The sequence below is a fragment of the Sparus aurata genome, chromosome 20 (genome assembly GCF_900880675.1).
Source record: "Sparus aurata chromosome 20, fSpaAur1.1, whole genome shotgun sequence".
Lineage (NCBI taxonomy): Eukaryota > Metazoa > Chordata > Actinopteri > Spariformes > Sparidae > Sparus > Sparus aurata.
The window spans coordinates 8,297,424-8,441,602 of record NC_044206.1 but is presented as its reverse complement, the minus strand read 5'-3'; the positions used below and the strand labels follow the sequence as shown (position 1 = coordinate 8,441,602).

Genomic DNA, 144,179 nt, shown 5'->3' with positions numbered 1-144,179 from the left:
CTTAGTTACTCCTAACAAAAAAAAAAGGACTACAATAAATCTACATAAAATGCCTTACTAACAAGCGCTAAATTCAGCCTGTCTGCACCATAAAATGGACTACAGGCCAGAATTACCACAGTTAACAACATGGATGCGACTGTTCATGGCCTCATGATTATGAGGAAAGAAAAGGAGGAAGTCAATTGATGTTGTATAAGTGTAACAAAAGACAGAGTGGACACATGGGGTGGAGGGTTAGATGGGACGAACAGGCACAGGATTTTCACTCACATGCGAAGACAGAAGTCATTGGTGAGTCCTTTTCACTTACACAACGTACTTTAACTATATCACATATCACATATATCACATTATTTTAAACCAAACCACAATCTTTTGCGTAACCTAATAGTTTTGTCGCCTAAGCGTATTTTTAAACCTTAGATTAACTTTTGTAGCCTAATCCTAACCATTGACTTTTGTTGCCTAAACCTAACCAAACTGTGACTGTAAACGATGTCAACCAGGTGACAGGTATGTATTGTTGTAGGACAGTCATCTATGTCATTTTAGGAGTCATTGGCTTGCACGTATTCAGTTGTTTGAGGACTTGCTAATTAAATCAGGCAATAGCAGGCCACCAAATGTGTCAGGGCTCCATCTCCCATCATTTGTGACATCCATTATTATACAAGCAATTTGGGATATTCATTTTTAACAAGTAATTTTAAATCACCACTCTTTTTAAAAATTTTAAAAGATTATATAGCAACACATTCTAGGAGATACCCATCTTGGAGGCCATATGACATGTTTAATGACATGTTTACATATATATCCAGTATTTACCATAGAATAATTGAAATATGTTCTTTCTATGTTCAGTGATTATTGTACATTTTATAACTGATAGAAGTTTTGTTAATGTGAACATTAGGAAGATTCACACTAACATGGGAATAGTTGATGTGCCATGCTCATTCCCACATATTATGAACTTATATATGTTGTATAGTTAATGTGTGGGTACTAGGACCATGTAAAAACTTACCAGGACAGATTTCCAGACTTCGCAAAGTTTCAAAGCAGCTTCTGAATTCTACTGGTCACTCTCAAAAGCCTCTTGGAGATGTCTAAGAGACTCTGGTGCATAATAAGCAGCTCATCCATATTATTTATTCTCCAGTTTTCAAGTTAAAAATTCACGTTTTCTATCACTAGCAGTATATTCTGTGGCTTGTTTGTCCCAAGAGAAGGTTACTTATTAGAAACCGTGGAATACATACATACATGTCTTCTTGCAGCACACAACATTTTAAGATGCTTCGACATATTAAACTTGAACATCTACTTATTTAAAAAAAAAAAAAGAAGATCTAATTTACACTTTTTAGCTGCTGCAGGGCATCCAGAAAACAACAACACTACCTGCCCAAAGGAAAACAGGATCAATTCATGTAAGGGACCCTTTGTAAACTTCCACGGGCTTGACTGAATATCTGTGTGTTCGTATACGCATGTATGTATGCACATGCATGTCATCTACCCATTTCCCCCATGGGAGAGACATGGAGTGTCAGTCTACGAGGCTGTCAGTGCCTGCTCACCGACAGCCTATAAGTTCCCCTGGTTCATTTTTGGAATAACAACCACCCCCTTATTGAATAACCCCTGTTTCACCTAACCCCTCGGTGCGCCCCTCGTCTCCCTCCAAAAAAACAAATCTAAGCTTAATATGAGCCCGGTCAGCCCCGTTATTGATAAATCCACGTCCCTTAGCCCAGCCGCTACAAATTACCATAGTATAGGGCTTACAGGTATTAGTTTTGGAAGGCCCTGACCCAAATCAAACGAGGCATACCTGAATTGCTATGTCTGTCTGAGCATGCGGTGATGGAGACATAGGCTGGAGTCAAGAAAATAGATATGGGGAGGACCGAGCTGAGAAGTGGCGGTGGCGTCATCTTTTGTCACAATTGATCAATCTCAGGAGACTGTAAAAGGCCTACAGGCCAGCGTTACCACAGTTAACAAGTGACCAGCCATATGCCGTTACTTGATAGTTACTGTAGCCAGACCTAAACTGATGCAGTTGCCGTACAGGATTTACATCCACAGAGATTATTTGAAAGGCAGATGCTACCAGGATAAATGCTTTTTTCTTTGACCTCTACCATCTTGTGACCCCACAGATTTATTTTGAAATCCATTGAGGAGTTGACAAAAACTATGATGATGCCAAGTGCTATGGAAAAAAAATGGTAGAGCCAAGTTATCAACAGTAGATCACCATTTAGCATAACTCAACATCCAAGTTCAAACCAGCGACAAAAGACCACTGTATCCATGTAGGGCAGTTAGAGCTTTTAAACAAGGTAAAAGTAATGATCAGCGGTAGGCTACATTTAGACTTCTCTAAAGTTGTAAGTTGTTAAATATTGCCAGAGAAACCAACAATGGCTGCTATCTTTGCAGCTATAATATTCATGGCTGCAGAGCATCTCTACCCTGGATATACACTTGTATAACTCAATCCAACAAGTCTGGCTGTAGTTCCATCACCCGAGGCTAAAGACTGAGGTTGGAGTGATGAGTTTGCCAACATAATAGAACCATCATTTCTCGACTATCAACACCTCCGTCTCCCACAGAGCGATGGCAGGCAGAGGGGAAGTGAACGGTAAATACTTTGAGAAGATGAGAGACAGATGGTTGGACTACTGTAGGGACGAACACACTGATAAACTCGCAGTCATCTGCTCCCTGAAACAACTATTAGTTCAAAATTACAACTTCTTATCAAATTAATCAGGTGATGGTTGCACTTCTGCGCTGCATCCATTAGTGTAACTACAATCTACATCAAAACGGCCCGTTCGCGCATCTGTCCTTTGAATTTCTCAACAACTATTCATGCAATTGATTTTGTACTTGGAGGGTGTATTGCTGAGGACCCAAGAAAGAGCCGTGTTGAGTGCGAACTCTTGAGATCAGTAGTGCGTTACTACCGCCAGAAGTGCGCACCGTGTAGAAAGTTGAGAGGGCTCTGTTGAGTGCTACACTGCCAAAGTGGATGCTTGATTCCCGCTCAGTGCTCGCTCTCAATCGCTTGCTACAGTGCATTCAAGAACAGATGAAGAATGAGACTGGAGAAGATTGTTTCAGTCTCGAAAGTTAGTGAAACTCAAATAATTAAAATATAACAACATTTAAGCATTAGGGATGTAACTTTTGGAAGCAAGGGTATAGCGTCGTCCAAAAAGCTGAACACGCTTGGATGAATGTCTCTCGAAAAAGCAGCAAGCAGTAATCCACAAGGCAAAACCAATTTAAACAAGGGCAGTCCCTACCTTTGGTGACAGTTGCAAACATTATTATTTGCTTTTTTGCCAAGAGCCATACCACCATACCATTGATGTGTGTGTGTGCCATTTAGGGAGCTGAGTAAGAAGGCACTTAGCTTAGCATAGCATAGAGTAAAGACTTGTAGCAGGGTATGGATCTTTGTAAAGTTAAAAAATACAACTAGCAGAACTAAAAAGAAGCTGTAAAAAGGGGCTGCATTACAACTTGTTGTTTCTCAATTCTGATTGTGAAAAGACAATACAATGCAATCCAGCTGTTCCCCCCTGATTCCAATCTTTATTCTGAGCTAAGCTAATTCAGCCATAAGATAATTTGCTGTAATGGAACTTTTCTTGAAAGAAGCTGACACCTAATACCTCCTGTGCAGGTTTAGTGGCCTGGGACACCTAAAAGCTTAGATTTGATGTCCATTTGTGTCAATCATTCCTATAAAAGCAGCTGTCTAAGAGAGAAAGGAGCAGCAAAGCAGTCTGACAGCTGGAGCAATGGGGAACTGAAGATAAAAAGGAAAAATTAGTAGAAAGACGTGAAGCGAAAGATGAGATTTCAGAAGACAACTACTGATAGATAGAGCTAATGAGAAATAAAGAAAGCTAGGTTTGCCTACAGTGCAACTGTCAAAGTCACAACCGGCCCTCTCAGCTCAAACACCAACCCTCCGCTCACTCCGTTATCCAATAACGATCTTGACAGTGTTGATATTTTACAGCTTGTTTTAACCCAGAATACGCGGGTCTCCTCTTCTCCAGAGACACATGCCTACCGTCCATGCAGCATGTCGGGGGTCAGAGGGCAACAGGTAGGAATGCAGCACCATGGGAGCAAACATAATGAAGTCATCACACTCAGTGGCTGTAAAATAATGGGGTCATCAGTGCAGTCATCTCGCCTATTTGGATGGCATTCGCTGTCAAGTTCAATAACGTCCTGCTGGGTGTCTTTGGAGATTCGTTATCAGTGTCTGGTTTGTTAGTTATTATAAAAACAGACAACACAATCTTCTTCGTGATAGATGCCACACCAGCATCAGGCTGTATTTTGCATCAGAATACAATAATGACAATACATCGCTATTGTCAATTTGGACTTTGGCAGAGCTTGATAGTCCAAAATGGCTAAAGCTGTTAGGGCTTAATAGCTTTGTGTTACTGTGAGTTTGGACAGCTCCACATAAAGATGTTGTTTACAGTTATGCAACAGGATTTACAGCTGCACCAAGAAGATCTGGTGTGGAATTAACGAGCTTACTGTCAAGAAGGCAAACAAAAACTTCACAAACCCCATCGAAAGCTCAGCTGGCACTGATTACAGCTTACTAACATGATACCTCGTGTCTTTACTTGATACAGTTGGCAATGGAATGCTGTGAAAGCTTTTCTGATGACTTCCTGGAGTGTGGAGCTGTCCAGAATGGCTAGTGGGTCCTTCACATGACCACACACCATCAAAGTGAATTTGAAGATGATACCAAAACTATTAGCCTGTAAAAACATTTCTTAAAAGAGTGGTGTCCAGTTTCATACGGTTGCGCTAATGGTAAAAATAAATCTGTTGAAGAAATTGGTGTGACTTACTGTACCTTCTGAGTTTACAAACTTGCTGATGTTACCAAATGGTTAGCAAGCTCATTAGCCTGGAAGCCCTTTTCTTTTCTTTTCTAATAAAAATCTTATCATTTTGTGTATAGAGCCCAAATACCAGGAGGGAGTGTAGAGAAAATAGATGGATGCTGTGGCAGCTAGTGGTGCACGTGCTAGGATGCCATAGCTAGCTAGTGGTTAGCTTAACAGCTTTCAAATCGACTGTGTTTTATGAAAGCGGTCATTTGAATAAACAGTGAACTTATTGTTCCATTAGCAACTCAAGCAGTCATACTGTTAGTTACAAAGCAGTTAGCAAGGTAGCTAGCTCAGAAGGCTTCCCTCCTTCCCTCCTTCCTTCCTTGCTTCCGTCCTTCCTTACAGAGAAAATAGAAAGAAGCTTGTGGAGCTATCGATACTCACTATACCAAGTGTAACCAGAAGTGCCACATTGCTTCCAGGAATACTGTTCTGTCTTGCGTTTGGCATTATGTCCGACGCCATCTTGGCTTCCATACAATCTAACTTCTCCTGGAAACCAGCTGGCATACCCACTGCTGACTACTAGAAAGAATGCAGGTTTAAGTCACTTTTGCATTTGCTTAACTTTTCCGACCTGGAAGTTCCTCCGTCATTGGCCGGTATTCGTACGTCTTAGCTGGCTAGCTCACCAGCTACCGTCAAAAACTTTCCGGGACCGAATAATCTGCAAGATTAGTTTTGCTGTGCCACTTTACTGCGACCAGGCCACTGTGGCCAAAACTCATACAATACAGCATGTTCACAACAATCACGCACACCACATAGTGGGACATGTATAATGGTGGTCAGAAGGTCAGCGTCAGCCTCTCCGCTGCAGCCCAAATGCCCATTGACAGTTTATGGAGCAGCCGTTTCCTTTGTGGTGACGTCGCCCTGACTCAGGCCTCTGATGACTCAGCATCCAATGTGAAGGTCTCATTAATTTAGGCCACTTAAGATGATTTTCCAGTTAGGCTTGTTTTCTAATGAGGCAGGGCAGGGCAATTAGGTGATTAGGGTTATGGCAGCACCATGCTTTTTTAGGCATACAGGAGTGGACAGAATCTAGCCCACTGTCTAAACTGTGAAGGAGTCATTAGATAAATAGATGACAACAAACCGAGAGCTCTGCACTAAAAGGAACGGTTAGCGCTTTATTTCTACACACTCTTTCTTACTAAACTCATGGCAACAGTCATCGTTTTAGTGATACTTTGAGCTAATAAGGTGGCATTGAAGCCTGTCAAATGGGAACCGTTGCCTCGGTGAAACCGTCCAAAAGGAAGTGAAGACTGAGCAAGGACTTCTAGCGGGCTCCAAAACGGGGATGAAAAACAAAAAGAAAGAATAGAAACACAGCAGCCGGTTTCCTTTCAGTGTCTTAGCAACCGCTATTTGTTACTGCCCCTGTGTAAACCTCATTTCTGTGGTCAGTACGACCAGTCACCTTGCCGCCCGCTCTCGCTTTTCAGCACCTTGCTCACATGTCTAGACCCAAAAGGTGTTAGCAATGGGTTCAGTTAGTGTGTGCGTGTGTGCCTCGAGCCAATGATTCATCTTGCCATTATTGTACCACATGGAAACACGGTGCTGAAAGGCACTGGCTGGATCTCGGCTGACAAGTCGACCCCAGAGCGGTGCACTGAGGCTGACCCGGCAGCCACTTGTATGGATCCCGGGGGGGAATAGCAATTTGATTAGAGTCCACCTCACATCAGCACATCACTTATTCTGTGTTTTGGAATGTTGGTGCGATTGATGGACCGCAACATAAACAAACGCATACACGAACATAAAGAGCTTATTATTAGCCCATTTTTAACAGGGGGATGACCCTAACCATATCTTATAGTCTATACATGTACTCATGTCTTACCTAAAATATGTTTTTACAGATGTGACTGAATGATCATACAAGTATAATATATATATACAAGTATAATTATAATTATATATATGTATATATATATATATATATATATATATATGTATATATATATATATGTATATATATATATATATATATATATATATGATGTGGGAATACTAAAGGCAGTAGTGTGTCTATATGATCCTCGACTACACATCGATACATGTCACTTTGATAACAAAGGTGACACTACTCTATAGAGGTTGTTGGCTACAATACTGTAAAGAATTTAGTATTTCTAGCATATCATAGAGAATATTGCAGATCCAAAACTCCATAACAGAAGGGTGGGTCATTTTGCTGACAAAGGGGACGAGCTTCTGCCCATTATATCACAGACTGGGTATGGTGTTTGAACTGATAAGTGACATGTCTCAAACTTTTACATAAATGAAATGATCACATGTGAAATTGTCAAATTAGCTAAAAAATTCCCCCAGAAGAGCAAGAAAAAAATGTGCAAGCACTACCTACATGCAAACGGTAAGAGGCAACGTATTGATTCACAAATAATAACTTGCAAAGTCAAAACACTCAAATGTTAGACATAGACATGCTAAAAAACCTGACTGGCCTACAACCCAAAGATCACAAATCCTGTCCAATTATGGCACAGCAAGACTAAATCTCTACAACTGCATCCATTCACTGAAAGAAACCCTCGACAATGAAGAATAAACTCCATAAATCTATTCATCATGTGTAATTAATGGTACTACAATGTCGTTTCAGTAGCTGCAGTAGTGTTTTCTAGGGTGAGTGAGCGTCGTTTGGGTTGGCATGGCGGGGTGCGGTGCAGTCGGGCAACATAACCAGCCCTGCCCTCGATAGCCCTGACGGAGTCGTTTTGTCTCACCGTTACCGTCACAGAAAATTCAGGTAAGGGATTTACTAAACAAAATAGTGTCTGAAAAACGAGACCGAGGGGAAAGAAAAAGAGAGTGAAAAAAACATTACGAGACCTCTCCCTGTGTTTACCTATGCAATTTTGTCCAATTTGTCTAAATTGCTTAGCTGACCTCTTAGAAAAAAAAAGCATATGCTTAACGTCAAAAAGCAGCAAAATATGACTGATCACCTTCATTTTGTCCGTTTGGCTCCCTGGCGCAGGACTCTAAATTGTGTATTCTTTCCATGGCGCCAAACCACCCGCCCTGCATTTAATTAATTTCCTCTTATTTATATGGCTAAAACTTTTACAGCAGTTTTTCTTTAGGTAAGGTAGACTTTCCTGTCTATGGAAGACCCAGACCGTTGGAGCTTTGGCCAATCATCATTTAACGATCGCTTAAATGATCTCGTTTTGTCCGTCTCAGTTTTTGTCACTGCTGAATTGGAGGCTTTCTTGGCATGTAAAAAATAATAATAATAATAATAATGAAGCAGAAATTAATTTGTCAGAATCAGATTGCTGGGAGATGAAATTGCTGCCATCAGGACCAATCGGAGAGTAATGTTGGTGAACGTTCCTCGTGGCAGGGTAATGAGCAAAATAGCTTTTATACCGCAGTCGGGAGGGCAAAGATCTAGTCCAATTTCCTTGTTGATTTGGCTTCCCATGGATCATTGCTTAGTAGGCCTACTGGAGGAAAAGTTAAGGCAGGATGGAGAAAGAAAAAAAAAAAGTCCCTACTATCAAGGAATCAGAGTCATTTCTGAAAGCTGGCATTCATGTTCGAAGCGCTGCGTCAAGTGTCCGAGTCGCAGATACAATCTTAATGTAATCCGCTAATTTGGAAAAGCAATTAGGACACAAATAACTGAGTCACATCGACTTTATTCAGAGATGAGAGCTGGCCTGAGTGAAACCTCCGAACATGCACTCTTTCTAACGCAGCATGTCAGCTTCAGGTTTTAATGCACACAGCACACACCACATTCCTGTCTCCTTTCCCCTCCGTCCTGGCCAGAAAAAGGTAGAACATGTTTTCTTTCTCTCCTTCATATTTAATACAGCTCTGCGCTTGTTTACCTGAAGGCCCCGGCCTTTCCCGTAAGTGAGCCGTCAATCCATCATCTCCACGGTGGGTAACCAGACCAGGCCTGTTTCCACTGGGGTGAAGCCCCTCTATGGAGGGACTTGGGTGGGCATGGGGGGCAGGGGCAGAGGTTGGGGGGCTGTAGGGGGGGCCGTGTGAGAGGTGAGCCAAATTTACTGATTCTGATCAGCAGACAGGCTTTTTGATTGCGGTATGAGTATGACGAGCTGTTTAAGTGTCGACATTAAGGCATTCTTTTTTTTTTTTAGCCCTACCCCTTGTTTTCAAGTGCCTCTCAGAACAGAATTAGAGGGAGTAGTCGCCGAAATCTCCCCCTTTGAAATATGACAACACTTCCAGACCATCACACGCCATCTGTTGTTGTCAACGTTGTTTATTTAAACACACATGATGGGCCATTTCCAATACACCGTCCAGCGGTGGTGGCTTCTCTTGTGTTACTGTGGCGATCTTGGTATCATCACAGTGCTATCTGCCATTCATGTGATGAGATATAAAAGCATGGACACTAAATGTTTTGATTGTTCACAGCCATCACTCGAGTCAACAGATAAAAAAGAACACTGATCTGATTGCTAGCGGTGCGTTATAGGTGCGTTACATTAACAACCTGTGCTACCTACCTGCCAGTCTGCACTGATTTTAGAGGTGCCTTATCAAGGGCCAGGTAGGTATGCAACATTGAAATATATAAAAATGTGGTACTATAATTAACAAATCAGCAACAACAGCGTAATGTTTGCTCGGTAGTTAGTTAGCTACCAAGACATCATCAAACAGACCCTTATACATTCTCAGAGATTTCTCATAAGCCATGGTTTGAAATGTTCCTCTGAAAAACCTTCATTTGGACACTTCACCCTTTCGGTCAAGAATCGGGACACCCTACATCCAGGCATGAACACGCAAATGGTGCATTGGGATTGGGCCTAAATTTGCATTTGTGTGATTGCGGATGGCGGGGCCAATTATGCAACATCAGGCCCTCGTTCAAAAAAGGATGTCTGGCAGTGGGCTGTTTGGAGTTTAGTTCAGGTCAGAGTCAGGAGAATTTAGCTTGAGCCTGTTGCTAATCTGATGGGAATAGGCAGCTCCCGCACTCAAACTGGGACATTCTGGTGAAACAAATGTCCCACTGAAGATGCTGCACATGAACACTGAACACACTGTGTCCAGACACTCATATTCCAAGTTGGTGTGAGTGTGTGCTCAAAAGAAAAGGATGGCAAAATTGTGCTTGTACACTACTTTTCTCACAATGCTCTGCACAAGGTCAGTTGGGGAGCTGCTTGCACTGTCAAAACATTAGAATTGATTGCCAGTGATGGTGAAATATTTTGAAGAACATACAAACAAAAAAAGTGTACAATTTCTAGAAAAAAATCAAGCACATCGTTAGAGAACTGATAAGACATAGGCTACCTACTGCCAGCCTGTCAAAAAAACAAGGAATTCCATAGAAATTTGGACAATAACAGAAGACAAAAAAAATGTAAGTGCTGAAAAACAATGGTAACATCTCAGTTTGTATCACATGAGCTGTAATTAATTAATGCCCTGTGGAATTTTCTTCTAAAAAATTAAAATAAAAAACAGATGGGCCAAATAGTCGGAAGCAAAACATAGAGAGGGAGCGACGATAGATCCACTAACACAAACACTTCATGTGCAGTCTGCTGTACCTGTCCCTGAGTCTGTCTGTGTGTGACAAGAGGCAGAAACAAGCTTGGCACCACACGCAAGGGAACATCTGATCGCTGCCCCAGCTGTGCCTCCAGCCCCGTATTATTCCAGTGACCCAACCTGAAATAGCACCGCCGTGGCAGTTCATTTATTATAGCCAGGCCTCCTGTTTCGGTCTGTGTGTGTGACTGTGACACACACGTAGGAGGAGGTGTTTCCCTCCCCCTTTAAATACAAGCGTCAGGATTCCCTGTTCTATTTTTGGGCTGCGCTCTGACCCGCTCACTCTGACTGGACTCTTGCTTGTGATTTTGTTTTTTTCCCGACAAGCAGATCCCCTCCACAGATCCCCACTGGATATGAGTGTTGCCTCATTCATAAGTAGCCAGAAGTATCCATCATCATGGTTGCCGTCTGTTGTAGGAGCGGTGGGCCACCCTTACCTGAAACACAGGCCACCTCTGCTTACATCATTAACCTCAGTCAACTTTTACATTTTACAATGGAGTCCATTTTTAAGGCCGTCATTGAGTAATTCAATAAATCACGATAAAGTCAAACTATCAAAAAGTTGTACTTTTACCAACCTGTTCGCCAGAATAAATGTTGGCACATCACATTACATCACATTATCCATCTGACCACAGATATGTTGAAAGTTTACATTTCATTGTGTTGCAACTTCTTTAGGTTCAATTTTCACTTTGATGTTGTGACAATGGTCAGATTTCCGGTTGTGGTCATGGCTGGAGATGTTTTGATCGCTTGGTAATCAACAGTGGTAGTCCCTCATCAGAAATATCCAGAGGTTTCACACACGTTGAAGCCAAGTTCTGAACAGTGGTCATTAGCTTCGGCATCATCTCGATTGTAATCCACCACCATCATCTCCACCCCCCAATATAAAGTCAGATTATAAACATCTAACGCAAATGTTGAAAATAACGATATTGAACATACACTGTCAGAAAATCAGGGTTATATTTTCACCTTTAGGTGTTCATCTGCTCGTCACTGGGCTAGTACCTTCAGAGGGTACAGCTGTTATGCCTATGATATTAGTTACTTTTTGTACCCATGTGGTTTCTATACTAAAGGGCCCAGTCTTGTACCTCTGGTAGCAAGAAATTAACCTTTTAAAAAGGGCTCATTTAGAACAGTACATACATATGTACCTTTTACTGCCTGACAACATACAGTATATGTACCTTGAGGTCCAATATTTAACCCTAGAGGTACATTAGAGTAGATTGTACCTCTGGGAACAGAAATGGACTCCAACTGTACTCCTGTTTCTGACAGCGTATGACATGTACAAATGTGGACATGTCAATGGTTCACTGAAATGTTGGCTGCCAATATTTTATCCTGGAGAACGGGCTGAGTTCCAGGTGGGGTTTTGTGCCTGACTGTTGGGGAGGGGTGACTTCCTCGAGAGTCCAGGAAGTCCCAGCCAAGAGACAATCCGGCACATGGCCGCACCATTGTTTATATTCTCTGGGTTTTATACAGATTTAACAAATGTGATATATCGTCGAGAAAAGAAAATTGCCCATTACACTTCCTGGGAGCCCGAGGTGGCAGCGCATGTGTTGTCCGACCAACATTTTAAACCACAAACGAGTCCAATTTACAATAATGTGAAACAGAAAGACACAGCAGTCTTATCTGAGACACTGGAAACACCGGATGCTGGATACATTTACATTTATCAATAACAGTTCCTGCACCTATGTTTTAAAGGTCACATTATGCTTTTTTTTCAATATGTGTGTGTATCATGTGGCGACAAAGACTATTACACAACCCCACCACCCTCCCTCCCTCTCACTCTCTCTCTCTGGGAGTCCCTGCAGGCTCGTGCCTCGAGCATTCCACTGATTTGTTTAATGAAGTGCCAACGTGCAGTCGGTCATGCTTCCTGTCAGCACAGATACACAACGACACACGGGATATGCTTGGGTTCATCTCAGGAAGGCCTGGACTGTGTGTAACCGGGACGGGAATAACAAGCTGATTCACAGCAAAAATATTTACAACGCAGCGGCACCGAGTTCGCAGAAAAGCGCAATTATCCGTTATTGATGAAGGCCCGGCGACACGATGCATCATCCGCGCGGCGACGGGTTTGTGTAACATCCGAGGCGAAAAAGAAAATATCCAAATGTACATTTGTTTGCTTTTCTGGCGAGGGAAAAAACGTGGATGTCAACGCATGCGGGCTACACTGCACAGGACAGCTTTTGAAAGTTTGTCCCTGTTGTTGATTTGATTAGAATTTTTTTTTTTTTTTTCTGAACTGGTGTTCTTTTATGACTCCCACATTGTGTGATAAATCACAGCATCTGAGCGGGGACACTTTCATGACATCATTCACGCTACATTTCCAACTGTGGGCCAGTTTTTGATTAGGGTTGTAAATCTCCTTCACCTTTCTCTGTCCACCACTCTCTCTCTCACACACACACAACATACACACATACACACACACTGAAATGTTTGGTAAGGCTTCAATATAGTTTTATCTGTCTGCTCAGATCCATGTGTAACCGTGGTTTCCTCAAAGTGGAAATAAACAACTTTTCAACTTCCCCCTTCCAAGTGTTTCAATGTATTATAATGGTTTCCTCTGCTGTTGCAAAGTTAGCCTTATGTTAGCAAATTCACTACAGCTAGCAGTCCGGCTAATTTCCAAAGTTAAATCCAGCTGCAAGTATCCCAGACACTGACAACAAGCACAATGAGGCAAGAGGACAACAACAAATATGTCTCCTTGTGAGGTGTTGTGTGTTAGCTTTTTGATTTTTTTTCATGATAAAAATCAGAATCTGTGTACTGATTTGCTGAACCTACATTGCCTACATTACCCACAGTGCAAATCCGGTACCCGGTGCCGAGCTTGTGACATCGCTGGAGACCATTGACAAGACTACATGCAGCATCCTCTGGAGCCACAAAAGGCTTTATACTACTTGTTTTCAATGTTTTTGTTTTATTGCTAATGAACCTAACTCTACAAGTCTAAAAGGAGGATTGCTCTATTTCTTCTTTCAGAAATGACATTGAAGTTTTAACAAGCTGTGATGCCGGTAACACGTGTGAAGCTTCATGACTGTATCTCGCAGGGTTGCGATGTCTTTAGGCTGACAAAAATCTGTCCACAGAGAGACAGACAGACACATAAACACCGGGCAATTCACTTAAAATTCTGTGGTGGTTCCTGCTACCATCCCTACTGTCACCAGGGACACACTTTGCCATGACACACAAACAGACTCTCAAAGTGAAAACATTACCAGCCGACGCCGTCGCGACTGGTAATTAAACATAAATGTTGTGCTTTGACTCCTGAAATGTAAAACATTGCTGTATGTCAGTTTGGTATGGTTTTGATCTCGAGTCTGGTTTCAACACCACATCTTCTCAACCTTGCAACTGTTTTGATTTACACCTGTATTGGTTTTGGAGTAATCAAACAATTTAAGGTAGAGACGCAATGGTTCCCAATTACGTTGCCTGAGGGGATTAATAACTGCATTTCATTTTTTACCGTATTAAAATCCCATTGCCGTCGTGTTGCCCGAGTAATTTTAAATTACGCTGATTATGATAAAGGATAACAGACAATATGTGGTGAAAATAATTGGAAACAGAAAAACTCCGAAATGTAATTGGTTCATTACAAAAGGGCACTCAAGAAGTCTAAATCAAACCGAATACATCCCACGGCCAAATCCAATCGCTTAGCTCACCTCTTGGATACAGAGTTTTGTACTGAAGTGTACCAGACAGAGAAATTGAATTAAATTCATAACAAAACTTCCTGGTCTCCTTCCAAACTGGAGTCACGAAGTCCGTAAACACCGTTGTTTTATAACTGGGTTATTGTTTCCACACTGTTGACTTTGAGATCCGCAGCTTTATTCGTCCAAAGGGAGAGTGTGCGGTGGTTGACTTGTTTAGGGGGGTTGACACTGTGGTGTCAGAGGATACGGCGCTATGAAATCATTTCATCATTACACTGTCAGGGAGTGTGGAATTTTCCCTGCGTACTTTCATGTTGGAGGAGGGAGGGAGGGAGGGACAGAGGGGATGGAGACGCTGGTATTCGGTGCATTTAATGTACAAATTTGCTAAAAAAAGAAACGTACACTCGCCGCATCACGGCCGCAACCATATAGAATGCATTTGCCCTCCTTCTCGCTGTAACATTCATTAAAAGTTTCCCCCCACGTTACAAAAATGACTGTGAAACTTATAATTCACCTAATTATGGTTATGCCTCCATATTACCCCTGCCCTGTCTTCCCCCTCCCTCATTACTCTTACAATAACACATAAATCAGGAAAGTATACACCGTACCCCTGCAACACAATGCACTGGGGGATACCCCTTAACTATCCCGACACGTCTCAAATTCAAATTTCTACTGACATTCCAGTTCCCCAATCCTCAGCTCGGGTGTCAGAAAATAACAGCGAGGAACTCTCCCCCTGCATTATTCCTGGTTTAAAAGGTAAACAGAGCGTGGAGCAGGTGGTTGTGGGGGGATTTTTTTTTTTTTTTTTTGCAGAGGCTTCGATGTAATGTCTGGTGGCAATTAGGTGTAATACAGGATGTCAAAGCCCGCAGCTGCTAGCCTTAGATATCTGCTGCCTAATGTTAGCTTTACAGATTCACTCTGGCATATGGCTTTGACTGTGCAGCCCAGGGCCAAATTAGTGAACACTATTACCTCCTTTCCCTCTGTGGCAAAGGGCACAGAGGAGAAAAAGAAGAGAAAAAAAAACGGGGGGTAAAGCACACTGAGGGAAAGTCTTACACAAGCTGATGAAATGTAGACACTGCCTGAATTAGATTAAGTGCTGGAAATAACTTGTTTTCAATGCAATGCGCAAGTTTTCTTTGTCATACCTCGGACGCATACTTGGGAATTAGCCATTGCTGTGAATGAAAGCACGCCTCCGTGCATCGCGGATTGAAGTATCTCTCCAAGGTGTTATCTTTAGGTCAGCTAGCCGAGCGCAGAGAGGCCTCACGGGGCAGCAAGTAGATCTCCAAACCAAGGGAGTGGCATTGCTTGTGCAGTAACCAGATCTGGGATATCTTTTGGAAAGAGTACAATAGTCAGCGCTGGTTGAATGCAACACAGATGGAGAAGGGTGGAATACACAATTTGAGCGTCCTTGGGACGTGCAGAGGTGGGCAACAAAGTGCTGAGTGGGTAAAGGAGAATAACACGCTGGGTTATTGTACAGAAGTAGATTCAGGTGAAACAGATCGGCTTGTTTTGGACTTCTTAGATTGGCTTTATCTTTATCTGGTGAGGCAGCTGGATCCATGAGCAAGTGATCATGAGATCTTGCAGATTCATCCTGCTAGGCTTCAATTATGCACTTGTGGTTTAACCAACCAGTGTCCAATTAGGGACTACTCGCGAATATTCATTGAAAGCAACTATAAAAGCTCCTCAGGGGGTTAGCATAGCTGCTATAGCATCAGATATAACAGAACTGGAGAGTTTATTGGAAGAAGACCAAAGAACCTGACCGACCAGATTCACATGGCAGCCTTTGCCTCTCCACCCAGGATAGTCAAGCTCAAATATCTTAATGCTGTGTTCCAAGGTGCAAGTTGTATAAATTTAGGCAGTGTTGTTATCATTTAACTGCTTCAAGGATAGTTTAATCCAGAGGGACACTGGACCATATTTCAAGGTAAAACTACAGGTTGGCTAACCCATCGGCTTCCATTAGACACCAGCTAATGTTAGCTTTCAACCACATTCTTGCTAACATTACTGTTTGAACATGTTACACAGTGCAATAAGGAAAGGCTTATATTAATTCAGAAATATCAACACACATCTTGGACACATTTATCAAAATCTGGAAGTGAAACATAGTGAGTGTAGTCAGACGGTAATGTTAGTTAAAAGTTGCTGATTGCTTACGTAAGTTAAAGGTATCAAATATGTGGTTTTGCATTGAAATACTGCCAAATGTGCTTCCAGATTTTCACTATCCATCATCTTTTCAAGTGATGATCTTTGAAAAGCTTCAAAATGTTAATAATTTTTGTCAGATTTCAGAGGTTTACACCACTTGCAACCTGGAGCAAAGCCTCAGCACATTATCCCATGATAAAAGCGTCCCACCCTGAGCTTGATATTTAAGGAATATGGCCATCATGTGGATAAAGGTTGAAGGTTGAAGGTTTGAAGGTGAAGGTTTTTCTGAAAATGAAAAGATTTCCGCTGTTCTCTTGACTGACAATTGTGGGGAAAGTCAGATCAAACTCTTACATGTTTATAGTCAGCTTATTTTGGCAAACCTGTTAAGGATTTCGTTCATGACAGTCCAAGATCAGTCAGTCTCAAGTCATATGAGAGTATAATTCCAAAGCGATTTAAGTAAAATGAAAATGGAACCATTATTAAATTTTGCTCATCTGTTTCGGACACAAATAAAGAAAAGAACACTTTGTATTTACATTTTTCGATACACACTTATGTAAAGAACACAGAATGACCCAAAGATACATTCGTACCTGAGCGGGGAGACCCCAAAGGATTTCATGTCCATCGCCTTAACCACTCGGCCACAACAACCCTTCACCAGGATACACAGACCGTCATATAATCCCAGAATGTTATGTTATTATGTGAAAGTTACAGATCATAAATCTTTATTTTTCAGTGATTTGTATAGGTTTGTAATATGACAGCCATCATTCCCACATTAAGATTGTATACTCTAATTCTATTGCTGCCGCCAGTGTGGGTGTCCTTGGACATTTAGCCGCAAAATTGAAGCTGCAGTGAAAAAGTGCTGCCCCTGCATGCAGAACTTATGTGAGTCATGCTGGAACGGAGCACGCACACTCACCGGACCTTCCCCTGTATAAATAAAAGGCCTTTAAGGAAAATCAACTATGCAGGCAATGAATCACCCCTAAATTCTCCTGAAATGCCTCCGCCTACACTCTATCATTTCGCGATATAAATAGTTAGACCACAATTTTCTTCAATTTCCATAGATTCTAAACCACAGGTCAAAGAGAAAACGGTGGCGCACAGAGGCCTCGGCAACACAGGAAGTCTTGTAGCATTAAATCTGACAGGCGAGTAGCGGTCAACCTGTAATCCACAGCTTCACTCCCATCAATATCTTAACAAACCTGTTTCCTTTGCGGAATTAAGGATAAAGCAGTAAGTTGATGGCATCCATTTACACACACACACACACACACACACACACAAACATTGTGAAGTACATTATGCTGCCTTGCCGGCGACAGTCTAATGTATTGGTCTAATCAGGATGGCAGGAAACACAGTGCCTTCATCGTCTCTGAAGAAGAAGACCATTCACTGATATTACTCTCCACATGTGTGTTTTTCAGGTTTTACCAGAATCATATTACGTCCGCGCAATGACGAGCATTAGTTTATATTAAGAAGGACGATTCTTTTTCAAGAAGCTGTCAGTTAGCCAGGAGCACATTTTATATTTGCCATATTTAGCACATATTTTCATACTGCAATGCTTGCTGTAATAAAACAGCAAGATTAAATTTAGCATCACAAGTGCAATAACAAACATTGCCGAGGGTCAAACTCATAAGGCCTTGACAGATACCTGCTGGGCTTTTTTTATTAAAGCTTCTGTTTCTAAAAAAGACAAACTTTTTTACTCAGTATTCAGGATTTTACACAGGATTTAAGCGATCTACCGTGCAACTACAGGGCAAGTTATCATTGATAAGGAAATTGTGTTTTCTTTCCCCTTCTCCGCACTGAAGGCAGCAATACATTATCATATCGTCAACATATCCAGTGACAAGTTTTAGCTCATGGTTTAGCTGTCCAGACCTAAACTTGACAGTTGCTGTTAGCTCTAAAAACCCACTGCACCTTGCCTGCTCAGCACCAAATGGTATAGGGACAAAGTTAGCGACTAGCTGCTGAACATAGCGCAGCATCTGGCGGCTAAAGAGGAGTTGGTAGAGACTCGAACGAAACTGATGGACTGAACACCTTGGACGTAAGACAGACCTGTGGTTCCTAACCCCTTCAAAAAGGTTGGAACACAACATAACAATTCTGAGGTGTCACAAGAAGTGTATCAGGGAACACATGTCTGCTGCACAAAATCTGGCAGATTTCTTTCAAATCTTTTAGTCTATGATGTATTGGATATCTTGAACCCTCCAGGCCTCAAACAGAGAGGAGGAATACACATGTTTATGTTTGTGCGAAGAGGGTTCGCAAGTCAGCCAAGCTCGGGAAAACAAATGAGTCAGACGATCACATAAGTTAAAACTATATTTTTCTATATAAAAAGAAAAAAAGTTCTCATTGCAACCCAGCTGAGTTTTGGATGCAAGAGCGGACACACGGAAACATTAGAGCGGAAGCTTATATATGTTATCTTGATCAACATGTGGATCCCATATATATATATATATATATATATATATATATATATATATATATATATATATATATATATATATATATGTGTGTGTGTGTGTATATAAACATAATGTGTTCTATAAACATAATGTGTTCTTTCAAATGATCTCCAGAAACTTCCTTTTCCTCAGTTTTGTGTATGACCTATATGTCATATACCAAGATACATTTGCAAAACATGTGGATATTAACTGTTCATATACGGCCATGACTTCTACACTGTCTGCATCCAAGTGGTCGGGTTTACAAAGGCTCCATAGCTCCAGACAGATGGCAATCTGATCTCAAATAAACACTCCTGTAAATCCATTCGGTGGAATCCAGCCACCAGCAGCACACAACAAGGCCACTGAACTGAACAGCGCAAAAATCAACCGGAGCATCTGTGTGGCGCTGGTAGGTAACGGAAAGACGTTTGGGGAGCGACCCAAAACCGCAGGGGGAAGTTGCATGTCGATGTTCTCCCATACGTGAAAACGCCGGAGCGTTTGCCAGGTGTCAGCACCAATCGACGTGGATGCCGACGGAGCGTGGCTCGAATGGGTTTCGCATGATCCGCCGCATTCTTGGAACGGCCGCGTGAAAGCGATTCGACGCACCAGGAGGTATGGTAGGAGGGCACCGATGGAGAGACTCACACGAGCTGCTGACTGATGTTGTGTTGGCCCTCTGCGTGTGCGTCTCAGTGTGACAAACTCAGATTACAGGTTGCCTGTTCTCCATCAAATACCACCAAGTATTTACTCCTTACAGGTGCAGATCAATATTGCCAACATGTGCACAACAGAGGGGGAAGGTGTGTGTGTGTGTGTGTGTGTTTCAAAGTCTACAAAATTAAGGCAGACGGAGATGAAAGGATTGAGATGTCTCAGTCCACAGGAACTATTTTCTGTCTCCACACAGCTAAAAGCAACATGTTTCTTTCGCCGGCGACTGAGAGGCCGTAACCTTCACATATTTTAAAAATATAATAAAGCTACCGACCAGAAATGACATGAAATGACAATGACAGATTTAACTCTGCAAAGCACCGGGTGGTTTTAATTTAGGCATATGTTATATAACTGACATTTTGGTGTACCTTATGCAGAGCTTTGTTTAAGCAGTGCTCCCTTGTCCGTAATCTCAATGCAGTTTCCCCCTTTGCGTTGTGCAAATGAACCAAGGCCACTGTTGGCCTGGACAGTAGTCACATTCAGACAAGCGTTAAGCTGAAAAACAAACAAGAACCAAATGAGTGAAGTCTGGAACGGGACATTGTGGATGTTGGCACGTGCGGGAACACATGTAGGCAGGTGCTCACACACTCGTTTTTTTACATACACACAAGAAAGTGACGACACGGGACGGAGGAATCTAATTTTACATCAGCTGGAGCCCGCAGAGGCGAGAAGGAGACGCTCCATATTTGTTTATCCTCTCATCACCTTGTCTATGATGCCCACCTTTCCTCCAAAACAGGACTTGGAGGTCTTTACATAGACTCTCTAACCCTGTCTTTAGAGCTGTACTATTTTACGAGTTTTATGAACATTTGTATATTTTTTGGCCGTACCCACTTGGAAAGTTTAAAACCCCATCAACCCATTAAGTATCAGAGGAGTGAGAGAAGCTAAGCATATGTATGTGTTTTACACAAAGAAGCAGTAAAGTGTTACAAATTACTACTTTAAAGGAATGGGTGAACATTTTGGTGAACACGCTTGTTCACTTTTTTGCAGTTAAGAAGATTGATACCAACCACATAAGTGCGTCAAGTGAGCAAGAGCCTGGAGGAGAACGGCTTGATTTCGCCTTGAGAGGTGACTGGTTGAGAGTTAAGGAAGCTACTGCACCTCGCCAAGAAGTAGTCAAACAAACAAACCCCCCCTTGCTTTGAGTTTATACGAGAAGCTAACCAGCTGCTGGCTGCAGACTTTGTTTATGGTTATCACAAAATGGAACCCAAACTCAAGACATGAGGAGGCCGGCAGGTAAATAAACAGAAATCGAGGTTTATTAAAATAAAGCTGTTAACCAAAGTCCATAAAATACAAAATTCGAAGCCCAAGCAAAAGAGCTGCCAACAAAAGGCAACAAGGAGGAAGTACAAAAGTTAATCTTGACATATTAGGTGAGAACATCAAAATAAAACAGTAAAAAACTGAATCCCAAACTCAAACAATGAGCCTGTTATAGTTAGCCCAGCAAAAAGATATACATTTTTTCCAAAATTAGCAACTTTTCCTTTAAAGGGATAGCTTTCTTGGAGAGAGGTAGATGGGTAAACCAGTACAACTTTTATTTATGCATCAAGAGCTACAGCGAGGAAGAGATTAGCTTAGTGTAAAGACTGGAAGCTGAGGGAAAGAGCTAGCCTGGCTAGCTTAGCCAGCTCACCACACCTCTGAAGCTCATCAACATGTTGTGTGTCGAGGTTGTTGAGGTTTAACTGAGTTTCATACATTCTTTTCAACCTTTAGCCAGGCTGTTTCGCTAAATTGTCCCCATTCCCCGTCTTTATGCTAATTTAAGCTAACTCTCGACAACAAACCTGGGTAAGTAGTGTTCCCAAATTGTTTAACTTTTAAATAAGTTGTCCCAACAGTTTTTTTAACCAGCGAATAAGTGTACATTAAAGAGTTGCTAACACTAAGAAAATCTCCTCTGTGATTTCAGCAGCATGTTTCAGTGCCCTATGATGGTGTAAATGCTGTTTAATGGGGGCTTTAACACCCTGACAAGAGCACAATCCAAAAACCCTCACACTCATCTGTTCAAATGTGAGCATGCAGGGTACAGTTTGAAAACTGACAATCTGGCCAAGACTCAAGACCCATTGCCATTTGAACATACGTCTGTAGTAAAATGGAGACAAACTGTATACTTTAACCTAAAAATGGAAACAAATTGTATGTTTAGAATTTTTTTTTTCCCTAAAACATGAGACAAATTGAGTGAAGGCAGAGCAGAGCAACTTTTACGGCTTTATTTCTTTAAAACATATGGCGGGTGCCATTAATGCGAGACCACATCATGAAAATGGATGGAATAGAAAAGGGTTTCTATGCCCACTTGCCTGTGTCTGTATTACGAGACCAGACAGAGGGTATTTCAAATAAATACAGGATGCCACAGAAATGTACACTTCCCTCTGGAGGACCAGGGGCCAGGACTGGATCTGCACACCTAAACACTATATTCATTATGCCCTGGCCTCATAAAGTGATTACATTAGAGCCTGATGATTGGGACGAATTTGCTGCCAGGGAGAACTTTCCAAACAGAAACGGTTGGCCTTAATGGATGGCTCGCGCTCTCTTTCTATTTTATCACTCTCAAACACCCAATTTCATTGTCAGTGTTGCTCTTTTACTTAAACACTCACTTTCCATCACTCTCTCTGTCTCCATTAACAAAGTGCCAAGGTGCAGCCTCGAGTGAGCTAGCGAGCGCCATGACGTTTTCGCCCAGGTGCCGCATTGGAAGGTCAAATAATGCAGTTTAGGGGAAAAATGGCCCCTCGGATATGCTTATAATGTTAGTTCTTGTTAATCTGTGATGCTTGGAGTGTTCCAGCGATTATTTTTGTGATGAAGTGTAGTAATTTACCTTTTTTAGCGGCAGCGGCTTTCCATCAGCTTGGCTCGTCTATTTGTGTTTAACTTTCATACATCTGGGTGAGAGAGCAGCTTTCAGCGGCAAACGAGTGGGCGGAGGAGGAGGGGGGAGTGAAAAAGTTGCGCTCGGTCGCACTGTATCATTTTTGATTGCGTTCTAGGTCCAACCAAAAGAGGAATTGCTCGGAAAATGTGAAGTTTTGCTTTTTTGGCTGCTGGCGATTTCCGAGGTACAGATGGTAAAGACATTCATTTTGTTTTTTATGCTACAGTAATTGTGCTCCCCTGTGTCACTATGTAACGTTGAGGGGGAAGGAGACAGGTGCACTAAAGCCACGGCTACTTCTTTTACCGACTGCGGCCCCAAAAAAGCACTCGATAATAAAATGCAATTGATCGCAAAACACAAATTAACTACATCGATTTTTGAATTACAACTGCTCTCCTTCATAGTTTGATGATCATAACCAGGCCTCGCGTCTGTGAAGGTAACATGAAAATCTATCCGAATAGATATGACGAGAAAGGTCTTAATGGACTTGGAAGCCACTGATCGTAAGATTCGGGTGGCTGGCTTGTTAATCGATTGATTCTGGATTGAAATGCACGTGTGAGGAAGGTAGAAGGGTGGAGTCAACATGCTTTGCGCTCTCCTGTGGTCACTGCTGCCTTTACAGGCATCACCTGATTACCGGCCTGGAACTATGTGGTAAAACACATTACGTAACGCGCTCTTCGCCTTGCCGGATAGTATCAACAGTAATCAACATCACAGATTTAACGAGATGAATGTATGATGTGACTGAACAAAAGTAAAATCAATAACACACACACTTGAATGTAGCATAATTCTACATATTCATACACATTCTCTGCATAATTTTACCTCATTACTGTCCCTACTGTTTGCACGTCTCAGATTTGTACTGTTTCATTATTATTATTATTATCATCGTTTTTCCTTTATCTGTATATGTCTTTTTATGTATATACTTCCTTTTACCTAACAGCAAAGGAAGAATTTCATTGGAAATTGCTTACTGCGCATATGACAATGCACACTTTGAATCTTGAATCTTTAAATCTTTGAATCTTGAAGACCAACATGCAAATCTTCCAAACATGCTGAAATACACAACCTCCCATCTTTGTAGGCTGCAGAAAGGCAGTTTTAATCTTCATCATGGTTTGTATCATCTGTAGTTCGGTGAAGTGAGCATGAGCAACAGGAAGGCTAACTTATGATGGGATAACCAGCGGGTCGAACCCTGTCACAGTCACCAACTTAAGCAACAGGTGTGGAAAGCTCTACCTTTGGATATGATAAGGAAATACTTGTAGGGTATTATGGAAAATAATGGTGAGTGGTTAACAATATGTTACCACAAATTAATAAGTGAGTGTTCATTGTATTTGCATTGTATTTGATTGTTTTCTGAGGGTAAATGTGCAGATTCTCAAAGGTTCTTCAAAATGTGAACATCCAGACAGACTCAGCTTTTTCTGTACTGTACTTACATGAGCACCTGACAAATAAAATCGCAAGGCCTGATTGAAAAAAAGTGTCCATTGTCAAAAATTGGTTCCGAACAAGCAGATGTGACAAATACAATTGTTTTAACAAGGTTTAAGACCTATAAAAAGAAGTTCAATTGAGTTAAATTAGAATCGCATCATTTGGCTAAGATTGAAACACAATTATCCCTCCCCCGTGTTCACACTCTCCCTTTTCCCAATTCAGATGAAACTTTTCATTCTCCACACACGATCTGAAAACTCAATCTGGACTCAAACCCCCTCCCCTGCAAACACACACACACACACACACACACACGCACGCACACACACACACATCCACACATCCACACACACACACACACACACACACACACACACACACACACAGACACAGACACACACACACAGCTGTGTGATCCTCATCCGTGGCTACTATAAAGAGCTTGTTGTGTGGAGGTTAGTGATGGAGACGGGTGGGGGTTCTGGCCTGATGCTCGCAGCGACAACTCCTTTGTTTCTCCCTGACCCACGTCCATGTCAAGATGGGGCGGATAAAGAAAAAAAGGGGGATGAATAAGAACACAGATTAGGCTCACTTTGGCCGTGGGTGCAGGATGTCTCAAACATTCATCACAATTGTCATTATTTGTAGATTTTAGAACTTGCAGTATGCAGTAGAACAAATTCAGAGGCGTGCGATGCTCATTCAGGGCACATAGGACATGACGCACGCATTCCGTGACTTCTGATAAGGCCGAGGGGTGGGATGCACTCTGCGTTGTCATGGCAACCACTTGTCTTGTCTCCTGGGCACGAAAGCTTGAATACGAGGGCAGACTGAATGCTGTGCAGCTGGGGCTCTGCTGAATGACAGTGCCATCCCGCAGCAGGGGCTATAAGGCCGTCTTTGTCCGCCGCAGGTGTCGGCCTGCTCAGGATGCACGGGCGGCCATACACACACATGCGTGCATGCGTGGCGATATGCATGCGCGCGCACACGTCCGCACAAAGCCCCCCACATACATCCCAGCCCCGGAGTGACGGTCAAAGTTATGACTTCGCTGTCAGGGTGAAGGAGGGGGGGGGGGCTATGAATGGAGGTTGCTGCATGTTACATTTGTGCCAACTTTGATTTTAAATCTTGGAGGAAGATAAGTGAAAGATTAAACCGGGAGGGTGAGAAAAAGTTGCTGAGTCGATCATTCCGACACCAACCCCCTCTAAAACGAGTAGGTGGGTTTTTGGAAAAAAAACAACAAAAAAAACCCCACTAAAAATGTTTGCAGACAAACCGTCCTGGCTTCCCTGTTTTTGCTCTCCGGTCCTCATATCGAGCGTCGTTTTTGTTTTTCTCGAGGCGCGTGCCAGAGCTGTCGCCACCCGCAGCCTTGAATGGCTTCTTTCATAGCCCGGGCGAGCTGACCGGCGAGGCTTTTCTGTTGAGCTCGACTCCTCTGCGATGCACCCTGACTTTTTTTTTTTTTAAAGGCACCACATGATGTATATCAGCCCTCCCGCCTACACGCACCTTCGCTGCTTCGTCCCAAATATCTCAAATGTCGTACTATAGGTGCACAGATTTGCTGACACACACACACACAGGTATCTTGCATCCCTCGCTACCTCAGACGTCCCCCCCTCCACCTCCCCTCCGTTTGTCCACCTGAGGTTAGGAGCCACATTTACGGTTCCTGGTCCGCAGCCAGGACTGAAAAGGGCGCAGCATCGCTCGCCTCAGACAGGTTTGGATTTCAAACGGATGCCAGCGCGGCCCTGGTGCGAGGTGGGACCACAGTCGGACCACCGGGGCCCCAGCTAAAAGCCTTGCCTGTTTACCGAAGGAGGTCGGTGTGTGTGCGGACCGTGGGTGGTGCCGCCACTACTTGAGTTTATATTTAATTTGGTTTTGATGCAGAATTCTATTTCGATCAGGAATGACGACGGCTAACGAGGGACGCTCTCCTCCGCTGTGGGCTTTTTTTTTTTTTTTTTTTTCACGACACCCGGGGTGACACGCGTCGGTGGGGGAAACGAAACGCGTCGAGGAAGGAGCGGGGAAACAAGAGGGGTTTTTGTCCGGGAGCGATCCGTCACGGCAAGGGAGGGGAGGAGGAAGAGGAGGCCGCGGGGGGTTGCTGCTCCTAGGTGGGCCTGCGGATGGAAGCGGAGTGGTCAGATGATTTGTTGTCCCAAAAGTTTGTCGGAGTTTGCTGAAGGTGGAAGCGAAATTATTGCAATTTTTCATCGGGAAACACCAGTAATTGCCTCGGCCGCGCCGCCAAATACGACCGTGGTTTCTTCAGATGCAAAGCTGGTGTAAATATGTCGTCTTTGGAGTCCATAATTATGCTAAGTGTAAATCTCCGAAACCACAGTGTCTCCGAAGGGCAGCAGTTAAAACCCCGGGCTTGAACCGGTGATGCGCCGAGTCAAGCAGGCGGCACGCTAAAAAAGACCGCATTCACTCAGGTAGATGTCCTGTCCCCTCCCCCCCCTTTTTTTTTTCTCAAACACACATGTCACCTCCCGTCTTTTTTCCTCCCCACCCATGCCTCAGTCCTTTTACGCGTCCCTGAAACAGGGCTGTAGCTGTTCAACATCCGAGGGGCTGCAACCGGGGAAGTCTGCAAGGAACGGCACCAGCTCCACCTATACATCTCTGCCTCCTCGCCGGGCCAGGAAGAGTCACAGACCATTTAACTCCGGTATTAATGACCAACAAGAGCACACTGGCACTAAAACTCCAGTATATGGACCCGCAAGAGTATATACAGACAGAGGCTGGGGCACGGGGGAGGGGGGGTGGAGAAAAGTGCAGAGGGCGAGGTGCCAAGGCGAAGACAAATGAGGTGTGGGGAAGGCGAGGTCGAGAGAAAAAAAACACAAAGAGTTGAAAAACCGAAAAAAAAAAAAAAAAAAAAAAAAAAAACAGCAGATAAAAACTGAATGATGTGAAAATGTGTGTACTGTACAGTATCACGAGCCAGTGAAATAAACAAACGTCAAAGAGTACACTCACCAGCGGTCTGGAGCGGTGGACGGCCGCATGGAATAAAAGTGAGGAAAAGAAAAAATGAATTCATGCAAGCTCCACAAGATAATACGGAGCGGGACGTCGCCTGCCAAGTGCAACAAAAGACGCTAATTTGTCCAGGAAAGAACTGGAGGATAGCGGCAACCTGGCATCCTTTTTCAAATCGAGGAGAAACTCAACAATAGGTCGTTCTGCACATCCGTCTTGCGAGCTGGAGGCTCCTGACGTCGCTGTTGGGTTGCCAGGCGATCAGCGGGGGATAACCAGGGGTCAGCGCTCCGGCCAGGAAATAGTTTGTTTTCATACTTTCTTTTTTGTAAGGATGAAATAAATTACATATCATGTCCAATTAGTGACCTTTAGAGGTGCTGGTCAGCAGGTTTTGCTCCCTTCAACAGAACTGGGTGAGCCCGTTTTCCTGAAGCTCCCAGGGAGAACAAGATGCTTTGAGAGTCTGCAAGGTGATTCACAGTAAGCCCACTAAAAATGCAGTTTTTTTCCTTCAGCTTACATTGTAAAGAAGTTGCTGTAAAGCAGTGGGGGAAGATGATGCGTCACAACCAATGTGAAATGACTCGTTTACTTACTACCAGAATTTGCATGAGCTGATGAAGTTTCAAGTGCCTATGAACACACTGATAAAATAAAAGAAGTGGATCTGTAAAACAAGAAGCCCCCTGTCCTGTCCTGCATGTTTTAGTTGGCTGAATCCCCCCCCCCCCTTCAGGACCTGCGGACTGAGCCCTCGTTGTCACGTCAAGTCCTCGAGGGGCGTGAGACTGCAAGGCGAATGTAAGCCGCTGACAGACGGCTCTGAAGAGCACGATAATAAAATGCATTAGATAACCTCTGTAACCCTTACTGGTACATGTTCCTGTATCATGATGTGGCAGTCATTGTTTTAGACACAGTCATGATAAACGGAATCAGTGAAGTCTGGATGGCTTTGGATTCAGACAGTCCTCAGTGCTAGCAGACTTTGGGTGCAGCTTAGGGCCGGGACTCGATTAAAAAAATGTATCGAATTAATCAGAGGCTTTGTAATTAATTAATAGAAATTAATCGCATTTTAATCGCATATAAATATTTGACCTGAGAACAGTGAGAAGCAATTTTTTTCACATGGATTTTAGTATACCATTGATTAATGACTGAATACAGAAGCTTAGGCAACAAAACATTGTTGTTGTTTTTTTTTCATAGTTTATAGTTGTAGTTTTCGTTAAGGTTCTCTGGTCTTCTAGTTTCAGCTTTATAATTTATATTTGATATTTGAGTTAGTCTATTTAGTTGTTGTATATAATTCAGCCTTTAATTGTATTTGTTTCTTTTACCTACCTCATTGTTTTTGGATTTTGATTTATGTCAAGTGGCTGTAACACTTTAAGTTCCCTTTGAGATTAATAAAGTACTCTATCCATCAACCAGTGTCTCATATAACTGGCAGTTTCAAAAGTGGTATTTTTATTAAGCCCACTCTGTAGTAGTAGCTATATCTACATATATTTTAAGCTAATCATTTTGACTAATCACCATACTTTGGTTTTGTAGAAATTGCATTTTTGCTGTATCCTGTGCTGGTTTAAAATTACAAAAGTAATAATTCAGAGTAATGTTTCTCTGTTACTGTATTTGTTTATTATTCAAGTTTGTCTTTTGCATCCCTCGGGATCAACTCGTCTCCGTCCTCCTCACCCTCTGCCATCTTTCCATCAAGTAACGTAACTCACTGAAGCTAACCTGTCTGTATTCCCGTGCAGCAGAGACGTTGTATGCAAGGATTAGTCCGTGGTGTCACTCAAACGTGCAGGAAGTGTGCCCCCAGGAACAGGATTTGAGAAAACTGTCATTAAGTATCAAATATTAAATTTACTGTATTTGTAGTACAAGTAAAAGTCAATTATAGATACATTTACATGTAGTGTATAGTATACTGTATGTTGACTTATCAGCGGCCTGGCAGATTATTCTATCCGATATGTCGTATTTTTCAGATTTTTTGAATAAATGTCTGGGTTTTTTGTTGTTGTTGTACTTAGTTACTTTCCATCACTGCAAGAGACTCTTGTGATGAAAAAGGCAGAAAAAGAAACGGTGGACATTTTGGAGCTTTCGTGTGGTTACAAAGCAACAGGTTGTACTATATCGATTTCGTTACATTTGGGAGGAAATCCCTCGCAAATACAGACAGAATATATAACATACCTTTTACCAAAATTCCTTGTAAAATCAGCAGGGAAACATGACAGTGCAGATGCTTCCTGAGAGAGCGTTCACTATCACCATGTCTCAACGCAAGTGAATACACTCTTATGAAGGGTTACTGGGGGTCAGTCATGTGGGGATGTTTACTTCAGCGACTGCAGAAAAAAGTGACAGTGGTGAATCGGGGAGTATGCATGTGTGAGTAACGGGGCTCCCGTCTCATCTTTCAGACGTCCTCTCTTGATGTCCAGCTGAGGGGTCAGGATCAGAGGGAGAGATGAAGGCTCGGTTTAATCAGCGTCTCACTGCTGGACCGCTGACATCTGACCTCTGACCTCCAACCACGTGACCTCGCCCTGCAGCGCTCGCAGCGCTCACAGCCGATTCAAAGGGCCGCTGGTCTGTCACCGGGGGGGCATGGCTGAGACCCGAGGGGTTGACAGAAGTGCCGGGACACATGGGGGTGGTGACGGCTCCCTGCTGGGCCGAGCTTGTCCCCTCAGGTGCATCACAGACGGCCCTGCACCAGAGTCACCAAGTCAAATACTTACCAAAACTCTTATCTCGTCTTCTTCTGTCTTTCTTCCTTATACAGGGCTTTCTTCTTCTCCTTCCATTCAGTATCAATTTTCAGTTCTATTTATTACATGAGCTCAATATAAAGAGCGACATTTAAGGAAAAGTGTTGCTATTATGTCAGTGTCAAAGTATATAAACGACATAACTTTGTGTGATTAATTACAGGAGACTAGAATAACCGATTCCAAACACTTTACTTTCATGTCTAATACTTGAATGGTACATTGCATTTACGTTGAGGTTCCCCTTCGTTACATGCATAACCTTTACGTTTACATTTGCATTCGTTTAATTTAGTTCAGGTTCACAGGATGCAGAACCTGAAGTGGTCTGACGTGACGCAAAGAAAGTTGGATACAGGAAAGGACACACTTGTAACTCTGCAATAATTTTCACAATATGATCACATGACATCTCGCATGGGTGCTCACAACTGGGTGCCTGAGCTCCTGAGCACCCACAATACTGATGCCTGAGCTCCTCAAAGGTAATACAAAAAATCAGAACACGGAGACCTCGCACATACGCAGCATTTCAAGGACTCGCTTTTTGCATCGGTGACACAAGGCTGCTGCAGCACATGACCGAACCGACAGTTTAAATATGCGTACACACACACACGTATAGAACCGAGCCCACACACAGGAGCCGTGCAACCCACGCAGATGTGCTCCCGCATGTACTCAATCACAGCTTCCTGTTTAGCCTCCGAGCTGAAGCGGAGCCCCATCGACCGTGATGTCACTGATGAGGTCACTGCTTGGGTCACCAGCAGCACTCTTGATGGTCCCTTGAGAGCGGCCGGTAATTATGAAGTCATGGATCAACACACACTAGCACCCACACACACCCACGCACACCTCATCTATTTGCAGCTCCAGCTGGTTCCTGGGCCGTCTCGCAGGGCCCTCCATCAGCCGGAGCCGCAGCAGCCTGAGAAAACTTCACACCACCACAAGTCTGATAAGAGAGCAGCTGCACGGGCCCGAACTCGGATCCTCCAGTGTCTCATCAGAAAAGAAAACTACGGTAAAGGAAGAAAAGTTTCCAGAAACTTGTGAACTCGTCCAAATGAAGAGTGATCACCTACAGCAGGTGGAAACAACCATATAAACACCTCTTATATAAAGCAAACCCGCGGCTACACAGGAAAACCCACCTATGTGAACGCTGTAACCCCTCATTGACGACGGCGCCCTGTCAACAGCATGTAAATGTCTGAGACAGGTTGTTGTGGTGTTACTTGCATTGAAACACTTTAATTAAAGGATTACGCAGAAGACTGACATGACATCTCTCACGAGCACGAGGGAATCTTCATGAATCTTTAAGACTTTTTTCATCAAGTTCAGTTTAGACCTCTGCTAAATTCTATGTTCAGATTTTAGACAGAAAACATACAATTAACCTTTACATTATGAAGATTGAGATATATATACTACTGTGGGACTTTTTTTTTCATTATTATTATTATTTTTTTCATAATTATTATTATTATTATTATTATTATTATTATTATTATTATTGTCATTATTATATATTATTAAACAGGGGCTGTGTGCACAATAATCACTGCAAGACGGTATACAAGTAGAAGATCTGATCTGAGAACAGCTTCCATCAGGTCATTGACTTCTGAACAGTTAACTACTTTTGAATTCGCCCTCGGCTCAGAACTGTGTTTTGCTTGTTGCTCCTTCACTGTTTTCCCATTTATCTGCTCGACAGGAGGAAGTCTCTGTGTACCTTGAAATCTGAGCTACGTCGATATGAGCATTATTTTGTGGCATCATGGGAATTCAAGACCTCCAGCACACGTTATGACACCGACAACCAAATGCTGTTCACTGTGGAGGTGAGAAGACTTCACTTTATGGCCCAGAGTGTACAGAAGAACAACATCTGGAGAGAGACCGCAACCTCTGTGGAAATGTACTTCTTTATTGTTTTTTTGTTGCTACTTTGTGCTATATTAGAAGTCAACAGCAAAGACGTGTGTGGATGACCCCTCCAACGGACTACAAACCAGCACACTGAGTTCCATGCGCAGGTGTTCGCGTATACGTGCTCGTAGCCCAACAGCCTTCCTGCACCATATGCCTTTTTCACCTGGAGCAGTTACCCCCTGGCTCATTTGCATTCAAATCTGCCTTTAGGTGGAGCAAAGCAGTCTCTGGGCACCACCCCCGGGCGACGCAGGACCACCAGTGAACTCGTGCCTGGCCCGCACGCCACCACCTCGTCACCCCTCTCCGTGGCGGCACCCCTGTGGGCCGGGCGCGACCCCGAGGAAGCCACGTATGAAAATGACCTCTGCGTGTAATCAGGCTCCGATCTGAAGTAATGGACTTTACATTAAGCTACCACACACTGCATCCTAATTGCACACAGGGGGCTGTCGACTGTGAGTGTGTGTGCATGTGTGTGTGTGTGTGAGAGCGCATATATATACAGTACATGCACGTGCGTGCATATGACATCATGGTTAATCACAGATTAAACTTCTCAATGAGCGTAACGCAGAACATGTTCGCATGCACACAAAGGCAGGATTGTGATGAGGGAACACACACACACACACACACACACACACACACGATCTTTATGCGCCGCAGTTATCTGATCATCTTGCGGGGCTTACAATGAAGTACATTGGATGGCTTTTTAGGGTGTGTCCGCACACATGTTGATGTTTTTTAACCATTTCATGAACCATATAGACACATAACAACAACATCACACACACACACACACACACACACACACTCTATTTTTTTTTTACTTAAATGCATAATTCAAACTTAAAATAAGTGTGTGTGTCCTCGCACTGTGTTCTGTGTCAGTCCACCTGTGTGTGTGTGTGTGTGTGTGACTGTGTGTGTTCTGCATATAACTGTGTGTGAGCAAAGTGGTTATGGAGCAGATCTGGCAGCCATCCCACTCAGGACATTTGACCTTGGAGAGACTTTTTTTTTTTCTCCACAAGTTTTTTTTATTTTTCTCCCTCTCTCTCTCTTTCTCTCTCTCTCTCTCTCTCTCCAGCCCCTCTCTCCTTTTCCCCTAGCAGAGGCTAAAAGGCTCAAAAGGGTGGAAAGCAAAATATTTTCTTTAGTCTCCTGGACGCCAGGTTGCATAAAAGGTTCCAAAGCCGTTTGCATCAAACCTCGACCGTCGAAACCACAAATTCTGTTTTTCTAGCCATAAAACTCCCCCCGCCAAAAAGAGGAGGGGGAAAAAAAAAAAAGGAAAAAAGATTTCCATTCAGTTGATTCTTATAAATTTAAATGAAGTGAAAAAATGGTTAACTCCCCAAAGGAAAACATGGAGTTAAATATATGAAATGTGTCTGTGCTCGTTAAACAGGAGCAGATAAAGACACAGTATGCATGATCGATGCAATTGATATGCAGCGGAGTGGAACTAGTGTCCGACTTGCCCAACATCAGAACTGTTCTTTAATCATCTTTCTAATCAACTACAATATGCAACACAAGCTCTCCTTTCAAAATAAAACCAGTTTCTCAGATGATCTCTGACCTCTGAATACGTTTGGCTATTAGAATGTAAACTGTGCTGCAGCCTGAGTGAACTGGACTCATTACATTTCACAGAGTTTGAAGTTGAAGTTATGTTCCTGTTTTTCATAATACAAGTGGCAACATGGCGATAAAACACAAACTGATTAAATGTGACTGACAAAACTTTCATTATAGTCTTTACTATCATCATACAAAGAAAAACAAAACTACGATGATGGATACAAAAATAATACATCTGAGTTAGACTGAGTGTTACTGTGTGTATAATGTTATCATAAAATGTCTTTGGAGGTTTGGTAGATTGTAAAGTAGAAAGATAATGGAGGTCAGCACTGGAGAAGTGACTGTTCAGGGTCGGCTCAGCTAAAGGCGAGCAACAGTGGAGGTGTTTGGTTGACAATATTGCAAGGAGTTAATTTAGTGTTTTTTAAAGTAATTTTAACCATATGTTATATTTTATCAGAAAGCAAAGAGATGGCAGAAAGTTAGCATTTTAAAACCCCAGGCCAACAACAGGGTTGATGAACCCATGTCAAGCCAAGAGCAAGTTAGCCAAAGGCAGATGCCTGTAGGAGCAGTGTAGGGGTTTCTGAGAAAAAATAAAAAAGTCTAAAAGAGCTCAAAACTCCAGCAGCACTTGTAGAATTTTGAACAACTTCATGATTAGACCACTGCATTTCAGCCTGTGGCCTTCATCAGGTTCTCCATGAAACACTTCACAAACACTTTAATAGGGTATATGTAAAAAAACACACACAAAAATACACACATACTTCTACACAAACGGAATCAGTGCACTGATTTCTGGGCATTCTATATACTGCAAGTGTCGCTGGAAGTTTGAAGTCAGAGGCCTAAAAGCCAGACGGCCACCACCACCGGCAGGTTCAGGGGAGGATATTGTGTCAGTGGGTGATAGAGAGTCCAGTCCTGCTGCTACAAAGTGAGCGAAGCCTGGTCCGCCTGAGACAAGGGATAAAGAACACCCTCACAAGACTCCTCGCATCAACCCTACCGCCCTCGCCGAAAGGATCTCATGTTGCGGGGATGCAAGGTGGAAACCAGGCCCTTGCTGTCATGTTTGCACTTTGTGTAAAATGTCTCTATGCAATGCCGGTTATCTTTCTAGAAGGGTGGTTTAATCCCTGCAGCATCCCAGGTTTTCCCTGTGGCTTCAGAGCCACTTTCCATTGTGGTCAAGTCTTAATCAGCCATTGTTCTGTGTGTTACTTTCCCAGCAGGACAGTAACACACAGAACTGTGTGTATTTCTGTTTCTTTTTTTTTCCCCCCTCAACGGCAAAGTGAGATGATTAGAATCAGTATTTCGGAGCATTTGTTTTCCTTGTAACATTTGAAACTGTTTTAGATATTGATGTCTTTTTCAGATTTTTTAACAGCTTTGCACGAGAGGAAGGCAGTTGCATTTGGAAGTATTTCTGACTCCTGACCTCCAGCCAGCAACCCCGCTCTCTGATGCACATATGTGACAGCCTACAGTATCAGTGCGTACCCTTGATTTAACATTCGTGTGTCAGTCTTTAGGGAGTAATAGTGCGAGAGGTGAAGAGAATATATTTGTTGTGCTTTCTTATTGACACTAATAAACTGCATTCACATGCCATATGCAGGGATGCTGTTAACATGTGTACATCGTGTGCCATGCACGCATGTCGACTAGTTTCCAGCGCTGACATGTTTACAGAGGGACCACACATAAGTACAGGACTTTGTGCCAAGCCTGTGAAACATCCAGCTATAAGAGTGTCGACACGCGTGCACACGGACACACACATATTGCGAGTTTCGAAAAAAGAAAAAGCCACAGAAATGTACCTGGCAACGTGCTATATTTTGCATTAAGTGCCTCTCCCGCCCGTGTGTTTGTCAATATAAACTATTTTGGCAAATATTCCCTGACGTCGGCCTCGCTTGTGATCGCCCCTCAGAGTTATGGCCTCCAGGTATGTTTGTGTGTTTCTTTGCTGGGGCTGCTGGAACGCTTCCACCATCTTCAAATAAAATATATCATACAACATAAACACTTTTTAATAGCTTAACAAGGAGCTTTCTTCAGCAGAGTTCGAGTTATATCGCCGATTCTGCCCGTTCAGAGGGGGTAGAGACGTATAGCTCCGCTCTGGTGGATTAGTTTATAGGGTAGGTAATTTAAGTGTGTAATAACATGGCGTAAGTGGCAACCTGACGTCTCTGTGATGAATAAACTGTGAAATAATACGATGTACTGTGACTGGAAGGGGAACAGTGTGAAAAAAATATCATTAAGAGGTGTTTTTGTGTATTAGCGATACAGATCTCTGGGATATACAATCAAGTATGTTGGAATCCACTGCAGTAACAATAAAGGGCAATGAGTTACGTTAGCTTTTTATCATCTTTATCCAAAGTCATGCCTCCACTTTATGCGTAACATCTTTTCTTCATTACAGCCAGGGCTGGCTCTAGCCTGGCTGGCACCGTAAGGCAAGGTCTGACTGTTGATTTACACTTCAGGAGAGACTGAAACTCCTGTTAGCATGACGAGCTGCCAGCTGTGTTGTTTTCATTCGCCGATGAAACAAATGTTTAAAATGTGCCGCATTCTGTGAGGCAGCGCTACTTCTGCACATCCTGTACTGTGGCAACACATACAAAACTGAGAGAGCAATGTAAAAGATTCATCCTTGACAAGACAGTGGAGTTGAGGAGTGGAGTGGAGTTACCTTATCAGCTGGATAAAAAGGAGACAGCTTGGCGTTACTGGATTTAGATTGTAGTGCCACATTGAAGGTACAGCCACTGAACACTACACACAGTCACTCCAAACATATCAAATACAGCAATACTCGACTTCTTGAAGCGCCCATCTAGTAGTATTTAGCAAGACAAATCTGTTTTGAGGGGTTTTTGGGGTGGTTGGATGGGTAATACAGTAACCCTAACCCTCGCCCTGGGGTGGGACTTTCCACGAGGAGAGTGGGCAAAGTGTCCTGCGTGTGACCATTGATTTTATGCAATGTTCGTGAGTAAACTTGTTAGTAACATAGTTATTTTAACTCAAACCATGACCCGTTCCTAACTAATACATCTGTGTGCTTAAACCTAATCAAGTTAATTGTACGCCTAAACCTAACCACCTTGTTTGTGTGCCGAAACCTAATTAACTGTTTTTTTTTTACACCTAAACCTAACCATGTTGTGCCTAAACCTTTACACTCTGTTCAAGAGATTTTTTGAGCCAAAGTTGAATTGGACCTGAACCTAACCAAGTGTTTGTTGTTTTTTTGTTTTTTGCCTAAACCTAACCAAACTGCAGCAGTTCCACAACAATTATTACAGTGCAATCTAACTGGTCATTGCATATTTGACCAACTTGACCACAGAGCCCTGCATGTTCAAACCTGACACTAGAGGGATAAGTAGAAGTTCATAGCTTGAAGCCAAAGGCCACTGACCCAGCTGCTTTATTTGACAGTAGGGAGGGCAGGGAAGCGGTTACAATCCAGCAATATTGTGATCGGACATCTCTGAGATTTTACTTCACGAGGACATCCTGTATACTTATATATCAGATACATTACATCCATCATTTATGTGGTCCAAATATGACCTCATGTCTACAGTAACTGGATGACATGACGACAGCTGGAGGTGAGATTGTCGCGGTCCCAGACTGAAAAACTGGATATTCTCCAAATATGAAATGATCGGAGAGTGATCACTATGGATATCAGCATATTTGGATCATATCTTGGAAGATTCAGGCAAAAACATCTCTGCATTATTGTGCATCAGAAGAATTAGAGACTCAGAACACAGAACTTTAAGCTCTGCCTTATATGTCATCACTTTTGTAATTAGATGTCAGTCTTGACTACATGCACCATTTTAAAAAGCTAGTTTCAAGAGCACAGACCGTCATTTCCTTTCATCTGTTCCTTTGACGTTTATATAGTGAATAAAAAAATTCTGCACAAATGAATATTGTAATCAGACTGAATACACTGACATCCCACCGTGCAGTCTCCTTCCCCTGTTGCGGCGATGAAAGCAGGTTTGCATCACAGCACACGTCCTACACTCTGACCTCTGACAGTTTAACGGCGGTCAGGCTCTGACCCCTCGCCGTCGTCGCCCGGCGTCTCCCCGACCTCGGAAATCAAAAGACACGATGACGGATGGAGGGAGGCGGGTGGAGCTGCGGGTGGCTGTTATGCTGATGTGTTGACACTGAGGGATTGTCAGCGCGACATCTGCTGTTGTGATGCGCCCACCTGTGGGATATGCCGTGATCGCCATTCGCCGACCAGACACCGGCCGACCTCCCTTCTTCAGCATCAGTCTAAGGTCGCTGTAATGTTTGGGGATAATTCAAAGCAGGTTTACGTCTCCAGACATTTCTCTGAATCGGAGCTCCTCTGGAGAGAGAAATAATCTCATTGTTTATGTTGAATCTCACTCAGAGCGGTGAAAAGACAGATTTTTGGAGTGCAAATTGGCAAAAAAAAAAACGGAGAACCTGTGCTCAAAATATTGTTTAAACGAACAATATAAACAGAAACGACACTTTTTCATAATCTTGGCATCGGTGACCCGCAGGGATCAGCTGAGCCAAATAACAAAGATGCATGTTTTCTATTACAAGTAAATACGCCAGGCTACAAATATGAGCTTCCTTTTTGCCTACCCCTCTGCGCTTCTGACTGAGACCGGAGTAACTGGCCAGAAAAGCAGCCAAGGCTCCACCCACTGTGGTTTAACCCAACCAATGAGATTATTTCCGCCTTAAAGAAATTACCGTCTCTGGGAGTCACTAATCAGCGAACGTCATGTTTGATATTACATGCTGTAAAACTCAACCGTTTCCAAGCAGCAGATCAGATAAGAACGTGGATACTGACCTGAAGTCAGCTGTCTGGGCCACATGGAGAAAAAAAAAAAAAACCCCCACAAAAGCATGCTGTTAATTCCAGCTTTATGACACCGACCGCAGAAACCTCAGAAGAGACAGTTATCAATCCAGCCTTGGACTTTTAACAGAAATCTGTCAAAGCTGCACTGGTGGAAGGAGATAATGATCGGAAAAGGGTTCTGTTGAGACCGGCTGTCCTCCAGCACAAAGCTAGTCCTCCCTGCAGAGTCTGAATCCCATCCACTTATCATCCATTACAGAAGTAAACTTGGATGACTGCAAAACCTAAAACATCCTCTGTGTTCCATGTGCTCGGCTTTTGTCTGTCTACTGGTCGACCACACGAAAGAAAAGTCAGGCTTATGCATGAATTAAAATTTTTTTATAAATAAATAAGCTCAACACAAGCAGACCAAGTGATTAAATCCGATTGCACTTTGTAAGAGTGAACAGAAAGTTGGCTTGTGTCACAAGCAAAGTGTTGTTTACACAGTCAAACTGCCGTATAACACAAGAGAAAAAGCATGTCCCCTTAACTCTTTCTCCTCATTTGTGTAACCTTTGGTACAGTTTGTTTTACTCACTAAAATATCTTTTAAACATCATTCTCTCACTTTACATAATCCAGATGTGTCAGGTGAGAAGTTGATTGAAATACTTATATTGATTACCAGTTTTACAAAACATTAAAGAGACTGGATGCAAGAGCTAATCAGCTAGAGAAAAAACATTCTTTTGGTACACACTGAGTGTTTAACCCTCAATCTTTGAGCATAACAGTATCAATCTATTTCAGGGATAAACAGAAAAAAACACTGCAGTAATGTCATATTCCATAACACTATAGTAAAGGTGGGAAAAAACGTCACCAGCATCCGCTTCACCCCATGTCCACCTGTGATTAAAATGCAATCTGCAGCCGGACACATTATCCAGATAAGAAAAACGCATTCATATATACTGTAGCTAATGTAAAAGATAGGTTTAGGAAATTTAGAGTGCAAGGCTGCAAGAGTGCTGGAGGAGACGGGCCTCTGGTTACTGATTCTAAATATATTTCCTACCATGTAATTACCTTAAGATGCGAAATGCAACAAAAAGGATTAAATCAATATAAATGGATAATATACAGTATAGAATAACTTGGTCAGCGACATATCAGGAGAAGCAGATTTTTTATACAAAGGAAGGAATAACTTAATGTACACTTGCCGAATTAACAAGAGGGTGAAAAAAGTTAAGAATTCGTCATAGACAACGTTAAAAAAGTGCACAGAGTTCACTTTAACTCTACAACGGAACCGTGCGATGTTTTGAAGGGAGTCTGGGGCTGATTTGCCGTCAACTTAAATTACTCACACACAAGCTTTGCTCTGGCGTGCAGAGATCTGATCTCACTGAGGATAACCAGAATGTGTTAAAAATATCAGGCGTAAACACAACAGCAAGATCCGATGCTTTACTATCTGGATAACGTATGGTTGGGATACACATCCCGGCGTAAATGCTCTGTTTGTTTGCACCGGATGACCTCACTCTCCTGAGAAAACAAATACACCCTTCCTCGGAGCTTGTTGCAGATGTATGCACGCATGCGAAAAAAAAAAGTTTAACTTTAAAGGTGCAAAAAAAATTCAAAACAATCCAAATTTAACAATCAAATGAGAAACAGGATGTGAGGAATCAACAGTTTTGATGCCGTGACATCTGTGCATCGATATTAGCGTGCTAAGTAGCTAGCCCTGGCCCATCCTGGTCCAAAGCTTGCACACCGCCGCTCCCCTGGTGCTTCGGCCTCCCAGTCTGGACCACTAGATGCACTGCTGACTGAGCTAACTGAGCTAACCAGCTAACAACAGGTCCAGCTGGCTGTTACTCTGGCGATATGGTGCCTCGTAGTTGTTGCAATTCTTACATTGTGCATCTTTGGTTGTAATTGTTGCATTCTCGTGCCTTCTTTGTGTCCAATACACAATCAACACCCATTCTTTGCGTGCAGACACACATTCGAGTGCTTTGCATGCCCACACACTTGAGCACGTATGGATCTGTAACGCTCGGAGCGGCAAAAAACACGTCCGTGTGTCTCGTCCAGCCTGCGTCAGTGTGTGTGTGTGTGTTTGTGTGTGTGGACTCAGCTGGAGGTGACTACACGGCCTTTCACTGGCCTGTTTCCTGCTGTAACTATAGCTCAACATGAACCCGGCCAACCCCCCACCCCCCGCCCCCCCCCATTACCATAGAGCAACACAGCGAGCACAATTAAAGATAATTTAAGACTTAAGCAATTAAGGTCACATCTCCTCTGGAAACACACGCCCACGGAGGTCCTGGTATCTGTCTAGCACAGGATGGATTTGGACAGGTTTGGTAGTGTGTGTTTATGCGTGTGTGTCGTATGGCTTCGTAATTGCAGCCGAGGCGCAGGGGTCAAGCAGGGTCTACGGGAGAAGGCTGTTTTCTGGCTGAATTGGCCCGGGAGGAGATTAGGACAAAATGACACACTCTGTGCCTACCTGCGCTCCAATTACAACTGGGTAAACACGGACACACACACACACGTCCACACAGAGTCGGATTATGCCTCCTTTTTCTTTTTTCCTCGCATGCACAAGCGTGGAGAATAATCCCGTTTTCGTGCAGACCTCCAGCGCCACGGATTAATGACTGCAGGCCACCGAGGAGCTCCGTCTTAAAGGCCTGAATGTGGACTGAGAGTAGAGTTGGCTCGGCTCGCTGATGTTATATCAACAGCTTTTTTTATTGAGTGGAAATCAAGTGGGATTTTTCGCAAAGGAAGAGAAGTGTTAAAAACAGCTTTGGTCCAGAGCGTGCACACAGTCTGCACTCTGTGGTGTTAAATTATGTTCTGTTATAGGTTTACAACTCCCAGCGAGCACTGTCTGCTGATCTTAGAGCCATCACCATAAACCTACAAACACACACACAGAGTACATTCACCCTGAACCGCACGCTGCTGACTCATCATATCCAGCGGCCAGGGAGGACGGAGTCATCCTGCTGCCGGTGTTTCCCCCTATCGCTCTTCTCTGAACCGAACTCCCTGTGTGGTCCATTCGGCGCTGCAGCCACTGCGACTGCCACCTAGGGCAATATGGGGGTGGAAGGTAAGAGTGTGTGTGTGTGTGTGTGTGCGCGCGTCCCGTCAGCCTGGACTGAGATAAAATGGATGAGGTGACATTCAGCTGTAGAAACTCTCCAGGCTACAGTCACGTGGGTCACTTTTTTTTTCCCTTTCAATGCACGTACATTCACAGATATTTAAAATGAATGCAAACAAGGATTATGCGAGTGTGACCTGATCACTGGACCGACGACAGACATAAATAAGCATGCAGCAGGCTACGCTCCTGGGCGAGGTGATAAAACGGTCCGCGTTGCGTTCTATCTGAGAGGAAAATTGTGTATATGTGCCTGTAACAGCAGGATTCCTGCAGCAAACTCCTGCGCTTTTTATATTTGGCGATGTTTAATCTTTTCTTTTCTAAAAATTAACGTAAAACGGCTCTCCTCTTGTGTGCTTTCACTCTCGTTCGCCCTGTTTATCGTGTTCGCAACTGTGTTCAACAAAGAAAGTGCTGACGTGAACAAATGAATCTCTCTCATCAGACTGCACCGGCCATTTTGTTTCATTTCTTTAATTCAGCCTGATATTGTTTAAGTTAAGGTGCGAATGAAGTCAAAGTTGATATAGGGCCTGCTCTATATGTCACCTTTATACCAGTATCAAGCAATGCTGTCATCATTTTGTAGGTATTCTCAATTGTATTTTAGTTTATGACTTCCAGGAAATCGATAAAAAATGTTGATGACTCATCCTGCACATGTGGGCGTGTACAAGATGCCACCCTGATTTGTTATGACACCGCTGTGGATGTATAAAAGAGAGATGCTGCCAGAGTGGAGTGTGTCCGAAACGCAACTCTAGAAATATATTCACTTAACTGATGTCCAGAGTTGAGGAAAAGTAGCCTAATGACATCAAGAATACTTTTTTCAATTAAATTAACCAATTTTGCCAAGTTTTACTTGTTGCTAATGTAACTGCTAACTGCTGCAGCCTTCCGATGAACACTTGTTCCGTATGCAGCTTTCAAGGATGACAAAGGATGCAGTTACAGTAAAGTGATTGCAGAGTTTCCTGATGGACTTATCCCGGTGGCTTTGCTCCCAAAGCGATGGCTAACTGCTGCTAAATGTAGCTGCCGTTAGTTGGTCTGCTGTTGCTGACTCAGCCTCGGGCTGATAGAGGACAACCATTCAAGAAAAACACCACACTGTGATGCCTGTCATCAAACTTCTTGGAGTCTGCTCTGTTTGACCGCTTGCTACATGGCACTACTTCCAGGAAACATGCCACGGGGCTGAAGCAAATAGCATTCCACTAGTTGTTTCATGGGAACTTTAATTGACTTAATGTTGGGAGGGGTGATTATTATATTCTTTTTTGGAGTTGGCCAAAGGCAAGGCAAGGCAAGTTTATTTGTATAGCACAATTCAGACACAAGGCAACTCAAAGTGCTTTACAGGCACACACAAATTACATTAAAAGACATAAACATTTCATTTAAAAGACATTAAAAAAATGTCTCCAATAGGTTAGTGACTGATTCTTCCCAAAGGTGCCATTTGTTGCTAAAGCTACTGTGGCGGCGGCTAGGAGCTAACTTCATGATTTTGTCATATTGATCAAAGAAATTCATGAATTTAAGACTTTTCTGCGAGTTGGTTTGTGCAAAACAATTTGTACAGTGTCAATCTGACACATGCTTTATGCTGTTTAAGGAGGATAGCGTCCTGATTCTTTATCCGGCCTATTGATCTTTGATTGGTTTACTGAGCACAAAACTAATTCTTTTTGAATCAGCTCACAAATTTGAGTTTGTGATTCAGAGAACTGGTTAGACTAAGTTAAAGCTAAAAATATATAAAAAAAAAAAAATACAACAACTGAATAAGCACCCATAGGTGGGACAAAAAAAATAGTTTCTATCAAAAGCAAAATAATATAGAACTTTACTCAAATAATTAGGATAGTTTATGTAATAGCATTTATGATGACATAATATCCTGTATGTTCGTTGATCATCTGATAGTGAAGAAATATTTTCCTTCCAAAGCGGCTATGCAGTGTTGGGAATCAGATTCTTCTGTAAGCAGAGAGAGCAGCAGGTCCAGAACACAGGGCGAAGAATCTGAAACACAATACTGCATAATAACAACCGGCTAAAACCTGTTATCCGGCAGGAATGTGCAGTGTCAGAAACAAAGAAAAACATACATCCAAAAACAGCATCACGATTATTTTGTTTCCTGCCAGCTCCGAGATCGCTAAACATAGACCATCAGCGGGCGTCCGTGGTTTTTTAACCCTGCGGACACGACGATTAAAACTTTGTTGCTCTTTTACTAAATTGGGCATTGCTTTTAAAACCTATACACAGCAGCGTCAACCTGTGTGAACTGCGTAAACACACGCATCATCTGTGTTTCACAGGTCATATGCAGCTTCATGTGAGGTGAGAGACTGCCAGCGCGGAAGCCGCAGTGATAAAACACCCGCCACAATGCCACAGTCGCCGCCTAAATATAAGCCTGCCACCCAGCAGTCATGTGCAGTGCCTCCTCAACCTGTAAACCCAGAATATCTCCCCCTGGCTGGCTGTTGTAGCAGACATTCCTGTCAGGTATGCATCGTCCAGACCTTTCTCAGCTGGGTTGATATTTCAACATTACTGTGATGTAGCAACGTTGCCTTATTTGGTGTGTTTACTGTCGGCGGGCAGCGTGTAAGAAAACGTGTTTTGCAGAGGGATGTTAAGAGCTCAAGAGGAAGAGGAGGAACAAGCTGACGCGGCGCTGTGAGGCGTGTTCGGATTCCGTCTCACTTCGCGTGTGTGAATTTCACTGCTGGTTTGAGTTTGAATACAGTCCGATGTTTCAGTCCGATAATGACTAAATGTCATTCAGCTCTCGCAGCAACACTAAATGTTGAACATATCTGATTCAACATGGCCAGGTGTTACGCCCTGCTCGTTCAGGAGCACAACAAGAAGGGAGGGTCCGCACAGTAACCGCTGAAGTAAATCAAAGATAACTCAACAAGAAAGCTAAAGACTAACTAAACATAATTATGACCCAAATGATTCCAAAAGGGAGTGCCAAAACAGGCACCGGCCTTCCAGGAGGGAGAGAGAGGGGGAACCATCTTGGAATCACCTGGCTTATATAGGCTCTGAACAGGTGACACCAATCCCTCAACGGGGTGGGTGGGGTCTGATCAGGAAGTACCTGAGAAGATGAGGCAGGAAAGGTACAACACAGATACTGGCTTATTGCCTAGGGCCGTCACACAAGTCAGTTCAGTCAGACAACTCACTGCATAGAATTCACATAATGGACTGAGCTCTGTATCTGATGTGGTTGGGGGGGGGGGGGGGGGGGGGTGATGATATCAGCATTGTCACTCCACCAATCCGAGTTTAGTGTATGTTTTCAGGGAGTGACCGAACAAGAACCTTGATGCCAAAAAATGAACTTTGGACATGCTCTGTTCAGCAGTCACAAAATAATCAAATCAACAAGTCTGCCAAATTAAAGGAAGAGTCTGCTATTTACAACTTTTTGAGGGTAATATCTTTTGCTGTTGAGCTAAAAGTGCCATCTAGGTTACTTGAGCTTAACCACGCAGCTAGGGTATTAACGACATCTTTACAAATCCATGGGGATGTCAGTGCTTTAGGTATATATGTATAAAGCCATTCTACATGTATGTTTTTCTTGTGCAACACTGTTTTGCTTTAAAGGTTCGAGGATTGTATTGCAGACTAAAAATAGGTCCCCTGCCCTTTTACTGGTATGGGGATCGAGTAGATAATGACTGAATTTCCATTTCTGGGTGAACCTTTCCTTTAAACAACCAAATACCCATTTTTTACTGCCATCCACAACTACCCACTTTCCTCCATAACTCCCATCTCCTATAACTTATCTTTTTGACTTCGTATTTGTGCCATGTCTAAACTCATAGGTGTGGTATTAATAGTGACAAAGGCACTGAATGCAGACTCAAGAGACGCTGCATACCTTACCGCTTATACAGCCAAATTAATTCCTAACCACCTCTGCATGCAACACATCTACTTTCCACCCCGACCTCGTGGACTTTCCCTCCATCCAATAACAAAGTCATCACCTTCAGTTAAACTTAAACTTCTCTTTTCCTCTCTGCAGGTCTGACACACATACTCCTGTCACACACTCGTTCACCTCCTTCCACACGGACACACGCCCGGATTTGTATCATGCTGTCTGCTCTGACCCGGTCAAGTTCACGAGCAGCTACAGGGGACATTTTAATTAAGGAGTCATCATCGGGCTGACTCACAGCAGCAGGTGGTTGAGGCCTGGAGAGGTAAAGTTACTCCGCGATGGACCGAAGAGGAGCACTTCAATACATAACGGTGCTCAGAGAAGTTATCTTCTTTTGTGCACTTTATTGAGGTGACGTTTATAAACCAGGAATTATGCAACAGCACAGTGCATTTTGAACTTTAGCAAAAAAGTGTGTGTATGTGTTGCTGTTCCGTTTACGACAATGACTTCTCAACATCTCTGGTGACATCCTAAGCGTCCCTGAAGTCCATATGGCAATCCCCACCTTAAGTGACACACCGCACGATATTGCCAGCCTCAGAAATGTGACACTCGCGCACCTCGGCTCTTCTGTGGGTGGTACAAAGTCTGTTGGAACAGATGAAACAAGGCTCGATGGCAGTCAGCTTGGTGCGTTTGGAGTCACCAGCTGAAGCAAAAGAAGCACACTGTTGGGGCCTGAGCTTTAAGCCTCGAGCAACTTCTCTCTAAACAGGAAAAAGTATGCACAGATTAGTGCATATCGCACATAAGCTCCGTTATTTACCTCGGAACATGACGGAAGTGGAGCCCTGGAAGAATGTGATCATGAAATATGTATGAGATGCAATGTCGAAAGGTGAAAAAGAGTCGGCCGACATTTATAACTGTGAAAACTCCATATAATCATATTGGAGAGGAGAGCCAAGAGAGTACGAAGGTGAAAAAAAGAGTGTGAATACTTAACGCTTGCCAACACTTGAAATACATTTTGATTTTTTTCTTTTTAAATAGATTTAATCACGGGAGGAAATGGAAGATGGTTAGGGAGAAAATGGTGGATTCTGGAAAAGCTTGAGAGTGGATGGTGATCGAGGCGGCGTTAATGTGTTTGTTCTGGATCCCTGTCTCGCCCTCGAGCGTCCCAGCAGGCTGTGTCATTTGGCAGATGTAACGACTACATGAGATGAGGGCGAGGGTTAGTAGCTGACTGACAGTTACATTAGTGGCCTACGTATGTTCTGTTGAGCACTGTCGGGGGCTGGCCGGCTACATTTACAGACCGCCATTCTTGTCTTGCACTCAACTCTTTCATGTTAACATGTCACATCAGTTAACACAGAAGACATTCCGTATTCTACATTTGTGCAGCAGTTTTAAATAGTATGCAAAAACTCAAGTATACTTAACAGAAAACGTGTATGTTGCTTCCACAGGTTACCAGCCCATTATTCAAGTATGTCTTCCCCCAATGACACGTGTTGTACAGTTAAGGAAACAGGGAAAGTGAGAGGTGACAATATCTTCTGTTAAATATTGCCAGTTTATATTTAACTTTAACTGAAACATTTAACTGTGCAATATTGCCCCCCAAAAACATGTCCGACAAAGCACAACCTAACTCTGTCTTTAAAGGAATAGTAAATATAATCTCTTAACGTTAGAACAAAGAACAACCTAGAACCTAGAACCTAGAACAAAGACTGGAAGGAGGAAACATTTAGCCTGGCAACAATTTTAGTTTCTTGATATGTTTGAAAAACAGAAATGTGAAAAACATGAACGTATCATAGTCTGGACACCCAAAGATGGCGACCATTCAGTCCAAGGAAAAATTGCCCATCGCAGACACCAAACAAAGATTCCAGCTTCTGGGTTAACTTCCTGGTTATCTGGCCCACTGAATATGTGCATTACAGTCGCCCCTGCTGGACCCACCCAAGAGTTCCAGCTGGGCACATAGACTTCAAGTTGTGATGACATCGAGGAGCTTTATATAGCTTTCTTGGCTTGAGAAAAGTTTAACAAAGATCGAGAAATACACCTTTGTAGATCAAGATAGAAACCTTCTGAAGACCTTTCTTGTAGCTTGAGGTGTCCACACTTGATGAAGGCAGTCTGGTGAAAATGTTATAAGCATGGCAGGGAAAGTTTCAGACGAATACCGCAAGTGGACACTGGGTAATATTGGAATCATGGCTGATCAGCAACTTCGTATCCAGTTTATTTTGCATCTATGGTAAGAGCAACCAGATTGTTTCTCAGCTAGACACAGTAACTTCCTGGTCTCTGCTGGTTGTCTGGCAACTGTTCCGGTATGGCAAGCCTGTAAGCAAACAACATTTAATTCACATATTTATCAGTCAAGGAATGAGATCAGCATTTACTTGAAAAAATGTATGAACGATTTTTTTTCTCCAAAAAGGAAAATACCAATTTCTTTAGCTGCAGAATCCTCTACTAGCTTAACCAGCTAGTTATCGACATTGCCGTGGTAGCATACAGTGGATCTACTTTAGATTTTTTGTCATTTAGAAGTTTTTTAAAATTGAGAAGAGCTGCTAGCTGGTACTGGAGACAAGGTCGATGAGCACAGTGAGTTAACTAAAACAGTAAGCCTGCAGTCATAAAACCAAAACAAGGAGCTGAAAGACTCTAAAATGCTGTGTAAAGCTGAGGGGAACTAAAAGGTCAGGAGATCTTTGTTGCATCCTTTTTAGGACACTTTTCACATTGCACACGGTCATTTTTCTTTTGTTATTATGAAATTCTGATGAGTTAAGCTGGCATATGTAGATCTTACCTGCAGTCATTATAGGTCAGACAAACGATACCCTGGTTCAGATTGCTTGTATATACAGAACATGGTCCACTGCAATCATTTCCACATATTCTTCTTCTCTCTTGACACACAGACAGAACATCTGTGCGACTACTGACTTGGGTTTCCACCATCTTCCTCGAGCCTCTTCATCACTTTCTTACTCCTTTTCTCCATCTAGCTGCTGACTCACACCTTCTCCCCATTTCCTCCTCGCCATCCTATCCATCATCCATCCAGAGTATTTTGCTTTCTTGCTGAATCATGTCCATATAATTTGTATTCCACTTTTCTCTGTGGCCCTCTCAAGGTTCCTCATGCAGAAGTGCTGACATGCCTCCAGTTCTTCTTTTCCTCCTGCTCTCCTTTACTTATCTGGCCATCCTGACCCGAATAATAATGTCGAATTGCCGAAAGAGTATCTGAGGTCTGAGAGTTCGGCTGGAGTAAAACACATCCAGGCAGAATCTCCTCCCAGAGCGCAACCCGCAACCGCGACCCCAGACCGAGTCCCAGAACTTAATGTAGCACACGGTCCGGAATTCATTCCAGGACCGAGCTCAGTCAACCAGAAAATGTGACATGTGTGAAAGACCCAAAAACCCATGAAACCAGAGCCCGGACACCTGCTTTGGCATCAGAATCTCACAGAGGGAGGGGGGTAACTTCAGCCATTGATCCACCACATGGTTTTGCGGAACACTCCGGATGACGACCCACAAACCAGAGCTTAACTTCTGCAGTTGAGTCCAGAACTGAATACAAGAAGAAAAAAAAGAAAAAAGCCAAAAGCAAGCAGTCGTCGGACTGGAACTCATTTGAATTCTTTCTTCCATCACCTGTTATTTTGTGCTATTTTTTTCTTTACAGCCATGAAAATGAAAAACCAAAAAAAATCCAGACATCTGGTACCAGAGCCGAGCCCGTTTCGGTCTGTGTTTCCCCCCTTTTATTTATGGGACAGAAACAGAACCACACAAATGGGCCGGGGGGAGCTGCTCCATAGCATGTGCTGCTCGCCGCAGGAGAGGAAAAATAAACGCACGCCAAACCGTAAGAACCTAAACTAATGTAGGAGCACTCTGAATACGAAATTGCCCATTCAGTGTATCCGCGCTGAGCGTCTGAATTTCTTGAAATGTGCCCTAATGTATGGTAAAACAGTTATTTTTTGACAGAACCGCTTGCACAGGCCGCGGTAGTGAGAGAAACATGGGCCTTGACACATGGAGTAGTGTGAAGTGTGTGCGTGTAAATCGAAAGACCTGCTTGCGACTTGTCTTTATTAAAAATCACAGATATCGCACCTACTCTGTTGGTGTAGATAATATTAAATCATTTCATAAGTCAATGTAGGGTGAAACGGACAGGAGGTGATAATGAGAGAAAGAAAGCCAGCCAAGAAAAAAGAGTGACAGAGAGGCCGAGCGACAGAAAGACAGAGAGAAATGACTGCGTAATATATCGCATAATATGGAAACAATTACCTCTTGGCAAGGCAGCTTTGGCACGGCGGAGCAGATCTGCTGTGTCGGCCTGCCTGTGTGCCTGCCGGTGTCTCCTCTAACTTTAACATTTATGTGTACGAGTGTGTTACAGGCGTCCTGTGCATGCACACCAAAGAGGGTTAAAGCTGAGACAGCTCTGTTCTTTTCCAATTTCTACCCATAACCCTTGTTTTTGAGTGCCCCCTTGCCCCTTTGTACAGATTTACAAGTGCTAGTGGTTGATATCTCCCACTACGAGATGGGACAGACCTTCAATACTCTGACACGTCATCGGTAGTCGTCAATGGCGTTTTTGTAAACTGACATGAGCCTAAATTTGCAATACGCTGTCCTTAGCTGTGGCGAATTCTCTTGCAATCTTGGCATTATCGCAGTGCTATTTCCTATCTATAGGAAAGCATGGGTGCTCCCAATTCATCCAATTCTTCACGCTATCAATCAGGACATCTAATAAAAATGGATTAGCTGTCCAGTCTGCACTGATATCAAAGTAAAGTGTGGCAACTTCACTGCTGGGCTACAGTAAAACTGTTGGCATTATACCAAAGGGGGATAATAGAACACTTAAATAGCTTAAAATGTTAGACTGTCATGCAGAAATCAGCCAAGACAATGTAATATTAGCTAGATAGATAGATAGCTAGATAACTTGTCAGGATTGTTTTATGCTTGTAATCAAGAAAAGGACCATCTTACATTCAAGTACATTGAGAATTCTCGGTCACTGTGCATTTGAAAACCTCTATTTGGAGCCCAATCGCTTCTTCCTATCCCCCATCCCATTAAGAATCGGGACATGCATTGAGATCGGGCCTTAATCCCTGCATGGCTAAAGCATTGTCGGTCAGCTCAGACAGGAAGTGGATGCAATACTAAGATTGCAGTTGAACAGCCTTTTTGCAGAGGAAGCTTCCCAACTGAGAAAGTATTGAAGTGGCAGCCAGGATTCGAGCTGGCTTAATCATCTAAATGCTAGGAAAGGGTGATTCGGTGCTCCCTTTATCTTCAGCATGGAGGTGACCAGACACAAAGATAATGCCTTCCCAGAATTCCTTGCAGCCCAACTGTAAGTGCAGTTGGATTGTTTTAGCACCACAGTTATCTTTTCCTGTATTCAGCTTCACATTCAAGGTCAAGGAAAATTGTTGAGGAATAGATGTGGGATTATATGTTTTTTTGACCATTTCTAGTCCAAGTCTATGGCCTCGAACACCAAATAAACCTGCAATTAAAACATAACGTTTTTTGAGGGCAGATGGCTAGCAGTATTCTACCTTAAAAAGTTGATATGGCTAATGTGTTAGCAAACAGCCACTTATTTCCACATCCAATAGGGCTAGTTAAGCGTCCATCTTTGGTTGTGTTTCTGCCCACACGATGAATCTAAAGCGAACACATACTCTCCTCCCGGTCTCAGTTTTGGTCTCCACCAATTCCTGCGGGAACTATCTGGCCATTCAGCTGCTAAATATTACACTGTGTTCACCAGCTGCAAACTTTGAACGTCTGCCATCTCGGCGCGGGGCAGTGGGTTTCTCAGAGCCTCCTCACTGAAAACTATGGTCTTCCGCATCTGAAATGAGAGCAGTGAGAGCAAACCAAAAACCCTTGCAAAAACCATAACAATTAGCCGAAAGAAGCTAAAACACTAGAACCGCAGAGTTCTGTGTGGGCTACACATAACAATATCCATTGGTAACATGACAACATCCAGCTTCTGCAACTACTTTGGTCTTATTTTTGTTGGTCTGGGTAATCATTTTACCATCAGCCTTTATTTCCTCTTCAGAATAACTTTGGCTAACCAGGGGGGTTCGCTTAAAGTCCTAATGCTCGTATGAAACCTCAAGTTCCATTCCCCGTCTGACTCATTTTAAAAGTGACATTGCGATATTCTCACTTAGTCTTTTACTTTGTTTATTTTACATGACGCAATGTGTGATAGTTGCATGGGATTAATGAAGATGGCTCTACATCTGCCTTGGGGCACTGGTCTATAGTGCAGTACATTAAAGTGCTACGCCCTATGGGTTTACCAAGCAACTTCCAAGCGTTAGTCATTTATCCAAGAGCTCTTCCTTCAATTGCAATTTGATACTCAACATTTGTAGGTTCTTTTGTGTAAACACAGCACACAGTGCTTTGTATCTAATGGGCCGGATCAAAAACCCTCATAAAAACTGAAAAGGTCTGTTATAAAGGTTGTGTGTTTTTATTGCTACATGATTCAGGAGTCCGTGGCCATTGTGCAATCATGGTTACTTGAAATTAATCGTCTTTTTTATGGTCTCTTGCCCCACCCTACCCTCGGCTGCCAACAGATACCCACAACTGCGCATTACCGCCATCGTTTCCTCTCAGGAAATGAAGTGGGACTCTGATTGGCTCGAGTCTCTGCCTGGCCCGGGATGAGAGAAATCTGATTGGCAGGGAGGCAGCGGAACCTCAGCCAGAGCGCTCCGCAGGGGGCAGTGCTGAGAACACAGATCCTGTAGACACACACGCACACACACGCGCACCCACTACACACGAAAACCAGGACCGGCACAGCACATCCTGTCCTTCCAGATTCTGATAAAGCCACCAGGGCTCGTAGCTTAGAAGAGCACAGCAGCAGCTTTATTTAATATTTTTCAAGGGAAGGAATTGGCCGGTCAACAGGGACAAACACTCAGGGAGAGAGTGTAGCGTGACTCGCATGCAGAAAGCTGAGTCATTTTCCTCTGAGGCTAACACAACCTAATGGACTGGGGAGGGAGGTATAAAGTTTGAATACGGTTAATGTCTCAGTTTTTGATTTTTTTTTGTTTTTTTTGACAACTGTGCTTTTTAAAACGATACATCAAGGTTTTGTGGGTAACGCCGGGCTCACAGAATCCTCCAATCATAAGGACAGTAACATGTGGATGAGTTTTCGATGGCAAAGATCTTTTTGAGATAGAAAGGGTCTCATAAGTTTAATCAAAGTTGTGTGAACCAGTGACAAAATACAGTTGAGGAGGGATTAAAAGCAGGGCTCATAGGAGGCAACAAAACCTTCTCTTGTACCGAACTTTAGCTGAATTATTTAGACACATTCTTAACTCCATCACTTTATAGATAAACTCACCCCTGTTCTGGTTTAAGTCGCAACCATTCTTAGTCTCAGTCGCCGTCGTCTTTGCTCGAGTTTTTTGGTTTTGTTGATTTTCTGTTTTATTTTGTAGTTGCTTCCTCTTGTGTCTAGCTGTCACTCTCTGCATCCTGCTCACCTTTGTTCCTGTGCTCCTCCCCACACGTCTCACATCTGCCTCAGTTGTACTGTCCCGTTTCCAGTGTCTCTCCACCTGCACCTCACCTCCTCCTTAGTTTAGTTTGTATTCAAGCCTGTGTCGACCCCCTCACTCTTCAATGGTTTCGCTGTCTGACATCATTGTTAGCACTTTAGGATTTTGGGATTCCTAGGATCTTTAGGATTCAGCAATAAGCGCGCTTGGTTTATTAGCTGTCTGCCTCTGTGTGTGAGTCTTATGTTGTGTGTTTGTGTTTGATACTCGCCAACTCACTCATCCCTATTAAATATATGACATTTATGATCAACAAATAAAAATTAAATGATGACGGGGAAAGAGAGACAAATAGACACATCATAAGAGATTCTGCGTTTGACTGATTGTTGAGCCGATGTTTCTGGTGGAGAGGGTGGATACGATTATGGGTAGATCTCATATTGTAGTTCCCGGTGAACCAGTAATGCCTGACTGAGGAAAAAGAAAAAGAGAAGAAACATCTTTCTCTGATGTCAGGTCCCTGCCAGTAATGTCGCAACTTGCAAACCTGTCAGCGAGTGGCAACAAAACAGTGGTGACAAACCACAAGAAACAGCTGTGTGCCGGCGCAACATCAACATTAATTTCTTTTGGCAGCTTTTTTTTTGCGTGTGATAGGCACTTGAATCAAACTTCTGCATGAATACGCTGCTTAGCAGGTAGCTGCAATAATGCAACGTGAGCAAGAATTATAGGTAAGCGACCCTTTAAACACATATACAGTGTATATTATGCTATATCTAACCTGAGCTCCGTATGTTGACCATAGTTCACTTTTTGGTTTTTGGCTTTGCCCCGGAGCTCGTTCGCTTTCTGTAAAACTCACAACGCACAGCAGCTCCGAGACATGTTTCTCTAACTAAAACTACAGACTGCTGACTCTCCCAGGTCAGAGGTGTAGCGTTACACTCTGGCTGTCAGACAAGCTGCTCAGACTCGCACAATAACGACATGACGCAGTGTGTGGATGGATGGACGGAGGAGGGGCGCGGAGGAATGTGAAAACATGCGGGATGAGAGGAGGGAGAGGTGGGATATCGGGAATATCGGAACGAGATGGAAGCATGTCGGGTGGAGATGGGTATAGGGAAGGAATAGTAAAAATAAAAAAAAAAAAGTGCCACGGTGCTGTCCTCCCTGGGCGGAATAAAAAAACCACCATCTAGTGCAGCGGCTGTAGCGGGGCAGAGCTGAGGGTGGAAGTCATGTTTTACACCATCCTCTCCCCTCTCTCATTTGTTTTCGCACATATGGATGTGATTTCTCGTAATCTTTCAGGCTTTGTGGACTGACAGCCAGACACAGAGACTGAGGAATTATGTTTTGGTGCCAGAACATGACACTCGGGCACAAGACGTTGCGGCTGACAAGGTATGCACTGACAAACACACCGACAGCTCAGAAAAAAAACCCCTCCATGTTGCACGTTTTGTGCTCGGCTCTCGGGTTTTTGTGAGACGCTGCCCTCTGTCACCGTCCTGCCATGCCTTCTCCTGACTATTATTACTCCTAAAATACTGACACGTCAATCACGCGGCAGTAACCTTAAGAGGTGAGTTGGAATCGGGATTCGTGGAAATTCGAGGATTGACGTTGGCTCTACCAACATGCTATCCAACTACAGCAAAGTGCCCCATAGAAAGGAGTGTGAGGCTGGACCTGGGACGGAGGAAAGGCAGGCCGGAGAGCTGAATGCCCATACCGATCGTTTAAGGAGAAGAAAAAGTAAATGTTCCGAAAATAAACCACAGAAATTATTGCAACCCCTGGGAAACTTGTTAAAAGCTCATAAAACTAAAGTCTGCTATAATACATGAAGCTATAATGGGGATCCATTTCACAGATTTATTTTTTTTTTTTGAGGGTATTTTTTTTTTCTTTTCTTTTCAACAGGACGTGGCAAGTTAACAAGGGATTGGAAGCCTCGAGTGTTGCAGTGGATGAGGACTGAGGGCAACCCAACCTGTACAGTGTTAGCTTTAGGTTCGACCTTTGGTACGAACCATTGGTTTCCCTAGATATACATCGCAGCCATCCAAAGAATCTATCTTAATGCATTTGTTCACGGCGCAGAAATAATATTTTGTGAAATAAGACTGCACCAGCGTGGAGTTACATAACAGTTCATTGGCTGTGGCTGAGTGTAAGGCCACACTAGCCGCTGCGTGCAACATCTATTGCATGTCTGTCCATCCTGGGAGAGGCATCCCTCCTCTATGGCTCATCCCAAGGTTTCATCCATCTTCATTTTCTCCTGTTAAAAGGTTTTTGCTTCTCAGTATTGCAAGGTTTTCCTCACTCAAATCAAGGGTCTAAGGACAGAGGACGTCGCTCACTGTACAAATTGCAAAGCCCGCTGAGGCAATGTGATTGTGATTTTTGGCTTTAGAAATAAAACTGATTTCATTTGATTTGGACCCACTGTGTGTTAAAAATCTCACACAAATTCCTGAAAACATATGCAATACCTGTGCGACATAGCACGTGTCCACACTCAAAGTTACTTTTTTTCCCTCGAAATAAATCCTTCACAATCATTATGATGGTCGAGTGTCTTGAATGGTGTCTGTATCACTGACATAACGTAACATAACATTGTTAAGACGGAGTAAGACAGAAACTGTCGGGGGCGCCAAATCACACACTATGCCAATTTCTACATAATGTTGCTTTAAAGGTCACCCCTCATCTTACCCTCCCTGAAAGAAAGTGCAAAGAACAAAATAGTGAACTAAATAGTACTGTTCCAGAGGTAGTTTTTCAGATGTCTGTTGGGATGCAACATGGCTGACTTCGTTGTTGGAGGACCTGCTTCCTGTGTATATAAAAAAGGCTTATTCTAAGGTTACAGAAACATAACAAATCCTAGTTTCAGGTGATCAATTAAAGTTGAGTGAAAATATTAAAAAAGGCAACTTTGGCAAGTTCTTGTGTGGCTGCCTTATTTTTTATTTTTTAATCTCTTGTTCATATCAAATATCCCACATTTTTCATCCTATAAAACAGTAAAGATATTTTGGATGACACAATCTGCACCTTCAAGCGTAAACGATCCAATTTAAATATGATTTGTGTCGCCAAGATGACAGTGGTGGATCCCATTAGCTTGAGTTTAGCTAGCGGCTCAATATCACAGATCAGAGATGTGTGTTTGTTAGGCCTATCGGACAACGTGGGGTAGTGTGGATGAAGAAAAAACAGTAATACAGTTCTAGATCGCTGTGGTTCGGCTCCATGACTACTTTGAAATGATCAAACCAGGATCCTTGAGTCATTCTTGAATGCTGTTTCACTCAGAACAATGGCACATGACAGAAACTGCTACGTGCCATTTCACTTTGTCTTTAAAACATGTGAATCGCTGCCTTTGATGGGATGATAGGCTACAGCATAATCTTTCTACCCTTCCTGTCGCTCCCCTATTTTCCTAGCTTAGCTAATGCTAAATTGCTGTGCATAATTGCCTTAAATCTGTTATTAAAAGTTACAAACTACCATATTACCTATTGTTTTCTAGTGTAACAGCAGCTAAAAAGTCATCCAGCAACCTGTTAGCTTGGCTCCACTTTGTTTTCGCATTTTTTTGCTAGTTGCAACATAGCAAACTGCAGAAACCATGAAATAAAATCCATTTTGTTGTAATGTGCAATGTTCTAACATAGAAATAGCTCAAAATAGTTCCCCTGCAATGCTTCATCTGCACAAATCTAGCATATCAGGATACACCCACACCCACATTACACACACACACACACACACAGGCCCATGTCTGGACAAATTGGAGCTGAGTATGGTCTGAGTCAGAGAAGGCAGGGGCGAGTTGGCTACCGGGGTCTGCTCTGCTTACAGCCTAAACGCTTCTGATAGACCTCGCTTGAAAAACGACATGGTGTTGAAGCAGTGGAAATCAAGAACCGCTGGCACAATGTGTTGTTTTAACTGCCGGTCGGGGGTGTGTGGGGGGGAACGAGGGGAGGACCACTAAGAGCAGAACATTCCTTTTTTTGACTTGATAGATGGATGTTACCTTCACAATTCATCTAGCTCTTGTAAAACACTCACAGAGACAAATTGGGGAGGGAAGGAGCGGGTGCCCTCGACTCAGAGCCAGTGTCGAATCAGTTCCAATCCCGTCTTCTCTTTTCTCCATCCTCCTTTCCTTCCATCTTTCCGTGTACTACATGTTGGCCTACAGAGTGGATACATGTGGTCCAGGAGTCATGTTTTGCACCACATGGCTCACGCTTTATTTTCTGCCGGTCATGGTCTTCCTCCCTCTCGATGTTTCAGCCACTCTTCTGTCCAACAAAGCACAAACCAAACCAAACTAAAAAAGACCTCACGATCCTGTCATTTCTCCACTCATCTCACCTTTCACTCTGTCCCGAACCGGTCCACCCACATCTCTATTTCTCCCCGACTCCAAGGTGATGAGAGCTGTGATTGATCAGCTTTTCCAGCAGGAAATGAGAGGGCATCTCTCAGAGGCCTGTTTAAACAGCCAGTTATACGGTTACGGAGTTGTTCCAGGACAGGCTTTCACGTGAAGGGCCGACCTGCGTTGCTTAACCAACCGACGTGAGTCATAGTTCCCTACGAGGTCCTCGTAGCTGGTCCTCGCATGCGAGCGTGTGCATGTGCAAAGCTACATTGGTGTGATTCGTGCATGTTCGCTTGCACTGCTGTGTTTCTGTCTTTGCACACACATTTGCTTTTCACTGTGTTTTACTTGTATGATGCTGAGAGATGTATGACGAATCTCCCTAGCTATTGTTGCAATTTACGATTCTGTATGGAACCTTATTAAGCACCTTTAGGTTGAAATAACAACGATTGTATGTATTTATCGACATTATCTTTGACTGCTGCTATCATTTAAAGGTGCAGTGTGTAGGATTTAGAAGGCTCCATTGGCAGGAATGGACAATACAGTTCAAAGTTGTGTTTTTACAAGTGTTTAATTTGAAACCACCGAGTCCGCCATGTAACAGCGCCACAGTAGCCCTTTCTACAGTAGCCCTGATGAGACAAACCAAACTAGAGAGGGCCTTTCACCGTATTTTTGCTAATTTTGCGGCCACTGCGGGTTATCCTACAGGCTTGGAAGAGGAGGGTGAGTGTAGAGGTGTTCACGTCGTTGTAATCTGCAATTCAGATGCCACAAAACCCTACATACGCTCAAGTTGTCACATGTTGCTAAATGTTCACTCGCTAGGTGCTAGCTTTGTTAGCTGTTTTAAGGAAGAATATATTGTTGTCACCAGGGTGGAAGAGCTACTGTAATAACGACCGGACCATCATTGGACTGTTACATATACGCAATATGCAACTTTTGTGCCTTTGCCCCAAAACACATGGTTTGATGGTGTTGTGAAGTAGCTTGGAATCATGGGAGATGGAGTCTTCATTGTTAAACGAGCACCATTGCTGATCAAAACCTCTCTATTAGGCAGAAATAATCATGGATGAGGATGTGTACAGTTTTATTCCATTACTTTTAGTCAGTTTCGCTGAATTCCTTCCTCACTCTCTGACGTTCATCAGACGTTATATCTGAAGACATAGTGGCAGGCGACCAAATGGAATGTACTGTTACCTTGGGGTTGGACACTGAGGATGATGTAGTACACAAACCAACTCAATATATAACAATGGTCTAGTTTTTGTGTGTGGAAATGTTACATCATTACATCTTTAAACTCACCACAAAGTTATACTTCCATGGGTGAGCAGCTCTTCAAGATGCGTTCACTGCCAGATCGTCAGATGTTTCAACCCTGCAGCTATTGAGTGAGGACAGGAAATTGGAGTACAACAACAGGAAGATATGAGATTTTCAACGAAAATTGCAGTTTTGGCGAATATATCGGCGAACTAACATATTTGTTTAACCCGACCGTCCGTTATTACTCTTTATGATTAATGAGTTTCGGGCGAAAAATTACCAAATCTTGGAGCCAGTCGGCTTTTCCCAATAATTAATCAAGTGAAGTAACCCTGGAGAGAAAAATTAAAAATAGTCATTTGTGTCCAAGTTTACTATTCTGCCTATTTGTTTCTTGCAACGGGGGAATAGTGAGCCGGAACTTTTCGGGAGTGCTAATTCACAGTGAGTGTGAGTTTCTGTTTGAACACATCTTGATGTATGTAGCAAAAACATTTTGGCTGTTCCATACACTGAGAATGTGGTCTGAGATCCTGTTACGGGTGCTGACGCAGCATTGTTACCGTCTGGCTCAACTTCCTCGATCTGCCACGATGATACATGCTCATTGTTAATTAAAAGGAATTCACACACGCACACGTACTTACACACACACACACACACACACTTCCTTATCCTAGAGAAATTTTAACCAAAGCAATTAAGGTCTGGACATTCCCGGCATCCGCATTAACACCAGCCCCAAAACACACCTCATCTTGACAATTACAAGCTCAGAGGAAGGGAAAGGAAAAAAAAAACTGACAGAAGAGGAGACAGGAAAAGAGCAACGGTCGAAAAGGAGTTTCTTTCTTTTTAATTCAAACCAGACTTCCATATCTGCTGCCTTTTCTGCGGCCAGTTCCACCTCTGAGGCAGAGCCGGCTCAGAACAGGATACTGGGGAAATGAAACCCGCGGTATTAGTCTCCCCAACACTGCATATTAATCAGCATTTAATAAAAGGAAAATAAATTGCCCTCCACTCCAAATATTATGAGTGTGAAGCTACCTTTATTTTCATTTCGCTGCAGGTTTTTCCTAAAAAAAAATCTAAAATAAACAGCCGTGGTCAAAGAAGGAGGGAAGGACTGAGCGGAGGAGCGACAGAGACGTATGACCGGGGATTAATGTACATGTGTGTGTAAAAAAAAGGGAAATCTGAAATTAAATAAACAGAGGTTGATGAGGAGAGGGCCCTTTAACGGGGCTTGTTCAGGTTAGAAACTGTGGAAGTTGTTGCTCCAGATCGATGTTTAGGGACAAAAGTTTCCATGTTGGAGCGGTGGCTGCATTCCAAAGGTCTCCTCTTACGCATATTAAAACAAATGTGGAAATCACCCCTGAAAATGATTACATGGATTGATTGTAGCATTGCTGAGTGTAAAAGTCGTCGGCACGGATTTGAGGGCCCATTTTCTACTGACAAGTTATATGTCCTAAGCGAGTATCTGTATCTGTTTATTTACAAAAACACTATTCATGTGATTCTGAAAGTGTACGTGACTCATATATGAAGCCGGTATAAGTCGTCTAAAATGCTTAATTGTCCTTCATCTGCTCATTATTTTCTCTGGTCATTTATACGCCTCAGCAGATATAACATTTATTAGATTAGATTATAATCATACCCATGTGAATGCATTAATAAAGCCTGATTTGTATCTGAAATCCACCATAGAGCTGTGTAATTGCTTATGGTCAGAGCGGGGCTGAATAGTGGAAATATAGAACAGCCGTTTTCAGCACTGGGAAAATAACCAGAATTGCTGGAGGCCATATTGCTTGCTTGTTTTTTTTTTCTTTAAAAATGAGTTTGTGTTTGTAATGTGTGGAGGCCAAGGTGAATGTAAATGTAGAAATGTAAAAGCAGCTCACAATGAAAGAGCGATTAAATGATAAGATTGTGCATCCAGATCTAAAAAAATACCTAAAATGGTTTGTAAGAGTCTACTAAAGGTCAAATATTAAATAAAGTGAGATTTTCATGTTTTTATCTTTAATATAAAGCAATTCTAAGTGCTTTATGAATATTTTGAAGGTGTCAACCAACAAGCTGTCTTGTATTTTGTGACATGGTGATGTCTCAGCTGTGCAGTCACCGCCCCCGTGACGGCCGTGGTTGATGCTGAAATGCAGTGGGCGTGGCTTGTTCAGGCCTGTGAGACCTGACCAATCAAAACTGACTGGGCTTTTCAGGAAGGGGGTCTTAAAGAGACAGGAGCTGAGATGTTTCTTTTTACACATTAAAGCATGTAAACATTTTCATGTAGACGCGCAAAAAACTTAATCCTGAACCTGAAAATAAGCACACTATGGGACCTTTAATAAAAAATACCCACACAATTTGAAAAAGCTCCCTTTGACTTCTGCGACGGTCCCTTACCTAACTGTCAGGCTGCAAAATCGGATCGTGGGGTAAAAATAACATCACTCAGGTTCAAACTTTCAAAGCTGTTCAATAAACATGGTGAAAACAAATGAAAAATGTCTGACCTTGTACATTGCTGAATTATCAGCCTACAGCCCACTTGTTTACATTTTGGCAAAATGACATAATGGAAAGTTCTGCTTCATAGGGGCGAGGGGGAAAGAATATTATTCGCAAACTCATTTACATCATTATTAAGCAGGGAAAATGTACTAAAGTTGCCTGTTCGAATCCCAGTGGGCCCTGGCTGGAAAATGAAGTAACGCCGTCCCCTCCTTCAACAACGTCTGTTGTCTCCGTGCAAGGTGTTGTTGCATGTGACCGCTGACGTGAGGCTGACAGCAGAGAGCTCTGGTTGCACTGAGAGCTCTCACACCGGCTTCCACGTGTCGGTGTGCGAATGCGACACAGGGCATCACTGGAAAAGGTCAGATCTGCCCCGTCGACTCTCCCTGAATAAATAAAAGCAGAAAGTTAAAACAATGTAGCTCCTAACTAAATGCGGGGCTCACTTGTATGTGCGGCATTAAGAACCGAAGCACATATACTGTGCAGGCACACCTCTGCTCATAAAAAAGGTATCCATGAGTGTGAACAAGTCCAACACACACTCACGCAGATGCCACACTGCACACGCGCTGACACACTGCAGCCCTTTTACCTGCGGGCTCAGCTCTCGCCCCAAGCCCGCTCTCAGGTTACCTGTTTTCCTTCGTGTGAGTGTAAAGTGTATTCATATGCTCCTAAGAGGGCCGAGATTGGAAGGAGACTGTTTTCCCAGTGATAAAAATCACTTGGCACCTAGCGAGGGAGCCGGCATGGCAGCGCAGGACAGCGCAGAATAGAACAGCACATCGCAGCACATCGCAGTGCAGCGGCGCTCTGGCACGGCGTCAGTGTACACAGGCAGGAGAGGAGGACAAGCCACACATGGGTCTGAAGCAATATCAGGGCTCTGCTACTTAACCGCTGGGTTAATAGGTTTCATACTTTATTTTCAGAGGGAAAAAAGGGTAAACACTGGAAATAAATAGAAAAATACCTTTATGTCAAAAAAAATCTTGTGACCATTGCAAATTCAGATTACACAGTAGCAGCCACTGTGCAGGCCCCGCTCCATACTTTCATCCTGTTAACAAAGCTACATTAAGTTTGCACGCAGCTCATCCCTCTGACAGAACTTTGGAACACGGCCGTTTTCTCCACACTTGTATTTATGAAACTTTAGCATTAAGAAAAAGGCTGAAGAGCCAAGATAAAGTTTGCTGAAAGTGAATCAGACACATTTATCAACTGACTTACTTCCAGTAACGTCTGGGAGAAACATTAAAGGGCGTTCTCTCAGGTGAACACATGATTAATCACATGGATGCAGCCGGCCAACCATATCACCGCGCTCATGGGCGCGAGGCTAATGCTAGTGACAGCGTGGCATGTAAACACCAATGGAGCTATCTTAATTAGCAAGCATCTCATCGATGAGTAGATGTACGCTTCCTTCTGTGCTTTGGTCTGGTTTGTGGGTAGAAGGAAAGTGGTTTCAACATGACACTCCTCACAACATCGATGTGAATTATCGCGAGCCACTTGGTCATGATTCCTGGAAAGAGACATTACTGTTGAGTTTTTCGCATTTATTTGTTTGGCTCTTTTAGCACCATTGGCTGAGCGCCATCTCAGTTCCATTATATTGAGGATAAGGCAGACCTTGCTACAGCCGATACTTTCACAACTCTGCAACTCAGGCCAAGGCAATCTAGATGGATAAATAGAACTACAGGTAAGAGGACAACCACAATCCAGTATATTTAATATATATAAATAGGGATGATATAATAGTAACTTGGGTAAAATGGCAACTAACAAATATCAAACTGGAGCAGGAAATACATTTGGTTGCTGTTTAAACAAGAGGAGAGAAGTCATATAATGACAACATTGCATTGTACCACACTGAAAAGACAGACCATAAAGATGCATGTAAACTAATTGAAAACAAAAAAAACAGTCCCCTTTAATTTAATCTTAATCCACTATCAAATTAAACATATTTAAATCCGCCAGGTCCACATCAAATTGTACTCTCACATAGATAGCAGCCACCAAATATGTCAGATTTATTTATTTTTTTCTTTTGCAAGATCCGTGCATTCCTGAGAGAGTGTTGAAGAGAGTGAGGAATCGTTCCTTGATCAACACCCATAGTTAACCGGGTCTTTTCTGGTCCGAGACTGACCCTCCACCCAAATTTCATGGAAATCTGTTCATTAGATTTTGTGTAATCATGTCTACAAACCAACATCCACCAAACAAATGGACACGGGTGAAAACGGAGGTAATGAAATGCAAATAGTGAGATACAACTAACTATTCTTATTGCTGACATATTTATTTATATATATTTTTCATCATGAGGAATGAATGTACAAAATACATATCAGAAGTTGTGCTCACCTCTATCTCTGTACTGCAGCCCCTCAATAATCTTCGGTTATCAATCTTTAAAGGCTTGTGAGTCCTCAAAGAACTTTAACGCTCAAGAACTTTTATATATGGCTTTTATTTTGAACTTTGCCAGCACTTACAGTGAAGTATTATTATTTTTTATCTGTCACTCAAGTCCAAAGTCTAACCTGCAGCAGTTTAATAAATATTGGCCCACACGACTACCAATCCCCTCTGATAGTTGAAAACGGAGAAAAACTTCACAGAAACAACAACCCTCCTGCAGACATGGTGTATCCTGCGAGCCGACTTCTACAATAGCTACAACTTGACCTTTCTTTACGAGACGGGGATAGTTTTCTCTACCTCAAGGCTTCAAGAGAGCTCGCTCTGTGTGCCCCACAAAGGGCATTTGTGCTGCGAAACCCTGCATGGCTCTATGTTGTCTTATGGGAAGTTGTCTAAGCCTCCTATAAGCCGATATTACCCAGACAGACGTCAAAAGGTTTTAACCCGTGTTTTTCCTGTGCATTAACACTATGTACGGAACCAAATGAGTTTATTAAAAAGCGCTAATTCCAAGCAAACAGTGGTGATTGCCAAAATAAAGGTCTTTGATATGAAACAGTGCTGATGTATGTCTGGCCGACGCTCGGGAATACGTCTGTGTAGGTAAACGTATGCGAGCAGGAGCGACCGTTCCGGGAACAGGCGTTCCCCTTCGCCGCCCGCCCAGTCAGCTGATAGCGGCCGCTTCCCTGCGCTGTTTGCAGAAGCTTAGGCCTGGACTTCCTTATTAGAATCTTAAAACTGGAGTTGCATGACAAACACAAGGCAGCCGCACAATGCCAAGCGCAAGTTGAAGATGAAGGATTAGCCGCACTAAGCCAACGCTTTTTCGACCTCTCTGCGCGCCGAGTCAATGTGAAATGTGTCCTAATGGGCAGAGGTAAATTGAATACTTAAGCTCGGCACACATGGGTCTCCATATCTTCACTCGCAGCCACCTACATCGCCGCCCGACCTGCCAAACCACACGGCTGAATGGGCCTATGAGATAGACAGAGTGCTCACTGTACGTATGGCCCTCAGCTACTCCACCGCTCACTCACCACAGTGGGCTGGAGCTCCAGGAGGGGGTCCCGGTTGACAGGGGGGCCAGTGTTACCTTTAGCCTTGGCTCATTTGCCGTGAAGGATTTAGGCGTTATTCAAACACTCGAAATACATTTTTCCTCTTCTTCTCCTGTCGCTCTCGGACTGTTGTTCTGCTTCATTCTTCCCAAAAGTGATACCTCTGTCTCTCCCCTGAGTGGCAATATTTGAATCCTCACATGGCCCTGCGGTATCAGTTCCTTCCTGAAACACCCCGACACACTCTCTCCACCCCGTCTCGTTCTCTTCTACCTGATGAGAAAGACGTCAGCGGACATTCCTGCATTCCTGGGTGTTAGATGCCGCTTTAATAACAACCCCAGAGACGGAAACATGATCGCGCTCCTGTCGTCTTCTCGCTCGGCCTCTGTCTCCGTCTTTGTCTCTATCTGTCTATTCGCTCGCATTCAAAACTCTGCCGTTTTTTTTTCCCCGAGACAGAAAGTTGTCTAACACAGCGCAGCCGCCTACACGCTGGCATCGCGAGCAGGGCTAAGCTGGCATCGCGGCGGCTCAGTGTTTACCTGGCACGCGCTTCTTCGGCGGTCACGTCCACCCACCCTCGTCACCCTTGAGTCAACATCCCCATTACTTCCCAACGTCGTCCGGTCTCCATCCATGCAGCGCCCAGGCCAAGTTCCTCCCGTGGCTCCCCAGAGGCGGCTCACTAACCCCGGGTACAGCTGAGCCACGAGGCCGGGGTCAGCAGAGGTAAGGAGGAAGTAACTGGAGATTTTTAATTACGAGCCTCAGTGGTGCGATGAGCAGCTCAGCTCGTGGCTCCGAGTTCAAGAGGACTGAACACACCGGAGCTTAGTTCGGTTCCTGAGTTTTACAGAGTAGGCTTTAAAGCTGCACTTGGCGAGGGTTCGACGTTAGAATACATCCATCTTTTCCGCCTAAATCACAATTTGAGGCAGCTTAAGTAAAGAGTGTGCCATCCGATATAATTGAGACCCTGTGGATTCACCCTGTTTGCCTAAATTATGGGTATGGTTACTGGCTTGAAATCTGTTTGGCACAGAAGCGAGGTGGAATTAAAACTGTCCTTTAAGCACCGGGAAGCTGTGTGTGCAGTCCAGAGAAAGTGGGACTTAACCAATCTTTTCATTATCTCTTTTTCGTTTTTTGGTCTGAGGAGTTACACGATTCTGTTAAAGAAGCCAAAAAAGCTAAAACATTTTCAGTTGTACCTCCTTGCTTGGCACACCCATGGCTACTTATCCTCTTACTTGCTGATATAACTGCTTCTTCTGCGTTTTATAAGCTGTCGCAGTGACTTGTCATTATAAGAAGCAGCTCATTTTTTTGGAGATATAACAATATCCAGACCTTCCCGTCATTAGCAGTCTACCTCAAAAAGACATTTCCTGGAGAGACTGGCTCTAAAGGTGAGGAAGTTAGTTAAACAATATACAAAAGACTCCTAAATCCAAATTCTCTTGCTGTGCTCTTCATTGAAAGCTACAGCTAAAACCTAAAGAATTCAAATGAAAAAATCCCAGCCAATCCCTTCAGGCCTGCCTTCTGAAATACATGAAGGCGCACCGACTTCACCGACACCAACTGCTCTGTGGCTCTTGCTAGCCAGGAAGGAGATATATGTAAGTGGCACATTTGCTAGCCTACATTCAACAAGCTCTCCTTACTTTTTTAGTCAAACAAATACAAAAATAAAAAGCTCAAGCACAAAGGCACACTAAATAGTCATCTTGAATGGACCTCTGGTGGAAAAAAGCTACCTGGCGCAACAGTTACTCTTAACTGCTGTAGGTGTGCTTTGTGCTAACTGGATTAGCTTGGCTGAAGGGCTGTGTGCTTTGTGCTGCCGAGTTAAAAACTTACTGAACAGAGGATATAAACTGAGTGCGTGGTTGTAATTGCTAACTTTATCCAACAACCTCATGTCTCACTCACATGTAAGAAAACACAGAACATTGACAACATAAAGATAAACAACGGATATGGCTAATTTTAGCATTCGCCGCTGTTAGATCGAATGTTATTACTCGGAAACTTTGGATGCACACAGTGTAGTTTACTAATGTAACTAACTTGCCAAGAGCTTCAGCAATATATCTGCGAAGCCTTGAGAAAGACTTGGGTCAATAAGTGTAAACAGGCAATGAGATGATTGGATGGGCGTAACAGACAGCTACAGATACTGCATTCTTTTCCCTTTATTTGTCAGAGCATTAGATTTACTGATTGCTATCCGGATGTTGAGATATGAATACAACAAATAACAAATGTAGAATAATTTACCAACTCAGACTAAAAGAGCATTTATTCTCTATTGCCAGTGTTTTCTGTTCAGGTGAAGGGGCAGGAGTCTATCCCAGCACGTAGGCACATGGAAGGACTTTGGACTGCTTAACCATCTCCACCTCTCTTCATTAAAACGGTTACTATAATTTCCTGAATGCAACAATGATATATTGACAGTAGCGCCATAGATAGCATTACAGCCAACTCAATTAGCAAAGCTAATTTTGGCCATTGGGTAGAATAAATGTGGAGAGATCACCGTGTCACCAAGGATTTTCTTTAGGAAAAAAACTGCAAGCCACTCACACTGAGGTGCTCTCCCAGTAGGGAGACGCCTCGGACAAAACCATTCAGCGGATAAAAGCATGACCTCTCGCTGCACCTCCTGCCCCTGACGTCCTGCTTCCCTCTTCAGCTGCGTGAAGGCTACGCTAAGACATTTTGATGGCAGGAAATCAGGCTGGGCAATTTCCTAGCGTCACATGTAACACAAGCACAGTGAGGCGGCGCAGAAACGAGACGGGTCGGGGAGGGGAGAGCGGCACCGTGGCATTGTAGAGAAGGAGGTATGACCCGTACGGGCGCAGTAACCCGGCGCTATCCAAACAGTAGGACGAAATCCAACGTGGAGTTATTGTCGAGGCTAAACAGACTGGACTGGGCTGTCGTGTCGGCGCGGAGGTACGGAGTGGACATAGTGAGTCAGCGTCACGGTGACCACTGATCTCATTTCCCGCTCAGAGCGATGCAGAACGACTTATTGCATATTCAAGTGTTGTTAATTCAAGGGCAGACATGTTTACCTGAGGTCGGTCACTTGAATTATCATCAAGCTGCACAAGAGAGCAATTATTTAACAATATTGCATTCAGCATTATGAAGCTGTTGTTATTATAGGTGAAACAGGTGAAGTCTCAGCTGCTGGTTTCTATTACTAAAAACACAGATGTACGGAGTTGCGATTTCTTACGGTGATGGTCACGTCATTTACTGCGTAATACCCCTTTAAAGTCCCACCGGCCATGACCTCACAACAGTCGGAGGAATTCAAATCGAACCTCACAAGTGTGCTGTTGGTTTTAAAGGTAAAGTGGATGCAACAAGTGACTCCTGACAATGGATTCCTCCGGCTGCCATCTGAGTCTTATTTGGACCGGTGCAGCGCCTCATGGAGACAATCACACACGGCTTTGTGAGATAAACTCTGCTCAGGGGAGCTTAGGTTTGGATTTGAATGATCAGGATACCGCAGGAAGACTCTGACAACGTGAAAGCTCATAAGGTGATGAGACCAGATGTGGCGAATCAGGAACTGGACATGATACCACAGCTGGCTTGTTTTACATCAGCACGGCTTTGTACCAGCCCTTTCCGCGCCAGCTCGCACACAAAGCACAAGAAGTGGGTCTGATTCTTCAGGCTGCTTTATTCAAGCACACTGCAAATGATGTAATGCTGCATTCACATTGTTTTAATGTGCGGTCGCCAGCGCACCACATGTTTATTGGTTCAAATGGGAAAAATATGTTAAAAGAGCAGGGATGAAGACTGGTGGCAATTAGTTAAGTTAACTTTCCAAAACTTTTGACGTAAAAACAAATAGAAAATACTGACAAAATAAGCTAAATTTATACTTTTGTGCACCTGTTGCTCTCATCCGAACGGTTAATAATTTGACCGATCATTATGGATTGCAGAAAAACAGAGCTGAAAGACATGCGTAAAAGAAGTGCTTTGGGTAAAACGAACAACTGAACATATGAACTGTATTAAGTGTTTTGAGGGAAAATGTTAAGCACTGTAAATTTTAAATGTTTGCTTTAAAAAAGTCAGTAAAAAAAATTACCACAGAATTACCAATTAGACTTTTACATTTAAGTTTCATAAACTTTACAGTTTTAATAATTTAAAATGATTAATCTCCTCGATTTGGTAATTCTGACATAATCAGTTTCCTCGATGTTTTTAAGGTAAACAAAGTCACAGAGGAAGTTTCTTCAGATATGTGTTACAATCTACCTTCTTGGATTTTGCATTAAAGGGGTAAATCCACAAATTGAATATGTGTAAAAAGTAGGATAACGTTTTTTTTAGCCCCAGAGGAACCTGCATGTAATCAGATAAATTGCCTGTCTGATAAGCTGCATTGTGGGTAATGTAGGAGGTAGCTTTAAAAAAAAAAAAAAAAAAGTAGTGGTCTGGCAATTGCGCTCTTGCACACTTTTGGACTCATCATGGACGGTTTAAAAACAAATTATCAAAATCAAACAGAACCAGAGATACTGCCTTTTTTATTTCATAAGTTCCTCTTCCTTTTCAGAACTGGGTGCCTACGTTACCCACAATGCCATTTAGCCACTGAGTGACATCTGTGGAGGCAATTTATCAGGTTACACACATCTTCCTCTGAATCCACAAAAAGGTTTTATATTATACTGGGGAGCACTACTATGCAGTAGACCTGTAAACATACTTTAATGTGTACAATTTGTGGAGTTACCCTTTAAGTGTGGCTTTTAAAATGAGCACAGAAATAATATTTGCACTGGGAAAAAGTGGCTTGCAAAATGTTTCAACCTGCATTTAAAAAATCAAATATGTAAAAGCCGATGGAGCTACAATCGAACAAGCAACATGACTAATTCAATTTGTGCTCCAGCCAACAGACGAGACTGAATTATTATCCCACTGTTGATATTAATTCACGCAGTTCCGTCATGTCCTCTGATGTAATTTATAGAGCGACCTCCTCTCACTTAAGAGATCCACAATTCAGCAATTTCGGTGTTGAGTTTGGCCTGAAGTGGGCGAACACATGCTTATTTTATTATCATTTTCTCCAACAACGCATGGAATTGATTAAGGACGACATCTTAACCTCAATCCATCATCCTTACCACCGCTGATCTCTGTGGCCTGCCGTGAAATGACACCGCCGGATTTTTCCTGCAAATAACAAAACAGCCTAAGAAAGAACACCGACTGTGTTGCTCAGAAATGCAAACTCACTCCTGTAGCTTTGTACCAAAATAGATTAAGTAGTTAAGAAGGCTGGGGCAGATCTTTGTTAATGCTGTTCTTATGTAGCTGGCAAGACTGGAAATAAAACACCCCTCAACCGCCATTGTGTGGTGACCACTCATTACGGAGGGGTACACACACATACTGCACAACACACCCCCGATGTCAGAGTCCTGAGACCTCCGCAGCAATACCGAGTCGAGAGGTTACAAGACAGAAAACGGATGCTGACTGACTCGGCGTGCGCTCTCTACATGCAGTCTGAGTTATGAAACCTGGAGCCGGACGTGTCAGAGTTTCACCGAAACTACAGTCAGCTCCTTCATCTGTACCAACACCGGAAAGTCACAGTGCTACACTGTACCTTAGAGTGTCTGCCCTCGTTGGCAGTTAGTTGACACAGAAAAGACTCGATGTGTGTGTTTTCTTATAAGTCAGAAAATAAATGAAATGAAATTTGGAAAAGTATATAAATCAATATGGAGGTTAAGGCATTGTCTCATGGTGTTTATTAAAATAACATTAAAAGAAAAAAAAAACTGCATCTATTTAAAGTCTGCTCCACATGAAACGCACTCTCTCTCCCAGCTTGCTTTTGTAGAGGAGCTTGAACGCAGCGCAACCGAAGAATGCAGGATTAATACCAGAAGGCAAGAAAGGCGCGCAGTCCCGTTCTCACCACTGTTTGCCGAATTGCCCTTTTTTCTGTTTAGCGAAATTTGGCGGTGGCCATTTGTGCCATTAAACATCTCTAAGTCTTCCATCCTTTTAAAGTGGTCTTTTAATCCGGATGGCTGCGGTCGAGGCAGGATGGAAGGTTTTTTTTTTTTTTCAGCGGCGGGACGGAGCTTGGAGCAAGTCAGGCAGAGCGGCCAGACATCACCGCTGTTTTCATTACGCACATCCCTGTGATTCTCAGCGGGGTGACTGTGCAGGAAGGTTTGGTCCTTTTCAAGTCTAACATATGATTAAGTAATTGAATTAAAAAAAGCTATTTTTACGGTCTCCTTTAACAAGGTAAAAGTGCCCGTAATGTGCAAAATCTGCAGCAGGTTCTTGGAGATGCAGCGAACAGATAACAAAATAAAATACGAGACAATAGCCGAATACAGAAAACACAAACAAGTCTGAATCTACTTATAGAGCTGCACTGTTCCTCATGACTGTGATATCTGGACTTCTATTGTGCTCTGCCCCGCCCCTCCTGGTCTTTTTCATCTGTCTCCTGCTTTTAAACCGGATGACCTGCGTCTGGTTTTTCTGTTATATTCCGACGTTCTTACTTGACATCGTAGGAAAACCACCTATTCAAGTGCCTCATTTAGCCCTCAGCATGCTGATTGAGTCTTTGGCCCCCAGATATAAACATTGCAATATTTAGGCTATGTATTTGCTGTACCAAGAACTGGGTGCTGATGGCAACAAACCCTGAACAAATGCTGTATTAGGTTACCGCTAATACGAACCAAACGTTTCCTACTGCAGCTTCACGTTCGAGGGGCAAAACACGAGTTGACTTTTATTACGTGGCTGGCAGTCACAGGGGATGCGATGCGCTCCTCGCTCACTGCCATCATTCAACAAAACCGCATCTACAAAACACGATGGTCATGACCGTTGACCGTGGATCACTTTCAATTACGGCAGTGAGCAGCGGAGGAAGAGGAGCTGCAGGCGGGAGGGTGCACACCTCCGACTTCACAGCGAGGTAACCAACTCTTTCAACAGTGCCGTTCACAAACTCATGACATGTGTAGAATGGAATTAGATTAACAGATTAATCTGTGACTTCTGGTTTTAAACACCGGTCGCCGTCGGTCCGAGTGACAGGGGTCGCCAAATCAACAATATCATTTTTTTGTATTGCAGAAACTGAGATTTCCATGTCTTTTTTTTTTTATTTTAAAGAAGGCACAAGCTTATTTGAATATTGTGAAAATATGTTAAAATGAAAGGCTTCATGTCAATATCCGTCTGGTGAGATTGTGATGTCACAACTACGCTGTCGAGGCATGCTCAGGCCTGTGGGTAATGACCAATCAGAGAAGACTGGGCTATTGGTGAGGAGGGGGCCTTAAAGAGACGTGTTCAGACAGAGGGCGAATAGAGGTGCTGCAGGAGTGGACAGTATGAAAAAAGGCTGTGTGTTTCCTGAAGGTTAAAGGATGTAAACTGTTTCTAGAATGAAAGTATGAACCAGGATGACCCTTATCCTATGATAAGTGATTTAAAGCAGCATCTTCTCTGTTAAAAAAAAAACACACGGCTTGTGAGGCTTACAATGCACATGCAGCTAAAATTTGATTTTCCTCCACCTGACACAAACGAACCCCAACAGGCAGATCAAGTCATTTTACACACTGCGAGCCACTAATTACCTTCAGCCACAAGTGTGAGGACAGAGAGAGGCCCGGAGAGCGACCGGATCACCGCGGGGCCAAGAGACAAGCTGTTATAAAAGAGAGAGACTGAACCCAAAAAAGAAAAAAAAAAAAAAAAAAAAACACACACTGAGGAATAATTTTAGACGTCTGCCCTCCACCTCCACCGCTCCGTCCTGCCTCCAGCACAATTCAATAAGCTGTTTAAAAAAAAAAAGCGCTGCGTTATAGTTGGATGTTCTCCCCGGCGCAGAGTAGCGTTTCGCTGCGTCAGAGCTTTTTTCCTCCCACAATCTCCGCCCGAAATCATGGGTGCCGCTTCTCTCCGTCCAGGGAAGGAAGGAAAGGAGGAGGGAGTTTTTCCAGTGGCACGAGCCACCCGCTGACAACTGCCATTCTTCCCTCCCCATCAAAAAAAAAAAACTCCCCCTCACACACTCACACACACACGTCCTCCTTAGCCTAAACCCAAACAACTGCTCAGCATTAAGGTGTGGATCTGTCATTAGTTAGCTCTGCCTGGCTGGGTGAGAGCGTTGTTATTGTTAAAGCGAGGGGCTGTTTGCACAAGCCATATCTTCGGAGGGAAACGGTACTCCTCTGCGGCTTTCTCGACTCGGCCCGAGTGGATTGGGTTTCCTTCTCGCTCTCCAGCCATCTCGTACAGTGCGGCGCGATCGGCTAATGCACATATTTTAATCAGCAACAACTCGCGTTGCTGGGAAATGTGTCCACGGGCAAAGAAGTGATCGGATTCAGTGTTGACTTTTAGGTACGGGATTGTCTAGGAGGATTTTCAGCCCCACGTTTTTGCTTAGCTAATGTCAATTTGAAAGTGAAAAAAAAGGAAGGGGGGGGCGGGGGGGATGGGGATTTTAAATCTTGTTGGATTGAGACAGAAACAGAGCGATGGAGGGAGAGTCTGGCAGCAGGAGTTAGGTCGGTGATGGATGGCAGACGGAGGAATCCTCCCCGGGAGTCGCCCGGGTCTTTTCTAAGTGTTGTTTAAACAGAACGAGGAGCGGAATGACGTTCGGTCAACAGACACCCTGTGCCCAGACGCTCAGATCAGAGCGGAGCAGACACACACGGGCTCGCGGCGGTTATTAATCACTCGGAAACCTCCGAAGAATGGCACGTCGCACCTACCTGAAGGCCGCAGGCACCCACAGATGAGATGCTTCCTTCAGGATTCTTGCTCCGGTACCTCTGATCCCCTCCTGCTCTCATGCTGTCACGCAATATCCAAAGAGATTAAAGGTCCAAAATTGCAGACAGTGAGATTTCCACGTCTTTTTTTTTTTCAAATGATAAAGCAGCCCGAGGCGCTATTTAAGTACCTCGAACGTGTCAAAATGCCCGCGCCGCGGAGAAATGCCACGAAGCTCGAGGTCAGAAAACGGGCCTTCAAACGAGCAATCAAGACCAACCCGTAACGTTGTGATGTCACAAAATATGCCGTCACCAACAGGACAATCGTAGACAACAAACCGAGCGAGATTCGTTGTTTGTGTAAGTTGACTTACGGCGACTCGTACATCTGCGTCGGTCTCCTTCGTGCGAGTCGCCATTTTTAAGGTGGCTCATCACAACTTTTCCTGGATGCGCCCATTTCTCTACGTGAGACACGAAGACGACACCGAACAATCAGTGAGCCAATACAGGACCTTTCAGAGCACATCAAGCAAAATCGTTGAAGAAATGTACGTAAATGTGACACGTCCATCATCCACTGAAACCACTGATACTTTTGGTGTGTCATGTGTCATGCACAGTGGCCTGGGCACAGACTCCGCAGCCGCCCTGATGCGCTCAGGAAAAGCAAACTGAAACACGAGCAGTCCTTCCGCACGTCCAGTGAGAGAGCGTCACATGCGGACAGAGGAACACTCGTACTGCATCTCTCGTTTCCTCAGCCTCGTCACAGAGTTAAGGACACATACATGTCTGTCGCTGGTTAGAACTATGGTGCGTTCACAAAAACAGCCAGAAACGGGTGTTCAGAAATGGGCAGTTCCAGATTGATCAATAACAATTCAAAAGATCAAAGAGAATTGAACATTTTTAAAGACACAATTAATAGATAATTATGTTATTTCATTGTGAGGAACAACCAGGATGTAATTTGACTGACAAGGTAACGGGAAATTCAAGGACCAAACTGTACAATGATTATTTGCAAAAGCTCCGATGGAAATGCTCAAACTGAGAGCGTGAATTGTAAAAGATGGAATTGACAAAAGGAAATATAACAAGACAAGCAGAACATCAAATGTGTTTGTTGAAACAGAAGCTAGCTCATGCTACTTAAAAGTTGTAACAAGGCCAGCACGGGAGGAAACCATGTGTGAACACTCTCCTGTCAGAACCCTGGTAGGTTTCCTTTATCGACAACACATGAATGCATCATATAGCTTCTTCCTGACATGCAACTACAGGATTTGTGGGAAATGTAGTGTTGTAACACAGATGCAACCACCCTCCCAAAGACAATTCATTGGGTTACAGTCATTGTACCAGGGTAATACAGGTAAATCCATATTAATACACTGATGATATATTAATGTTGCACTGTTTAAACTACATCAGAAAACCTGGCCACACATTTGTCACCCGTGGGTGAGAAGCTTTTCGAAATGTCAGGCAGGCCCCGGCGGGACGTCCTGAAGCGAAAGCAGAGAGAGTTTAGAGGTTGACTCTCAATGTTTGCTCAGATTTTTTACGCTGTAGCTCCAAGTCAAGATGAGAAGTTTCCCAAGACCTCGCCCTGCCCACCTCCCGTCTGCGCCCACCTGCCTCTGGTCGCGCCCCCCCCCCCCCCCGCCTCCGCCTCCAGCCACCTCGAGGACCACAGAGCAAGGGACAAGGAAGGGGAGACCATTTGTGAAAGTTGCAGGTCTGAAGTTAAGAATCACTGCGGAGAGTTTATGATCCAGCAATTGTCGAAAGAATCAGTTTGTGAGTCCAACTTGGCTGAGGAGGAGGAGGAGGAGGGGGAGGGGGAGGAGGAGAAGGAGGGGGAGGGGGAGGAGGAGGTGTGTTCCACCGTATGTTGTGATTGGACTTGTTTTTTACCAGTTTTGACAAGGAGTCACGCGGGAGTGGAGGTCACGCACTGTTTGTTTTTACATTTACACATTTCATTTGAGCCAATTCTTATTAATCGTCTTGTTTTCCTCCTATTCTACTTTCATCTTCTGATCCCCCCCTCCACCTCCACCTCGTCCCTCCACCTCACCATCCCCTCCTTCAATCTTCTCCGCAGACCTCCATTAACCATATTTACTCTGTCAATAGCATCGCTGTGTGTTTTCCACCCCTCTCTCTCTCTCACTCTCTCTCTGTGTGTGAGTCAATTGCGCTCACGCCTCCGTAGCATTACAAGCAAACACGGTCGCATATCGATGGCCCTCGCGCGACAGCCACGCAGGCGGCGAAAGCCAAAGCTGCTCCCTTGTATTTGTGTTCAAAGCGAGTATCTTAAATAAGCGTGGCTCGTGTAAATAAACCCGGTGGGTGCGTAGGAGTCGGCGATGTTAGGCCTCAGTGTTTTGGAACCGCAGGCCTAATTGGTCGGGGAGAGAAAGAATTACTGGGAGCTTGAAGCTGGTGCGACTGCATGCAAACAAGCAACATCGCGGCACTCGGAGGGAGGAACGGTCGGGGAGGGAAAGCAAGGAAAGAAAAAGGGGGAGATTAGTATCTGTTGGTGGGGGGGGGAAAAAGGGGCTGTGGGTGTTGGTACGTGCTGCGACCGAGCGGCCGGGCCCAGAGCTCTACCTGACATCTGCGAGCGATTAAAAAGCGACTTCAGGTAGCACATGTTGTCCACATTAGCCCCGGAGTGAGATTTACATTTCCACATCTCCACAAAGCATAATAAACAATCAAAGGGGGCGTCGCGCGTGCAGGCGCAGGTTAGCATCAGCGGCCACAGAGCACGTCAGGTCGCTCTGATTGGAGAGCAGCGCTGTCTTTTGGACAAAGGGAGTGTGTGTGTGTGGTGTGTGTTCATCTCCTCTTCCACTACTGTTCTGTTCCTTTCTTTGATTTGATGTTTTATTCTATTTCTATGGAAGTTACTGTCTTTCTTTACATTGTTTTTTTGAGCCGCATGTTATGTATTTCTTTCTCTTCCACTCTATTTCTCATGAACTTTTTGTGTTTGCTTTCTGTTTTTGCTTTAGGCCACACTGTAAATCACTTTGAGCTGCGTTTCGTGTATGAAAGCTCCGATTTAAATGAAGTTATCATTCTGTCAGTGTGTCTAATGATGATTGTAGAAAGCTGAAAATAAACCCATAGGTGATGCAAATGAATACAGTGCACAATAAATGTACTCAAGTCCTGTGTTTCAGTACAACTTCAAGGTACTTGTACTTCATTTTGTACAAGTAACAGGCCTGACCTGTAACAGTGCAGGTCAGGCCACTATAAATTAAACTTTTCCCATTTAAGAAACAGAATATGATATATTGTGACCGATTATTACACAATCCAACAGTTGAAGTTAAAGGAACAGTTCACCAAGATTTTGAAATTCAGGCATTGTGGACTCACCTCCATACCAGTGGAATTTCGGGTGAAGAGTCTGAAGCTTCACTTCAAAACGGCATTGCAGCGTTCCCCTAAACACCCGTAGTAGATGGGACTTGTTTTAATGGTTGTTTAGGAGAGTGCTGCAACACTGTTTCGGTGTGAGGCTCCAGAAACGTTTTGTGGACTACGCAACTTCACCCGACTTTCCACCAGCACGAGGGTGAGTTACTACATTTTTTATCTTTGGGCGAACTGTTCCTTTAAGCAGTTAAAATGTATGCATCTTCACCAGCACGACTTTTAAGCGCAACAGAGTGTTTCGTTTTTCGACGCTGCCGCGTTGCCGCTTTCACCGAGGTCAGTCGTGTCACTGTATTTACGTAAGTGTTCTTTCACAAAGCGGTTTCTGATGGGAGTTAAGCTTTTGGGTTTTCTGTGTAATTCCAAAACGATATAAAGCTATAAAACTGTGAAACACGATTCATAAAATGTTCCCGACTTTATGAGGAACACTCGGGCGATGGAGAGCGAGGCCAGTGCGGAAGCTGAGCAGTCAGCAAATGCAGCAGAATTCGCCGTTCACGGGATTATTGCTCCGTTGTTGGACCCCGAGATGAGCGACACAAATCAGAAGCTGATGTTTGACAGCAACTGTTGCACTGCAGCGGTCTGCTGGAGCTCTCCTCCTCCTCCTGCCCCACCTCCACCTCCTCCTCCCCCTTCTCCTGCTGCTGCTGCTCTCAGCCAGGGTACCGGGTTCCTAGACTGCTGTCTCCCCCTATTGACCAGATGGTATAACTGTAGGTGTGAACCCAGAGTGGAGAGAGACACTCAGAAACACATGGAAATGCTTTTTAAAAGTGGAATTCAAAGTCACGAGAGCTGTTTCGGATGCTAAATGCCACGAATTGCATAGTTGTGTTGATATTTTTTTATCTTTTAATTGCCACATTTATCGCCAAAAAAAACATTTTTCATTCATTTTTTTTTTCTTTCACAGTAAAAACACAACTTGTCGCTGTTCACACTTTATAAATAAATATCCCCTATGTCTGATTAAATGCTTTATTCCCCATGCAGTTAATATATGTAGAATGAAACTACATATATACAGGCTGGCGGCCAGTGTGTGTGTGTGTGTGTATGTTCAAGAGAAAGTGACTGTGTGTGTGTGTTTTCTGAGAGAGGGGGGGGGGAATGGGATCAAATTCCTACACTTTGGCGTCACGTGCTGCCGTCCAATCAGCTCCGGGCTTTCCTGGTAACGCGCTTATAAAGCCCGCGTGCAGAAGGTTTGCAGTTCAAAGCACTCACGCGTCCTGAGGATTGTACTTGGAGAACCAGAAAAAGGAGCACTTTACCGTTTCACCCTTACAGAGTTGAAAGTACAACTCTCACCAGCTGGCTTGTCTTTTTTTATTTGGTATATATACATTTTTTTTGCCCTTTCACGCGCGGATCGTCCTGCAGAAAAAAAAAGACAAAAAAACCCCCACACTCATCCTCGGACTCTGTCACAAGCTCATGCGTAAAGACACTCCAACATCGGTTTTACGCACGGGAGCAAAGGAGAATCAGCTGCAATTTTTTTCTGTGCATTTCTCTCAGCGTAAAGACTTAGATCATCCTGGCAAGGTAAAGTCCACTTACAGGCTTTTCCTCTCGCGAGAAGGCAGAAGTAACTCACCCCGTTTTCACGCGTAATTTGGCACCGGACAGTTTCGCGTATGAATCTCCTCGACCCTTACCTGAAGATGACGGAGGAACAAGACAAGTGTCTCTCTGACGCCCCGAGCCCGAGCATGTCCGAGGACTCCGCGGGCTCTCCGTGCCCGTCCGGCTCGGGCTCCGACACCGAGAACACCCGGCCGTCGGAGAACGGGCTGCTGCGGGCGGACGGAGACTTCAAGAAGGACGAGGAAGATAAGTTCCCCGCTTGCATCCGCGACGCCGTGTCCCAGGTGCTCAAGGGCTACGACTGGACCCTGGTGCCTATGCCGGTGCGCGTTAACGGATCCTCTAAGAACAAGCCTCACGTAAAGAGACCGATGAATGCCTTCATGGTGTGGGCTCAGGCTGCGCGGAGGAAGCTGGCGGATCAGTACCCACACCTGCACAACGCGGAGCTCAGCAAGACTCTGGGGAAACTGTGGAGGTGAGTGGAGGCTCTGATTTTTTTTTTAGCTTTTACGCGCCTATTTAGAATCCGGTGAGAGAGACTGTTTGATTAATGTATTAATCTATTTCAATTGTGCATTTGCACTGTGTCTTCTCTGCGGACTGAATCAGCCGCGTGACTAACTGTGCGCATCGTAATTGTACTGGAATAAAGCGCACCGTTGAAAATCACAGTGCATTAATGGTCTTTTTGTTTTGTTTTTTACGCACAGACTTCTCAACGAGGGCGAGAAGCGGCCGTTCGTGGAGGAGGCTGAGCGGCTCCGGGTGCAGCACAAGAAGGATCACCCGGACTACAAATACCAGCCCCGGCGGAGAAAGTCGGTGAAGAACGGGCAGGGCGAGTCGGAGGACGGCAGCGAGCAGACGCACATTTCCCCCAACGCCATCTTCAAAGCTCTCCAGCAGGCGGACTCCCCGGCCTCCAGCATGGGAGAGGTGCACTCTCCGGGTGAGCACTCAGGTGAGCAGAAAGAGTCCCGACAGAAGCTGGTGCACAGTTATCAGTGTTTGTTCGAATGCCTCTTGTTCTCTCTGCAGATCATTCAAAAATCTAAAGTTAAATCTCAAGTTTTATGTGTTACATTCCTGTTAGTTTGTTTAAAAAGCTTTAAAAAGCACCAGTTTGAACAGTAAATGCACGTAGAATCTAAAAATCTCATCATTCATTTTTCTTCTTCCAGGCTCCCAGGGGCCCCCCACCCCTCCCACCACCCCAAAGACTGATGTCAGCTCAGGCAAGATGGACCTTAAGCGCGAGGGAGGCCTCCGCTCTCTCACCGATGGCCCTGTTGGGCGCCAGCTCAACATCGACTTCCGCGACGTGGACATCGGCGAGCTCAGCAGCGATGTCATCTCCCACATCGAGACCTTCGACGTCAACGAGTTCGACCAGTACCTCCCCCCCAACGGCCACCCTGGCTCTGCGAGCGGCCCTGGCAACACCACCCCGGTCAGCTACACCGGCACCTACACCATCAGCAGTGGCGCTCCTGTCAGCCCGCAGGCCGGGGGTGTCGCAGCCTGGATGGCCAAGAGCCAAAACCAGCAGGGACAGCAGCAGCAGCAGCACACCCTCACCACCCTGGGCAGCGGCGGCGGCGCCTCAGAGGCGGCCTCGTCCCAGCACAGGACCCAGATCAAGACGGAGCAGCTGAGCCCGAGCCACTACAGCGAGCAGCAGGGCTCCCCGCAGCACGTCACCTACAGCCCCTTCAACCTGCAGCACTACAGCCCCTCTTCCTCCTACCCGGCCATCTCCAGGGCGCAGCAGTACGACTACTCCGACCACCAGGGGGGCACCGCCGCCTCTGCAGCCGCCGCCGCCTCCTACTACAGCCACGCGGGGGCGGGGCAGGGCTCAGGGCTGTACTCGACTTTCAGCTACATGAGCAGCCCCAGCCAGAGGCCCATGTACACGCCCATCGCTGACAACACGGGGGTTCCCTCCATCCCACAGAGCAGCCCGCAGCACTGGGAGCAGGCGCCGGTTTACACCCAGCTCACCAGACCCTGAGCTCCACACACACACACACACAAATGCGAACAATGACATGTACAGCAACACACACAGACACACACACATTCCAAAACACTTTACCCCAGGGAGAGCTCGTCCCTCCGGGGCTGCTCCCTGACTCAGACACTTGAATCGGGCGAAGAGGAGAGCTGGACTTGTGATTGGCTCACATCGTGCCTTGCTATTGTATCCTGATAGAAAAACTATATATATTTTTTAGAGAGATGAGAAGACTTAGGAAAAATCCTCTGTGAGGACTTATCGATTGTTGATATTTCAGTAGGTACTGTGTATGTTTTGTTTTTCCTTTTGTTTTGTTTCTCCATTCATACGCTGGCAGTTTGTAACCCGTGGGGGGAGGGGAGGGGAGGGTCTGGGTAATTATTTGTACCTGTAGATACGAAAAAAAAAAACAAAAACAAAAAAGCTTTATATTTGGAACCGTTCAGCCACTGACCACTCACGGTAGTGCAGTTTCTGGTCGCCCCTGACGATTTTCACACCTGTCTGTCTTCGCTTCTTCTCCTCGTGCCATCCACCGAGTATGGTTTGTATTTGAGCTGTCGATTTATTATTCTTTCCCCTTCGAGTTGTGTGTCACAATCGTCGGAAGACGCTGTTGGGCAACACACAGAAGGGAGAGGAGAGACTTTGTTTTTTTTTTTCACAATGCTGCGCTGTCTTGCCGTTGTTCGGGGGGAGACTGCAGCCCGTTCCACCAATCCGTGCCTTGGATCTTTTTTTACATTTCTTAATCCGACCTTTTGTACGCGTGTGTGTGTGCGTTTGCGCGCGCCATTTGCCGCAGCTGAGATTACACTTACCGTCCGACAGCGTGTGTTTGACAGCCACAGGAAGTCACCTTTGACCCCCTCGGGTGCCCCCCCCCCCCCCTTCCCGCCCTCCTGCCTGCAGTCTCCCACCCTGCTGGTGTCCAGAATCGCTCCCCTCAACCCCTCGAATCCAGTTTTAAAACTTTATTTATTTATTAGCTTTAATTTTATTTCAAAGTAATTATTTTTTTGCATACTATTCTTATAGCTAATGAATTGTCCTCCTTGCAATGTAGACGGCATATAATTCCCCCCCCCTTTTTTGGTTACATTTTCAGCCCAGGGGGTTACGTAGATAAAATGGTACACGCTGTAATCGTCTTTTCTTTTTTAGGGGGGGGGTTATTTATCTTCTGTAAATGTCTATTTTAAATATGTATTTGCCTTTTTTTTCTGAGCGGCGGGGGAGGGAGGGGATATCTAACGAAATGTGTACGGTTTATTTGTTATTTGTGAATTTTTTTTTTCTTTTGAGTTGGGACTTTAAACTACGGCTGAAAGAACTGGAAAATGTTATCTCAGTTATTCTGTTCTGGCTTTTTTTTTTTTTTTCCTTTTTCGTTTGTGCCATCACCAGAGGGACCGTCCATCCTTTCTGCTCTGCAAGCTCCCATTTCCTTTTCTTCCTCTCCATATCAAAGAAGTCTTTTTTTTTTCTTCTTCTTCTGTGATCTCGCCATGTATTTGTACTGTCTTTAAAGAACCTTTTGTATATGTATTTGCAATAAAAAAAGAAAACGCTATTAAAAAAACAAAACAAACAAAAATGACTCATCTCTGGGTTGAAACATTCTGTTATGCAACGACACATGTGACCACTGAAGCACCTTCCAGCAGATCCGTGCTGTTTTCCAACAGCCAGAGTCGGCGAAAGGGTTAAGGGACCGAGCGCCAAGAAGCAGGACCAGTGTTTGTTTTCCCAGAAGCCCTGTTTTTTTCTCCCCCTGCTTTTTATTTTCTTCCTCCCTCTCTCTCCCCGTCAGCTGGTAGCAGCAGGGGGTCGAGGCTCTGGGGGACCTGGAGGGGGGATATAGCAAGTGCTGTAAAACTACTGAAAAGAGGCAGAATTTATGTCAGTAGAAGACACTTGGGGGAGAGTGAAAGCCGGGCTGAGCAGGTCCTGCTTCGTTTAAAAAAAACCTGGTGGGGGAGGAAGAGATTCACGCAAACAAGCTACACGCTGAAAAAAAAAAATGAATGCAACATGCACTTTGAGCTCTCGGTGCATATGAACGATTCCCAGTAATAACTCTTCGTCAGGATCCTTTCATGTATTAGCCCAGGGCGGGATGTTAAAACCCGCAGTAGTCGCCCAGACCGCACGAAGACGGAGCTGAACACTCAGATTAGGGCCATTTTTATTAGTATCGAAACCACATTTGGAATGTAAACCCAGCGTGGGTGGACATGGATGGAGTTCCATGCAAAACACAGTCTGATGCAACGCAGTGCAACAGGCGATCAATAAATATCAGCTCTGTGGCTTTCACTTTTTATTCATTCCGTTCTGTTTGAGTGTGTCAGAGGTCTGCTGCCTGCTGCTTAGAAGTGCATCACCGCAAGGACTGCATCACTTTATCTGAGAAGGAAATGTACTGAAGTTAGCATGCTAACTGCGAGCCGTCCTTGTGTAAAGGTCCTGCGCTGGAAGTGTTGAAGACAACGTTCACACAGCTCCCCAGTTTGGACTGCTGGCTGCACTCGCTAACTGAGCTAAATACCTACTAGCAACATGCTGCCCCCCTGTTTGTTTTGAGCATGAAGTCAACAGGTGGTCAATTCTTATTAACTGCCCCTGTAAAAACATCATAAAACAAATGATCAAAATGATCAAGAGAGTGTGAAGAAATAAAAGTTTCGTGGTTGTGTTTTATTTGTTCAAAACTACCCCTCTCCTCCCAATTCAGACCCCTAGCTGCACGGCTAACTGAGCTAGCCGCCACTCTGTTGACATGCTGCCCCCTGCTTCTTTGGAGGATGAACTTGCAAGGTGGCCAAGTCTTATACATGCATTGTTAAATGTTAAACTGATTATTCAGTTCATTAATTGATAAGATAATTAATTTGTATCTATTCTGACGATAAATATTTGAAGTCAGCTATCAAGCAAAAATGGAAAATCACGTCTATGTGATGTGATAAAACATGAAATGTTAAGGCATGACCTTGGGGTTTGGGTTATTTTGCACTGTACTGTTTAACAAAATCAATTATTAATCACAAAATATACATTGATGATGACCATAATCTATATATCTATATAAATCCCTAAAGTTGCTGATACCAAACTTATAAATACCTACATAACAAGGCTCCCAAGGTGCTCAGTTACGCAGTAAAAAGAGATTGGCACTCAATAGAGCGCATACCTTCGCCAAGGCCCAACAGTCTCCTCTAATCAAACCTTATCCAATATCAAACTTGATAGCTATGTTTAACCACCCATGACTGCATTAATTTTAACACACCAGATCCAGAGTCACTTATAGGCACCAGCCACCCAAGTACACCTGACTTCTGATTGAAGCTCCTTGAGTCGTTCCCTGAGAAATTAATCCCCGAGTTAAAACGTCCTCACCAACCTACCTACAGAGAAATTGTGCAGGGGCGGAAAACATACCATAACCTCCTTTGGCGAAGACGGAAAACAAGTTTGTTTTTCGACCCTCAGAATAAAATTCAATCTGCTGAGCAGCATGTGAAGCTGAAGCACCAACCGACAGGACTTCCTGTGTTTTCCTCAGCGTGAGGGGTTCAGAGAAGAGTGCCATGAAAACAGGACTTGTGTTTTGTTTTCCCATGCAGAAGATTTATGAATGTTTTCCACCATTCAATTACAGAACATTGCAATTAATCAAAAAAGTAATCGGCACATTAATTGTGTCACAGTGAAGGCTCTCGGAGTTCTGTCAGCAAGAGTCAGATGCCCTTTAAGTAAAACAGACATCTTTGTCATGTTTTCAGGATCAGCACTACCCACAGAGCTCAAAATGGGATCAATTTTGACAGTTTCCTAGAGGAAGTTCGACAATTTCTCAATGTTGCTGTTATTTGAAAACACAGACGGATAGGAAACGCAGGGAGAGAGTGGTGCATGATGTGCAGCAAGCTCTTCCAACTGAAATATGACCAGGTGTGTGGTGGCAATATGGGATGTGTCTCTAACATGAGGCACCCGGGATGTCCCTTTTTGTGCATTTCTGTTTGTGTTTTGTCGTCAGCATGCGTTTTCCTGTTGAGCAGTACATGTTTGTATGAGCGCTCCGTCTCTTGCAGATGTTTGACACGACATCGGACTTAAAATGCAGTTTCATTGGTTGAGCGGTAACTGTAACTGTCCCTAATGAAAAAAATAAATTCCAGCACAAGTTTTTAATGCCCTGTATGACCGTTTCCGACAGGTGCTAAAGGACATAAGTGCAGAGGGTGTCACGTCTTATTCAGATTTGAAAAAATTCCGCGGAGACGAATATGTGATTTTTGGCTGTGAAATAAAACGGACGTCATTTGAAAACAGAGCGGGTATAATATTCTTACGTTTGATGTGAAGTCCCAGAAAAGTTGGACCTCTTATAAAGACCTAGAGACCTTGAATCTTACACGAAAATGACAGCAGTGTTGCCCAACATTCGGGGAGTGACGGGAAAACCTCTGATGATTGTACGATGTCTCAGTTATGGAACTGTGAATGAGTTCTTGGTGCTCCGTCAAGCAGAGCGTCTGTTGCGCAACTACGACCATCACAACGGATTAACAAGGAAACAGCAACGACAACAAACCCCTCCGCGTGTTTTTTACAGTTGTTTCTCGTTAGTTGGGGGAAATATTAGATATTGAGTATCTGAGTGGGCACCGCCGGCAGCCCTCCCCTCGGGTCCTCGCCGCTGGCATCTGACAAAGGTCAAGGAGGGGAAACACTGAGTGATGTCACGCTGCCGGGGGACCGAACACCATTTCTCTGTGATGTGGATTATGTGTTAGGCGACACAATGTTTTCATGCTCATTGGAGGCGGCTTTTGAATCCGAGACGGAGACGCGGATGCAGCCAAGACTCACTTTGCACCGCATGACTGCTGATGGGCTGCAGCACTACAGCTGAATCCCCATGAGGAGCCATTTGGACAAAAAAAAAAAAAAAGGATTTCAGTTATCGCAGCCACAGGTTTGGTAAGCAGTCGGCTGAGGGCTACAGAGGTTTCTGTCACTGATAGGGTTTTACATTTGGATGATGGATCTGCCTACAGGCTCTCGTCACGTGCACGTAAATGCCACCAGCGATGCAGAAACCTTATACAGCACACCGGCTGCAAGAACACGGAAACACGTATCCATGTGTCTCTGGGAAGCACACGTGCCACATGTGACAGAAATCAGATGACACGATTGCACACAGTCGGTAACCTTTAGTCATCACAAAGAGAAAGAAAACTCCTGTGACCAGCTGTTTTGTTGTCACTGTGTGTGTGTTAGTGTGTGTGCGTGTGTGTAGTCTGGCTTAACTACAATGCAACTGGAGCTGAACCCAACGCTTCAAAGCTTCAGCTGTTGCCATGGATATTGAGTCCAAATCAGTATCCCTAATGCTGCCGGGGATGGATTTATTTCTTTTGTTTCGTGTTTGAAGAGGAAGAAGTTGCGCCAGCTGCCCTGAATAAAAGGAATAACACTGATAAACAGAGAGATATGGAGCGCCTCTGCAACAATCAATTACTGTAGTTTCAAATTCTGCACATAAAAACTTGACAGGATAAAATCTCACACCTCAACATGTCTGCAAACTACTGATACTTTCATATTTGTATATCACAGGCTACGCACAGTATTGTCATTTCAACAGAACCTGTCATAACACATTCAGTGTCACGACCTGACTTTCGCGTCGGGGGGGCGGAGGAGATGGCGGCAAGCCAGCGACCGCAGTGTGAACCCCACTGGGTGTTTTTGACGATGGACAACAGAACACTGTAAACATGACACCGCTTTTGTGGCCACAAAAAACCTGACATTTTTGACTGAAAGTTTGGACGTCTCCAGCCGTAGTCTAAAACATGTTCCTCGAACTAACCGAATGGTTATTGTGCCAAAACCTAACCGGAGAATAAGCACAATCAAAAGTTGATGCTAAGAAAAGTCTTCTGGTGATGGGGTTGGTTAACGTGGTATCTGATATATTTTAAAGCATCAGAGTTGTTGTTTTGTTTTGTTCTTTTGAATAGAAAGGTGATGTTCCATCAGCCCCCCCCCCAGAAAAAGGCAGAAGACTGGTAAAGAGCGAAAAATCAGAGCTCCTCTATGGCTTTCAATCTCAGAATTCGTACACATAAAAACAGACGCAGAACAGTACCTGGAACACAGATGCAATTCTGTCAGAAAATTTACAATAATACAACTTTTTCCACTTTAAAACTAGATAAAGGGCAGATGAAAGGAAACTAGATGTGAATAGATCATATTACACCCATCATTGGAAGGTATTTCAGTTCCAAAATGATGACGGCAAACCAGGGTTTGTACAGAACATACAGAAAACAAATCATTGGCAGATGTATCTGAGGCGTATCTTACAGCATGACCAGGATTCACGTGTTTACCCAAAAAGAGATTGTTTCCTACTAACTGTAGTCTTGATTCTCCCCTGAAGAGACATCACAGTGTGACCATACTAGGCAAGAGATATTTAATTCGGGCAGATGAGGTGGTTTTTCTTCTCATTGAGAACCTCCACCTGTGCCGCTTTCAAAGAGTGCTCCGTCCTGGGATACCGGAGGAATGTAAGAGGGAGAAGGAGGTGGGATAACAGAGTAAACAAGAGAGGGAAAGGCAGATGGCGGGATATCAAAAGGCGGAGTGTAGGCCGCCTGTGGTCAGGAGCAAGTAGCACATCGTCCCATCTGAAAAGGCCATCAGTCTGTGCAGCGCTCGCTCGCATGACAGGGGAAATGGTAGTAACAAGCACGGGGCAGATGACATGTTTCATATGGATGTTTTCCACAGCGGACAGCCAAGCAGACGAGTCACGTCACACCAGAGGCATGAGCAGCATCTCGGCCAAATAAACTGCGATCGCAGTCGGTTCGACGCGATCGAAACCAGAAGAGTGACATGCAAAAGGCCACATTTTACTGATTCGGGTTCTGCTCGGAGGGTCAAGTGAGTCCTGATGAGTAGAGATGACATGTGAGGGGCTGCACACCAAAACGGGCGTTTGCACGATTGTTGGTAGGAGAGATACTCCAGAAGGGTTACGTGATCCACACGGACCAGTGAGGTTTAATACATCTTCTTCCGCTCCAACAGGTACAACAAAAGTACAAGCACAGTCTGTTCACACCCACACTATGTCTAATCATTCCCCTCCTCCCACTTCTCTGTACATCCTCAATTCCTTTCCTCGCCACCTCTCTTCGCATCTTAGCCTCTCCCGCCTGAGATGTAAGCTTAGGGGGGAAGGAAGAGACACGAGGAGAGACGAGCCAAGTCAACAGACATTTAACAACGTGAGACATCCGTGCATCGGAACCGTCGTCTTAAAGCAACGCCAATTAAATATGACGTGTGGCACAGCTGCATCTCTGTCTTATTTTACTGCCGACTATTGTCTTGTTATAGTCCACCACTGTATTTTATGATCTGTGTCAGATTCACTTTAAATTCAATTTACAACGTGGCATTACGGTAGAAGTCATCATGTCTGAGAGCACAGCTGATCATCTTAAATACGAAAAAAGGGAATTGTGAGAAGAGTCTCACCGTGGTTTGTATGCTCCAGCTGTGTGCCACACCTCTTTCGGTCACAGGTGCCAAAAATGGGAATGTGAAGCTGCTCCGTCGACAAGCCTTCTAGGAATCGAAACATTCTTCAAGATTGCTGAAATCAATTTCTGGGTCACAGGCTTGAGGACAGAGGAGACAAGGAGTCACAAAACGAAAAAGAAATGAGAAAAAAAGCCCATTTTTTCCTCAATGATCAGTCCTCCCAAATGGGAAAAAATTTCTTTAGAAGCCTTCGCCTGGACATAGTGATGTGAAGACTGAGCTCCTCATAGAGCTAACGGTCCCGTGGGAGGAAGGCACAGAGGCGGCAGCAAATAGGAAAAGGCTGAAGCACTCCGATCTCAGAAGAAGCCATCCGGCAAACCATCATCTACCCGGTAGAGATATGGCCCTGCGTCTTCATTGGAACATTGGTTGTTTGCCTCATGAGGGACACAGGAGTAACTAGAGGTAGAGAGGAAAAAACGTTTGACTCTGGTTGAGGAATGTTGGAGGAGCACCTAGCACGAGGGCCTAAATGGACAAAATGACTAAAGGTAGAATCAGTAGGATCTGTCCAAACACACCACAAAGATAGCTGATTGTGGAGTCTCTTTCCAAGGACATCAAATACTGATTTGGGTTTTGGGTTGGAAAGTGTCCCAAGCGCAGAAAAAACATTTATGAAAAACACTATGTCTGCTGTGTGTGATGAGAACTGAAATCTCTCTTGTGATGTTGGGAAAGTGATAAATATCGCTGATGCATTAAAACTAAAGTAGCAAGACTCTTTAGAAAAGTAGAATGAGCAGATAAGTAAAGTACAGATACCTGAAAAATCTACTCAAGTACAGCAAGAAAGTATTTTGTAGTTCTTTTTTTCCCCCAACTCCGGTTACATTTATATACTCATACTTCACAACAGCAAACACATGGAGAGGAAATTATTTCCACCTCGAGTAGGCCAAGTTTGCCAAGTTACTAAGTTTAGTGTTATATTTAGACAGGTCGAACTGCTTGGGCAGGTTAGGGAAAGTCTGCCTTGGTTAAATATAGAAAAGTCTGTCAAACATAACATGCTTGGCTTTTAAATGATTAACCAAAACCAAAGACTTTGGAGAAAGAGCTGGCATGCTTTTGATCAAGGGGTTAGTGTTTTAAGTTAGTGGCGCGGTGAACACAAAGAGAATAAAGGATAAATCCCACACAGGAGGTTATTTTAAAAACCATAGAGACCTAGACATTTCTGTTTTCATCATGTGGTCTTCTATCACTCCGTAATCATGCCAAAAAATGCCTACATTTAAGATTCCAGACGGGACTTCAGCCTCGACCTCTGACCCCTTCCCCCGCGTCACAACACATACCGCTCATTTACAACACTGCAACCTCTAAATGAACAATGTTCGTCCCATTACAGGCATTCGCGGGACGCTGATCGCGGGTGACAATGCGGGTCAGCTGGATTTGAACCAGAACTAATCATGCAGGCATGCCGGAGTGACGTCAGAGCCTCTGAGTGACAGCACTAACTGTAGACTGCCGTGCTGATTACCATCCGATACCCCTCCAGGCGGGTCGTCCGCTCATACGCTCGATACGGGTGACAATTAAGGGCCGCTCCATTGTTGGAGCAGTGTGAGGTTTTGAAAGACGGAGCGTGACAGGACGCTGGTAAAACTCTGGGAGGGTCGGGGAGAATTGTTTATCTCATCGATCTCTGAGGTCACCATAGATGTAATAAGAAGGTGTGGCACTGGGTGAAGGCGAAACAGCAGAAGATTGAACTTCTGGAAAGAGATTTCGATGAGCTCATATCCAAAAAAATTTAAAAAAGTCAATTTGGAATGACATGGGAGAATTTCACAGGCTAAGAAGCTAGTAGTTGCTAACGAGCAAATTGTTTCTCGTCTTCTTGATGATATATCGAAAACTATCAGTATGTTGACATTTTTAGAAGGAAACATCAAAGAAAGGTAAAACTACAGTTACAGAGGCTACTGCTAACGCTAGCTAGCTTGATTCCAACCGAATATCTCGCTGCCATCCTCGCGCTGCAGTTTGTCAGTGCGTAACAGGGACCTAAATGAGAATGGCAGGCGACGTTGATGTGGGCAGTTTTCCCAGGAAAAAAAACAGAAAAAAAAGAAAGAAAGAAAAAAAAAACAATTAATATTCTAAACCAATTCCTCTCCGAGAATCTGCCCCCTCCTGAACCCATGGGTGGTCTTTTCAGATGCAAAAACGCCGCACAAAGACAGAACGAGGGTTAGAGACCGAGAGCCTGCGATAGAGATGCGGAGAGGAGGGAGAGAAAAACAGATGGATGGGTGAAAGAGAAAGAAAGCGAGAGGATATGCCGACTAATAACTCTGGAAAATGGAGGAAGCATGCAGGAATAAAGAGATAATGTAGAGAAAAAATGTATGTGGGAAAGATTGTCAACAAGCACGAAGGAAACTTTGATTGGGTAATAATTGCTGGGGCTTTAGGTCCTAATTATGTGTGTGCATATGTGTGTGTAGGGTGTTTGTGTGTGTGTGAAAATGTATCGTGCAAAAAGCTGAGTGCGCTCGACGAGGCACTGTAGCTGTGTTGTGGTGTTCTTAAATCCGGCTCACAGGCAGCGTGCCCTACTAATGAAACAATGACTTTAATTGCATTTCTGCTGCCGTCCAGCTACATGGGAGAATAAAAAACACAACGTGAGCCTGCGTCTAAAAAAATCCACTCATTATTAAAAACAATGGAGCGCTACATTGTTTTTTTTGGTCTTTTTTTTACTCATTTCGCTGAAGGGCAACAATATGCAAAGGGTTTTGGCTTTATGGTGCTCCAGGGCTGCTTTTTACTGCATAACTCTGACATACTGTTGGCAAAATATATGCCAGCATACAACTACATGTATGAACGCACACACACATGTAATAAAACATACACACCTCTTTTGCCGTTGTGTACCCTCCGTATTTCCTTCCTTTCTGGCCTCTGTGTGTGTGTGTGTGTGTGTGTGTGTGTGTGTGTGTGTGTGTGTGTGTGTGTGTGTGTGTGTGTGTAGTAACTGACCTCTCTTTACAGACCTCCTGGCCCTCCCAAAAAGCCACTCGTGATCGCAGCGGAAACTGTACATCAACGTGGAAAAGCCAGTGTGGAAGATTTTACTGCGCTCTAACACAGTCGGAGGTCGCAGCACAGGGTCTCCCGTGGAAACACGCATCTGTGAAGGGAACCGCTGCAAGTGGAGAGCTGGAATCGCTTGGTGAAGCCTTATAGGTTAACATTTTCAGGATTTAATATGTTTGCTGTCCAATGCTGATAACAAATGAGCAGTCTTAAGGGTATTAGGATCCTTTACTGCAGTAAAGGAGTCAGCAAAAGTTTCCAATAGCAGAAACACTCCCATCAGAGTGTCATGTTATTAATGATAAGTTGTTTTACTGGATATTATTATCGGATGTTGAAAAGTGTCCATTTATAGCCAATTTTGGGTACTCCATACCAATGGTGGAGTGGGGGGGCAGTTACTGGGACTATATGTAACTTAAAAATAGCAGCATAACACAATATTTGTTTCTTTTTAGGTGGAAGGAGTAAAACAAACCAGCTACAAATTACATTGTAGATACAAAATAGGATGAGGGACCTAAACAATGACTTTTCTTCCTGGGATACTAACATGTTTTTCCCAAGTCATGTACAACTTTTAAGATATTCTGTCATCTCAAAATGACTTGCAAAATAGGGCATAGCTGCAGTACATTAGCCTGATTTAGTGTGGTCTGCCTCTGCCACTGTTTTATACACTGCTAGTTAGTTTGATAGTGAAGTCCTGCATCATATGTTTTGCATTTAAAAACTAGACTAAATCAGGTAAATGTAGTTGGGTTATATTTCCCTCTGAAACAGAGTGAAAAAAATGTATGGAGTAAAATGAAATGTAAATACTCATGTAACATAAAACTACCTCAAAATTATGTTTAAATAGAGTAGCCTACTTGTTCATTTGTAGGTGTACTCAGTTAAATTTCACACTGCCTGGGTATGCACAGGGAAATGTCTGCTTCACAGCACAAAAAGGTGAAGAACAAACAGAGCTTTTGGATCCCTTTTAAAATAAAAAATAAAAAAAATAACCAGGAGGATAATCAGACCCAACTCAAAAAGACCTGAGGGGAACAACACCTCATCTAAAAACTGGCTGACCAAAACCAAAACCAAATAAAGAGAGAGCAACGGCATCGACAGGACCCTACCTGACCTGACTGGACCAGATATTGGATCTGACCGGACCTGGTCTGACTAGTGTTGGAGAAGCAGTGACTAAAAACCAGACGAAAAAAAACCCAAAATTAGTATGACAGATTATTATCAGCAGCATCTTGAATGTGGGGGGGCTTAAGCATGAATCAAATGTTAGCTTATGCCTTTCATCGTACCCCACTTTTGAGTGATCCAATCCATTTTACATCATCAAAGATACCATTTCATTGTGACTAAACTGAATCACAGTTTGGAAAGTTAAAGCAATTTTTCGCAGTGTTTCTTCAGGTATATTGTCATCCTGATGTGCATTGTCAGGAAAACAATACAAACTTAATCTAATTTTTGTTGTACTACTTTTGCTGGTACAGCTAAATGACAATAAAGCTTTGATTGATTTATTGATTGATTGGTTGATTGATTGTTGCCCCTGTTCTGGATAAACAGTAAATATTTCCATTCATATTTAAAATCTTCCCATCTGCTTCTCTTTCTCTTCTCCGACACACGAACATTGTTTTCCACGAGCGAGGCGTCTTCCACAATGTCATTCAACTTCTCCAGATTTTTCCATTTCAGTCTCTTTCTTATAGAGTATAATGAGTCTGCTTTTACATTGGCTGTCCTTATCCAGCGCAACAAATGGTGGAACAAGAAGCCTCAATTCATAGATCACCAACATTAAAGGTGGCAGGTATAAAAAAAATGCTGCTTGCTTGAGCACACAGGTAGAACATTTTATTATAAACTTTCTAAGATTTTGAAACCTGTCTTGGTCTCTAACCAGCTACATTTCCTTGATCACAGACATGTAGCATCCCAACTGGTCAGCAGCTTTATGGTGGTCTTGATTGTTCCATTGGGGGTCCTGAATCTTTCTGGTGGCTTGTGGATTTGGGAGGAAGGGCTTACTATTATGTTGAGGTTTATGAGCTTCGAGGGGCCTTGACAACTGTCCAGCGCTGATAAATCCCTCTGAGTTATTTCACAGCGGTAGAACATTTCACGGATGCAGAAATGAAAGTGGACAGCACAGGAAACTCCCCCAAGACTGAAGCTCATGGGCAGAGACAGCTTGATACAATATTGTTTTATTGTTATTGTTTGCTATTTCTTTTTAGTTTTCTGTCGCACTGTGGTTAGGTTAAGGTAACAAAAATACTTAGTGAGGTTTAGGTAACAATAATACTATGTTAGGTGAAAGTAACCATAATAGTTAGGTTTAGGTAACAAAATATTTCTTTAAGTTAAGGTAACAAGAATACTTGGTTAGGTTAAGGTAAGAAAAATACTTGTTTGGGTTTAGGTAGCAAAAGTACTTGGTTAGGTTTAGGCAAAAAAAAGCCCAGCTAGTTTAGCTTACTTGCTAATTCAACTGTAGGGAAATTACCATAGTCCCTTTTAACTTGTTATTTATTATTTTTATTTTTTTTAAATATACATCTTTTCACATAATGCCTTTATTTTTTGCACCAAGAGTATTGATAAGTATTGGTATTGATGAGCATTATTAGTATCCCTATTAATCATACCCATACAGTTCCAATAATAGCCTGGACATAACAGCATAGCAAACCCAGCCTTATATATGTTAAGATACTATCAATGACTGTTACAATTACAGCAGTCAGATACTTTGATGTATCTTGGTGATACAATTAATGTCCATGCCAGGAAATGACAGTTGTTGTTGCTTTCTAAACCCATTTCACAGTTTTAAATCTCATGCTGTCTTTTTTTAATCTCTGGGCTCCGTCTCCTCCATCTGTCCTCCCTCAACTCTGTCCCTCTGTATCTTCCTCTATCTCTGCTCTTCGGTTCTCTACTCCCACTAATAATTTCCCTTTCCAGTCACAGCTCCTCAAAACACCCACTCACCTCACACACCCACCGACCCAATGTGTGAACCATCCTCCCTGCCAAAGAACACACACAAAACCAGCTCACGCACATAAACAGAGCCACCACATGAAACGGCCTCTGCTCTGTAATAGATAGGCAGGGCTTTGGATGGTGACACCTCGTATCCATCACTGGGGCTTATCTGTCGGCCGAGCTGGGAGGTTCAACACAACGCGGCCAGATGTAGCGGCGGCAGGGAGGCAGACGAGCCCGTCTCTGCTGCTCTGCAAACCACCTAGCACCGTGGGGAGGGGGGAGATGGAGTGGGAGACAGAGAGTGAAGAGACAGAGAGAGTACCAGCTGTTCTGTGCCGATAAACTAACACTTTTTGGGAGGATCAAAATGCTGCAAATGAGCAGCTATGCTGGCTGAGTTAACCGAGGTGAATAAGCATCCGGAAACCTTAAAAATAGTTCAACAGTTTTGGAAAATATGTATAAACTAAAGGATTAAGTGTTCCTTTATGTGTTCATAAAATTCTCCCCATTCTTGGGATAAATAAAATCTTTAAAAACCCTCTTGGATTAACGGAAACACATTTTCACAAAGCTGTAAACGAGCTTTTTCCTAAGCCCATGAAAAGAGAGGAATTTAGAGATAAATGGATCTCACAGGAAAGCTATACCGCAAACATATGTGGATTTCATCGAATACGATGCATTGCTGTAGACTGAACTCCCAATTAGCATATGAAGAAGTTCAAATGAGCTTAATCTTTTTTTTTTTTTTTTTTTAATAATTTTATTTTATTAATTTTCTGTGGGTCATCATAGTTAAGTACCAGGAAGTACATCAGAGTGACATCAGAGTTTCATCAAAATTCCATCAAATTAAAAGTTACAGTTTTTACGTTCGATGCTTCCTTCCATAATAATAATTAGTTATACAGACTCACCCTTACCACCCCACCCAACCCACCCTTCCATCCACCCTACCTATCCCACCCCACACCCCTTAACCCACCCACCCGCACCCGATAGAGCTGAATACCCCAAGTACTCAAGAATTCTCTTGAGAGAAGGAGCCCCTGAAGCTTCTATCTAAATGCTGGTATACATGACATGAAACCTGACACACTTACGCACTCATACACTCGATAAAACAAAACAAAACACACACACAAAAAAAAAAGAAAAAAAAAGTGAGCTCAATCTTAAACAGCTGCAGCTGTAAAATGACACATTCGGAAACATCATATATGGTTAAAGGATAAGTTCACCCAAATATGAGAATTCAGTCATTATCTACTCATCCCTGAGCCGATGGATTGTCAGGTAAAGTCTGCAAAACATTTCTGGAGCTTCACAACAAAACAGTGTCGCAACGTTCTCCTAAACCAATCAGGTAGATGGGGACTATACAGCTTAATTGGTGTAATACAAGTCTCCAATTATGCCCAAAGCTTCAAAATGATTTTGAAAAGACTCATTTACTCCTTTTCAAGACAAAATCTTTACTGTATCCACTAAGCTGAAAGCATTAATGCACACCACGCCTGAAGTGGGCGCACAAGCTTGACCAAGCGTTTAGGCTGTTAACAATTTATTTTCAGATCAATCTGGGATCTCAGGGCTACTGGAGACTTGCATTACAAAGGACAAGCTGAGCCATCTTATGTGTCTAAAGTCCCCATCTCCTTCAGTTATTTAAGAGAATGCTGCAATGCTGTTTTGCTGTGAAGCTCCGGAAACTGAATTTCATTTTCGGATGAACTGTCAGGGAACATTTCTATCGGCAGAATGAGTACTTTTACTTTTGATACCTTATTAAGTACACACTTTTACTTACATAAAGGTTTTTAATCCAGTGGTGCGGTTGGAAATATTTCTGAACAGACAAAAATGTATCTCATCAATATGTCCAGACAATGTCTCATGTGAACCGCCTGATATAGCTAGATAGCTAGCTTAGTTGCTAACTTTGTCTGGCTGCCATTTGATGCTGAGCAGGTGGCTTACAATGGTTAAGTATAAGACTTAACCAAAACCATAAAGTTGCTGACCACAAAACCACAGCAGGCTGAATGGTGCTAAAGAATGTATCTAAAGCTGAGGGAAACTATATGTCCTGTAGGTTTGACACAACAAGTGACCCCTTTCACATTGCAAGTAGTTATATGATTTATTGTTCACATAATGGTCGTGATTAAAGCAGATTCAACAAATCAGAGACGAGACAGCAAGTGATAGGGTGAGGAGCTAAAGGGAGAATGTGTGTCATATTCTTGCTATATATGTTTTCATGTAGTCAGGACACGTGCACATCTGTTGGATAGGAAGATAACCTTTATGATGTCATCAGCAGTATCTGGCAGCACTCAGCGTTTTTTTTTTTTTCTGTCTGACACACACACACCAAACCTCACAGCTTTATCGCTCCCCAGCCCTTCAAAAAGGGGCTTATCACTAATGGCAAAGTCATGATTTACAGCGGGGAGATCAGACTCCAGCGCTCACACACAAGTTTTTCTGAGTAACTCAACACATGTTAGAGAGACTTGTAATACTGGGAAGATGGCCAGGTCATCTGCAGAAAATATTCCTGGATGCTGATTATATAAATGAAACTCGTTACAGAGTGGACATAAAATACGAGTGTTGGAGACAATCGACTTTGTAGAGAGTTGGCTTGGGTTTGCAAGAGAGACAGAACTAGTGAAAAAACCAATCAATTCAACGGGAACTGAGGCTTTTCGTAAATCATCTGATCATCTTCAGCTGTTGTACCGAACTATTTAGACATCTCTCTTTGTTCAGTTAATGGCTTTGCTGAGGGTGTTTCTTTTTTTTTCAAAGAGTGCGAAAATGCATAACAGAACTCAAAAACAGCCAGTATGTATCTCAGAAAGGTGATGGTGATGGTGATGTTTTACCTTTGCTGAAGAACTCCCCATGTAAAATGGTTGCTACTTCATGTGTTTGTCCTGTAAAAACTTTGCAGAGTTGAGACTAGTCAGGGCTGCTAAAACACAGTTAGACCAGTACAGGACCATACAGTCCTGCAAGGTTATCTCCACGGACTCAACACTGTTTGTTCTACGAATTTTGATAAGATCAACGTATCCCTGTACAAAGGGATATGATTGATTTGTCACCAGTATCAGATAAAGGTGGGGTTAGCAATTCTGGAGATAGATAGTTGATTATTTGGTCTCATTCCCAGGTTTTCAAGTACAGAGGCTAAGGTTTGGTTGATAGTTGTGCTGAGAACAAGGCAACGGTAGACAATATTGGCTCAGACTGAACCACCAACCCAAAGCGTCAGTATCTCAGTACATTGGAAATAGGTTCAACAATCAACTATCTTTCTCCATTATCACTCTCCCATCTTTTGCAAGTAGTACCACCACATGGTGGTGACCAAGCAGCCAGAGCAGTAGTTTGAAAGGGGGACTCTTGTAATTTGCACTTTGCGATTGCGAGAGAGATTTTAAAAAGTGGTCAAGATTGTTGCTGCAGACACTGAGATATCATGGCTTTTATAGGCCAAGCTCCATAAGGCTTTAGTCCTACACTTCCCATAATACAACTGGACAGCATCTTTTGTTAGACCCCGCATTGCTGTGTACACGCTACTTCATAACACTGTCTTGAACTTTGACCATCTTACGCTTACGTACGTCATAGTCTGAAGCGTGAGAACTGAAGTGAAAAATAAAAAATGTCGTTTGGAGAAATGTTATTTGGAACACAGCTTGGAAGAACGGTGTCAAAATAATTGAACAGTTTTCTGACTGGGAAGATTCATGTGAACGCCCCCTCAAGTCAGAACAACAACTCAGAGAGGAAATGATGGTACAGGATTAGCCAAGTTGTCGTTGTATGACGCTGAATCATGGTGGATGAGAGTAAATATTGGGTCGTTGATAACATCTTTTAACAAAGTCATGTATAGCAGTAGTGTATAGTATACTGTATACTATACATAGTATAGTATACAGTATATTCATCAAGTTTTTGCTCATATGTAACAAAATGGCAACAAAAAGGCAGGCGGCAAAACCAGGCTTATCAGCAATCCAACAAAACTAAATACTTACCAGTTGATTTGTTAAATCATAGACTAATTAACAAATGAAACACAGGTGAACAAGAAGTGTGAAAAAGACAAAGACAGGAAGTGTCAAGTAAAACATAACACATGAGTTGTGAACCGTCCACATCAAACTAGAAATAACTACAAACTCCAACCATGACAGTGACACATCTTTAGCTGCATAGAGGATTATGGGTCAGGCTTGTATACTGTAAAATGTGACTGGCCCACTGGTTTTGGCATTCTGCATTTGACGTACTATGTATGAGGATGAGGACGGAGTATTTTTTGGCATACTCAGGTCGTATGTGTATAAATGCAGTGCCATGTCTTTTAAACTCCACACCCACAGTTTGGAACACAGGCTTTCAACCAAAATGTTTTTCGAGCTCAAGCTGAGACAACCCTGATGACATCACCAGGGTTATTTATTTTCGGACTTTGCGGACAAACTGTGGCGTGGCCCTTTAACCTCAAAAATATGAAGGAGTCCAAGGAACTAACAAAACATCTGATAGAGACAACCTCAGCTAACCTCTCTGAAATTAATTGAAGTTATTTTTACAATCGTTCAACATCTTGTGCTACGATACCAGACAATGTTTTATTCACAATCCAGAAGACCGATCACATTCTGATCTGGACCGAGGACCAGGACAAGTACAGTGTGTGATTTCTATAGTTCAAAGATTCTACAGATGCAGTAAAACCTATCATCATAACTTTCCATCACGGTAATTGATAGGCTGTCTGGGGAAAAGAAGCATTCCTGTAGCCTGACTCCCGTGTCTCGTTTTCACTAATAGGACATTGCACTGTGGAGATTCTGGCTCCGAGAAAAACAAGGAGCTCGTACCGGAGAAACGGCCAGGGAATGCTGCGAGGCAGACACAACAACTCAAAGAGAAACGTAAAGAGAGGAGTGGGATGGATGAAGGGAATGGAGAATAATAAGAGCGAGAGACAGAAGACGTGCCAAAGTAGTAGTCTCTGCTTTTGTGTTTTACGCTGAGGGATGAGGTCCTACAGCTGTGAAACTCAAGTCACAGAGTGGGAGGGGTGGGACGAACACGCACACACACATTCAAAAGTGTTTATCCTAGCAGATATTTCAGACATACCTGATCGAAAGACCATGCTGCCGTGGTCTTTCATCATATTGCATCATCTCATAATATTACTAAGTTCGGTAATGTGAGGCTGCACTATGAAATAATAGTATTAGCAGCCCAGCCTGAGGGAGTTATGTTTGCAGTAGAAGCAAAATATGACTTGGAGTTAATCATGATATTACTCTCTGAAACATGATGCAATGCTGCTCCAACCTCCAGCCACTAAATAGCATATGGGGTAGCCAAGGCAAACATGACTTTCAAGACAAAACTCACTCAGTATATTCCTTGGTTAAATGGCATATTTAGACAGAAACATCAATCTTACCTGATTGGTTGACTTTGCTATGTATTGCCAAGGAAAGCCAAAGATTAATCTAGTGCAAAGAATCACAGATGATGGCCTCCATGTGTTTTGACTGACCATTCTGACTTCCTCAAGTCCTCCGCTTTCTTCTTCTTTGGGGTGTTGCAACAGCCGGCCTGTTTGGGGTTACTGCCTCCCTCAGGACGTGAGGATGTAATTCTGATCAGCCCATCTGCTCTGTCATTTCCCCTCACATCTGACCTCCCCACTGCCTCCACACTCTAATAGACTTTAACTTTAATCTCCATTTGTTCAACTGATAATTTCCTGCCTTTGTATTATAAAGTTGCATGCTATAACTGTATGCACTGTTGTTTCTTTTGTCATGGCACTGATCATAATGACCAATTTTACTATTATTAAAAATGTACAGTCAAAGGATAAGTGGGAACCCAATTCACTTCCCCGCCAAGAGTCTTATAAAATAAATATGAAGTCATTGCTAGGTGATAATTAGCTTAGCTTAGCTTAGCTTAACCTCTGTCAAGGCACACCTTTTTTATTTTGCTTTAAGTGTGCTTATTGGCAGATTTTGTTTTGGATCTTTGGACAGAGCCAGGCTAGCTGTATCAAGTCTTTATGCTGAGCTAAGCTAACTGCCAACTGTTTAAAAACAACTATGAAATACTATGAAATAAAAAGTTAATGGGAATTGTTTGCTGGCCAATTTTTTTGGCCTCTCTCTGGGACTTCTTGGAGTTTAATGAAGTTCATTTTAAAGGGGATTTAACTCACATTTTGCCCTCTTTACATGATGCTTTTTATAGGGCTTAAACGAACCAAGATATCATGTGTAGATTACAATGCATCTGCATACCTACACAACTGTATAGGTCCATTGAAAGTAACTCCTAAACGACATACAGTGTACCTTTAGAGGTGGAGTTAGCTGGATATTGATCCTTTCAGTGAGAGCCAAGCTAACTGTGTTCCCCTTTTTCAAGTCTTAGCGCTAAACTAGGCCAACCCGCTATAGGGTCATGTTAACTGTACAGACATGTTTTTCTATAAGAAGGGGAATTAAGTGTATTTCTCAAATTGTCAAGCCATTCCTTTAGCAATACTGTGTGAACGTCCCCATTTGTTCCACTACTCCTTACAATATCAATCCCTCTGTTTGGAGTTGTAAAGTCTTCCTTTTGTTGCATTGTCCCAATACCTTTTTTTTGTTCTCTCTCATTTCTCTGAATACTTTAATGTTATGAGACCTGAGACATGATTTAATACATATGACGGCTGACACTGAATCACTGCCTGATAGTACTTTAATTGGTCTCACCTGTTCAGCCCGATCTATGTGCTCATTACTGAAACTCTACGGTATATGTGTACGTAATGTGGCTGTCTTGATACCATTCAACATTAATTCTCCACATGTTAAACAGGTTAAAGGTTATCAGGTAAAGTATCATTTGGAAACTTGGACAAACTTTCCCATACTTTCCGACTTGATCGTCCACCTTTATGTGAAACTTCCTCCATGAAATGCATTTTTCCAGTGAACCATATCTAACAGCACTTGACTGCAGTTTTACATTCTGTAATACCCCAAAACAATCCCTCCAGCTGATGCCCCACGCTTCCCTGCTCAATCAGCCTATACAGCACTGCTCTTTCCATTGTTGATTACAGTTTGTCTTACAGCTTCCTGTACTTTGTAAGAGGGGGTATTATGTATTGTATTTTGTTTTTTGCTGCCAGCTGCAAATTCCCCAAAAGAGACTATGGAGTATTAACGTCTATAGTCTAAGCCTGTAAGACGATGTTCTTAACTGTGATTATGGGCACAAATTAGAATCCAAAAGGACAGCATGTGTGCTGAGTATTAGGGAATATAAGCTACTTTATGCATGTTGTGGCAAAACAAATGTGTGTATGCACAGTACACACAGTAACAGTACATACTATATGTACTTTAATGTTGTCCATGGAAATAAAGGCAATTTCTGAAGCTAATATGGCTTTACATACACAGCTCATAATGATTAAGCCCAAATGTCTTTGCATTTATCTCCACTGACTACTGGCACATTTTACCCATGATTCTGATTAAACTGCTTCTCTCACTAAACAAGACATTTGTGACTAATATTAACAAAATGCATCACATTTTGAAAAAAAGTTGAGCCAGATTAAACTTTTTATCTTCTTCTTGCTCCGTCCTGTGTCAGCATAGTGGCCTCAGATTCAGGTTTATATCTTTTGTAGCCTTTACAGCACTAACAGCCAGGGTCAAATCACCTACTGACTGATACTATTATTTGTTATTTGTTACATAATATGCATGTGTGAGTTGTAGTTTAAGTGATCAGAAGCACGCAGACAGAAAATCCAAAAAGAAATTTAAACACAACTCGCTCAATATGTTTACAGATACTTCAAGGAGCAGTGTGAAGGATTTAGGGGACTCTATCGGAAGCAAAGCAATATAATTGAATTTTTATTAGTGTATAATCACAAGTGATGAGAAGTAACCTGTTGCCTTACTGTAGTAGTTCTGGACTGGAGTATTTCAATTTTCTGCTACTTCCTCCCTCCCACATATTGAAATATTGTACTTTGATACCACAACATTTATTTGATTGCTTTTATTGATTGATTAGTTAGCAGTTACTTTACAGATTACATACTGCATCAGAGCCAAAATTGAGCTTTTTGACTTTTTGTTTATGTTATAGATAAATAGATTTATAAAATCTATCTATAAATAGATATAGATAAAATATGTAGGTTAATAAAATAAAATGATGAGGTATCGTGGAGTTTAAGGTGGGGCATAAGGTGCAAGAGAATACGATGCAGTTTTATTTACAGAGATTTATTTGCTGATAATCTATCTATACAGTACATACATGTAATTATATGTATCATTTACTAAAAACTGATCTACTGAGGGCCGTTCATGTTTTTTTTTTATTTTTTAGCAGCGCCCTTAGAGGAGACCGAGGTGAGGGGTATTCAGTTGGTTGCAATCTGCAAACTCAAATCTATATGCCACTACATCTTCCAAACTGAGCCTTTGGGCAGCCAGTCTACTCAGAGAAACCAGGTTACTCAGATGAGAACCTGTTTACATCACCTACAGTAACCTGGTTACTGTAAATCTGTGTTTACATGCAGCAGGTCAGCACTCAGATTTCAACAGTATCAGCAAGCTTATTTTGGAATCGTGACAGACTCCGTTTGTGACAGAAGATGTTGCTCTTCTCTTTCTGTTCACTGTGAGCAACCCCTGTACTGTACATTTGAAACACTGATATCATTAATTGAGGAGCATGCGAACACAGCGACCGACAATCAGATCTAAATAAAAGAAACACCATTCCCATAAACACCATACGTACATACCAGCTGTTTGAGCGGAGCGGCCAGCCAAGCCAACAGCCGAGGCCTGTGGTTACACTGGGATGCTCTCAGGTGTAAATTTGTGAAAAGGGTGTGAGTGTGAAACAGGACATTTGGTAAGAGAACAGACCCCGCTGAGTGAATCTTTGCTGGATAAATAACTTTTAATAAAGTCAAATAAAGCGCAGTAGGAAGACTGGTGTGACTAAACAGATCACTTGGCAGGAGCTCCGTGTTGCATAAGAAAATTCACTGGTAACCTTAAAGTTAACTGTTTCTTTCCCTTTCCCTCTCTGCAGTCAATCTCTCCCTGTTTATAAAAGTCCCTCTTTTTTCTGGACACATTTGGAGATATTTTGATTGCTCAGAAGAATTCTGCTTCAGTCAACAGCTGTGGGATGCTTGCACGGGGAGCTTAGCGGCTGATGTGTTGTAAATCTTGTTTGTATTTTCGCCTTTCGGCAGCTCCAACAAACGGACTAACGAGACAGACGAGAACATTTGGTCGCCAGATTTCTCCCCCATTAGCATGAAAAACTGGAAGTTGTTCGAGTAAACATTATCAGTCAGTGGCCGTGGATCTGACAGCGAGCAGCAAACATCGAGAGAGGCCCGAGGAGATCGCGGTGATGGTGCCCCTGAGGAGCACCAGCCCCTGTGTGGGAGTTGGGTGGAGGAGGCCGGGCTCGGGCTCATTGCTCATACAGGAGAAATCTTATCTCCTTGTCATTAATAGCATCCTGCTGTTTACGTCCTCTGCTGCAGCATGAGCGGAGATCTGCTGCTCTCCTTTTTCTTCTGCATTCCAGCACAAATATTCCCCCAACAGATGAAACAGGGTAAACACTTCATGAACAGGGGCATTAACATCGAAGCAACTGAAAAAAAAAACACCAACTTTATTCATTTTGTTTACTGTTTGAGACTTTGTTCTTGCTTTGGATCCGATCTCATTAAAGGTCCCTAACATCTTGGGACTCATCTATCTCATCTCATCTATAGAGCCATAGTTCATACATGAGTAGGGGAGGTGGAAGATTAAATAGTCCCTATCAACATGGTATTATTTAAAACGAGAACCTCATGGCATAGTTACTTTCTACTGAGTCCCTGTTGATGATAAACCACACATGTACCCAACATTAAGGAGTTTAAATATGGATCTTATGAAATGTTGATCAGAAGTCACATTGTTTTTGTATTGATCCCCACACCACTAGTCCCTGTTCCGAAACTCACCTTTTTCATCTATGGATGTTCATTATCAATAAGAATATTAACATAAAAGCCCTTTATCTAGACATAGTTCCAGTACTCAAGTGACTACAGTGGTGCAAGCTTGTTTTGTTATACTGAGACATTTTTACCAATATTAGATCATTCCTCCTATTTGTGGATCAAGATAAGGCTATCAATGCTTTAAAAAATATTATTGAATGTATATAAAAAATATGAGACTCAAATGCAAAACACTGCTGTCAGACAGATATTTCTTTTTTCCATCACACAAGTCCTTGCTCCAGACTGGTTAGTTTTAGATGAATTTAAGATTTTGCCAGTGGTTCCCAAATCTCACTTGGACACTAAAGGATGACTAATGGGTGACCTTGATTGCTCCCTGCACAGAGAACTGAAGCTGTCTCCAGATCCAGGAGACTACTTGGATAAAAACAGTAGATTTACCTCGCAGAATTGTGGAGCTGATCTACCGCTGCCTCAGTCAGTTAGTTTGTCCTTCACCTCGGTGTTTTGACGTATCCATACATCATTGCAGACCGGACTGCAGCTGCAGGACATTCAGGTGAGTTGACCAGGTGGATGTGACCTCTCTGTACTTGTCACTTGTGACCCTAAAGATCCCCTGGGCTCTCTCGGAGCTCTGCCAGCTGGCACTGTTTTTCTACCAGGCCCTGCCCTGCTTGTCTGTAATAAGCTTCATTCGAATGTGATAGTGTATCCGTGTCGCATATTGCAGCATGCTGTTGCAAATTTGCGTCGCTGCCGGTGTGAGGAGTATTCTTTCATTTCCCTGTTGTGTGTTCATCACTTCCCTTATGTTTTTAAGGGTTTAAGGCTTACACATATCAGACAGATACGCACGCAAACCTGCTATCAAAACACAGTTGCAAGAGAATCGTAATCTCACCGAGCAGACCATCTTTGGGCCGTGGGAGAAACCGCAGCACCCACAGGGAGAAGAAACAAATTCAACACAGAAAGTTAGCCACTGCATCACCACGTCACCTTTCTCTTTTTAAAAATCCATTCACACACACACATAACATGCAGGGCACAGAGGAGAAAAGGCTCCAAACAGATGGTTCAGTTCACTATCTTCAAGCACATGTGTCGATCTTGTCGATTTTTGTTTTGAAAAGAAAATTGAACAATCAATTTGGAGCTCAACAAAGTGCAGAACTTTCCCCTTTGTGCTCTTCAATGACATATTGTTTTGTCCTGCAACTGGATATTTTTGCATGGGTGGGTTCCTCTGATCTTGTCACATGCAAAAATCACCAATCAAAGCAAGCCTTTACTTTTTGGTTTCTGCGTTGGTCTTATATGCCCTTTTGTCCCCTTAGTTTTGTTCCTGTGGCTATATGTGTAATAAATCTCACTGTTATGTGAGTCAAAAGAGGCTGGCAGAGAGTCGTGAAGAAAAGTGAGACTTATTAACATCGAGGTTGAAATTCCCAAAAACCTAATACAGGCAACAAAAGCAGGAATCCAAGAGCACAAAAAAAGTCAAACAAACCCTAAGCTACATAATACTGACCAGCATAACACGAGGACACTAGGCAGCAAACCAGGAAAAACACCAGGAGAAAACAGACGACCAGGGAACAGACGAGAAACGCAGGACTGGTGTGAGGACAAAAACAGACGAACTGACCGGGAGAGAGGGGAGAAAGACACAGACTTAAATACACAAGGGAGGGAAGACTAATAAGAGACAGGTGAGACTAGTTAAAAAAGAAGAGGAAAATCACAAAGACAGGAAGTGCAAAGCTGCCGGAAAAAAACAGGAAACAAACAAACCAATAACCTAAACTATGACGCTCAAAGAACCACGAAGAGGCTCCATCATCTGAGCCCAAACTGCAGGTGCATCAGTGCATTGCACTGACCTTAAACTATGTGTACACACATCACGTAACAATGAACATTAGAGGCTGGATTTAGAGGAAAATATGCTGGATTTCTTTCTAGCACCGTACAGAAAGCAGTCACAGATCTTCGGTCTGAGTTCTGAAGAAGAATGTGATGAAAGGAGATGGAAAAAAAAAAAAAAAGGTCTGTTTAAACGTAACGATCCTGTTTGGCGGCGAACAGAACAACCGATAATTACCCCCAGCATCATCACCTGTGTCTCCTCACAGGCCGGCGTGTTGGACAGATGTGGGCAGTGTGAGGATAGGCTAAGTGGCTAGTAGCTGCTAGCAGTAAACAGAAACAGGTCAGCTGTCAAAACAACACCCACTCAGCCGGGGAGTGTTTAGGACGTGCAGAGGGGGAACAGAGGAAAGGGAGCGGAGATGTGAGGAGGAGGGAGGAGGGCAACGGAATTCTGGGATGCACAGACTCTCCTCCCTCCTCTGGCCTCCTCTCCCCCCTCCTCCTCCTCCCTCCCCCCCTCCCTTCCTCAGTCAGGAAACCCCCAGCGGTTTTGAGTGGAAACCAGATCTCTCATCTCTCGTCTGCATGTTGCGCTGGGATGTCCCGGCCTCATTATCCAGCTCATTATACTCCCCTTTTATTCCCAAACATAAATACTATCTCCCCCATGCCTTTGTCTGTCTCTCCCTTCGCCTCTTCCTCTCCAACTCCCTCCGTTTCTGCATCTCTTTCTGTCAGTGTTCCCCCCCCACCCCCACCCCACCTCCGTCTTGACGTCCCCGGTGGACCATTATAGGGCCAATGATGTAATCAACGGCTCATTAGTCATCGTGATTGACAGCTGGCATTGTGGGAGGGGGTAGGGGCACGTCGGTGGGTCAGCCCCGTCACTGCTGGGCAACTTCTTGATTTAATTTCAAGACAGGGCGAGGGAGGGGAGGACGGGTTTGACAGAGAGAGAAACAGATGCACACACAGGCATGCGTTCAACTGTGTGGTTAAGTGTGTGACACTGAGGCCTGCGGAGAGCTGTCAGAGAGTAACGCTGCTTACTTTGCACTACACACTCACCACTGCTGTCCAACATACTTCATGTAAATAAATCGTTTTTTTCGAAATGACTGCTAGGCACAGACCATGACGCTTCCTGAGGAACGTTCTTACTAGCTGGAAAAGTGTAATCACAGAAACCTGTTTAAAAAAAAGGGCTAATTAAACATACACGTTGCAAAGTGAAACACCATTATTATCAGGTAACTGCTGCCTTGGTTGCTGTCCGCCATTGTCTGTTGGGTTGTTGGTGTTGTTGTGAATAGAGCCTGATAAATATTGGATTTATGGGGCCGATGCTTATACCAATATTAAATATCGATATCAGCTGATGTTCTCGTATATACAGTGCGTTCTCGCTCCCAGTGAGTCAAATACATCCGCCTAGTCAAGAGTTCGAGGCTTCAGAGCTTGATGCTGTAGTTACCTCTTTGACAGAGTAGAATAAAGTGTGAGAAAAGGTGGATGGGTTATTCATAAGACTGTCCATCTGAAAACCGGCGTTCAGTTCAAACCTAACCATGTATTTTTTTTTTTTCCTAACCCAAACCAAATAGTTCATTTTGGCGAAAATACAATCAAACCACACGTGTCAGACAAGATATAGGTTTAATAATATTCAAAGCATTCCGCATGTTTCACTGTGAAAGTGTAACCTTGACCGTGGAACATTTATTTTGAAAGTCTAACCCTAACTTGACCATTTGCGTTGATGGCCCTTCGCCTGCAACATGGACACTAGAGGAATGGGCAGGGCGTCATATTTTAAGCTTAAGCGACCGGCCAAGCTGCCATATTCGACAAGTCTGGAGGTGGGATGTTATTAAGTTTAACAATAAACTCTATTATTACGAAATAGCATCAATACAGTGATACAATAAACTTGACTGGGAATTTAATTATTACAACCTAACCCTGGCATCTTTTTCTGCAGTAAAAGTTCCAAAAATAACAATAGCTAGCATGCTAGTTTGGAATTTCGGACACAGCCTGAGATTTGGACGGATTCCATACTAGTTCACAACAAGTGAGCTGCATATGATGTAATGTACATTCACCTGCTGCGTAAGTCGCACACACATTTTGAAATTAAAACGTGGCAGAAAGCCACCAAGTGTTCTGCTGTCCAACAAACACAACACTTCCAGCAACACAACACGTTGGAAGCGTCCATCTGTTCGGTCCACGCCAACCTCGGAAGAACTCTGTCATGGCTGTCACTGTGCTCAGAAACAGCTGGCCTGTCAGCAGCGCAGTTCATGAGCTTCTCAGAGGATATGGGATTTTTTTTTTTTTCCAGGCTGACAAATATCATAAAATCCATGGCTCCAAGAGGAGAACAGGAAGAAAATAGCATTTCGTTTTGTTTGTTTGCCTTACCCAACACAGAGCAATGTGCTCATAGTAAGCTCAGAGTAAAACTAGGGGGCCTTGGCCCTCAACCTCATGTAGAGTAGAAGACTTGTTGTTTTGAATGGCTGCCGTATGAGACGTCACGCTGAACAAAACAAAAAAAAGAAAGCCCTCTCAGCCAGTTCTGACACATGTCATGAGTGTGTTTGTCTGAGTTGAGCAGATGATGGATGTGTAGACATCAGAATGTATAAACACAGTACATCACAGGATCGTGTTGTTGCAGTGGGTGAGTCAAAATATGCAATGCGACACAACGTCAACAGAATCTCACGAAAAGACACATGCATGCTTTTACCATCGAAAAAAAAGCTGAATTGTCTCGTAAAACAAGTCGGGGTGCAGGAGCAGGACTGACTCGAGATAAAATACAGCTCGTTTGTTCACTGTAATGAAGGAGCATGTAACTGAGTGCATCACTGTGGGTCGTTCACGTGTTTTTAATCAAAGCCACAGTGGAATAAAATAAATGAGGCTGTGGACACACACACAATACTTGGTGTTTTCTTTGGTACTGGCATGGATTTGTTCTCTAAAAGACAACATGTGGAGCATCATCAGGGGAAGGGCTAGTTATGTCTATTGTAATTTCACTTTGGCGTTTTGAATGCAAATTAAAAATGAAAATAAATCTCGCACCGTCCATCTAAACTGTAACCGTCTGTCAGGAGTGAAGCCCACCCTGTAAATCATCAGCTCACAGCAGACAGATGGTGGGTGCAGGGTGCTGCTGGTCGGAGTGACCTCGGTTGGGGAACCCTGTCAGACAGGACGACGTCTTGTCTCCTGATTTTCTCCTGAGTACAGTTATTACAACGCTAAACAAAAAAGTGGCCTTGTAACCTGTCGGATCACAACAACGGTCGTTAATCAAACCTGACTGCGGTCCCGTCCCCCTCCTTCGCTGAGAGCGAGGCCTCTTATCGCGTGGACACACTCGCAGCAACTATAGCTGTCACTCCTGCCAGAGTATTCTCCCCGGAGCCGGAGTGACAGCGCAGCAGCTGTCGGGTAAGAATCACATGGAAAGCTGGAAACGGATGCATCTGTAAAGTTGGAGACCAGACTGAAACCTGTACAACAACTTTGCATTTCTAGTACATTTTCCGCACCGGACTAATACAGCTTTACCGGAGTGATTGATGGTGATCCTGTGCATCATTTCCAGGGCTTTCAGCTCATTCGATCTCGCCGCGCTCACTTGAGGGCGACACATCTGAGTTTAGCGTCGGCTCCGTTGGTGTCCTTCACTCGAGAGAGGGCAAACAATTAACGTGTGACAGATGGATAATAATGCACAGAGCGAAGGACGGAGTGTGAGAGTAATGGACAGGAGAGTGGCAGGGAAAGATGGATGAGGACAGTGAGAGATGGACAGATGAAGGGAGGAGAGGAGGGAGGTCTGACGTTGATTAATGAGCCTCTCGTGTGTGTGTGTGTGTGTGTGTGTGTGTGTGTGATGCGAGGAAGCCTCCCAGTGTTGCTGTTATGATCGCCTTCCACAGTATGACAGGCTCGTTGTGGCTTTTATCAAGCCTTGTATTATTTCTCAATGCAATCATAATACAATATAGGTTCCAGTGATAAAAAATAGACGTATAATTGCACTGAAAACACATTTTTTTTAAAGTCACAGTTAAGGGGCCGTCTGAAAATGACTCTGCAGGGAGATATGTCAGAAAAGCAGGGTTCTGTTTTTTGCCGGGAAGCCAGATATTTTTGCGCGGGCTGAGGACTTTTTTCAGTTGCCATTTTTTTTTTTTTATGTCCTTCTGTCCCTGTGAAAAGTATTGTAAAACAGAAAAACAGATAAATTAAGGTCATAAATGTGCATTTGGCCTCATGCAGAGGACAAAAAGCCTGCCCCTGTTTTTCTACTTAGTTTTCTTTCCCACCGAGTCAAATCTTATACATATGTTCCGACAGACAAATAGACGGGCATCTTTAAATAATTTCCCCAGAGAGCGTACCTTTTCACCACAGTGTCACCCATTGACACCTTACTCTGCATTATAGCAGAAAGAAGAGCTACAGTGGAGAAGAATGTGACTCCCACTCCCACCCACATATTTCAACAAGTGCTCCAAATCAAACAACAGCGACAAAAAGAAAACAGGCTGTTGGACGATGCCCTCTACGACAACACAGATGTTTTCTGATCTGAGGCCCCCATCGACGTGATCTGTCGATAGGGGCCAGTAATGCAGCAAATCATTGTTGAAAAGTAATCAGTTTTATGATGTGACAAAGGCTATGGTAAGGGTTTGGCTAGATTTAGAGAAACAACTTGGTTAGGTTTGGGGAAACATCATTCTCAATGGTTACAGTAGTAAACACGTGGGAACAACGGTGGTCACAGTTACAAAAAAAAATGTTGACTGTCAGGAACAGCAATCATCTCCATGTGAAAAGTGTAACCACAGCCTACGTTGTTTTGGGAGACTTGATGAAATTATGGTGAATTGCTGTTTTTTTTTTTTCTTAAAGGGGCAGTTTCACTCATTTTCATCCCCTACGAGCTGATTGAAGTTTGGAGTACATTTTTAGCTACAAGTGGGGGTGTTACAATCTGATTTAACTTTCAATTTTAAGGTCACAGTTCAATTTGATTAAAAAAAAAATCAGCACTGACAGCTGGACAGCATGAAATTGAGTATAAAGAGTTCACGTAATATTACTAAAAAATAAAGATTCAAGAGTTCAAAAGTTTGGTTGCTCAAATGTGTCCCAAGTACACCCTCTCCAAAAGCATATCAGTAAAGGAGAGTAAACCAAACAGTTCTGATGCTGCCACAGTTTTTGCCCAGTATCAGTCAGTTGATCCTCTTCATGTACACAGGTTAAACACCTAAAAGTGCATAGCTGTTTCATCTTAGAAGTGGTTTTGCAGTTTGCTGTCACTGCCTGGCAATTATCTTTTTCGCTTGAGTCCAAATAAATCAGCTCTTCCCTCATTACAAACCATTTCTTTGGCCTTGGCAACAGAGATGCACCTTACACAATGATGTTATTTCTTTTAATAGTTCTAGATGTTTGCGTGACTAAATCTCTGGTCTGTCTAAATGCATGTGTAAGCTACCACTTGTCGCGAATAAAAGAAACAGCCTGACAGTTCCACGTCCGGATAAAAACATGACGGGTGGATAAAAGTTCTGGGTTCAAGGTAAGTCAAGATTATTTGTTGGAACTATTTCCACGGTCAAACCTAAAACGTGACCATGGACTCTGGTCTTCTCATAAAATGTCACTTCCACTACAAAACATCACCGAACGATCCAGTCTGAAGGCAAAGACAAAGGCCAGGACCTCTGCCCTCGAAACTTCCTGTCATTAGCCAACCAGATGATAACATCCTGATGACATCACCGCTCATCCTTCATATGACTTGGTTGGGGGCGCTGCTGCAGTGATTGCCATGGCCATTGACAGTGATTCCTGATTGTGGCGGGATGCTGATTATGGTACGCACTCCGGCAGTCGAGAGCCGATTGTGAGTGCGTGTGCTGGTAAATGGTGCTTCAGTCAGTCAGCTGCAGAGACGTGTTCACATTAAAACCTGATTACCGACCCTACCCATGAACCCTGACAGCTTCCTGTTTCTCTCTTTATCATCTCATCACTCTCAGCCTTTCCTTCCCCCCCCCCCGTTTTTCTTAGAGCTTCAGTTACAGATGTTTGGTAAGATAAACCACAGTTATCCATATCTTGCGACCCACGCGGAACATCTTTTAAGGTCGGTGATGTCCAGTACGAGAGCAGCTCCTTGAGATCACGGCACCTAAATGTTGCGGTCCGCCCTCGGGTAACAATATCTGACCGTGCAGACACACGCCACTGACCACAGTTGGACTTAATTACGGTGTTTGTTGTGCTGGGAGGTTTAATATGACCTCCTGTGGTCTCGGTTTCAAGGAAATATTAGTTTGGCCATCACTTCGTTTCCATTTATCACAGTGGAACAAACATGATTTTCAAACCACCGTCACTGGTTGCACCATCATGGAACTGTGCTAACCACAACATCCAAAAAAGATACTTAAACTGACCCTGCGCCCCGCGAAACTCTCTCAACCTTTCCCCTAAATCCTCTCTCAAGTGAAAAATTAGTGGAAATGAACACAAATCCCCCCACAATCCTCCTTGGCTCTATTCCTCACTGCTTTTTTTGCAATCGCAGCAGGCGTGCACACACATACTTTGTGGCTACACAACTGTATTTAACACCTCGGGCCCCCCTCCCTGTGTGTCCACCCCACCCTGGCTCTCCTGAGCGTCTTTTCACCCAGTGTGCCGTGAGCCAAACTGCTGTAGGCCAGAAACACCCTGTTAGCAGTGAGAACGACACAGAGGGGAAGCTAATTGCTCTCCATGAATAACTGCCTGGTGATACTCAACATTGAGTTTTAAAGCCTGCAATGACTTTTCTCCAACCCCGGCTTACCTTTTGTTAATGACCCTTGTTGGTACAGAGGGCTGTTACTAGGCTATCAGCTGTGTTTGTGGGCTGTTTAGGTTTAGGAACAAAAAACACTTGGTTAGGGTTGGTAAAGTTCGAGTTTTGGCTTGCTTGGTTCTGTCGCCACAATCACAGCTGGAAAATGGCATCTTGTAATCCAGTTGTTGAACGTTTAAATATTTAGAAACACCGTACAGTAATCTCTCATTTGGTAGCCCTCTCACCTGGCTTGTACATCACCATCCCATCCATCTCCTGACTCATATTCATTTTATGTGAAGGTGATACAACACATATTGTAGAAACGTTGAAATCATACATATGACACACAAACATTTTAAGGTGTCCATGATTTTGACAAAAAAAAGGAAAAATGGCAACATTTTATTTTGGGCTGCTTTCGGCTTGTTGCTAACTGCTAAGTTCTATAACACATATTGTGACAAACCCCCGCCCCCCAAAAAGATTGATCTTTGGTTGATTGGCTGAGAGGTTATTATAAAGACCCCTCTAAACTTACAGTTAGCAATGTTGTCTGTCATGGTATGACTGAAACAAGCTCCAGTTTTCTGCATTACTCCAGCAGCTGCTTTTGTCAAAGCTGTAAACAAAACATATCAATTTCATAACGTTTATATAGCATACAGGTTAGCCACATATTTTTGGGCATCCAGTATAAATCAAATACTGAATGCCTTTAAGGTCTGTTTTGGCACTCACCAACTCCTGAATAATATGTCTGGCACTTTTGCTGCTAAGTGGTCCACCGCCAAGCGCTGCTGTGCCACGCACACTGGATTTATCTGAACTTTTTCTGCCAAGAAAAAACAAAAAACAGCTGCTGGCTGCTTCTGTAAATCAGGTTAATGAGAGCGGTGATAGGGAACCAAAACAATTAGCCAAAAGATGGTAAAATGCTTTTGGGAACTGCTCAGTCGGGTGCTAATTCTCCATGGCTTTATCAGGACCAACTCCTTTTGCATCGAATGCAGTCAATTGTTAAGCCAATAATGTGGAAATACTGATAAGTGCAGCTTTGAGTCTAACAATTTAAACCAAACTCACACATGAGTCAGCAGCTGATTCCGGTAACTTGTCTCCCTTTCCTATAAAAATGTGTACTAATCTAAATAGTCAGCCGCCTGGTTGGAATAAAAAACGACTTACTCTCGGAACACTTGGCACGAGCTTGATAGTCACCGCCACGCGTAATCAATCCCCTCGTACCTTTTATGATCCCCAAATGAACCGTTAGCTTTTTGAGCTCTGCGCAAGGCACTGGCAGAGAGTAGAGGGGTCAAACTGAGAAGGAAAACAAGACTCTGTGGTTCTCCCCTCAGGCACACGCGAGCCGAGCTGGAGATGTCAATGTAACCTCAGACAATTAAGATTGTCTTCCTGATAAAAAAGTAGACGGAAATTGAGTGGACATCACCTTAATAGTGGAATGGGGTTGAGTAGAAGAAGAGAGCCATACAACATGCGATCACGTCCACCAGAGACCCGGTGTGTGTGTCCAAGAGATGGATATTATGCGCTTCACTGCGTACCTCTCTCTCTGCTAAAATGTTGTTTCACAGTCCAACGGGCGATCGGGTTTCCGAGCTGCAATCTGTGGTGAGCGATGTGTTGCCAATAACAGCGTTCACATGAGTCTCGATACTTGCCCCGGTGAGTGCCAATGCCTAATTTTAATTACGGGAAACCTCGTGGTTCGCCAACAGCTTTATCACTTCTAATTGCCCCTGTTTCGAAACTATGTCGTCTCCATGTTGAGCAACGCGGCGGCGAATGTCCGACGATGTGTGTTTGGGAGTTTATCTTTCGCGTGTCCTTGCGTGCAGCATTCTTAAAATGTTTCGTGCCACTTCCAGTGATAACTAAGCGAGGATGTTTTTTTTTTTGCCAGGCGTTCTCCGGAGGATGAAGTAGCACCGCTGCAAGGATGGCGAAAAAAGAAATGAAAAAAAAAAAAAAGAGCCCTCAGCGCTTGGCTACATCTGAGATGCCGAGCGCAGAGATGCATCTTGTGATCATTAAGCAGCCACAGTGAAGGCAGTATTATCTGAGGAGCATGGAATATAATGAATGGCTGATACAGTACAGAAGATGAGACCCCATGGGAGAGGGAGGGGGGGAAAGGGAGCCTGGGGATGAGAAGACAGGAAAATAGATTATGGAGAGAGAGTCTGACAGAGGAAATATAGGAAAATACCAGAGGGTGAAAGGTGGAAAAACAGCAGTGAAAAACAGCAGAGGATACCGTGTCCTCTGGAAGGTCAAGAAAAGAAATGTTGATACGCTTTGCAGAGAGCTCTCCCTGAAATATAATCTTCTCCCGAATCACTCGGGATGAGGAGTCAGGAGAGTAAAGCGTGCCTTCCCCCGCCGACCCGCAGCTGCAGCGTCTTACACATGTCCGGCAAACCGAAAAAAGCCTACCGAAGCCTCGCTATAACAAGCGGCAAGATGATGAGGTGGCTATGAGGTAGCAGCGGAGAAGGAAAGAGGGAGAGGGAGGCCTGGGTAAGACGACGGGATCAAAGTCGGATTCAAACCGGATAGCCCTCCCGTCACTTTAGGTCACCCCGCGAGCTTCGTCACCTTATGAATTCCTGTGGAGAGTTTTATGAGTTTTTATGATTTCCAACCTCTGCCACACCCTGACGCAAATGTGCCGCAGTTTCAGACGGAAGAGCTCTAAATTTCAAGTTTTCTTCTTCGTGTGTTTAACACCTATATAACTCCATCTCTCTCTCTCTGGGTTCTGCGGCGTTACCTGGAAATGAAATCCCTCATTATTTCCCCGAGGTGTCCGATGCCATGAGCTCTCAAAGCCAGCTCGCATGATTGAGGTATGATCCCTCTGTTCACTTGCTGTCCCTGACCTGCAAACACCCACACACATGTAATAAGACATACAAACACCCTCACTCACACTCCGGGCCAACCAGGATCAGGCCTGACCACCATGTCTGGGTGCTAAGCCTGCTTACCATGGAGCTGGGCGAGCCCTTTATTGATGTACGCCGAAGCCTTATAACTTAATAGTATAGTCTTCTTCGGTTACTCACGTACATGCTGCCTGCACTGAGTTAACACTGTCTCTAAAGATATGAAATCAAGTGAGTCAGGTTGTTTTTGGGCCTTAATGTAGAGTTTATTTTTAGCAATGTTTTTTATTTTTTTTTTGGCTGGACCACAACATCAGGGCCAAGACTTTTTGTCCATGACTGAAGGACTGACTCAGTGAGTGATGAAGCTACAGCACTGGTCCAGCCAGCCGAGTCGAATCTGTTACTTCAGAGCATGTTAGCAACCAATATCACTGGGACCAAAGCAGAAAATTGCACATGAGCGTTTAATATCCAGAAATTAAAATCATAATCTCTACTACTGACTAACACAGTGATGAATCGGCCACATTTTCGCACCTTGACCAGATACAGTCTAGCTATATAGTAGGTTTTGACCAGCTTGACATCCATAACTCTAGGTATGATAATGGTTGTCAGACTGAGGTACCTCCCATGACTTTTTAAACTTTTTTTTTTTTTTTCAGATATTCATGGTCCCTCCAGGATGAACCCTAATGAAACCCTTTATTGGTCCCTTAACTTTTCATCTAGTGCCACCATGAAGTTGACATTTGTGGTATATTTCCCCATTTAAACACTTCTATTCCCCTTTAGCCTGAAGCACGCTTTGTCCATGACTTGACATTTTGTCATCACAGGGTGCATGCATCCAGAGAGAGGATGGAGGTCGACTTTTAAACATTATCTCGACGAAGAACATTTCTGCAGTCTCACGCACAGATTTTTACCAGTAATGATTAACAATAAAGACAACTCCCATGATGTTTTGTGTTGAGAGGCCCCTCTCAGAACGCATTACATACTGTACATTTTACACATAAACCAGGACCTGTGCCTCTTATGGACTCGCAAGGATCGTATTTATTAGACAGAGTTTTGTCATCTGTCATCGTGCCAGATTAGACATTTTGGCAACAGGGGACATCAAAATAAACTTCTCCAATTCCTACAAGTTTATTTGAATATAATGAGCATTTCTGCACTGTTTATCATTGTTTACCTCATGTCCTGGAATCACCTGCCCAAACAAGTCAAACAAATTAGGACTGAGCGCAGTGTGAAAGCGCCGTTAACCTTTTCCCCCCATTGGAAGTGTGCTAACACATGGAGCCATCAGACGTGGAGCTGGAAGAAGACCCACAACATCTGGTGGACATTTTGTCAAGAGTCATGGCCCTTCTCCCTCTCTTGCTATTTGTTTGTTTTTTTTTTCCTCCTCCTCCTCCTCTGCAACCATTCTACCAGCTCCTGTCATGCTGGTTTTTCATTGGTCCATGCCTCGCTGTTTGCGCAAGGGAACCGAAGGAGAGGAACTGAAGTGCAAACTAAATTGTTGACAAGTGTATGCTGAGGTCAGATAAACTGTGTGAAAGTGTGTGTAGCCAAGTGTGTTTCCACATTGTCCTGATTTTTTTTTTTTTTTTTTTGTGCAGTGCTTGTCATAGAGGGCTGGTTTCATGCGCCACTCGTTCATTTCTATCCTTTCGCCCCCTGACAGGGGAGCAGAAGTATGTCTGACAAACAATACTCCTGAGGTGGAGCAAAAGTGCAGCAGGCTCAGCTAGCATGTAGTAAAACGGAGTGCACTTAAGCGGCCACATATGTTCGTACGTCATATCTGCACATTAATAGACACAAGCTTGATACCACTTAGAGCAGGGACAGCATGCTAACTGAGTCCCTAGTCTTACAAGTTGATCTCATTTTACCTCCATGAACCCCGTGGTTTTGGATCCGGCTTCAGACTCGGCCCAGTTTTAGCATGGATTCACTTGAGAGGAACTGGCCTCTTTAGTCAGGTCTGATCCACAGCTGAGCGCCATTGCCACGGAGAGTGATTAGGATGAAATATAAGTGTGTGAATGTACGGCCATGTGTGCAGGCCTTTCTATGCTACATCCAATAGAGTAGCATGTTATCGCACAATTTGAGACAGTTTTAGTTGGAAAGAAAGAGAAAGAAAAAATTAAAGATTTACGATAGTTTGATGAAGGGAGCTCAACAGGATGCTAACGCTATAGCTTCTTTATCGTCTTCCTTTCACTCCCCTCTCTAGCCCTGCTGTGCACGTATCCCTCTAAGCTCCCTTGTAATCCACCCTTCCCTCGGCCTCCTGCAATAAGGATTGTGCATTCCCATTCTGTACTCTGTCTCTGTCAGACGTTGCTCGTTTCAGCGTGATAAATGTCACCTGCATATGAGTAGGTTTGATCATTAGCATAACAAGTGCAGCCAATATGCTCTTTGAGAATGTGTGTTTTTGCTATACTGCGGGCACGTTTCATCCACTAAAATGTCACCAAAGAATAAAAAAAGGAGAATATCACACCACGGAGCTTTAAGGCCTGCTCTCACAAACCAGCGGACATAAACAAAACACATCGAGCAGCATCGGTAGCTATTTGTTACAGGGGGAAAAGGACTTGATGTTGCAATAGCTGTCGATACTGCATCATTAGAGTCCCATTGAGATAAGGAATGTCTTTTTGTTGTTGTTTTGCGTCTCCTCATACTCATTTTTTGAGTTGTGTTGCCTTTCGGTCATATTGCCTCTTTCTGCGGTCACTGTGTGTCTCTTTGCAAACATTTCCATCACACAGTCACACTCTGACCCAGCGGCCCCTCCTGACGCCCCGGGCCCCTAGGCCTGTGCCCAGAAAGCCCATTCAGTTATCCATCCACGATAGTTACAGACAGAAAAAAGGAGATAAAACGCAATAAAAGGAAGCGTACGGAACTCACAAAAAAATGAATTCTGGGAGCTGCATAACCAGATGGATTAAAGGATAAGTTCACCCAAAAATGTTAATTTTGTCAGCATCTATTCAACCCCAATGTGAATGGAAAATCAGGTGAGGTTTTGCAGTCCACAAAGCATTTCTGGAGCTTCACAGCAAGTGGACGGGGAAAACAGCTAAAACAAAACATAAAATGGCTCCACGCAGCTCATCTGGCATAATCGTGAAGCCTCTGGAAACCCTGAGATCCCAAACTGATGTGAAAGGATTATTTACAACCTTGACATGTTAACGTTCTCACCACAGATGTTGTGTATGCTAATGCTTAGCTTAGCAGTTATATAAGATAAAGGTCTCAGAGGCTATCAGGGCTAACAGAGGAACGAATTACGGCGGACAAGTGGTATTAGGCCATTTTATGTTGTTGACGTTAAGTCCCCGTCTTCTTCTTCTGGGGAATGCTGCAATGCTTTCGTTGTGAAGTTCCAGAAATGTTTTGTGGACTCTCCGTTTACATGGGGGTGAGTAGATACTGACAAAACTTTTTCACGCCCTATTCCATGCCAAGGGTGCAGAATACACAACTGCCCCTTTCTTCAATTTCTGTTCGAACAGGTGATGAGACAGTGCTGGGTGTTGTAACAGAGGACGTTCACCTGGACAATGGCTCAGATGGCATAAAGGTCCAGAGGCATTGTTTTCCAGCAACTACTGAGTTGCAGGAGTTGTGCCAAAATAACCATACCACTTCAGAACGCTGTTCATGCGTAAATGATTCGTGAACCTAAGTTCTTCTAAATAAATATATTGCTTAACAGAAGGGTACATCTGTTCATGCGGCTACATCGCATGAGGCCCATTGTCTGGCTGCTCTTTCTTTTCACTGATAAAACACAACACGCACAACCAGTTTAACCTAAATCCCCTTCATTAAAGCGGCCACAATTTATGCAGCAAATTTGAATTTCATCGACTTGTGCACGCAGCACAAAAACCCCAGCTAAATGAGGTGATGCAAAAAAAAAAACAATCATTAGCGGCTAACCACTTTCAAAACATGATCCTGGGAGAGGTTTCTTTCTTGTAAGATGCTTTCGTTAGCTACGGTAGCCATGAACACACACATTAGCACACACTAATCAGGCTTTCCAATGCCTCACTGCAGCACCCAGTACCCGTGCAAAACCAGCGATGACCAATCCACAGCGAGTGGCCTCGTAAAAAGCATCTTGACGTGTCGCCACTGATGGAAAACTCTCTGTTCTCCTAACAGCCCTGGAACAGAACGCAGTGTCCTGTCCACTCTGAGAAGGGAAAGAGCTCGGGAGAACCTTTCAAAGGTGCCTCACAAAGTGGTGCCTTGGAGGCTCGAATTTACAAATGGCGGAGAGTAATCACAGGATGCTTTCGAACATGTGGCGTTCGCTGAATCCTCGCTGTGGTGAGGGACTGTAAGGTGTTTATTGGCTGCCTCTCTAAACACCCCCCCAAAACAAATCCCGCTTTAAAGAGTGTACGCCTCAGCCCCGCCCCTGCTGAGCTGCCTCTATCGTCCCGCCACAAACATCTCATTACATTCATCATTACATGTGTGGATGGGTGGGTAGGTGGGTGTGGTTGAAAGGGACCGAGGGGTGGTGAGTGTTGCTTGGCTCCATGTCATGTTTTCCAGCGTGAAGAAAACAAGTCTATTTGTGAAGTCGCCACAGGAGCAGAATGTACCTTTGCTGCAGGAGTGTGTTACGTGTGCTCGGTCCCCACGTGCTACTGTGGGTGTGCGCGTGTGTGTGTTAGCCGGAGCCGGTTTGGTGGCTGGCTGGCTGGTCTCAGCGGCGTTTGGGCTGTCACTGGGCAGCTTGGCTGGCGAGCTGTGTTATTACCGAAGCTCGGTTACACACAGACATGACCAGAAACGTATTAGAATACACGGCAGCCTTCAAACATCCCCACTGATTTAGTTGTTTCATCAGATATTTAAAGAAATTAAACGAGATGTTATAAAAGATGTCGTCTTTAGGTGTTGAAAAGAAGACAATCATCATAGATTTTCCCTGGTTCCTTTTCTTCCTCCTCTTACATCACTCATCTGTGTGAGAATGAAAAATGAATCGGTGTGTATGTGAGTGTGTATGTGTGTTTCTGGGGCCGGGATAATGAAGCAGAGCAGGAGCACAAGGCTGTAATTTAGCAAACCATGAGATTGTGGGGGTATCAGCGTGGCAGAACAAATCAAATGTCACAGTCACCCCGTCTCCCTCGCTCCCTGCCACTTTTCCATCAGGGGTATAGTTAGCATAGTGGGTATTAGCCCGTACCCACATCCCATAGCCGTAACTTTGAGGTTGTTGCTGCTGTTTCAAATGAGCTCTCTAGAGGCTGTCAGCGTGTGAGCTCCCGCGTCGGCCATCAAACAAAAACCTATCAAGCTTTTTCCACTGTAGCCCTTGGGTCAATGAGGTCAAGAAGAAAATGAATGTGCACAGCTGGCTAAGCAAACTATAATGACATGCTGAGAAACCTCATCAGGACACTTAAGCTGTTGCTTTTATATATTAGTCATTTAGAGTTGATTTAAGAGGGATCAAGTATGTTATTTGTGGTTCCATCCACAGCTCCTCCGGTCCACAAGCAAAAGTGTCCTTGGGTAAGACCAAAGAACCCCAGCTTGCTCCAATGGTCAGGCCAGCACTTTGCAAAGCAGCTCAGTGTCATTTGTGTGTAATTGCGTGTGAATTGATGAAAGTGGGTAAAACAACGTTATACAGACATCACTGCAACTCGGTCATCCATCTATGATGCAAGCCATAGTGCCTGTGGAGCAACAGATGTCGCCCTGTCTAAATACATCTTAGTTAATTTGGACTAGTTTCCCAGAAGCTCAGTGTTCCTTGGAATTACGTCAACAGTGGATGACACTGCACCTCAAAAATTGCATCCAGTGCCAACATGAGAACCTAACTAGGTTGCGTCCACTGGTATTGCTGCAAAGACTGACCTTCTTTTAAGCAATGTCCTAGATGTGACTGATACCAAAGTCCGACCACATCTCAGCCATGTCTGCATCGCCCCCAGGCAGTTGTTTCAGGTTAACAATACCAGGCCAAGTTCACTTTCAATGGTGAGACATATAGACAGCATGTATAGTATTACCAACGAAATCTGAGGAAAAATGTTTACAAGTTTGGTGACTTTGCCCCCAAGAAAGGTTCAAAACATTCTTTTTTGTTTTTGTTAATATAGAAAAGGTTTCATGAAAACTTCTATAGTTCAACCCAGAGATTGAAAGATATCCTGTTGTATCATCCCTTTGTTGTTGTTCTTACATTATGACTGCCAAAACACATTAATTAGAGTTTTTTTTTTAGTAATTAAACAATCCAGTGTTGATAAAATCTGCATCCGTAATCTTAAAGAATTAATATAGTATCAGCCCTCTTGTCTGGCAATATGTTTGTTGTAATAATAAGCCAGTTTCCCCGTGTTACAGTAACCACACTTGGAAACACTTGAAAGCTTGCTGGGATATTTAAGATATAACTTGAGAGCCTCTAAAAGGCCCCAAAGCTTTAGCCTACTTTGAAGGTTCTGAAGATTCAAGTGGAGTTGACTGTACTTTGTGAAAGCAGAAAGGTGAAGAAAAAAATTGCCTTCATCCATGATTTGACTGAAATTGAGGTGTATTTGCTGTAGCAGCCTGCTCTATCAGGTTGCTGAGCTCAGGGACTTTAACACTGGGATCGGTGGAGACAACATGGCAGGCGAGAGTGACTCAGGAACACTGTTTGTGTGTTTGGGATGTGATAAATCTGTGGAACAATTGTGCTTAAATGAGGTCAGTGATACGCTCCTACATTGTTTCCAGTGTGATTGGCTATGACCAGCATGGGAGGAAACAAATTGCAGACATTACAGTACATTACATAGCAAATTTATCGGTTAACATCACAATGATGAGTACTGTACAGTGGAGGTCATGCTTATGTTTACTGCTGTAGATAATCCTTTTCTGTAAATGTAATTATATATAAGTATATTCTAAATGCCTCCATTCCTTTAGTATGCAGAAAAGTAAGTGTGAACTTGTCTACTTAAAACTTACATTAACAAAAAATATATATATTTTACTATACTAAAATAACACAATCCTGCTCCCGATTACCCTCAAATACCATGATAATTACGGCAACATTTACTAAATATTACCCTGACACAATTTCAAAAGTTTCCTGGAAATCTGTTAAATAAATTACCAGCTATTTATTAACTGTAAATTAGAAAATAGCAGAATATTATCATTTAATAATGTTTGGGTAATTTTCAGTACATTTTGAGGTAACTATTGCGGTATTTTGGGGGTAATTTCAGATATCTTACTTAGTAATTACCACCTACTTAGCATTACATTTGCAGACCTGTAAAAATGTCTCACCAAGGTTTGTCGCCCTAATTTATTGTGGCAAAATGAAGGCTAACCAAACGACTTTCTTGCCAGGATAACAGAAAAAAGAAGTGATCTTGAAAAACATCCAAAGTGAGAGAGACTTGTGGACTCATCAAAATCTACCTCTCCAAAGACATTCACATTGTATTTGAACTGTTTTGACGGATTATTGCTTGGGTATTTTCTCTTTTTATTGGACAGTTAAAGTGAAGAAGCAGACAGGAAACAAAACAATGGTCCTCGTCTGAACCAAACCCGGTTTTGGCTACTGAGGTCCTCCATTAGAAAGAGTGTTCACAAACTTGTTCCAGTTTTGTGTGTTTAACAAGGGCTGCTGCACGAAGTCTGAAAGTTCCCCATTTTTTGGAAAAGTTCAATTAAGCCTTTTTAACACAGGCATTGAGCTACAAATGCGAATCTGCTGCTTGTTGTATGGTAAAAAAGCTTCAGAAAACTGTTCCTCAATTCAGTGATGAACAAACTCACTTTTTAATGCTTGTTTTGGAGAGGGCCTTTATTATGACCTCGGAAATCTGGAGATTTGAGACGAAAAGGGCAAGTGACATGGGGGACGACTTACAGCCAAGGGCTGCAGGTTGGAATCGAAACCTTGGCTGGGGCCAAGGACTCAGCCTCCGACCATTGGGGCGTGCGATCTATTCGGTGAGGTATCAGGGCGCCCCATTTCTGTCATTCTCAATGTGAACAAGCTAATTCAACTTTGTGAGTACAGTCCAGGAGAGACTCTCCCCTCTCAGTGATGGCTGGCCTCTCACTCCGCCTTCCAGTACAACAGTTCGTAACAGGTAAAAAATGCCCCTTTCCTTCGTGATCAGACGACACGTAATATGAAGTAGTTGTGTTCAAGCATGACCCGACGCTCTGTTCTAAGTTCAGGACTCAAATTTTTTGTAACTCGGTTCAGTTCAGTGTCCTTTCCAAGATGTCTGGACAGTGTTGTCCACTTCGGTGTGGGCGATAATGTGGAAGAGGTGACCTTTTATAGTTTTAACTGTGCCGCTGCCTGGCAGCACTGGTGCCATATTGAACTCCACATGAATACAAACTGGATATCAATCATCTTGGGTAATGGCACAACATCTGCCAACTTTTGATGTGGTAATTTAGAGAAATCCTCATATATTAGCAATTTCTTCATTGCCACCATGGCCTTTTGCGGTAGCATTTCTGCTTGGCACCTCTCAGAGAAACAGATCCAAACCAGCTACTTTAACATGAAACTGACTTTAAACCTGTCAGGAAAAGGTGGGTAATAGAAGGAAAATTCTGTGATCTGTGATTTGCCCGAAACAGGAAATCATCTCAGCAGGCATTTTTCCTGTACCTTATTGATCCCATGGACCTTAAACACTTGGACTGGCAGAGATGGGTCATGGCTGGCAGTGACTCAGTGCCATTGTTCATCGGTCGGGAAAGGGGAATAAGTGAGAGATGGAGTGGAAAACAAAACGGAAAGTTTCTTTTTTAGAAACAGAGTCACTCTTAATCCTCATCCTATTTGTCTTCTTCTTTCAGACTGCTGTGGAGAGGCATCTCATATATCTCGATGATGAATATGAATCCGTTGTAGAGCTACATGGAGGTTTGAAGCCAAGTGGCGCAGGACTGACAGCAAGACTGACCCAGACGGACAGCTAGACAGATAGTCATCCTGCCCGCCAATCTCACCTTGTCCTCAGAGAGGCTAAGGTTTCTGGGAAAATCCCACTCCGCTTGCTGCCCTGTCAGTTCCTTACTGCTGGCCTGGGCATATGGATGGATGACAGAGTGAGGGAAAATGGGATCCAGTCAGCTGGTAAGACAAAGAGAGTGGGAGGGATGTGGCAGGAGAAGTGGATAAGATTTAGTCTTCTCCCACCTCTGCTTCTTTCTCACCTCTTCTAATTTCCCTCCGATGTTTACAGCACACACACAGCAACCCCGTGAAAGCAGCTCAGACACTTCCCTGGCAAACAACATCACTGAGTGTCACTATGTTTCAGCAACACTTAAATCACCACAAGTCCCAGGGTCCAAGACCCAAAAAAGCTTTAACATATGACAACAGGATGCGAGCGTGGGCAAATAGGGCTGCTTGAGAAAGTGCTTATTTTTCTGATTTTGCTCTGCGCTGATTTCTCTCGACTTCCGTACAAATTAGGTGCCATTATTGGGCCGACGGACCTAATCCAACGGGGAGGGCTGAACTTGGATGGGCTTTCTAAACAAACGCAACAATGGTTTTTATTGTCGTGCTGGCTCGAACTCCCCCACACACCCCTGGCAGGGAGCAGAGCTTTCAGTGGAACAGCCCGTCAGTGAGCATAAAGTTGATTTGGCTGATTATAAACTTGCTCTTACAGAGACATGGCTATACTCTCTCTCTCTCTCTCTCTCTCTCTCTCTCTCTCTCTCTCTCTCTCTCTCTCTAGTTCTGCCACTCCAGTGTGTTCCCAGCTTTGTTGGATGGAGCGATAAAGGGAAAGGAGGCTGACAGAGAGGAGATGGAAAAAGAGAATGTTTCTTGCTTGTCCTTGAGTGTTTTCCAACCGTGTTTTCTTTAATACCGCTCCATAATAGCTTTTCTTGGAGCCGTCCACTCCCTTTTGCCATTCATACGTGTGAACAATGAATACTGGTGACTGCACAGCGAGCGCTGCCCTCCCGGCTGGCACCAGACGTCCATCACTGTGCTGGCGAAGTGGCTGTTTAAAGCGCAGCATGGTCGGCACTGGAAAGCCTCTGGTTGTTAGTGGTTAACCCAGGGCTCCCCACGGGGCTCCCTGCTCACCCGTCATCCTGCCAACCTCCCAGTGAATTGCATAAAGTTTCCGGTGTCAATGACGTACTTCTGATCATTCACAAATATAGAATGGCATATATGTTTAATGGTGAGAAATGACCATATTTCCCATGTTTTGATATAACCCGAAGAAGAAAAGATTTTCCTGTGCAACCAATTTAAGTTACTGGTTTCAAAACCAATCCTTTAAGATTCATACAACCGCAGAGGGAACTACTAACGATTATAAAACCCAGTCATGCGTCATCATGATCCACTTGGGGAAATCAAACTCCATAGCATATTATGTACACAGGTGTCTTGTACAGTCATGAATTGGAGCTTACTAGTGTTCAAGAAATGTTTTTTTCACAACTCTTGACCTATTGATCAGGGAAAATACACAGTTGATATGCTACAAATCAGTTATAGAACTGCTTCCTGAACAGGTTACGATCAGCAGATGGATTAATTTATAGTTTAGTTTCCAAAATCTCATCAAAGATCCTGTGGTATGTGCGCTTGCTTTCACACTAGGAGCAAACTTCACCAGAATAGGGTTGGAAGCAAATCGGGACCCACCATTTCAAGCGGTATCGGCCCCGTTATTTGGTCTGCACCAGGGTTCGACTGACAGCTTTAACACGAACAGATTAGATGTGAACGCACCTTTAAAGGAGAACTTCGGTCGATTTAAACATGCAGCTTCATTGCTCAAGCTACCCTTGACTTGCCAGTACCGAAGAAGAGGAGATTTAGTATTGACAGCTAACAGCATGGGGTCAGAACTTTACACTATGTTTTAAGCGTCTTAACATGCTCCACATCTCACACCAAAAGTTATGCAACATCAGCAGGAACCTTACAACACAGCACTGTAGCGTGTATGACTCAAAATGAATAAAAAAGTAGTTAAAACAGTAGTTAAAAGCAGCCACATACTGGTTTGTTGACATCCATGTCTTCCGGTAGCTAGACCAAACTAGTCAATCCGTCGAGCGTGCGCTTACTCCCTCACTGGCGGAGACGGAAACGTATTCCAGCATTTTCGTGATTCTGTTCATAATGTACATGTCCATGTTACAGCCTGTCATGAGCCATGAGCCTTACAATAGCCTGTTAAGTGCACACTCGATGGATATACTAGTTTGGTCTAGCTACCGGAACACACGGATGTCAACAAACAGGTATGTAGCTCCTTGCACAAACACACTGTTTTAACTACTTTTTTATTCATTTTGAGTCATACACGCTACAGTGCTGTGTTGTAAGGTGTCTGCTGATGTTGCATAACTTTTGCTGGGAGATGTGGAGCATGTTAAGACGCTTAAAACACAGTGTAAAGTTCTGACCCCATACTGTTAGCTGTCAATGCTAAATCTCCGTTCACGGAGCTCTGTAATGGTTGGACCAAATGTGTACGCGTCTTTGGTACTGGCAAGTCAAGGGTAGCTTGAGCAATGAAGCTGCATGTTTAAATCGACCGAAGTTCTCCTTTAAGGCCTCTATAAAACACCCAACATCAAAGAAGTTACTGCGCCAGAGGCCGAGTGTAGCGCCACCTCATGTATTCTTTATGTAGGCCAAAAAGCTGCACTTGAACAGACCACAAAGACTACAGCTGGTGGCAAACAAGCTTGTATGTCTTGTAACTGCGTGAAAAGAAATACCTCTCAGCTGTTAAATAAACTGTTTTTATGATAAAACAGGGGCAGAGCTGCGGCAGAGCGACGGCAGAGCGACGGCAGAGCGACGGCACAGCGGTTAGCGCTGTTGCCCCGTGACAGCAAGAAGGAACTGGGTTTGAGGGCGGGCAGGGCATTTCTGTGCAGAGTTTGTATGTTCTCCCTGTACCTGCGTGGGTTCTCTCCTGGTACTTTGGCTTCCTCCCACTAGACATGCAAATGTTAATTGGTTTCTCCAAATTGTCAGTAGGATGAAACAGTCGACAGTGCAGGACACACCACACTGGATGTAGCCACGGCACGCCAAGTGACACTCCTGACAAAAAAAGACAGAGAGACTATAGCTATGTTCACACCAGAGAGCAAAGTTCATGCATGAAAGAAAAAAAGTGCCAGGAGGTTGTCACAAAGAAGTTTTTTTTTTTTTGCAGAGAAAGTTCATGATCCCCAAAGTTGAACTTAATGTGCGGGTCACTTTCACCCCTGTGATTCAATCCAGTGATTGCAGCAGTACCATTTAAATGAACTGATTTCACTGCCAATTTTTTTACCATTTAAATGCTGATGTGACCTGGCCTCAACACAGAGACGTTAAAATGATAAAATAGGGCAATGAAGAAGTGATAGGTAAGGAGGGTTAACTCCTCTCCTGACATAGATAAGATCATATGTCAGTGTCAAACAGCTCCCTGCTCTGCACTCACAGCCCCGACTGCTTCCTCTCCTCCCTCTGTTTTTCTGTCCTTGAATCCACGTGTACCTCCCTCCCTTCCTGCACTTGACGTCTTTAGGTTAGCCTCTATCTCATCATTGTCTGCTGTTTTCCCCAGATTATGTTTTCGTCTGCACTTTTTTCTTTTTGAATCCCTTAAACGATTTAACCTACGAAGCGTTACAGTGTCAGCTTAGGGAGCAGCCTACACAGTAGACACAACAAGTGAATGCAACACTTTAAATTCACCTGACCAGTGGAACAACAGCCTTGTGATGGCAGACACAGAGAGGCAAATAAGAGTGTTGCGCTCGCACAGAACCACAGGGCACATGACAAAATACCACAAGTAACCTACGAAGTGACTCACAATGACGTTACATAATCGTTGTCGTGCTTCATTGCTTTATGGTTCTTAGTAGAGGTTTATTTCGATCACTTGGACCGTGCAAGAGTGGCAGGAGAAAGTCAGATCCTGTCATGACATGAAATCCATCACAGCGATGCTAGATTGGTCCTCGCGTCTCACAAAATGTGCTCCCTAAATTTGTTTTCAATCCCTCTACCTCAGCCCGACCACAAGTCCTGGCTGCGACACCCCGCTTCAGTTTTATTGCTCCTCTCATCTCCTCCAACTCCCTCTTCTTATTCTCTGATGATGATTTCTCCATGCCGCTCTCCTGCATGTGTCTGGTCTTGGGTATCAAGGCTTTCTGGCAAAGGCGGAGGCGGGAGGCTAAATGTTGCATGATGTTTTGGTTGCTGTGGAGGAGCCTGGTGCCACGCGGTGCCCGAGCAGTTATATTTCAATATGTTCTATGGGCATTCAGGGGATAGAATCATTAGAACGTTACCTAATAAGTGCCAATTTCTGTTTTAAGTATGTGTGATCAATCATTGTGTAAGAGAACAAGTTGCTCTTTGCCAATAGGGTGTATCTCATTCTCTCTCTCTCTTGCACTCTCTCTGTGTCTCAGATGAGCTGCCATTAAACATCGGAGCAGAGGTAGATTGTCTAAAGGGCACGACTCCCAAAACCGCAGCACCACAGATGCAGCTGTTCAGACAGAACAGAGCGAAGGATAAGTTTCTCTCACTCTCTCTCTCTGTCTCTCATTTCTAAAGACGGGCCTCATTAAATGGAAGTAAGACTACTCGGGGTCCAAAACCAAAGAGAGTCATGCCCCTCGAGAGCGCTCCGCTGCTAACCATAGCTCTGGCACGGCGCAGTGTGGAAAACAAGTGAATCAAATGCAACTGCCGAGCTGCAGCGAGCACACAGAGACATAATGTTACAAGGTATTACGTGGGTTTGGTAACAAGGGATCAGCTGTAGCAACAGCAGCACTGCTTCACAAAACAGTAGTGAAACACTGCTGTAGGGAGAGGGGGGAACCAACTCAAGCCCACCTTTTTAAGGTGCGCTACCGTGGCTCCAAAGACGGCAATATGGCAAGTTCGCCAACCACTTTGGTCAGAACTTAAATATCTTGCCGACGGCCATTGTCGACACTGGTGTAGAAATGCATCGTTTCCAGAGGACCAAGCCAACCGAACCTGTCAATCCCCCACTTTTCTTCCCACCGTGAGAATTCCATTTGTGAATTTGAGTGAAATATCTTGACAAGTATTTACCTTGGGGGCAGCTGGATTCACAAGATCATTTAATCATTTGGTATCGCAAATCCATCTTGCCAGGCTTCAAGCTATGCACTTGTGGCCAAACCATAGTGGTTCGGACCGATCCGCGTCCTATGAGGAACTGCTGGCAGCTTCGGGCCTGGTTTGGATGTGAGGACCATCGACGGAGGGAACAATGGCAGCTCCTCCATAGGTTGGTGTAAGACATCGATTTACGAACCGGCTCAGCTGGTAGTACTCCCATGCTACATAATTTTGTTTGCTGATGCCATCTGTTGAATTTAAGCCATGAGAGATGGTGATAGATGATTGGTCAAGTCACCTGCAAAGTATTTTTTGAACGCGTCTGTCCTATTCCTGGTGTAACAAAACATCTTTTGGATGGATTTGTATGCACATTTAAGATACCCACAGGATGAATTGTAATAACCGCGGTGATCCCCTTACTGTCCATGTAGTGTCATCATTTGGTCTTTATGGACAAAATATCTTTAATACTGATGACATTCAGCCACAGCTGTACTTCTTTGCAATATGCAAAAAAAAAACTACGATGTTGAAGATGGTAAACACAAGTCCTGTTAAAAATCAGCATGTTAGCATTATAACTGTGAAAATAATGCTTTGCACTACAATCTAAACCCCCAGGAAGCATGCCAGGATTTCAAGCCAACCTTTGTAGTGGCCAAACTGAGCGCTTATAACGTCATGTTGATGCACTGGGGCCCAAAAAGACTTTTTTCCCATGATCTTACAGATGAAAGAAATGAAGGATACACTTTTTCGAGCATCACACCCCCTGCAACATGACTTGTTTAACATTTGGTCTCTAAAAGTCTTGAAGAGCCACACTATTGAATCATTTATTACCATTTAAGTCAGCCTGGCGCTAAACCAGATATCAGCTGGCTCAGTCAGTGGAAGTCTCTAGTGCACATGCTCTATGGGCCCAATGATGCGGAAGGTCCAATAATTTTACACAAGGGAAGTAAAGCTGTTTTGGCTTGATGCGCCACTGAGCAGCTTCCTGAGGAATGATGGGGTCTGCCTCCATCGCTATATCCAGATTTTGATTGTCAGATCCATTTTACAACCTCAGGGCTGCTAGCATGGTTAACATGATCATTTCAACTTTGAATTAAGAAAATATTGCTTTACTTTGAACACACAGAAATGGTTTCTCATCGTCCAACTGCCAAAATCAGAATGAGAGATGAGATGAGTATATACAAATGTAGGCAAAGGAGTCCTGCAGGCAGTACCCAGGGCTGAAAAAGTCCTGCCACATCTGTGTGTTTTAAAAAGTATATACTTTTGCTCCTGAACATGATCCATTTAAGAATGCCATTTTGAATTTGAAGATGACAAAACTGTGGCATTGTCACAACAAATAAAGCCTGTAGTATACTTTTAAAACTGACAAATACATGAAGAAGTAGGCCTTACAGCAGCATTATGAGTGCAAGTGCCTTGAAATTGGACTCAGGTACAGTACTTATTAGTTCCATCAAGGTATTTATGCTTGTGTCAGTAGGAAAAGCAAACAGATGTGATCATTTGTCTAAGACACTGAACTAAGGTATGTGCATCTGTTCAGAAGTGGGCCTGCAGTCCTGCTGTGTGGATGGAGCTACAAGCCAGAGAGACATACCAACCCAGTGTGAGCAGAGAGAGACAGAGAGAGACAGAGAGAGAGAGAGAGAGAGAGAGAAAACGGAATGTGGTTAAGAGTCTGTTTGGTCACGCTCCATAACCGACAGCTTTAAATAAACAAACCATTGGTACCTTCATCCGTAGTGTGCTGCCCTGATCCTCCAAACATGCTGCGGTTTGCTTGGAGCTGTTGGTAACCTCCTATTTTTTTCTTTGTTAGTTCACAGCACCATACAACAACCTACTCACAGGTGATTCATGTTTTTTTCTTTTTTACCATATGTTTCTTAATCATGTATAACACAAGACATTCAGAAATTGAATTGCCAAATTGAGGCATTACAGCAACCGCAAATCTCCAAACTAACTTTTGACAAGTACTTTCAACTGTTGAACTAATTGATTATTTTTTATTATATAATTTAATTCAATAATTAACGAATGAATAATTTGGGAATCAAATATGTCCAAGAAAGTTCATGTTGAAAATATAGTCATCAAAATACCATTAAAATAAAGGCCATTCTGTTATTTTAATAGAGGGTCAGACATCTTATACCTACTATTACGTGAAAGCTGCTTGTCAAGTTTGCAAAAATGAATCCATTATCGTCAAATTAATCTCCTATAAACCCTTGCGATTTATCCAGAACCACGCTTGTACTGTTTATTGAGTTGACGCCAGTAATGTTATGCCAAATAATGTGTATGTCAGTTGATTACAGTGTGATATAATGGATTCCAAGTTTGTTGATTTATGATTGTGTTTAACAGCACTTTCACACCTGTACACGTCGGACATAATGTTATTTTTTCCTCATAATCTGTGTTGAAAATGACTTCAAGATGCTACCTAGTTAGACTACTACCTGTTCGTAAAAACAACCAATAATCCAAGCTTTCATTAAGCCCAATTTCAATCACCTGTTTTTATATGTATTTGCATTAAAAAACTGGAAACACCTGAAATAAAAAAAACTAAATGACATGAACAAGTTTAACTGGCAATAGAGTATTTCTTTTTTAAGTTTAATGTATAAGTTAGAAGTAAATGATTTCTTCCTCGTAACCATTGTCTTAACAATGCAATTGTGTCTACCACCAGGCACAAACATTAAACCAGGGTGGCAGCCCACCATTTCTGTCACATCTCCATTACAGACTAAATTAATGAACAATCTCACATTTTGTCGGTTTTTTTCATTCTGAGGGAAATGGAATCTGATGAATAATACCACATTTTTAGAGTGATAAGAAGACTGTAACGTTCCTTACATTAATACACAAGACAAAGGATATGCCATACTTCCATCAGATTATCTATATCCTTCTGTTTGAGTTTTGACTGGCGCTGTTTCTTATCAAGTCATCTTGTTGTGCCCTCCTCTTCTGCAATAGTTTAATGGTACCCAACAGAAAAATAGTGCCACCAGATGTTTATCTTGACGTGCCCAATTCCTCACTTTTTCACAAGATTAATAAATGGTTGGATTTTTTGGGAAATTTGGTTCACGTTTCTGTGACATTCGGATTAAAACTTAGACTTTTGCCTGTGTAATTGCCTTCAGTGTGTCTCTGGCACTGCAGTAAACATGGCTTTTCTAGAGAGGACAATGCATAAATCAGCCTGAAGATTAGTCTATTCTGTAGACTACCTCTGTAACATCTACTATGAAAAGTGATGCTAATGCTATCACAGGCCTCCATATTGAAAAAGGTTTCCATTTCAATTGACCTCATACTGAGAAACAGCATCAGCATCAGAACATCAGAGTCTTTTTTCTCAAATTTGAAGCAAACATGCCTTTAAATACACTGTTGTCATGAGACACCCTGTCAAAAATAAAAACAGATATTCACAGTGAATATAGGTCACTTCAAATCATAATGAATAAATGGACTCAGTGAAAGTTTTGACTGATCTTGGTGAGCTGTGATCGTGTCAGCCCAAATGTATTTTTCCCCTCATTTCCAGCCGATCTCAAGCAGTGAATCTCATTTCCACATCTCGGCCCTCAATCCTTTATGTTCCCCTTCATTTCGCAAAGATGACAGAATAAAGAAAATAATATACTGTAGCTGGCATCGTCCTGCTTGTGTGTCAGACGTGGAGTCCTCGCTGTGTGTGGTTGGGATACCTCAGTCAGGCCGAGCAGCATTCCCCCCTACACCGCAGGATCAGATCAGATTCTCTCAGATAACATCAGAGTGGATGGCAAACACAGCCTGTTTGGCTTCTTCTGCAAACAGAGGATCAGGTTTACATGGGGACGTACCATCACACGTCTCCCTCGACAGGTTTGTTTGGTCAGTGTGGCGCCCTGCTTACGAAGACATGGGGTTGGATAGCATGAACACACATCACACCCAGACACGGGCGGGTGGCCACACAACACAAGTACACAAACTCTGTGGCAACAATTAAAGAAAGAGATGAAAAAAACCACAATGTCGGCTTTGATGAAAACATTTCCTGGTTGTCACGGTTACGGCAAGAGCCAGCCAAACCACACATTTCATCGTCTATCCCGTAAAGATGACAGCTATTTGTCTTGTCCCTCGTTCAACAGCAAAATGATATGGTATCAAACCTGGTCCACACGGATACATAAAAGGCTCAGAAACCTCAGCTGAGCTGCTGCAAAGCACACACACAAATGTCGAGTGGAAAATCGGTTTCTGATGATCTGTTAAATACTTTTCCATGGATTATGACGGAGCACATGATTAGGCGGATACGCAGGTAGCAGTGAATCCAAGGCAACGTGGACTGCTATCAGAAAGCATGAATTCAGAAAATCGAAAGATGAATTAGCCTAATTACGCCTCTGTCCCGGGGACTCCGTACAAAAGCCAAATCCGAGCATGTGTTTTCTCTTTCATTGCAATCTCTTCTCAGCTCTGGGGAAATGCTCATGCCAGAGTTCACCTTTGTGCAACTCTGTCATCAGAATTCAAACAGCTGGCCAACACAAACGTTGATGCTCTGGTGGGGAATTGAGAAGTCGTTAGTTAATTAAGGGGGTGTGTCAATCGTAGCATCACTGTAATACACTGTTTACAAGGCTCAATATTAATGAGAAATCACATATGCTTACACTTTTGAAAAGGGGATCTTTGTCCAGACTTTGACTACAGTGAGGCCACACCTTCTACAGTTTTTAGATTTGGGGATTTTAAGTTGTGCTTACTCTTCAAGGGCAAAAAACTCACTGAACTTCAGCTCAACCAAGGAGATTCTTTCACAATCTAACACCCTGTGTCCTGCCTCAGTTAAACACATAGGTATTATCTTTGGGTACGATAAGTACCTTGACTTGTATCACAGTGATGTATTAATTGATTTCGTATATAGTTTGATGTGTAGCATCAGTACTTTTTTGGATATGAATGTAAATGTGCCAATGGGACAGAGTTTAAAAAAATATCTCCCCAAATTTTGTCACGTTCTTGCACTCAAACATTTGAAAACTTTGACACTTTAAAAGGGCAATAGGTAAAATATGGCCAGAATTTTAGTTTAGAACATTAAATAATGAACTAAACTTATCAACAGAATATGAAGAAACAACTGTGTTAACAGAACCCCTGTAAATCGCCTCTGTACTGTAACCCCTACCTTCAAACTAGGATCTGTCAGTCTCCAATGCATGGTTCTGTGCCAGTCTGCTGTCCAGCCATGTTCACTGGGAGCACAGTTGAGCTGGGAGCTGTTGAACCCACTTAGCTTTACATCTAACCAAGCTTCTTGCTAATGGTAGCTAGTCTCTCAGCCAGTGAAACCTAGGATAAAGAGTATAGTGAAAAACAGTAAACAGTAATGCTGCCCCTATAATTTAGCAGCTGCCTTCAACTTTCCGCCATTTCTCACTTATTAAACCTTTAAATAAAAGAAATAGCTATATGAATAAACATTGATATTACTGTTGATATTAATATATCACATTGGTTCTAGTATTAAAGTGCTGTACATATGAAAAGATGTCTGATGTTTATAATCTTTTGAGTACAGAGCTCAATACGTTTTCACACGTTTTACTGTAGCATAAGCTTTGGACACAAATCAGTCAACATTAACAGTGTAAAGCTGACACTAAACAGGGCTTTCTGACATATGTTTAGCATTTGGGCTTTACGCAGTTTTTCATCTCAGCCCTGAATAAAATGTGTTTTTTCCCACTTCAGTTATAAAAGAGGTAGCTTGCATCATTGCACAGAAGTAGTGACACCATGGGGACCAAGGAATTATGAAAACAACTGACCGTTCACACCTTCGTACACCATACACAACACACTTGCGTCATCCATTCATTAACGAAATGCAGTAGCAGCAGCATTTGGAACGGAGACACACTCTGCTGTTCAAGCCCCATGTCATGCAGGTGAAAATTTGCCAGTAAAAGATATGAGCTCTCATTAAGTTTAACAGGGCAACAACCCCCTACCCAGGGTCCCGCCCCCGCAACAGCCAGGGTGGGATTTTACTGGCTCGTTAACGTGACGGACAGCTCGTCATGGTCAGTGTGTTTGTCCGCTGCGCTGCAACAGCTTCTATACTTTATAAAGAGAATGACGACAGTGGCTCAGTAGTGCCAGTGGGTTACTGGCTACAGATATTACAGCATGCAGGTTTGTGCCAGCTTGTTGGCTATAACCTATGTGGTCATTAGACAGGCATAGCTCACTCTCTCCCTTCTATCATCCACCATGCTTGTTAACTACTGACGAAAAAGAAACCAGTAGGCCATCACATACACAAACAGCTGGTGAAGTTGCATTCAATGCATGATGCCACCGTGTCATCTGTTCCACCACCACAATCAATTCAACTAAATATTTATGCCATTTGTGCTGCTGCTGTCTTATTCACATCTGTGTCTGTAAAGAAGGCTATTTTGAACATACTGATGACACCAACACACACACACACACACACACACACGCACACACACCCACACACACACACACACACACACACACACACACACACGTGTGTGTGTCATGTGTCTTAATATCATACCCCAAAGTATGACATTAAGTTATTTTTTGGATTGATGTCCTATCATCTGGGCATAAATCTGTATAGCAACCATTGTTTTACCTTCAGCATGGAAACAAATTCATATAATCCTTTTTCGTTACATAAACTTATGTTTTTGATTTTCTGATAACATGGCCTTGTGTGATGTGTGGCAAAATAGTCAGGACCCAAATGCAACACACTCAGGAGGCAGGCAGGCTTATGAACAAAAAGTTAGCTTTTGATAATAAACCAGAAAGTGGAAAAAAAATCAAAATACGAAGAAGAAACTCAAAAGCCTAAACAAAGTACAAACCAAGAAAAGCAAAGTACAAATCAAAAGGGCAAAGTACAAACTAGGAAAGACACGAGGAATAAAAGTAAAAAACAATTGAAATAGAGGCGTGAACTAGTCACCAAATGGCAGGTTTACACTAACAGTATACATCTGCTAAGTCAGACAAGTCCACAAATGACTGCTAAAACATGCACCAGAATCAGACATGTTTATTTTTGCATTTCTCACTGTACAATTGATTTAAAGCAGTTTTCTGAATATTGTAATTTTTTTGGGACATCCTTGGCAGAATGCTTCTTCTTCCTCTACACGGGCAGAATATTTGCGGTTTCGTGAAAAATGAATTTACGGGCTACTTTAAAGCTGGTACAAGGAACTTTCATTTGTTGTTGATTCTGGCGGCCCCTGTGGACGGAAATGGTATGGAAACCGCTGTTAGCAGGATGCATGTGGATGAGGTTAGTAGCTATTTGTGGCTATGGAAGATTAATTATTGTAAAATGATGATGGTGGCACAAAATAAACTCTGTTTTTGCTGATGAATACACTTTCCTGATTTTCTCAACCATATTTGATCTCATTCCTTGATGTCCAAACCATACAGCATGTCTTGACATTGGTAATTTCACAGTCAGTGTTGACAGGACTGCACTGAGTGTAAAATCCAAAAGGTTACATACATAGCTGTTAATCATATTTTGAAATGCCAAAAAAGTGTGCCAGATGGTGTCAACATAATGGGATGTGCCTATTTCCTTCCTGGTGTGACCTTGGATTACTGTCAGTGTCTGCTGCAGTGTTTCTCAGAAGGAAACAAGGACTTTGTATTGCAACAGAAGGTTTTGTTCCTGTAAAAACTGCTGCTCGGATTACCAAATGTCACAGGCGTCATCATTGATCATGACTGAAATTAATGTGGCCTGTCAGTCAATGAAAAAGGTTTAATGTGGCCCTCACGGGCCGCAATGGTTATTACACAATTACAGTTTGCATTGACGGTGGCATTAGAATAAAAAGGTTGTGACTAAATTGATCATGAGCATGAATGTAAACAGCAAATATCATGTAACCTTTCTTGTTACGTTTGAGTCTTAAGTTCGGACTAATAGTCTTAATTTAGTGTCCAACATTGAAAGGGTTAACCCTCTGAGGGACATGATTGTCATTGGTAAATTTACTGTAGAAATTAAGGGTTTCAACAGCCCAAATGCTCATAGCACATTTTATGGCAATATATAGTTGCCAAGACATCTTTCTCTGAATCAAAGTGTTGGATGGATGAGGGGACAGACAGACCAACCTACCAATCCACTGAGAGGTTCAACCATCAGGGGAGAATGGGAAACATTGGGAGTGATGAAAGGCCAGTATGTGACTCAAAGGCCAAGTGTATTTTTGCCAGCATGATTCAGCAGATTATTCCTGGCCAGGTGAAACTCTCACCGACAGATCCCTGCTCAGGAAAGACCATTCTGACATGTCACGGTCTGATTAATGATGGCTGCATTCCATTTCACAGCTTAAGTTCCAGGCTCCTCGTATTGTGCGCGCTGGCTTCATTTCCCTCACTGCTTTGTTTTGCTTGAGAATAGAGCCGTCGTTAACGTATATCAGTGTTTTTGCTTCCATGTCTGCTGTGACAAACACCCACTGGATGATGCCTCGCATGGGAACGAAAAGCTTAAACGATTTTCATGCATGTGAAGTCATCATCCTCCCTCATGGACCAGTTAAATGAAAATCTGGAAATCTGTCGTAGGAGATCACATTCATCACTGAATCAGGGCTTGTGGCTAGAGTAACAAATGTGTATGATGATTTATCACGAGATGCTTTGTTTTCTTTTGTGATTTTTAGTTTGCTTGTGGCAGCAAAATGTTACCCGCGGAAACACTGGATCCCTTCCCTGCGCCTGCAGGCCATTACAGCGATTACTCCAACACAGCCTCAACTAGGTTGGAGCGTGCAGGGAATCTCCCCACAACATGATGTGATTATAATTATATTCTCTGCCCCTCCAATGTTTAACTCGACTTGGTGTCGATACCAGCATACCTGATATTTACTAAACAAATGTTTTAAATCCGCTAACTGCAGCTTCTCGAGCTCTCAAAGCGATGTCTCGTAATTATCTCCAACATGTCTGGTAAATTCATAGTGTTAAATTGTGTAAGCATTGATTTTGATTGATCTTCTGACGAGAAGTGCTTTGTCTTTGTCCTGTATGTCTGCACGGGTCTTCAGATGTAAGTATTATCTGTACAGACGGGAGTCAGGACAGCATCCAGCCAAAAATACAATCAAAAGTCTGGCTCAGACGGAGCCTGGGGACAGATTTATACAGAGGAGATCTGGATGATTACACACCATAAAAGTTCTGTGATTGAGATTGGAAAAAGCCTTTCATACCAGCCAATAAATCAGCTATAGGATACAGTAGCCAATGTTGGAAATCACAAATGAAATGTAACATAAATGTAATCTTTTATTTTATGATGCAAGCGAGCAGGGATGTGCGGCAGTACTCATCGTGAGATACAACATGCTGACATATGTTCAAGGAACTAATGCTGCAGCGGTTCCAAGAGGAACAACTTCCAACAGCACGTATCTTCTTCTTCCTGCGAATATCTGGCTAAATATAAATGCTACGCCAAATATCAGTTTTTTTTTCCAGTAGCTGCAATGAAGGTGGGTGCTTGGAAACTCATGAGCCAAAAACTGATAGAATAGAAAACGGCTGCCGAAAGTTGGCCCAACATGTTAATTACGGGTCTGTGATGGGACTCAAACACAGGCCTCCTCGCATGAAAGAAAGCTATAAACACATGCATCTATTGCCCTCCCTGACCTCCACATCTTTATGTCTGCTTTGATACAGAGAGAGAGCACAACCTTGGCACTGAACTGGCTTCGGATTTATATCATGAGGTGCAGTGTGGTTGAATAAGAACTTAAACCCTAGGGCACCATCTCAATAGCTCCAATGATCATTTCCATGTAAGACAACTGACGTGTCTTTTGTGTATTTTGTTTATTTTTTTTTTTAAACTCTCCCACAGCACAGTTCAAAATCATCTACCGTAGATAAATGTATGGACAATCAGGTACAGTTAGCTGCTTTGAATCAAAGCATCCATGAAGTTGCGTTCACCTAAATCTGTTTTTCCAGCGCATGATGACACTGCTATACGTCCACTGATTACAAACAAGCTGTTATCGGACCTGCTTCGCATGACCTCGGGTTATTATTACATGCCTCCCTCAAATTTATGCAAACACCGCCGCGTTGTGCCAACATAAACACGGCTCTGTATGATTTCACAGTGTTTGCCGTCTTTATCTTGCGCCGGTGGAGGGTGGCTGCCTGAATGGACTGTATACATTCTCTGATTAAATCCTTACATGGGCGCTTAGCTTTACTTTCAATATTTGATCAGATGCGCTAATTCGTGATTCAGGCGCTGTCGAATCCGTCGGGTGCCTGTCTTGAGGAGGAGGCCGATTTTCTGAGGCCAGCTGGCAAGTAGCTAAACAGCAGCAGCAGCAGCAGTGAAGAGATGATTCGAGAGCATTCGCTGACTCTGACCTGACTGGCTCACCTGTGTGTTGTGTGCACGCGCTTGTGAACTTGCCTAAGTGGCACCGCTGCTTGTTATCTCTCTTTACGTGGGAAGCATCCTGATGTTTTATGAATCTTACCCTCCGAGGGTGTGTGCGCCTGTTTGTGTCTGATTGCATCCCTCTAAGATTAGCTGCTCGGTTGCTTTCATCTCTCATTATCACAAACACAAACACACACACTCAAAACACTGCCAAAAGAAGCGGAGATATGAAGCCAAGTAAGGGGGGAAAACACCCAGTAGGTGCTGAGCCTCTCATCTAATACAGTGAGGGGATGCTGCACGACAGCAAACACACCCTTTTGGTGCGCCCAAACAACTTTGTGCACGTAAAGTAAACAGGGCAATGTGTGTTTAATAGCCCAGCAATACCGTGTGCCACATCCCCTCACGCTCTGGCACACAACTCCCATCCCCCGGTCTCTTTACAGGGCACCCTACGGCCACTGTCATGCGCCGAGAGCAGTTTACGACGCATGGGAAAAACGCAGCCTTGGCGCCGCACCCAACAGCTCAGTTGCTACTGGGAAATGGTGGCACGCTGAAAGTGCACAGGGAAGAGATCGCCAAGCTCCTGGCATCCTCGGCTAAACGTTTACTTACTAAAATCGAGAGCGTTTTTAAGTGTTTCGTTGTAAGGAGGACAGAAAAAGCAGCAGGGTGAAGGGTGGCTAAACATTAACCGCGGCTCACGTTAGGTAAAGGCAATTATTTGGAGACTTAACGTTCACCAACGGTAGCTGCTCAAACAAACATTCCTCTCCCCGTCTCCTGTGCGTAAGGTGACCACCGTGTGAACGACCAGGCTCTTTTCCGTGGAAGCGGTGTCACACCTGCTGCTCCACCCACAGCTATTGTCAAGTCGCAGTCAGGCATTGGGACGGTGTACACAGGGGATGCACTGCGTGATGGAGATTTATTTGGTGTGTGTGCAGTAAATGGCAGACAGACGGATGTGTTGTGCACACAAGTTGTCCCGCCGTTAAAGCATTGCACAGTTATTTTAATAGTCAGACAGGTGCAGACAGACGGATGGATTGGCACAAAATCATGAATAAGCTGAATAAACAAACAGTGAAAGATTTGCTTTTATTTCATTGTGATCAGTCTTAAGGGACAGCACAATTTCATACTGTTTTACTTTGCTTATATTTGGCGGACCCTGCCACCTTTCCACCTGCAAACTGAGATCTGGGACTTTATTTTCCTCTGAGTACAGCTTGTTTATTCAGTGAGAAAAAAACAAATATTTCTAAGTTTGTATTATTCCCTCATTAATACTATAAATATAAAAATTCTGAGTTTGGATTTCTTCTCCCAAACTACATAGTGGCCCTTTAAACTAATTTGAAATGTGACAATCTCATTTAAAACCTTTTTAAAACAAGTCGCATACGACACAAATGTTCGACTAAATAGTTTTTATGTACTGCTCATAAATGTTGCAACTCCATGTTAGGAGATACTTGATTTTCTTTCCTGCAAGATGGTCAGAAATCTGCATCGCCCAACTGGCCAAAACAAGCCTCAAAAGATCAGATGTTGGCCAAAAAAATCGAGGATCCTTATTTCAAATGATTTATGCACAGTTTTATCTTCCTCACTCATCCCCCCCCCCCCTCCACCTCCTGATTCTCTCCGAGCGCAGGCTTCGTAAAGTGTCGGTGCTTATATGTCAGTGTCAGGGTTCGAGCGGAAGCCAGTTGACTGGAGTACGTGACATTTTGGAAAAAAGTGTGTCAAATGATGTATTTTTGACTTTTCTTTTTTTTTTTTTTTTACAGTACTGATATCATCCACAAAACAAACCCTATCCGCCGTTGACACATTTATCAGTTTCCTACATCTGCTCATAAAAGGCCCGCTGACTCATATGTCCCTTGTTGCCTCGCGTGGCTCATCCTCACCACCACTACGAGCCCAGCGTGAGGGTTGACCGACCGGGTTAAGTGATGTCATCGGCCGTTCATCTTAAAAATAAGAAGTCTGTGATTATCCACCGGGCTTTGTTGCTCGCTCTGCAGGCTATTTTTTTTTTTTTATGGTTTCTGTTCCGATGACCCTCATATGTAACCGTTTCCTGTTTGGATGCTCGCTGATGATATCATAGCCTGAGAGTTTCAAAAAAGGGCTGATAAGCATTTGGAGGCAAGGAGGCAAACATGTGTTTACGTGCTGGTCGGGGGTGAAGGGCGATGCTGGCGTGAGAACGAAAGGTAACGCCGGGGTGCTTCGCTGTGTGGCGTTAAGCAGGGCAGAGTAATTGGGGCGGAAACGTGTCGGCTGTGAACAAAGAGGAAATGTTCGCAAGCATTTGGACGGGGAGCACGGCTGAGGAAAGGGAAAGCTAATGGGCCACACACGCACACACATAGCCGTTCACATCGCTGCTTAGAACGGTGGGAAGGGTTGAGTACCTCAACGGGGATAAAGGTTTAGTGCATGTCCAGTGGCAGTCCGGATGAGGTCAGACTACTTTTTATGAGTAATCTGGCCTGTAATGAAACTAAATGTTCTAGATAGCAGCTGCTTTTCAGCCAAACACGTGGTCTAATCACACCTAAGATTCTGATGAAGCGAGTGGTGATTTACCTAGATTTGGCCTCGGTGCCAGCTGCAGTGGTTAGCGAGGGCTTGGCGTTCTTCCTCGCCTTCCTGTGTTCTACTCCTGAACACTTACAGTACCTTGAGGCGACCTTTGCAGCGAGTCCGCGAGGCCACAGCAGCGACTTCTACATTCGGCGGCGGAAATTAAGATGTTGTTTCCGAAGCGTTTGAATATAAGCGTTAAAAAAACGCATGGCGAAAGTTTCTTTCCGAAAATAGGAATGCACGTAAATGATGTTTAATGGAGCTTGCATGCTAAAATTACAGCATGGAATGCCCACCCCCACCACCACCATTTTGTCTCTGTTGAGTTTCCCTTGCTCTCGTCTGTCATTCAAGGAGTTTGTTCACACTACGAAATGAACCAAACCGTGTTTCGAT

The 144,179-nt window shown here is 43.4% G+C and overlaps 1 protein-coding gene and 1 long non-coding RNA gene across 2 annotated transcripts; one reads left to right on the top strand and one right to left on the bottom strand.

Moving 5' to 3' along the window:
- Positions 1–47,401: 47,401 nt before the first annotated feature.
- On the bottom strand, positions 47,402–100,167 carry LOC115571740 (uncharacterized). The gene is made up of 3 exons (XR_003981975.1): positions 100,081–100,167; positions 58,921–58,999; positions 47,402–47,905 (listed from the first exon to the last, which is right to left on the bottom strand). It is a non-coding gene; the product is annotated as an uncharacterized LOC115571740 (long non-coding RNA).
- Positions 78,453–82,239, top strand: LOC115571739 (transcription factor Sox-9-A-like). The gene is made up of 3 exons (XM_030401301.1): positions 78,453–79,313; positions 79,549–79,799; positions 80,020–82,239. The coding sequence occupies exons 1-3, from the start codon at positions 78,886–78,888 to the stop codon at positions 80,850–80,852; spliced, it is 1,512 nt and encodes a 503-aa protein (XP_030257161.1). The 5' UTR covers positions 78,453–78,885; the 3' UTR covers positions 80,853–82,239.
- Positions 100,168–144,179: the final 44,012 nt, after the last annotated feature.

What these genes read in the sequence shown, in the direction of transcription:
- LOC115571739 (XM_030401301.1), top strand. Translation starts at nt 78,886, where the DNA reads ATGAATCTCCTCGACCCTTACCTGAAGATGACGGAGGAACAAGACAAG. An exon ending in ACTCTGGGGAAACTGTGGAG is followed by an intron (nt 79,314 to 79,548) that starts GTGAGTGGAGGC and finishes TTTTACGCACAG; the next exon opens with ACTTCTCAACGAGGGCGAGA. An exon ending in CTCTCCGGGTGAGCACTCAG is followed by an intron (nt 79,800 to 80,019) that starts GTGAGCAGAAAG and finishes TTCTTCTTCCAG; the next exon opens with GCTCCCAGGGGCCCCCCACC.